This window comes from Salvelinus namaycush, chromosome 26, assembly GCF_016432855.1.
Source record: "Salvelinus namaycush isolate Seneca chromosome 26, SaNama_1.0, whole genome shotgun sequence".
Taxonomy (NCBI): Eukaryota; Metazoa; Chordata; class Actinopteri; order Salmoniformes; family Salmonidae; genus Salvelinus; species Salvelinus namaycush.
This window is the reverse complement of record NC_052332.1, coordinates 39802491-39943409: the sequence shown is the minus strand read 5'-3', so window position 1 is coordinate 39943409 and position 140919 is coordinate 39802491. Positions and strand designations below refer to the sequence as shown.

General features: G+C 45.5%; 2 protein-coding genes across 5 annotated transcripts; both read left to right on the top strand.

Moving 5' to 3' along the window:
• The first annotated feature begins 26953 nt into the window (after positions 1 to 26953).
• On the top strand, positions 26954 to 88751 carry arfip2b (ADP-ribosylation factor interacting protein 2b). 4 transcript variants are annotated; one of them, XM_038965424.1, is made up of 10 exons: positions 26954 to 27214; positions 46316 to 46407; positions 52860 to 52892; positions 66638 to 66746; positions 69191 to 69247; positions 75594 to 75709; positions 76643 to 76864; positions 77441 to 77598; positions 87636 to 87810; positions 88194 to 88751. In XM_038965424.1, the coding sequence occupies exons 2-10, from the start codon at positions 46321 to 46323 to the stop codon at positions 88347 to 88349; spliced, it is 1113 nt and encodes a 370-aa protein (XP_038821352.1). In that variant the 5' UTR covers positions 26954 to 27214; positions 46316 to 46320; the 3' UTR covers positions 88350 to 88751. The 4 variants fall into 4 exon arrangements, with proteins under 4 accessions (XP_038821352.1, XP_038821351.1, XP_038821353.1 ...); XM_038965423.1 differs by having other exon boundaries at positions 46311 to 46407; XM_038965425.1 differs by lacking the exon at positions 52860 to 52892 and having other exon boundaries at positions 46311 to 46407.
• Positions 88752 to 108442: 19691 nt separating this feature from the next.
• On the top strand, positions 108443 to 127438 carry fhdc3 (FH2 domain containing 3). Its single transcript, XM_038964799.1, has 11 exons — positions 108443 to 108862; positions 113228 to 113289; positions 117541 to 117643; positions 118380 to 118465; positions 118914 to 119014; positions 120417 to 120487; positions 120738 to 120845; positions 122229 to 122299; positions 124282 to 124399; positions 125140 to 125304; positions 125849 to 127438. Exons 1-11 carry the CDS (start codon positions 108443 to 108445, stop codon positions 127436 to 127438), a joined length of 2895 nt encoding a protein of 964 aa, XP_038820727.1.
• The last annotated feature ends 13481 nt before the right edge of the window (positions 127439 to 140919 follow it).

Here is a 140919-nt window from a genome sequence, read left to right as displayed (position 1 = left end):
TCTCAGACAGAGTGTAACAGATGAGTTGTTTACCTGTTGTCTCAGACAGAGTGTAACAGAGAGTTGTTACCTGTTGGTCCCAGACAGAGTGTAACAGAGAGGTGTTACCTGTTGGTCCTCCCAGACAGAGTGAAACAGAGAGTTGTTACCTGTTGGTCCCAGACAGAGTGAACAGAGAGTTGTTACCTGTTGGTCTCAGACAGAGTGTAACAGAGAGTTGTTACCTGTTGGTCTCAGACAGAGTGTAAAGAGAGTTGTTACCTGTTGGTCCCAGACAGAGTGTAACAGAGAGTTGTTACCTGTTGGTCTCAGGACAGAGTGTAACAGAGAGTGTTACCTGTTGGTCTCAGACAGAGGTAACAGAGAGTTGTTACCTATTGTCCCAGACAGAGTGTAACAGAGAGTGTTACCTGTTGGTCTCTAGACAGAGTGTAACAGAGAGTTGTTACCTGTTGGTCTCCAAACAGAGTGTAACAGAGAGTTGTTACCTGTTGGTCCCAGACAGAGTGTAACAGGAGTTGTTACCTGTTGGTCTCAGACAGAGTGTAACAGAAAGTTGTTACCTGTGGTCTCCAGACAGAGTGAACAGAGAGTTGTTACTGTTGGTCTCAGACAGAGTGTAACAGAGAGTTGTTAACCTGTTGGGCTCAAACAGAAGGTAACAGAGAGTTGTTACCTGTTGGTCTCAGACAGAGTGTAACAGAGAGTTGTTACCTGTTGGTCCCCAGACAGAGTGTAACAGAGAGTGTACCTGTTGGTCTCAGACAGAGTGTAACAGAGTTGTTCACCGTTGGTCTCCAGACAGAGTGTAACAGAGAGTTGTTACCTGTTGGTCTCCAGACAGAGTGTAACAGAGAGTTGTTACCTGTTGGTCTCAGACAGAGTGTAACAGAGAGTTGTTACCTGTTGGTCCCCAGACAGAGTGTAACAGAGAGTTGTTACCTGTTGGTCCCGAGACAGAGTGAACAGAGAGTTGTTACCTGTTGGTCCCCAGACAGAGTGTAACAGAGAGTTGTTACCTGTTGGTCCCCAGACAGAGTGTAACAGAGAGTTGTTACCTGTTGGTCTCCAGACAGAAGGTAACAGAGAGTTGTTACCTGTTGGTCCCAGACAGAGTGTAACAGAGAGTTGTTACTTGTTGGTCCCAGACAGAGTGTAACAGAGAGTTGTTACCTGTTGGTCTCAGACAGAGTGTAACAGAGAGTTGTTACCTGTTGGTCCCCAGACAGAGTGTAACAGAGAGTTGTACCTGTTGGTCTCAGACAGAGTGTAACAGAGAGTTGTTACCTGTTGGTCCCAGACAGAGTGTAACAGAGAGTTGTTACCTGTTGGTCCCCAGACAGAGTGAAACAGAGAGTTGTTACCTGTTGGTCCCCAGACAGAGTGTAACAGAGAGTTGTTACCTGTTGGTCTCAGACAGAGTGTAACAGAGAGTTGTTACCTGTTGGTCCCAGACAGAGTGTAACAGAGAGTTGTTACCTGTTGGTCCCCAGACAGAGTGAAACAGAGAGTTGTTACCTGTTGGTCCCCAGACAGAGTGTAACAGAGAGTTGTTACCTGTTGGTCCCCAGACAGAGTGTAACAGAGAGTTGTTACCTGTTGGTCTCAGACAGAGTGTAACAGAGAGTTGTTACCTGTTGGTCTCAGACAGAGTGTAACAGAGAGTTGTTACCTGTTGGTCCCCAGACAGAGTGTAACAGAGAGTTGTTACCTGTTGGTCTCAGACAGAGTGTAACAGAGAGTTGTTACCTGTTGGTCCCCAGACAGAGTGAAACAGAGAGTTGTTACCTGTTGGTCCCCAGACAGAGTGTAACAGAGAGTTGTTACCTGTTGGTCCCAGACAGAGTGTAACAGAGAGTTGTTACCTGTTGGTCCCCAGACAGAGTGAAACAGAGAGTTGTTACCTGTTGGTCCCCAGACAGAGTGTAACAGAGAGTTGTTACCTGTTGGTCCCAGACAGAGTGTAACAGAGAGTTGTTACCTGTTGGTCCCCAGACAGAGTGAAACAGAGAGTTGTTACCTGTTGGTCCCCAGACAGAGTGTAACAGAGAGTTGTTACCTGTTGGTCTCAGACAGAGTGTAACAGAGAGTTGTTACCTGTTGGTCCCCAGACAGAGTGTAACAGAGAGTTGTTACCTGTTGGTCTCCAGACAGAGTGTAACAGAGAGTTGTACCTGTTGGTCTCAGACAGAGTGTAACAGAGAGTTGTTACCTGTTGGTCCCCAGACAGAGTGTAACAGAGAGTTGTTACCTGTTGGTCTCAGACAGAGTGTAACAGAGAGTTGTTACCTGTTGGTCCCCAGACAGAGTGTAACAGAGAGTTGTTACCTGTTGGTCCCCAGACAGAGTGAAACAGAGAGTTGTTACCTGTTGGTCCCCAGACAGAGTGTAACAGAGAGTTGTTACCTGTTGGTCCCAGACAGAGTGTAACAGAGAGTTGTTACCTGTTGGTCCCCAGACAGAGTGAAACAGAGAGTTGTTACCTGTTGGTCCCCAGACAGAGTGTAACAGAGAGTTGTTACCTGTTGGTCTCAGACAGAGTGTAACAGAGAGTTGTTACCTGTTGGTCCCAGACAGAGTGTAACAGAGAGGTGTTACCTGTTGGTCCCCAGACAGAGTGAAACAGAGAGTTGTTACCTGTTGGTCTCCAGACAGAGTGAAACAGAGAGTTGTTACCTGTTGGTCTCAGACAGAGTGTAACAGAGAGTTGTTACCTGTTGGTCTCCAGACAGAGTGTAATAGAGAGTTGTTACCTGTTGGTCCCAGACAGAGTGTAACAGAGAGTTGTTACCTGTTGGTCTCAGACAGAGTGTAACAGAGAGTTGTTACCTGTTGGTCTCAGACAGAGTGTAACAGAGAGTTGTTACCTATTGGTCCCAGACAGAGTGTAACAGAGAGTTGTTACCTGTTGGTCTCTAGACAGAGTGTAACAGAGAGTTGTTACCTGTTGGTCTCCAAACAGAGTGTAACAGAGAGTTGTTACCTGTTGGTCCCCAGACAGAGTGTAACAGAGAGTTGTTACCTGTTGGTCTCAGACAGAGTGTAACAGAAAGTTGTTACCTGTTGGTCTCCAGACAGAGTGAAACAGAGAGTTGTTACCTGTTGGTCTCAGACAGAGTGTAACAGAGAGTTGTTACCTGTTGGTCTCCAAACAGAGTGTAACAGAGAGTTGTTACCTGTTGGTCTCAGACAGAGTGTAACAGAGAGTTGTTAGCTGTTGGTCCCCAGACAGAGTGTAACAGAGAGTTGTTACCTGTTGGTCTCAGACAGAGTGTAACAGAGTTGTTACCTGTTGGTCTCCAGACAGAGTGTAACAGAGAGTTGTTACCTGTTGGTCTCAGACAGAGTGTAACAGAGAGTTGTTACCTGTTGGTCCCCAGACAGAGTGTAACAGAGAGTTGTTACCTGTTGGTCCCGAGACAGAGTGAAACAGAGAGTTGTTACCTGTTGGTCCCCAGACAGAGTGTAACAGAGAGTTGTTACCTGTTGGTCCCCAGACAGAGTGTAACAGAGAGTTGTTACCTGTTGGTCTCCAGACAGAAGGTAACAGAGAGTTGTTACCTGTTGGTCCCAGACAGAGTGTAACAGAGAGTTGTTACTTGTTGGTCCCAGACAGAGTGTAACAGAGAGTTGTTACCTGTTGATCTCAGACAGAGTGTAACAGAGAGTTGTTACCTGTTGGTCCCCAGACAGAGTGTAACAGAGAGTTGTTACCTGTTGGTCTCAGACAGAGTGTAACAGAGAGTTGTTACCTGTTGGTCCCAGACAGAGTGTAACAGAGAGTTGTTACCTGTTGGTCCCCAGACAGAGTGAAACAGAGAGTTGTTACCTGTTGGTCCCCAGACAGAGTGTAACAGAGAGTTGTTACCTGTTGGTCTCAGACAGAGTGTAACAGAGAGTTGTTACCTGTTGGTCCCAGACAGAGTGTAACAGAGAGTTGTTACCTGTTGGTCCCCAGACAGAGTGAAACAGAGAGTTGTTACCTGTTGGTCCCCAGACAGAGTGTAACAGAGAGTTGTTACCTGTTGGTCCCCAGACAGAGTGTAACAGAGAGTTGTTACCTGTTGGTTTCAGACAGAGTGTAACAGAGAGTTGTTACCTGTTGGTCTCAGACAGAGTGTAACAGAGAGTTGTTACCTGTTGGTCCCCAGACAGAGTGTAACAGAGAGTTGTTACCTGTTGGTCTCAGACAGAGTGTAACAGAGAGTTGTTACCTGTTGGTCCCCAGACAGAGTGAAACAGAGAGTTGTTACCTGTTGGTCCCCAGACAGAGTGTAACAGAGAGTTGTTACCTGTTGGTCCCAGACAGAGTGTAACAGAGAGTTGTTACCTGTTGGTCCCCAGACAGAGTGAAACAGAGAGTTGTTACCTGTTGGTCCCCAGACAGAGTGTAACAGAGAGTTGTTACCTGTTGGTCCCAGACAGAGTGTAACAGAGAGTTGTTACCTGTTGGTCCCCAGACAGAGTGAAACAGAGAGTTGTTACCTGTTGGTCCCCAGACAGAGTGTAACAGAGAGTTGTTACCTGTTGGTCTCAGACAGAGTGTAACAGAGAGTTGTTACCTGTTGGTCCCCAGACAGAGTGTAACAGAGAGTTGTTACCTGTTGGTCTCCAGACAGAGTGTAACAGAGAGTTGTTACCTGTTGGTCTCAGACAGAGTGTAACAGAGAGTTGTTACCTGTTGGTCTCAGACAGAGTGTAACAGAGAGCTGTTACCTGTTGGTCTCCAGACAGAGTGTAACAGAGAGTTGCTACCTGTTTGTCTCCAGACAGGGTGTAACAGAGAGTTGTTACCTGTTGGTCCCCAGACAGAGTGTAACAGAGAGTTGTTACCTGTTGGTCTCCAGACAGAAGGTAACAGAGAGTTGTTACCTGTTGGTCCCAGACAGAGTGTAACAGAGAGTTGTTACCTGTTGGTCTCAGACAGAGTGTAACAGAGAGTTGTTACCTGTTGGTCTCCAGACAGAGTGTAACAGAGAGTTGTTACCTGTTGGTCTCCAGACAGAGTGTAACAGAGAGTTGTTACCTGTTGGTCCCAGACAGAGTGTAACAGAGAGTTGTTACCTGTTGGTCCCCAGACAGAGTGTAACAGAGAGTTGTTACCTGTTGGTCCCAGACAGAGTGTAACAGAGAGTTGTTACCTGTTGGTCTCCAGACAGAGTGAAACAGAGAGTTGTTACCTGTTGGTCCCCAGACAGAGTGTAACAGAGAGTTGTTACCTGTTGGTCCCCAGACAGAGTGAAACAGAGAGTTGTTACCTGTTGGTCCCCAGACAGAGTGTAACAGAGAGTTGTTACCTGTTGGTCCCAGACAGAGTGTAACAGAGAGTTGTTACCTGTTGGTCCCCAGACAGAGTGAAACAGAGAGTTGTTACCTGTTGGTCCCCAGACAGAGTGTAACAGAGAGTTGTTACCTGTTGGTCTCAGACAGAGTGTAACAGAGAGTTGTTACCTGTTGGTCCCAGACAGAGTGTAACAGAGAGTTGTTACCTGTTGGTCCCAGACAGAGTGTAACAGAGAGTTGTTACCTGTTGGTCCCCAGACAGAGTGAAACAGAGAGTTGTTACCTGTTGGTCCCCAGACAGAGTGTAACAGAGAGTTGTTACCTGTTGGTCTCAGACAGAGTGTAACAGAGAGTTGTTACCTGTTGGTCTCAGACAGAGTGTAACAGAGAGTTGTTACCTGTTGGTCTCAGACAGAGTGTAACAGAGAGTTGTTACCTGTTGGTCTCCAGACAGAGTGAAACAGAGAGTTGTTACCTGTTGGTCCCCAGACAGAGTGTAACAGAGAGTTGTTACCTGTTGGTCCCAGACAGAGTGTAACAGAGAGTTGTTACCTGTTGGTCCCCAGACAGAGTGAAACAGAGAGTTGTTACCTGTTGGTCCCCAGACAGAGTGTAACAGAGAGTTGTTACCTGTTGGTCCCAGACAGAGTGTAACAGAGAGTTGTTACCTGTTGGTCCCCAGACAGAGTGAAACAGAGAGTTGTTACCTGTTGGTCCCCAGACAGAGTGAAACAGAGAGTTGTTACCTGTTGGTCCCCAGACAGAGTGTAACAGAGAGTTGTTACCTGTTGGTCTCAGACAGAGTGTAACAGAGAGTTGTTACCTGTTGGTCCCAGACAGAGTGTAACAGAGAGTTGTTACCTGTTGGTCCCCAGACAGAGTGTAACAGAGAGTTGTTACCTGTTGGTCCCAGACAGAGTGTAACAGAGAGTTGTTACCTGTTGGTCTCCAGACAGAGTGAAACAGAGAGTTGTTACCTGTTGGTCCCCAGACAGAGTGTAACAGAGAGTTGTTACCTGTTGGTCCCCAGACAGAGTGAAACAGAGAGTTGTTACCTGTTGGTCCCCAGACAGAGTGTAACAGAGAGTTGTTACCTGTTGGTCCCAGACAGAGTGTAACAGAGAGTTGTTACCTGTTGGTCCCCAGACAGAGTGAAACAGAGAGTTGTTACCTGTTGGTCCCCAGACAGAGTGTAACAGAGAGTTGTTACCTGTTGGTCTCAGACAGAGTGTAACAGAGAGTTGTTACCTGTTGGTCCCAGACAGAGTGTAACAGAGAGTTGTTACCTGTTGGTCCCAGACAGAGTGTAACAGAGAGTTGTTACCTGTTGGTCCCCAGACAGAGTGAAACAGAGAGTTGTTACCTGTTGGTCCCCAGACAGAGTGTAACAGAGAGTTGTTACCTGTTGGTCTCAGACAGAGTGTAACAGAGAGTTGTTACCTGTTGGTCTCAGACAGAGTGTAACAGAGAGTTGTTACCTGTTGGTCTCAGACAGAGTGTAACAGAGAGTTGTTACCTGTTGGTCTCCAGACAGAGTGAAACAGAGAGTTGTTACCTGTTGGTCCCCAGACAGAGTGTAACAGAGAGTTGTTACCTGTTGGTCCCAGACAGAGTGTAACAGAGAGTTGTTACCTGTTGGTCCCCAGACAGAGTGAAACAGAGAGTTGTTACCTGTTGGTCCCCAGACAGAGTGTAACAGAGAGTTGTTACCTGTTGGTCTCAGACAGAGTGTAACAGAGAGTTGTTACCTGTTGGTCTCAGACAGAGTGTAACAGAGAGTTGTTACCTGTTGGTCTCAGACAGAGTGTAACAGAGACTTGTTACCTGTTGGTCCCCAGACAGAGTGTAACAGAGAGTTGTTACCTGTTGGTCTCCAGACAGAGTGTAACAGAGAGTTGTTACCTGTTGGTCTCAGACAGAAGGTAACAGAGAGTTGTTACCTGTTGGTCTCCAGACAGAGTGTAACAGAGAGTTGTTACCTGTTGGTCTCAGACAGAGTGTAACAGAGAGTTGTTACCTGTTGGTCTCCAGACAGAGTGTAACAGAGAGTTGTTACCTGTTGGTCTCAGACAGAGTGTAACAGAGAGTTGTTACCTGTTGGTCCCCAGACAGAGTGTAACAGAGAGTTGTTACCTGTTGGTCTCCAGACAGAGTGTAACAGAGAGTTGTTACCTGTTGGTCTCAGACAGAGTGAAACAGAGAGTTGTTACCTGTTGGTCCCCAGACAGAGTGTAACAGAGAGTTGTTACCTGTTGGTCTCAGACAGAGTGTAACAGAGAGTTGTTACCTGTTGGTCTCAGACAGAGTGTAACAGAGAGTTGTTACCTGTTGGTCCCAGACAGAGTGTAACAGAGAGTTGTTACCTGTTGGTCTCAGACAGAGTGTAACAGAGAGTTGTTACCTGTTGGTCCCAGACAGAAGGTAACAGAGAGTTGTTACCTGTTGGTCTCCAGACAGAGTGAAACAGAGAGTTGTTACCTGTTGGTCCCAGACAGAGTGTAACAGAGAGTTGTTACCTGTTGGTCCCAGACAGAGTGTAACAGAGAGTTGTTACCTGTTGGTCCCCAGACAGAGTGAAACAGAGAGTTGTTACCTGTTGGTCCCCAGACAGAGTGTAACAGAGAGTTGTTACCTGTTGGTCCCAGACAGAGTGTAACAGAGAGTTGTTACCTGTTGGTCCCCAGACAGAGTGAAACAGAGAGTTGTTACCTGTTGGTCCCCAGACAGAGTGTAACAGAGAGTTGTTACCTGTTGGTCTCAGACAGAGTGTAACAGAGAGTTGTTACCTGTTGGTCTCCAGACAGAGTGTAACAGAGAGTTGTTACCTGTTGGTCCCAGACAGAGTGTAACAGAGAGTTGTTACCTGTTGGTCCCCAGACAGAGTGAAACAGAGAGTTGTTACCTGTTGGTCCCCAGACAGAGTGTAACAGAGAGTTGTTACCTGTTGGTCTCCAGACAGAGTGTAACAGAGAGTTGTTACCTGTTGGTCTCAGACAGAGTGTAACAGAGAGTTGTTAACTGTTGGTCTCAGACAGAGTGTAACAGAGAGCTGTTACCTGTTGGTCTCCAGACAGAGTGTAACAGAGAGTTGCTACCTGTTTGTCTCCAGACAGGGTGTAACAGAGAGTTGTTACCTGTTGGTCCCCAGACAGAGTGTAACAGAGAGTTGTTACCTGTTGGTCTCCAGACAGAAGGTAACAGAGAGTTGTTACCTGTTGGTCCCAGACAGAGTGTAACAGAGAGTTGTTACCTGTTGGTCTCAGACAGAGTGTAACAGAGAGTTGTTACCTGTTGGTCTCCAGACAGAGTGTAACAGAGAGTTGTTACCTGTTGGTCTCCAGACAGAGTGTAACAGAGAGTTGTTACCTGTTGGTCCCAGACAGAGTGTAACAGAGAGTTGTTACCTGTTGGTCTCCAGACAGAGTGAAACAGAGAGTTGTTACCTGTTGGTCTCCAGACAGAGTGTAACAGAGAGTTGTTACCTGTTGGTCCCAGACAGAGTGTAACAGAGAGTTGTTACCTGTTGGTCTCCAGACAGAGTGTAACAGAGAGTTGTTACCTGTTGGTCTCAGACAGAAGGTAACAGAGAGTTGTTACCTGTTGGTCTCCAGACAGAGTGAAACAGAGTTGTTACCTGTTGGTCTCAGACAGAGTGTAACAGAGAGTTGTTACCTGTTGGTCCCAGACAGAGTGTAACAGAGAGTTGTTACCTGTTGGTCCCCAGACAGAGTGAAACAGAGAGTTGTTACCTGTTGGTCCCCAGACAGAGTGTAACAGAGAGTTGTTACCTGTTGGTCCCAGACAGAGTGAAACAGAGAGTTGTTACCTGTTGGTCCCCAGACAGAGTGAAACAGAGAGTTGTTACCTGTTGGTCCCCAGACAGAGTGTAACAGAGAGTTGTTACCTGTTGGTCTCAGACAGAGTGTAACAGAGAGTTGTTACCTGTTGGTCTCCAGACAGAGTGTAACAGAGAGTTGTTACCTGTTGGTCCCCAGACAGAGTGTAACAGAGAGTTGTTACCTGTTGGTCTCCAGACAGAGTGTAACAGAGAGTTGTTACCTGTTGGTCTCAGACAGAGTGTAACAGAGAGTTGTTACCTGTTGGTCCCCAGACAGAGTGTAACAGAGAGTTGTTACCTGTTGGTCTCCAGACAGAGTGTAACAGAGAGTTGTTAACTGTTGGTCTCAGACAGAGTGTAACAGAGAGCTGTTACCTGTTGGTCTCCAGACAGAGTGTAACAGAGAGTTGCTACCTGTTTGTCTCCAGACAGGGTGTAACAGAGAGTTGTTACCTGTTGGTCCCCAGACAGAGTGTAACAGAGAGTTGTTACCTGTTGGTCTCCAGACAGAAGGTAACAGAGAGTTGTTACCTGTTGGTCCCAGACAGAGTGTAACAGAGAGTTGTTACCTGTTGGTCTCCAGACAGAGTGTAACAGAGAGTTGTTACCTGTTGGTCTCCAGACAGAGTGTAACAGAGAGTTGTTACCTGTTGGTCTCAGACAGAGTGTAACAGAGAGTTGTTACCTGTTGGTCCCCAGACAGAGTGTAACAGAGAGTTGTTACCTGTTGGTCCCGAGACAGAGTGAAACAGAGAGTTGTTACCTGTTGGTCTCAGACAGAGTGTAACAGAGAGTTGTTACCTGTTGGTCTCCAGACAGAGTGAAACAGAGAGTTGTTACCTGTTGGTCCCCAGACAGAGTGTAACAGAGAGTTGTTACCTGTTGGTCCCAGACAGAGTGTAACAGAGAGTTGTTACCTGTTGGTCCCAGACAGAGTGAAACAGAGAGTTGTTAACTGTTGTTTCCCAGACAGAGTGAAACAGAGAGTTGTTACCTGTTGGTCCCCAGACAGAGTGTAACAGAGAGTTGTTACCTGTTGGTCCCAGACAGAGTGTAACAGAGAGTTGTTACCTGTTGGTCCCAGACAGAGTGTAACAGAGAGTTGTTACCTGTTGGTCCCCAGACAGAGTGAAACAGAGAGTTGTTACCTGTTGGTCCCCAGACAGAGTGTAACAGAGAGTTGTTACCTGTTGGTCTCAGACAGAGTGTAACAGAGAGTTGTTACCTGTTGGTCTCAGACAGAGTGTAACAGAGAGTTGTTACCTGTTGGTCTCAGACAGAGTGTAACAGAGAGTTGTTACCTGTTGGTCTCCAGACAGAGTGAAACAGAGAGTTGTTACCTGTTGGTCCCCAGACAGAGTGTAACAGAGAGTTGTTACCTGTTGGTCTCCAGACAGAGTGTAACAGAGAGTTGTTACCTGTTGGTCTCAGACAGAGTGTAACAGAGAGTTGTTACCTGTTGGTCCCAGACAGAAGGTAACAGAGAGTTGTTACCTGTTGGTCTCCAGACAGAGTGAAACAGAGAGTTGTTACCTGTTGGTCCCCAGACAGAGTGAAACAGAGAGTTGTTACCTGTTGGTCCCAGACAGAAGGTAACAGAGAGTTGTTACCTGTTGGTCCCAGACAGAGTGTAACAGAGAGTTGTTACCTGTTGGTCCCAGACAGAAGGTAACAGAGAGTTGTTACCTGTTGGTCCCAGACAGAGTGTAACAGAGAGTTGTTACCTGTTGGTCTCCAGACAGAGTGTAACAGAGAGTTGTTACCTGTTGGTCTCCAGACAGAGTGAAACAGAGAGTTGTTACCTGTTGGTCTCCAGACAGAGTAAAACAGAGAGTTGTTACCTGTTGGTCTCCAGACAGAGTGTAACAGAGAGTTGTTACCTGTTGGTCCCAGACAGAAGGTAACAGAGAGTTGTATACTGTAGTTATAAAGCAGAATGCCTTCTACATGGTTTGTAGCAGGGACTCCAGACAATGTTTTCCCCATGTCCATGACTGAGAGCTCAAACACACGCAACCCTATAGCCAGCTGTTTTCCCTGGGTCCATGACCAGCTGTGTCCGTGTGTTTGGTTTCCACACAATGCTTCTCTTCTCTGAACCAAGAAATCCTGATATTCACCGTACACTCCCAGACCCTCACCCATACAGTGTGTTTGTGTCTGCAATAACATATGTTTGTGGGTATGTGCTTTACTGATGTGAATACAGGTGTGTCCCAAGAGTACTATCAATAAAATCTCCAACGACATCCAAGCGTGAAAAGGAGAGAGTGAGAGAAAGGAGACCTCAGTCTATTTGACATACAGCCCATCCTGGATCTAATCTGTGGTATCAGCCCCACAAAGCTCTCTCAGCTGACACACACACACACACACACACACACACGCGCTGCTGCGGCGCTGTGCGTCATCAGTACTAAATCAGGCTGTCGCAAAGCAAAGCATAACAGAGCAGAGCAGAGCATAACAGAGCAGAGCAGAGCTTAACAGAGCAGAGCAGAGCTTAACAGAGCAGAGCAGAGCTTAACAGAGCAGGACATAGCAGAGCAGAGCAGAAAAGGACATAACAGAGCAGAGCAGAGCTTAACAGAGCAGAGCAGAGCTTAACAGAGCAGGACATAGCAGAGCAGAGCAGAAAAGGACATAACAGAGCAGAGCAGAGCATAACAGAGCAGAGCAGAGCATAACAGAGCAGAGCAGAGCTTAACAGAGCAGAGCAGAGCTTAACAGAGCAGGACATAGCAGAGCAGAGCAGAAAAGGACATAACAGAGCAGAGCAGAGCATAACAGAGCAGAGCAGAGCTTAACAGAGCAGAGCAGAGCATAACAGAGCAGAGCAGAGCTTAACAGAGCAGAGCAGAGCTTAACAGAGCAGGACATAGCAGAGCAGAGCAGAAAACGACATAACAGAGCAGAGCAGAGCAGAGCAGAAAATGACATAGCAGAGCAGAGCAGAGCAGAGCAGAAAAGGACATAACAGAGCAGAGCAGAGCAGAGCAGAAAATGACATAGCAGAGCAGAGCATAACAGAACAGAGTGGTGACAGTAGTCTGTAGCCGTGCCGGTACGGGCCTCTACCCCCACGTGGAGCCTGGCACTGTAGTTGACAGCCAGCCCTGACACATGGTCACAAAATGGGCCTGGGAACCCCTCTGGGGAGCTGGCTGGGATCCATCATCACCCCCTTATGCCTCCACACATCTGGCCTACTGGAAGACATCAGGAAGAGGGGGGAGAGGAGTGTAAGAAGAGCAGAGTGGGGGGAGAGTGGGGAGGCAGTTAGGAGGGGAGAGGGTGAGAGTTGGTAAGGGTGTCTTGGTTGGCTGGGAGACTTGCAGCTGACTCAAAATCAAAATCACATTGTATTCGTCATATGCTTCGTAAACAACTAACAGTGAAATGCTTCCTTACAGGCCTTTCTAACAATGCAGAGAGAAATTAAACAGAGAAATAATAGAACATTTCAACACGTAATAATAAATACACAATGAGTAACGACGACTTGGCTGTATACACATGGTTCCAGTACTGAGTCAATGATAACTATATACAGGAAGTACCAGGTAATAACTTGGCTACATACACGGGGTACCAGTACTGAATCAATGATAAGTATATACAGGAAGTACCAGGTAATAACTTGGCTACATACACAGGGTACCAGTACTGAGTCAATGATAACTATATACAGGAAGTACCAGGTAATAACTTGGCTACATACACAGGGTACCAGTACTGAGTCAATGATAACTATATACAGGAAGTACCAGGTAATAACTTGGCTATATACACATGGTACCAGTACTGAGTCAATGATAACTAGGTTATATACAGGAAGTACCAGGTAATAACTTGGCTACATACACGGGGTACCAGTACTGAGTCAATGATAACTATATACAGGAAGTACCAGGTAATAACTTGGCTATATACACGGGGTACCAGTACTGAGTCAATGATAACTATATACAGGAAGTACCAGGTAATAACTTGGCTACATACACAGGGTACCAGTACCTAGTCGATGTGCAGGGGTATGAGGTAATTGAGGTAGATATGTACATATACTTTACAGTACATTCGGAAAGTATTCAGACAACTTGACATTTTCCACATTATGTTACGTTACAGCCTTATTCTAAAATTGATTAAATTGATCCTCTCAAGCTCTGTCAGGTTGGATGGGGAGCGTTGCTGCACAGCTATTTTCAGGTCTCCCCAGAGATGTTCGATTGGGTTCAAGTCCGGGCTCTGACTGGGCCACTCAAGGACATTCAGAGACTTGTCCCGAAGCCACTCCTGCATTGTCTTGGCTGTGTGCTTAGGGTCGTTGTCCTGTTGGAAGGTAAACCGTTGTCCCAGTCTGAGGTCCTGAGCGCTCCGGAGAAAGTTTTCATCAAGGATCTCTCTGTACTTTGCTCCGTTTATCTTTCCCTCGATCCTGACTAGTCTCCCAGTCCCTGTCACTGAAAATCATCCCTACAGCATGATGCTGCCACCACCACCATGCTTCACCATAGAGATGGTGCCAGATTTCCGCCAGATGTATATTTTGTCTACCTGTCTGCTTCTCCTACTGTCTAAATAATGTGTAAAAACCCTAAAGAAAGCAAGAAACACTCCACTACAGAGTGAAGTACAGAGTGAAGTACAGAGTGAAGTACAGAGTGAAGTACAGAGTGAAGTACAGAGTGAAGTACAGAGTGCAGATAAAGGGAGAACATAAACCATAGGTGGAAGAATAGCATTGGTTCTGCTATGTTTATCTAACTCTCTATGAAGGACACACACACACACACACACACACACACACACACACACACACACACACACACACACACACACACACACACACACACACACACACACACACACACACACAGCCTGCGGAGTCCTCTGTAGCTGGAGGGCGATGGAGCGGTGTGTTATTGTTGATATACTCTGTCTATACACACAGCAGAGGTGTCCTCTGTAGCTGGACACACAGCAGAGGAGTCCTCTGTAGCTGGACACACAGCAGAGGAGTCCTCTGTAGCTGGACACACAGCAGAGGAGTCCTCTGTAGCTGGACACACAGCAGAGGTGTCCAGACACCAGACAATGGTTGTACCCCAAATATCTCCCTATTCAGTGGACTAGTTTATTCAGATCCCAAAAGTAGTGCACTATACACAGATTGTACAAAACATTAGGAACATCTTTCTAATATTGAGTTGCACCCTATTTTGCCCTCAGAACAGCCTCAATTCATCGGGTCATGGACTCTACAAGGTGTCGAAAGCGTTCCACAGGGATGCTGGCCCCATGTTGACTCTAATGCTTCCCACAGTTCAATTTGGCTGGATCTCTTTTGGGTGGAGGACCATTCTTGATTCACACAGGAAACTGTTTATCGTGAAGAAAAAAAACAGCAGCGTTGCAGTTCTTGACACAAACCGATGCTCCTGGCACCTACTACCATACCCCGTTCAAAATGTACTTCCAACTTTTGTCTCACCCATTGTCTTGCCCGGGTCCTGGAACACATAGTGAGCATGGAGAGGCGTCACTGCAGTAAGCAGTATAGCTGCGGTATTTAAACAAGTCTGAATATCTTATAGACTAATTTTCTAGACATCAATGTATAGCAAAAACGACACTGTAGAACACCCGGCATTTGCACACATAGTGGGGCTTACAAGACGGCCCATGTTTCATATACATTTTAAAGACACTGAATGTATCAGTAGAACAAATATCACAATGTCTGAATATAACTTTCAAATGCAATAAATCAATGTTAGCTACAGCAGAACCACACACGGTAATATATATATAGGCCCCCCTGCATATGTGATGAATATGAAGCACATATTCAAACTTGTTCTGTGGAGTGAAGTTTAAAAAAAAATAAAAAAAATAAAATGTCCTACCTTAGTTTTCAAAACCTCCCACAATGTCTCTCCCCAAATGGCAAGTTCATTTAACTCCTGAGAGTCAACTTCTCGCTCAAAGCCGTGATCGAGCACGTGGCTGTGACCTTCTCAGGCTGTTCTGAAGACTGTAACGTTAGTGTCTATATTTTCTCCTCTTCGTCTTGAGTGTTAACCCGGGTGTCCTCTTTAGTCTACAAGGTTTCTGCCATTAAATGTGCCTTGGTAGAGGTTCAAAAAAACGTTTTTTTTCTGAGGGCTCTTTGTTGTTTGTTTTTGTTACATCTGATGCGCAGGATATTAATTTACTGTACATCCAAACCATTCTTTTGCTAGTTTAAAATCCCTCCAGTCGTTTCTAGACCCAAACTCCCTACCTTTTTGCATGTTGTACAGCCCAAATGTAAATTCTGCATGACAAGCAAAGGGTTATACATTTGCTTGTTTTTGAACTGCAAATTGCACTGGGGGGGGGGTTATACCTCATATGGAGGACTATAAACGAACATTTTCAAAATTAAAAAGATCAACCAAAGTGTTTTCAAAAGATTCGAGCACACTACTGACAGGAGTCCGGTTCCATTGGATCTAGAGGTGAAAGAGACACACACCTATTTAGTGCTGGCTAGCGGAGTGCTGGCTAGCGGAGTGGAACACTTAGAAAATAAAGGACAGCCGCACACTCTAGGAGCTCGAAAGTATTTAGGTCCAACGTTTCGACAGACAAGCTGTCTTCATCAGGGTATAATGAGATGCGAGATGACTCCATCGGGGGTGCTATCATGTTGAGGGTTGAGGTGTCCATGGGATCTAGGTTGCCTTGACGATAACTCCACATAATCTGTGAGGTGTGACTTGCCAAGTAGCTCTGGTCCCTCTCCAAGTATCTCTGGTCCTTCTCCAAGTATCTCTGGTCCTTCTCCAAGTAGCTCTGGTCCCTCTCCAAGCGGCTTCACTAAGGGCAGTGAGAACCTCACTCCGGAAGTAAGGGGGCTTGACAAATCACACCGGTTTGCCGTTTTGCAAGCCACCCTCCTCATTGCTCATCGGGTCCACATTAAATCCTCTCCAAATATCGCTCTCATTCTCTGCAAGCGCTCTTGACCGTGCATTTAGAGCCAAAGAACAACAACAACAAAAAGTATAAAATACAGTAAACAAAAACATCAGTCTCAAGTCATGCAAATTCATATAAATTCTGAACTTTACCACAACCACCTCACCAACCCCAGACTGAGATAGTAAAGGGGAATTCCAAACTTTAACATTTATCACTATTCCGTTGACTGTAGTTCCCACAAACAGTTTTTTTTTAAATTATATATATACACTGCTCAAAAAAAATAAAGGGAACACTTAAACAACACAATGTAACTCCAAGTCAATCACACTTCTGTGAAATCAAACTGTCCACTTAGGAAGCAACACTGATTGACAATAAATTTCACATGCTGTTGTGCAAATGGAATAGACAACAGATGGAAATTATAGGCAATTAGCAAGACACCCGCAATAAAGGAGTGATTCTGCAGGTGGTGACCACAGACCACTTCTCAGTTCCTATACTTCCTGGCTGATGTTTTGGTCACTTTTGAATGCTGGCAGTGCTTTCACTCTAGTGGTAGCTTGAGACGGAGTCTACAACCCACACAAGTGGCTCAGGTAGTGCAGCTCATCCAGGATGGCACATCAATGCGAGCTGTGGCAAGAAGGTTTGCTGTGTCTGTCAGCGTAGTGTCCAGAGCATGGAGGCGCTACCAGGAGACAGGCCAGTACATCAGGAGACGTGGAGGAGGCCATAGGAGGGCAACAACCCAGCAGCAGGACCGCTACCTCCGCCTTTGTGCAAGGAGGAGCACTGCCAGAGCCCTGCAAAATGACCTCCAGCAGGCCACAAATGTGCATGTGTCTGCTCAAACGGTCAGAAACAGACTCAATGAGGGTGGTATGAGGGCCCGACGTCCACAGGTGGGCGTTGTGCTTACAGCCCAACACCGTGCAGGACGTTTGGCATTTGCCAGAGAACACCAAGATTGGCAAATTTGCCACTGGCGCCCTGTGCACTTCACAGATGAAAGCAGGTTCACACTGAGCACATGTGACAGACGTGACAGAGTCTGGAGACGCCGTGGAGAACGTTCTGCTGCCTGCAACATCCTCCAGCATGACCGGTTTGGCGGTGGGTCAGTCATGGTGTGGGGTGGCATTTCTTTGGCGGGCCGCACAGCCCTACATGGGCTCGCCAGAGGTAGCCTGACTGCCATTAGGTACCGAGATGAGATCCTCAGACCCCTTGTGTGACCATATGCTGGTGCGGTTGGCCCTGGGTTCCTCCTAATGCAAGGCAATGCTAGACCTCATGTGGCTGGAGTGTGTCAGCAGTTCCTGCAAGAGGAAGGCATTGATGCTATGGACTGGCCCGCCCGTTCCCCAGACCTGAATCCAATTGAGCACATCTGGGACATGTCTCGCTCCATCCACCAACGCCACGTTGCACCACAGACTGTCCAGGAGTTGGCGGATGCTTTAGTCCAGGTCTGGGAGGAGATCCCTCAGGAGACCATCCGCCACCTCATCAGGAGCATGCCCAGGCATTGTAGGGAGGTCATACAGGCACGTGGAGGCCACACACACTACTGAGCCTCATTTTGACTTGTTTTAAGGACATTACATCAAAGTTGGATCAGCCTGTAGTGTGGTTTTCCACTTTAATTTTGAGTGTGACTCCAAATCCAGACCTCCATGGGTTGATACATTTGATTTCCATTGATAATTTTTGTGTGATTTTGTTGTCAGCACATTCAACTATGTAAAGAAAAAAGTATTTAATAAGAATATTTCGTTCATTCAGATCTAGGATGTGTTATTTTAGTGTTCCCTTTATTTTTTGGAGCAGTGTATAATTTGAAAGTACAGTGATTATTGGTATTATTGGACTGTTTTGAAAACAATAGCTTAATTTTATCCACCTGGTTGAAAGTGGCTCCACATGACCTTGTCTACATCCACTCAATGTTTCACCCATAAACACAGAGTCAAAAGGCAATATTATATAACAAGTTTTACAAGTGATACTGTCAGTGCACAGAGCAGCAGGCATGTGGATTAAAGTAGAAAACAGAATTTTTGCCAAAACATGTACCAAGCTCATGATTACTGTTATTATCAGGAAAACAGTCAATGCAGTTCTGATACAGAGGCAAATAGTGTTCCAACAAAGTACAGCAATCAGAGATTAATGGAACTACAGGCCTATAGCAGCCACTCTAGACCAGGTGATTAATGAACTACAGGCCTATAGCAGCCACTCTAGACCAGGTGATTAATAGAACTACAGGCCTATAGCAGCCACTCTAGACCAGGTGATTAATTTAACTACAGGGCTATAGCAGCCACTCTAGACCAGGTGATTAATGGAACTACAGGGCCTATAGCAGCCACTCTAGACCAGGTGATTAATGGAACTACAGGGCTATAGCACCCACTCTAGACCAGGTGATTAATGGAACTACAGGCCCTATAGCAGCCACTCTAGAACTGGTGATTAATGGAACTACAGGGCCTATAGCAGCCACTCTAGACCAGGTGATTAATGGAACTACAGGCCTATAGCAGCCACTATAGACCAGGTGATTAATGGAACTACAGGGCTATAGCAGCCACTCTAGACCAGGTGATTAATGGAACTACAGGGCTATAGCAGCCACTCTAGACCAGGTGATTAATGAACTACAGGCCTATAGCACCCACTCTAGACCAGGTGATTAATGGAACTACAGGCCTATAGCAGCCACTCTAGACCAGGTGATTAATGGAACTACAGGGCTATAGCAGCCACTCTAGACCAGGTGATTAATGGAACTACAGGCCTATAGCAGCCACTCTAGACCAGGTGATTAATGGAACTACAGGGCCTATAGCAGCCACTCTAGACCAGGTGATTAATGGAACTACAGGGCCTATAGCAGCCACTCTAGACCAGGTGATTAATGGAACTACAGGGCTATAGCAGCCACTCTAGACCAGGTGATTAATGGAACTACAGGGCTATAGCAGCCACTATAGACCAGGTGATTAATGGAACTACAGGACTATAGCAGCCACTCTAGACCAGGTGATTAATGGAACTACAGGCCTATAGCAGCCCCTCTAGAACAGGTGATTAATGGAACTACAGGGCCTATAGCAGCCACTCTAGACCAGGTGATTAATGGAACTACAGGCCTATAGCAGCCACTATAGACCAGGTGATTAATGGAACTACAGGGCTATAGCAGCCACTCTAGACCAGGTGATTAATGGAACTACAGGGCTATAGCAGCCACTCTAGACCAGGTGATTAATGAACTACAGGCCTATAGCAGCCACTCTAGACCAGGTGATTAATGGAACTACAGGCCTATAGCAGCCACTCCAGACCAGGTGATTAATGGAACTACAGGGCTATAGCAGCCACTCTAGACCAGGTGATTAATGGAACTACAGGCCTATAGCAGCCACTCCAGACCAGGTGATTAATGGAACTACAGGGCCTATAGCAGCCACTCTAGACCAGGTGATTAATGGAACTACAGGCCTATAGCAGCCCCTCTAGAACAGGTGATTAATGGAACTACAGGGCCTATAGCAGCCACTCTAGACCAGGTGATTAATGGAACTACAGGGCTATAGCAGCCACTCTAGACCAGGTGATTAATGGAACTACAGGGCTATAGCAGCCACTCTAGACCAGGTGATTAATGGAACTACAGGGCCTATAGCAGCCACTCTAGACCAGGTGATTAATGGAACTACAGGACTATAGCAGCCACTCTAGACCAGGTGATTAATGGAACTACAGGCCTATAGCAGCCAGCAGACCAGACCAAGTTATTTCATGCTTTGGTGGCCAGGCCACAGGTGTAGAGCTTTGCTTTCATATGTAAATAGAGTATTAATGTTATTGCACATTTTGTTGTGTTAGAGCCTGAATTCAAAATGTATTATTATTTAAAACAATTTAAGAACCCTTTAGTGAAAAAGGTTCTGTTTTCATCAAGGATCTCTCTGAACTTTGCTCCGTTCATCTTTGCCTCGATATTGACTAGTCTCCCAGTCCCTACAGCTGAAAAACATCCCCACAGCATGATGCTGCCACCACCATGCTTCACCGTAGGGATGGTGCCAGGTTTCCTCCAGACGTGACGCTTGGCATTCAGGCCAAAGAGTTCAATCTTGGTTCATCAGACCAGAGAATCTTGTTTCTGAGAATCTTTAGGTGACTTCTGGCAAACTCCAAGCAGGCTGTCGTGTGCCTTTTACTGAGGAGTGACTTCCATCTGGCCACTCTACCGTAAGGGCCTGATTGGTGGAGTGCTGCAGAGATGGTTGTCCTTCTGGAAGGTTCTTCCATCTCCACAGAGGAACTCTAGAGCTCTGTCAGAGTGACCATCGGGTCATTGGTCACATCCCTGACCAAGGCCCTTCCCCCCTGATTGCTCAGTTTGGCCGAGTGGCCAGCTCTAGGAAGAGTCTTGGTGGTTCTAAACGTATTCCATTTAAGAATGATGGAGGTCGCTGTGTTCTTGGGGACCTTCAATGCTTAAGACAATTTTTGCTACCCTTCCCCAGATATGTGCTTCGACAAAATCCTGTCTCGGAGCTCTACAGACAATTCCTTCGACCTCATGGCTTGGTTTTTGCTCTGACATGCACTGTCAACTGCGGGATCTTATATAGACAGGTGAGTGCCCTTCCAAATCATGTCCAATCAATTGAATTTACCACAGGTGGACTCCAATCAAGTTGTAGAAACATCAAGGATGGGGCAGCAGGTAGCCTAGTGGCCAGACCGTTGGGCCTGTAACCGAAAGGTTGCTGGATTGAATCCCTGAGCTGACAAGGTAAAAATCTGTCGTTCTGCCCCTGAACAAGGCAGTTCTTGTTCTTAACCGACTTGCCTAGTTAAATAAAGGATAAATAAATGATCAATGGACACAGGATGCACTTGAGCTCAATTTTGAGTCTCATAGCAAAGGTTCTGAATACTTATGTAAATAATGGGTTTTTATTTTAATTTTAATAAATTGCAAAACTGTCTAAAAACCTGTTTTCACTTTGTCATTATGGGGTATTTGTTTGTAGATTGCTGAGGAAATTGTTTTATTTAATCTATTTTAGAATAAGGTTGTAACATAACAAAATGTGGAAAAAGTCAAGAGGTCTGAATACTTTCCGAAGGCACTGCAGAACCTTTCGGTCAATTCAAAATGTAACTGCCATTCCGATTCAAAAACCAACTGCCATTCCGATTCAAAAACCAACTGCCATTCCGATTCAAAAACCAACTGCCATTCCGATTCAAAAACCAACTGCCATTCTGATTCAAAATGTAACTGCCATTCCGATTCAAAATGTAACTGCCATTTCGATTCAAAATGTAACTGCCATTCCGATTCAAAATGTAACTGCCATTCCGATTCAAAATGTAACTGCCATTCCGATTCAAAATGTAACTGCCATTCCGATTCAAAAACCAACTGCCATTCCAGCATGATGATGCAAGAGTACGGTGGTTGAACCAACTTGCATGTAGCTTATCAATAAGCTCTTATTTTCCAACGTATTAAAACTTCTTATGGCTGCAGCCCGACACCGGTACACTTATGACAACAGCCAGCTCAAAGTGCAGGGCGCGAAATTCAAAATATATATTTTTTAAATATTTAACTTTCACACATTAACAAGTCCAATACAGCATATGAAAGGTACACATCTTGTGAATCCAGCCAACATGTCCGATTTTTAGAATGTTTTACAGGGAAGACACAATATGTAAATCTATTAGCTAACCACGTTAGCAAAAGACACCACTTTTTTTACTCCACCAGTTTGTTACTCCATCAGTAGCTATCACAAATTCGTCCAAATAAAGATATAAATAGCCACTAACCAAGAAACAACTTCATCAGATGACAGTCTGATAACATATTTATTGTATAGCATATGTTTTGTTAGAAAAATGTGCATATTTCAGGTATAAATCATAGTTTACATTGCAGCTACAATCAGAAATTGCACCGAAAGCAGACAGAATAATTACAGACACCAACGCCAAATAACTAAATACTCATCATAAAACATTTCTGAAAAATACATAGTGTACAGCAATTGAAAGACAGGCATCTTGTGATTCCAGACAATATTTCCGATTTATCAAGTGTTTTACAGCGAAAACACAATAGAGCGTTATATTAGCTTACCACAATAGCCAAAAACACAAGCAATTTCCCAGTAGCAAAAGTTAGCGATCGTAACAAACAAGCAAAAGATATATAATTTTTGACTAACCTTGATTTTCTTCATCAGATGACAGTCCTATAACATCAGGTTATACATACACTTATGTTTTGTTCGAAAATGTGCATATTTAGAGCTGAAATCAGTGGTTACACATTGTGCTAACTTAGCTACTTTTTCCACAACGTCTAAACAGCAACGATATTTTTCTGACACGTTTTCTGACACACATATTCTGACCAAATAGCTATTCATAAACATAAGTAAAAAATACATGTTGTATAGGAAATGATAGATCCATTAGTTCTTAATGAAATCGCAGTGTTAGAATTCTAAAAAATAACTTCATTACGACATCCAGCTTCGGTATAGCTGAGTACCCCAAAGTTGGGCGCCCACGACTAATTCACATGCACGACAGATATATGAATTAGCATCATAAAATGTTTCTTACTTTTGGTGATCTTCCATCAGAATGTTGTAGAAGGTGTCCTTTGTCAAGAACAGTCGTTGTTTGGATTTAGAACGGCAACTTTCCCTCTTCATTTAGCAAGCGCGCTAGCCTAGTGGCACAAAGCTCTCCATGTCAACAAACGGAAGAGAACGGAACACGGCAAAACTCCCGAAAAATGTTCAATAATCTGATGAAACTACATTGAAAAAACATACTTTACGATGATATGGTCACATGTATCAAATAAAATCATAGCCGGAGATATTAGTCGTCCATAACGACAGCTAAACAGAAGGCAAATCCATGTCCCCTTTCGCGCGCTCCAGAAAACAGAAAATGGACGGTCACGTCATACAAAGAGCTTTTATTCCACCTCAGACCAAGATAAACACGAAATGTCTTCTCTCACCGCCTCTTGACATCCAGGGGAAGGTGTATGAAGTGCACGTAGACTCTTACGTATCATGCCCATGTATAGGCAGGAAGTAGAACAGAGCATCGATTTCAGACTTTCCACTTCCTGGTCAGGAAATGTGCTGCAGAATGAGTTCTGTTTCACTCAGAGAAATAATTCAAACGGTTTTAGAAACTAGATAGTGTTTTCTATCCAATAGTAATAATAATATGCATATTGTACGAGCAAGAATTGAGTACGAGGCCGTTTGAAATGGGCACCTTTTATCTGGCTACTCAATACTCCCCCTGCAGCCCAAACAGGTTTTAAGATAACCAAAGTTGATTATTTAATGCAAATACTGTATATGACACCAAAGTCATATGATAAACTACAGGCTAGATGAATAAACATTATAACATAAAATGTGAGCATGTTTGTCAGTTAGCTATCTAGATAACTTTGCTAGATAAACAGAAAAAGTTAGGCTACTTTAATTCGCCACTTTACAAGCTAGCCAGACAACTCTTTCAAAAAAATACTTTTTTTTTAATGATAGGATTTGCTAAAGAGCCTGACATTGGCAATTATCTAATTGCTACTTTCTTCTTCAGTATTTCAGTGTAGAGTCAGCTGTGGGAACTATGTTTCATGAAGCCATTAGAAGACTGCTGCTGACTGAGGAGGTATGTATAAATTATGTATAATAAATGATGTATAATAAGTCTTGGTGATTTAATAGCCTAGTTAATCCTTACATTACTTTTTACCAGTGGTGGATAAAGTACTGTCACGGCCGTCAAAAGGAGGAGACCAAGGCGCAGCGTAGTATGCGTACATTCTTCTTTATTATAAGAATGAACACTGAACAAAAATAACAAAACGAAACGTGAAGCTAAACAAAATGAGTGCTGAACAGGCAACTACACATAGACAAGAACCCACGAACACAAAAGGGAAAATGGCTACCTAAATATGTTCCCCAATCACAGACAACGATAAACAGCTGCCTCTGATTGCGAACCATATCAGGCCACCATAAACCTACACATCACCTAGACCTACATACCCTAGACTTACAAAAACCCTAGACAATACAAAACTAGCATACCCACCCTAGTCACACCCTGACCTAACCAAAATAGGGTCAGGGCGTGACAAGTACCCAATTGTCAAAGTTGAGTAAAAGTTAAGATACCTTAATAGAAAATTACTCAATTAAAATTGCTACCTAAGTAAAAGTCTAAAAGTATTTGGTTATTAAATATACTTAAGTATAAAACAAATATATATTAGGCAAACCCAAAAAAATTACTGATAGAGCCAGGGGCACACTCCAACACTCAGACATTACAAACGAAGCATGTGTTTGGTGAGTTGGGTAGATCAGAGGTAGTATGGATGACCAGGAATGTTATTTTGATAAGTTTGTGAATTGGACCATTTTCCTGTTCTGTTTAAGCATTCAAAATGTAACAAGTACTTTTGGGTGTCAAGGAAAATGTATGGAGTAAAAAGTACATTATTTTATTCAGGAATGTAGTGAAGTAAAAGTTGTAGAATATATATATCGATACAGATACCCCCAAAAACTACTTAAGTAGTACTTTAAAGTATTTTTTACTTAAATACTTTACACCTCTGCTTTTAAAACACTATATATGTTTTGCTCAATCTGTCAGTAACCATACTGTCATAATGATAATGATTATTAATCATAATGATTATTATGTCTGCATAGCATTTCGTCTTCATTATGGCAGATTAACTCATGTTATTTCTAAAGATTAACTTTTTGCTTGTTTTTTTTCTTCTCCTCTGGAACCAGTCAGGCAACAACCCATACTGTACTGGCGGTAGTTGGACCTGTGGCTGAAAAGTGTCCGGTTTGAATCCCGGGCCGGGTGCTGAAAACCCCCCCCAAAAAACGGTGGAATTGATCTGACAACTGAATGGCTGCTGAGTTCACATTCCTCATAACATTCCCCTTTACCGTTAGGCTCTTGAGCAAGGCCCTTAACTATAACATGCTCTCCATCCAGGGGCGCTTCATGGAGCTTGAACCTGTACACGTCTCAACTGTATGTGTGAGGGATACTGTTAGGAGGGGTTGAGAACAGAGCAGAACACACTTCTTTTGGTTGTTCACTGTAACTAAAATGGAAAAAGCTGTACTTTAGTGTATTGTAAAGAAGTCAGCCAGAGTTGACGTGGACCATCATTGAAACAAAGAGACACCTCCCTGGCCTCCAGTGCACATTTCCTTACTCTGTTTACATATAATGACAACTTCTAAAAACTATACCGGTATTCTTTAGTCCATTATTTAATTGGTCTGTTAAATTATATTCTTTGTAAAAAAAAAAGAAGACTATTTAATCAATCATAAATGGCACCAGGCAAGGTTCCATATGGAACCATTTGGGTTCAGTGAAGAAGAACCGCTATGGTTCTAATCAGAGAACTCTATAAAAGGGTTCTATATATGAAGCAAGCGATAGAACCCTTTTCAGATCTATAAAGGAACCTTTTTTTTCTCTCTAAGAGTGTGTTTTACTGTCGGAGGAGAAAACCATGCAGGTAAAAAATATATATATCCTACTTATTATTTTATCTATAAAATGTCTTGCACAACTAACTACATTCGTTTTTTTTAATCACTTTATTTTTGAGATTCCACCCTGTAAATGTAATTTGCCTGATGAGGTGCTAGTGGAGGACAGTCTCATTTCATAAAGTGCATTTTCGTCCACTTTCCCTCTCCTAGATTACCTTTGACCTTTTTTAAAAAAGGAGCACAGAGAGGTTTGAGGAAAAGGACTCAGGAGTTGAGCATTCCAATTGAGAAAAGGCCCAGGTGTCATCAAGGATCCAGATGATTCAGCACGTCCTGTTTTTCCAACCAATCATCTTCAGGGTCTGTTTTGACTTAAGCCTGAATCACTTTCCTTAGCGTAAGGACCGTGAGAGGGCAACCATAGTCAGAGGGCTAGTCATGGTTGCGGTCAAATCAACCACTGCCCAAAAAACACTCTGAAAGCACACATCAGCAAATCATGACATTTAGAGGATATTAGTGTTCCTATCTGATGTTTGGATTTCATTTTTATAATCACACTCTTCCCAGGTGAGTTGGCATGGCAGATTTACCCCACTGGACTTGGATGAAGTAGCAGGATTAGTCACCCTGTTTCAGTTTTAACTGTATCCATTTCAATGTTATCCACTGATTTTAAGAATAACAAAACATTTTATTAATGGACTCCATCAGACACACAGAGAGAAAAAGAGAGAGAGAGATAACGGTCATTTATGGCTATGATAGCCTACTGCCTGATTTCTAAAGTAACACTGACACCCGCTGACCAAAATTATACATGTACCCTACTCTCTTGTGTGTATTTCTGTCTGCCTTTCTGTGTCTAGACAGGGAGCTCAATTCGGATTTTTTCCCCCCCACTTGGTCTTTTGACCAATCACAACAGAACTTTTCACATCAGATCTTTTTCAGAGCTGATCTGATTCTCAAAAAAATAAAAAAAATCAGAATTGGGCTGCCTGTCTAATGTGTCTCTGTTGTGTGCGTGTTTCTTTGTTTCTGTCTCTGTATACTGTAGCCAACAATCAGTCATCTCCTCATGTTTGACTGAATTAGATGTGTTAGTTTCAGTTCCCTCAAACACGAACTACAGTGCCCCTAGCTGTTCATTCTCGGAATAATCGAAGTGCACGCACATAGTAGTCCGTGAACGCGCACCACGCTGTCCAGAAAAAAAAGGTGCTGAAATGTCGTCAGTTCCGGGAGGCATTCCTAGCCTGGAAAAGCGGGGCTGGGATCTCTGTACAAACAACACGCCGGAGAGTGATCAGCCATGTCATAAGACAACACTGAAATCAGACTGAATCTGTCATCGGTTCATAAATTCATTCGATCTTGTCATTTTCCAGGACTGACCGACACGCCTATCGACGAAGCCGTGCATGAACTGGATAGCACTGACGTTAGCCAGTTAGCTAGCTTACCGAATAGCTCATTCAAGACAAAGCTCCAACAGGTAAGAGCCATTACACCCTCTGTTTTCGGACCCCCTTGTTTTGGACACATTTGAAAGTAGCTAGTTAGCTGGCTTGTCAAGAGAACTGTGTATAGATGCTGATCTGGGTTAACAGTTAGGTAACGTTAGCTGGGTAGCTAACTAGTTATCCAGGCCATTTTACCGACCTGTTTCCAAACCGGACCTTGGTTATTCATTGACTTCAACGACGTTATAGCCTGCGACGCAACTGAATTTTCGAGATGTCAGGTGTCTTTGGTAGCTAGCTCATTTCCTTAGACATTTTATTTCATGAGCTTTATAGCTAGCTAAATAATTTGTAGGAAGCTTTATTTGCAGGTAATACGCTAGAATCGGCCAGTCTGTAGTCTGCAAGTCACCCGCTGCAAACGTTACCTGTTGAAATTCACCTGCGCCGCACCTGCCTGTCTGACTGCTGCCAGTTTAGACTGATTTAATCAGGCCCAAACACGCAATTAATTGGTGTATATACAGCCTGAAACGAATGGCTGCAAAATCGTGTAAATGATCATTACAAGCCATAATATACAGCCTGAAACGAATGGCTGCAAAATCGTGTAAATGATCATTACAAGCCATAATGTTGAATAAATTACATTCAAAATTACTCTACAGGTTGTCTGTGTGATTGGTCCTTTAGCTGTTCGAAATTAGAGACAAAATATCCACAGGAAACTATTGTTTACCCGAGTTTTTAGAGAGCCAGTAGGTATGTGGTTTGGTTCAGCACCAAGGTAAAGTTAGTTTTACATTGGATATTCGGTTCTCTCGTCAATAGCTATTGAACCAAGCATGCGTTTTCAATGAATCAGGGGAGGTTGGAGAACAATCAACACTTTTTGTCTGTGAATTGGAGTTTTTAAATATTGAAACCCAAATAAAAAGAAAATTCTAAATTCACACTCAATGTGTTGGTTGTTCTCCATCCTCCCCTAATTCAGAATAACATTTTCATTGTCATGTCATACTTGGTTCAATATCTACCGACGAGAGAACCAAATATCCAATATAAATGAACTTGACCTGTGTGCTGAACTGACCCATAGATACTGAACATAAATATTAACTAGTGATGCACCGATATGACATTTTTGTCAGACATCGATGTTTTCCTTGCCAAAAAAAACAATACCGATGTTTAAAATGTTAGCGGCCTTTAATTAAAGCATTCTAGTACAGTTAAATAGTTAACACACACACACATGGACGCAGCGGTCTAAGGCACTGCATCTCAGTGCTGGAGGCGTCACTACAGAGACCCTGGTTCCATTCCAGGCTGTATCACAGCGGTGATATCACATCCAGCCATGATTGGGAGTCACATAGGGCGGCGCACAATTGGCCCAACGTCGTCCGGGGCAGGCCGTCTATTGTAAATAATAATTTTTTCTTGCCTAGTTAAATAAAGGTTACGCACATACCACACTGACCAAAATGTTATTTTGTTGGCATTTACGTATGTCCCCATTGCCAGTAAAACATAATCAAAACCTATTTCTTTCACTTACTTGCTGTGCGGTTTTGTTAATTTGTTCAGTCGTTTCATTCTCAACCAGGATCCCTCTGGAATAACGCTTGGGTCTTTGTTATGGAACGCCGTTTGGGTCGTTGTTATGGAACGCCGTTTGGGTCTTTGTTATGGAACGCCGTTTGGGTCTTTGTTATGGAACACCGTTTGGGTCTTTGTTATGGAATGCCGTTTGGGTCTTGGCTATGGAATGCCGTTTGGATCTTGGCTATGGAATGCCGTTTGGGTCTTGGCTATGGAATGCCGTTTGGGTCTTGGCTATGGAATGCCGTTTGGGTCTTGGCTATGGAATGCCGTTTGGGTCTTGGCTATGGAATGCCGTTTGGGTCTTGGCTATGGAACGCCGTTTGGGTCTTGGCTATGGAACGCCGTTTGGGTCTTGGCTATGGAACGCCGTTTGGGTCGTTGCTATGGAACGCCGTTTGGGTCGTTGCTATGGAATGCCGTTTGGGTCGTTGCTATGGAATGCCGTTTGGGTCGTTGCTATGGAATGCCGTTTGGGTCGTTGCTATGGATTGCCGTTTGGGTCGTTGCTATGGATTGCCGTTTGGGTCGTTGCTATGGAACGCCGTTTGGGTCGTTGCTATGGAACGCCGTTTGGGTCTTTGCTATGGAATGCCGTTTGGGTCTTGGCTATGGAACGCCGTTTGGGTCTTGGCTATGGAACGCCGTTTGGGTCTTGGCTATGGAACGCCGTTTGGGTCGTTGCTATGGAACGCCGTTTGGGTCGTTGCTATGGAACGCCGTTTGGATCTTGGCTATGGAACGCCGTTTGGGTCGTTGCTATGGAACGCCGTTTGGATCTTGGCGTGTCAAAAAAGATACACGTCAAATAACACTTTGACATGTCAAATAAGCTTGTTGACCAATCAGGACCTGAATATGACTGCATGTCACATTTTTTTTCCGTAGTTATTATGTCACTCGTATTTTATGTCACAACGATTCATCGACACATATGCTATGATGCTGGTAAAGTTGTCTCGCACACCTACAGTGCTGGTTATAAATAAAAGCTAGCTAGCTTATGGATGCAAACAATGTTCTTCTCCAAAAACATAGCAAAACGACATCTATTTCAGTAGCTATAGTTAGCTAGCTAACTATATAGCTAGGTGTCATCTAAAATAACCCTAATTAATAAGACAGTACTTATTTGATTAATGGTGGTCGGACCCATCTATGTGAAGCCAGCCACAATACTGGACTATGTGGTTATCCTTCAAAATAAAGGTATGGCATAATTCTACTATTTTTATTCATTTGCATCATTGTCAATGACACTTTTCTTTTTGAAGTCAAACTGCATATCCCACTATTGTGCCTAATCCTTATTGTGGCTAGCTTCACAACACGTCACCCGGTCAGGTCGAGCGTCGCTAGCCAGATGAAGCTAGCTGGCTCTTTTTTATAAAGTTAGTTTTGGGCAACAAAGTTAAGTAGCTGGCTAGGTATTTATTTTCAAGAACTGAAGTTCAATTTCAATAGGAGAACAACAAGTGGCAACCTAGCTAATACTTACTCAAACGGATTCCTAAATCATTGCTAAGAATAATGAAAATGACTGCAGTTTCTACTGGTCATTGTTTTCAGGCTGGTTGTATTGGTGCTAGCTAGGTACCAAGCTAAAGCCAGCTACCCCAGAAGTTGCGGTCAAACAAATGATGCTTTATTACCAACGCAGTATTGTAAACACGTCGTTCGTAGCCGGTGTTTGCAGACTTTTTTTTTGTACAGCTTTGACATTTTACGTGGCGTCATTACGTCATGTACCTACGTTATATAGGTATCCACGTCAGCTTTGACATCGGTTTTTGCACATCGACGTTAAACTAGACATCGGCCGATACCGATGTTGGCTTTTTTTTTTTAGCTAATATCGTCCGATTCGTCTATATATCGTGTATCCCTAAAATGAACATAACATAGGCCCTTATCTATGGATTTCACATTACTTGGCAGGGACGCAGCCATGGGAGGGCATGGGCCCACCCATTGGGAGCCAGGCCCAGCCAGTCAGAATGGCCGCATTTTCACCGTAGGGGATTTTAGAAACACTTACAATAAGGTCTGTGTTTGGTGTAGGCTTACCCTGGTGTGACGTTTTGATAACTGTGTAAATCTCTCTACGACAAGGTGACTTTTATCAATCTATTCGCCTGTATTTACCCTGTCAATGATGAAATGCTAATTAGCTGCTAATGTGGCTATCATAAAGAACTACACATTTCAGGATGATCTGAACGAGAGTGCCGAATCGAGGCAAATGTAAGACTCTCTGGATTAACTATCTGCTAGCTTAATGTAGTGATGAATCAATTGGCTAAATATTTGTACATTCTTTGTAGTGTTTTGTGCAAGTTTTAAATTGACACGACACCTGTTAGCAAAGGTGTCTGCTAGAGATGACGTGCAGGAGCTTGCAGGGATTTGTAGTTTTGCATGATGTCTACATTGATGCTAATTAGCATTTTAGAATCTGAGAGTAAATAGAGGCAAATATATTGATGAAAGTCACCTTGTCCTAGAGAGATTTACATGGTTATCAACATTTAACGCCAGAGGAAAAACTATTGGAACCATTTCCCTGTTTGACTGAAATAGGTTTTATGGGTATTTTGACACCTCTACTGTGGGGTTCTAATGAGGCTGATGCAACAGATCAGACCGTTTAGCTTAAAATGTTAAAGTATTATTATTTTTTCTTCACATGGCTGTAGGCTATTCGCAAATATTCCAAAATGTAATTAGCGGGAAAACACTGTTCTCAAAAAAACAACGCACGCGCCAACGGTTTGACGTGACAGTTTCAATGTCATATTAAGCGTTTTATAGAATGATTCCATCAACATATCTATGATTCTATGTTGGCTAGGTTAGGCTACTTTGAAAGAAGGCTAGGCTAGGCTACTTTGAAAGAAGGCTAGGCTAGGCTACTTTGAAAGAAGGCTAGGCTAGGCTACTTTGAAAGAAGGCTAGGCTACTTTGAAAGAAGGCTAGGCTAGCCTAGGCTACTTTGAACGAAGGTAAGCCATTGCTTCTTTAAAAATGACATAAAGCGTCCAGGTTGTAAACAGTTATATGGCGAGTGATGTGCGTTGCGTAACAGACGCTGGCCTTCACTCTCCCGTCTTGTGACCATTTGATCAAACCGTGCCTCGTTGACAGAATCAAGCCTTTAGACGGCAATGTTAATCATCCTTCCTTATACTCGTCAAACATGTCTGATGTTTTTAGCTTATATTTATGTAATTAAAAGTCTCATTTATAGTTTGGTTACATTTTTCTGGCGCCTCCCTTATGTCAGCATAGGTTTGGACATGGAGGCTGTCACCTACACTATGACATGGAGGCTGTCACCTACACTATGACATGGAGGCTGTCACCTACACTATGACATGGAGACTTATTTATCTACATGACAAATACATCTTAATATTATTTCAGTGTTGGCCTTTCTGATCCAACTCTGATCGGAGTAATTGATTGAAATTGTGATTTAAAAAAACGTTTTTTTTTTTTTTTTTTACTTCTCCATTCAGACAAATTAAATCTCTTCTTGTTGTCCTACTATTTAAAAACCAGCTTGTTCCAGACGAGGACAAGCGTTACTGTGAGGCCGTGTACGACTGCATCACTAACTACAGGTAACTGCCAAAATAAACAAAACATTTAAGTAAATTATACAATGATATTGAAAGCAGGTGCTTCCACACAGGTTTAGTTCCTGAGTTAATTAAGCAGTTAAAATCCCATCATGCTTAGGGTTATATATATTTAAAAAAATGCCCAGTTGCTCATTATTTTAGCTACCATGGCTACAAGAAGAGATCTCGGTGACTTTGAAAGAGTCAAGTCACCAGATCTCAACCCAATTCAACACTTACAGTAGAGTCTGTAGCGGTACCTAAGACTGTATTCTGTCACCATCAACAAAACACCAAATGATGGAATTTCTCGTGGAAGAACGGTGTCACATCCCTCCAATAGAGTTCCAGACACTTGTAGAATCTATACCAGGGTGCATTGAATCTGTTCTGGTGGCTCGTGGTGGTCCAACACCCTATTAAGACACTTTATGTTGGTAGTTACCTGTAGCGACCAATGACAAATGATTTTGATTGTTCCATTTTCCTTGCGAAGCATTACAATGATGCCTAGGTGTAGCCTGTCTAAATCAATGGGCTACAAAATATGTGGTTTGTGGGAAGCCTCTCTCTCATATCTCTCTTAATCACAAGTAGTTTTCTTAAAGTGTCAATCAGCAGTTGAAACTATAACAAAGCGGGACTCCCCGCCCCTGGTTCGGTAAAAAGCTAGAGAAATGTAACCACTCTCAAATTCGTAGACAGAGCTATGGGTTCAAGGACTGACCAATCAATGATCTTAAATTGTGTAGTTTTAACCATGTTTTGAGGCTATATATTGTTTTACATTTTATTTGTTTTACAAACAATGGAGTAAAACAAGTTTTATATTTTGGGTTCTGATGTTAAATGACAGTGGAACTAAGCTCATGAGGCATTTATAAGTTATATTCTTCAAAAATCAATGGGTACATATCATTCATTTATTTAAGTCCAAAAATAGATGTAGCAACTGCATATTGCCTCTTTTAAAGACCAGCTGATCTGAAGTCAGTTATAGTTAGTGATGGGGTTCCATACTGCTCTGTGCTTTAAAGACCAGCTGATCTGAAGACAGTTATAGTTAGTGATGGGGGTTCTATACTGCTCTGTGCTTTAAAGACCAGCTGATCTGAAGTCAGTTATAGTTAGTGTTGGGGTTCCATACTGCTCTGTGCTTTAAAGACTAGCTGATCTGAAGTCAGTTATAGTTAGTGATGGGGTTCCATACTGCTCTGTGCTTTAAAGACCAGCTGATCTGAAGTCAGTTATAGTTAGTGATGGGGTTCCATACTGCTCTGTGCTTTAAAGACCAGCTGATCTGAAGTCGGTAACATCTGCAGTTTTCCCTTTTTTATTAATTTTAATTTTTAAGCTCAAACCGTATAACTACATGCCCGGTCTGTTAAAGAGAAGGACTTGGCTATTCAGTCGTTTTTCTGTCCCACCATTGATGGTAATCTCATGCACAGTGGAATAACGAGTGTTTACCATTGAGATTGTTTATCAGCTGCACATCAGTCCTCCTGAGACATGGAGTGTTCCTAGCGGTTGTCATAGTGACGGGACAGAAACAGCCTTGCTGAAAGGACACAACTAGGCTATCTTCTGTTTTAATGTAGAGAGCCTCTCTCTCTCTATCTATCTTCTGTTTTAATGTAGAGAGCCTCTCTCTCTCTCTATCTATCTTCTGTTTTAATGTAGAGAGCCTCTCTCTCTCTATCTATCTTCTGTTTTAATGTAGAGCCTCTCTCTCTCTCTATCTATCTGTCTCCCCCCCTTCTCTCTCTCTCTGTCCCCCCCCTTCTCTCTCTCTCTCTATCTTCTGTTTAATGTAGAGAGAGCCTCTCTTCTCTCTATCTTCTGTTTCATGTAGAGAGCCACTCTTCTCTCTCTCTCGCTCTCTGTCTCCCTCCCCTCTTCCCCCCCTTCTCTCTCGCTCTCTGTCTCCCTCCCCTCTTCCCCCCCTTCTCTCTCGCTCTCTGTCTCCCCCCCCCCCCTTCTCTCTCGCTCTCTGTCTCCCTCCCCTTTCTCCTTCTCTCTCGCTCTCTGTCTCCCTCCCCCCCCCCCTCTCCCCGTGTCTCTTTTGTATTGCCTAATTGTTTCTGTCGATTTTTATTCCACAGTAAGTAGGACTTTTTGTCGGGCCGTTTTGAAAAGATCAGAAAAGGTTCTGTTTTAAATGATTAGACATGCAAATGGCTAGGGCTGGGGTGTATTCACTAGAAACCAAACGGAAGCAAACGTTTTGCAACAGTGTCCTACTAATGAATGCACCCCTGGCCTGGATCAGTGGTTGGATCTTGGCCACATCGCCACGTTGCTCTTTTTACCAGCAGCTCCCTGCCTGCCTGCCTGTCTGTCTCTGTCTGTCTCCCTGTCTGTCTGTCTCTGTCTGTCTCCCTGTCTGTCTGTCTCTGTCTGTCTCTGTCTGTCTCTGTCTGTCTCTGTCTGTCTCTGTCTGCCTGCCTGCCTGCGTCTGCCTGCCTGCCTGTCTGCGTCTGTCTGTCTGCGACAGTGGATACATCAGTGTGTGTTTTGTGTCCTTACATTATAATGCGTAATAACCATTTTTATCCTATTGTCATCCAACTAAAATGACCACACAGGCTGCAACCAACCAACCGACCGACGGCAATGAAGCAATGACTAAATATGAAAACCAACCGCTCCTCAATATGTCCACTGGCTGAACTGACTACAGTCTGACTGCTTATTCTTTCTTTCTTTGAAGCCATCAGTTGAGTCATAAACCAGGCTATGTAATTAGTGGCCAGGGGTTGGTTCCCGCCCTAGGCCTACACTGCAAGGAGAGAGATTCTCCCTCAACCTTCCCATTTCATATACAGGTCCAATGTAGCTCTTTCCTCAGAGAAAATGTCTTGATTCTAGCCCTACCATTCAAAATACCAAAATGATATATATATTTTTGCTTTCTATCTTGTAAGCCGCATTTTTCCATTTATTAAGCGTTATCGTGGGGGCTGTTCTAAAACTGGGCTACTTGCAGACCGGACCGTTAACCATTTGTTTAAAGCTACCGGGTAGCTTACTGAACGGGAAGCTCCTGGTAACATTACCGGGTAGCCTACTGAACGGGGGGCCCCTGGTAACATTACCGGGTAGCCTACTGAACGGGGGGCCCCTGGTAACATTACCGGGTAGCCTACTGAACGGGGGGCCCCTGGTAACATTACCGGGTAGCCTACTGAACAGGGGGCCCCTGGTAACATTACCGGTAGCCTACTGAACGGGGGGGCCCTGGTAACATTACCGGGTAGCCTACTGAACGGGGGGCCCCTGGTAACATTACTGGTAGCCCACTGAACGGGGGGGCCCTGGTAACATTACCGGGTAGCCTACTGAACGGGGGGCCCCTGGTAACATTACCGGGTAGCCTACTGAACAGGGGGCCCCTGGTAACATTACCGGTAGCCTACTGAACGGGGGGGCCCTGGTAACATTACCGGGTAGCCTACTGAACGGGGGGCCCCTGGTAACATTACTGGTAGCCCACTGAACGGGGGGCCCCTGGTAACATTACCGGTAGCCTACTGAACGGGGGGCCCCTGGTAACATTACCGGTAGCCCACTGAACGGGGGGCCCCTGGTAACATTACTGGTAATGTCAAGGAAGGTTGGTGTCCTGCCCTACACAGCCAGTAGAGAGACAGACATAGTGGATGATGTTATCTTTAATGTGTGGGCGGAGCAAGGAGCCAGTGATCTACCCTCCATACACACATAGCATTTTAACTTGGCAATATCATATTAACATTGTGTAAACAATCAAAGGCTTCAGTGTTTCCTTCCAATCTAACGAAGGGTGTTATTTTGTTAGATTTTCAACAGTCGGCAGCAATTTTCTTTTGGGGGGGGGGGGGGGGGGCAAATCCTTTTTTTTCTTGCTGTTTTTTTAAATAGGTTTCTGAGGGGGTTTTTTCACTCTCAAAATCATTTATATATATTTGTTTTATAATAGAAAACTGATCAAATTCGAGGAATGCCAAAACAGTAAAGGGTTTCCCCAAACTAACTTCTCAATTTAAGTGTTGACAGCAAAGAAGGCCTACCTGGCAGGATGATACCTGGCAGGATGGTACCTGGCAGGATGGTACCTGGCAGGATGATACCTAGCAGGATGGTACCTGGCAGGATGGTACCTGGCAGGATGATACCTGGCAGGATGATACCAATGATTTGTATCCATTGGATGGGCATTTGTTTTGCAAACTCTGCCATCACACGTACAGTGTGAAGTACAGAAACACTGCTAGCCAGCGCTTTTGCTACTGTAGGTGCGCAATTGAGCATTGTTGTGGATTTAGAGCAGCAGGAAGATTAGATTATTCCCCCCAAAGAATGTGATAATTGCTAACGGGAGATTTCACATGACTTGGCCCGGGGTGCAGCCATGGGTGGGCCTGTGAGCGCTTAGGCCCACCCACTTGGGAGCCAGGCCCAGCCAATCAGAATGAGTTTTTCCCCACAAAAGGGCTTTATGACAGACAGAAATACTCTTAATTTCACACATTATTTATTAAAGTATAGAGAACAGTCTAATGGGTGCCGATATTGTAACTTGTGAATGATGCCCAGCGTTTGCCGTCTGAGACAAGAAACCGTTCGTGCCTTTTTGTTTGCGGGCCACTCCTTTCAAATCGTAGTCGCGAGCGTCACGTAGCCGAGCCCAGAAGCCTATATCTTTTGCTAAAGTTTTTTATTACAACTAAAGTGGCCCAATAACTCTAAATGTAGCCTATAGTGGCAGGACCCCTGGTATATGTTTGGAGAGACTACAGAACCTAGTGAAACGGCTTATAAGTCCAGTCATTGTGTGAAAACGAGAGTTTTGACCGTCCACTATTTTAAAAAGTGGATTCCAGGCTTCCTCCTCCTAGATTTATTGCTAAATTCTTAAAAATTAAGCACATTTATCAATCAATCAATCAAGTTTATTTTATATAGCCCTTCGTACATCAGCTAATATCTCGACGTGCTGTACAGAAACCCAGCCTAAAACCCCCAAACAGCAAGCAATGCAGGTGTAGAAGCACGGTGGCTAGGAAAAACTCCCTAGAAAGGCCAAAACCTAGGAAGAAACCTAGAGAGGAACCAGGCTATGAGGGGTGGCCAGTCCTCTTCTGGCTGTGCCGGGTGGAGATTATAACAGAACATGGCCAAGATGTTCAAAATGTTCATAAATGACAAGCATGCTCAAATAATAATCAGGAATAAATGTCAGTTGGCTTTTCATAGCCGATCATTAAGAGTTGAAAACAGCAGGTCTGGGACAGGTAGGGGTTCCATAACCGCAGGCAGAACAGTTGAAACTGGAACAGCAGCAAGGCCAGGTGGACTGGGGACAGCAAGGAGTCATCATGCCCGGTAGTCCTGACGTATGGTCCTAGGGCTCAGGTCCTCCGAGAGAGAGAAAGAAAGAGAGAAGGAGAGAATTAGAGAGAGCCAAGATGTTCAAAATGTTCATAAGTGACAAGCATGGTCAAATAATAATCAGGAATAAATGTCAGTTGGCTTTTTATAGCCGATCATTAAGAGTTGAAAACAGCAGGTCTGGGACAGGTAGGGGTTCCATAACCGCAGGCAGAACAGTTGAAACTGGAACAGCAGCAAGGCCAGGTGGACTGGGGACAGCAAGGAGTCATCATGCCCGGTAGTCCTGACGTATGGTCCTAGGGCTCAGGTCCTCCGAGAGAGAGAAAGAAAGAGAGAAGGAGAGAATTAGAGAGAGCATACTTAAATTCACACAGGACACTGGATAAGACAGGAGAAGTACTCCAGATATAACCAACTGACCCTAGTCCCCCGACACAAACTACTGCAGCATAAATACTGGAGGCTGAGACAGGAGGGGTCAGGAGACACTGTGGCCCCATCCGATGATACCCCCGGACAGGGCCAAACAGGAAGGATATAACCCCACCCACTTTGCCAAAGCACAGCCCCCGCACCACTAGAGGGATATCTTCAACCACCAACTTACAATCCTGAGACAAGGCCGAGTATAGCCCACAAAGATCTCCACCACAGCACAAACCAAGGGGGGGCGCCAACCCAGACAGGAAGATCACGTCAGTAACTCAACCCACTCAAGTGACGCACCCCTCCTAGGGACGGCATGAAAGAGCACCAGTAAGCCAGTGACTCAGCCCCTGTAATAGGGTTAGAGGTAGAGAATCCCAGTGGAGAGAGGGGACCGGCCAGGCAGAGACAGCAAGGGCGGTTCGTTGCTCCAGAGCCTTTCCGTTCACCTTCACACTCCTGGGCCAGACTACACTCAATCATATGACCTACTGAAGAGATAAGTCTTCAGTAAAGACTTAAAGGTTGAGACCGAATCTGCGTCTCTCACATGGGTAGGCAGACCATTCCATAAAAATGGAGATCTATAGGAGAAAGCCCTGCCTCCAGCTGTTTGCTTAGAAATTCTAGGGACAATTAGGAGGCCTGCGTCTTGTGACCGTAGCGTGCGTGTAGGTATGTACGGCTCGGAAAGATAGGTAGGAGCAAGCCCATGTAACGCTTTATAGGTTAACAGTAAAACCTTGAAATCAGCCCTTGCCTTAACAGGAAGCCAGTGTAGGGAAGCTAGCACTGGAGTAACATGATCAAATTTCTTGGTTCTAGTCAGGATTCTAGCAGCCGTATTTAGCACTAACTGAAGTTTATTTAGTGCTTTATCCGGGTAGCCGGAAAGTAGAGCATTGCAGTAGTCTAACCTAGAAGTAACAAATGCATGGATTAATTTTTCTGCATCATTTTTGGACAGAACATTTCTGAATTTTGCAATGTTACGTAGATGGAAAAAAGCTGTCCTTGAAACAGTCTTGATATGTTCGTCAAAAGAGAGATCAGGGTCAAGAGTAACGCCGAGGTCCTTCACAGCTTTATTTGAGACGACTTTACAACCATCAAGATTAATTGTCAGATTTAACAGAAGATCTCTTTGTTTCTTGGGACCTAGAACAAACATCTCTGTTTTGTCCGAGTTTAAAAGTAGAAAGTTTTCAGCCATCCACTTCCTTATGTCTGAAACACAGGCTTCTAGCGAGGGCAATTTTGGGGCTTCACCATGTTTCATTGAAATGTACAGCTGTGTGTCATCCGCATAGCAGTGAAAGTTAACATTATGTTTTCGAATAACATCCCCAAGAGGTAAAATATATAGTGAAAACAATAGTGGTCCTAAAACGGAACCTTGAGGAACACCGAAATGTACAGTTGATTTGTCAGAGGACAAACCATTCACAGAGACAAACTGATATCTTTCCGACAGATAAGATCTAAACCAGGCCAGAACTTGTCCGTGTAGACCAATTTGGGTTTCCAGTCTCTCCAAAAGAATGTGGTGATCGATGGTGTCAAAGGCAGCACTAAGGTCTAGTAGCACGAGGACAGATGCAGAGCCTCGGTCTGACGCCATTTAAAAGGTCATTTACCACCTTCACAAGTGCAGTCTCAGTGCTATGATGGGGTCTAAAACCAGACTGAAGCATTTCGTATACATTGTTTGTCTTCAGGAAGGCAGTGAGTTGCTGCGCAACAGCTTTTTCAAAAAAAATTGAGAGGAATGGAAGATTCGATATAGGCCGATAGTTTTTTATATTTTCCGGGTCAATTTATCCGCTTTCCAACCGGTGTAGCCCACCTGCATATTAAAACAGTAGCGGCAGGTAACCTCCATTCACTATTTGCAGGCTATGGATGTATTTTAAAAAGTGATTCCACACATATTAGTAGGTTATATGTCAAGGTCAGATTAAGACTCCTCTCCATTGTGGTCCACATATCACTTCATCTCAGCAGCATTCAGTAATAGAGGATTCATTAGTGTTAGCTGAGTTATGTGTATGTTAGTTCTCAGTAGGCTAATTAAATGTGCTGAGTGGTGTGTGTGTGTGTGTGTGCGTTCTCAGTGGTGTGTGTGTGTGTGTGCGTTCTCAGTGGTGTGTGTGTGTGTGCGCTGAGTGGTGTGTGTGTGTGTGTGCGCTGAGTGGTGTGTGTGCGCTGAGTGGTGTGTGTGTGTGTGCGCTGAGTGGTGTGTGTGTGTGTGTGTGTGCGCTGAGTGGTGTGTGTGTGCGCTGAGTGGTGTGTGTGTGCGCTGAGTGGTGTGTGTGTGCGCTGAGTGGTGTGTGTGTGTGTGTGTGCGCTGAGTGGTGTGTGTGTGTGTGCGCTGAGTGGTGTGTGTGTGTGTGTGCGCTGAGTGGTGTGTGTGTGTGTGTGTGCGCTGAGTGGTGTGTGTGTGTGTGTGTGCGCTGAGTGGTGTGTGTGTGTGTGCGCGCTGAGTGGTGTGTGTGTGTGTGTGTGTGCGCTGAGTGGTGTGTGTGTGTGTGTGCGCTGAGTGGTGTGTGTGTGTGTGTGTGTGTGTGAAGTGGTGTGTGTGTGTGTGTGTGTCCATGTGAAGTGGTGTGTGTGTGTGTGTGTGCGCTGAGTGGTGTGTGTGTGTGTGTGTGTGTGTGTGGTGTGTGTGTGTGTGTGTGCGCTGAGTGGTGTGTGTGTGTGTGTGTGTGTGCGCTGAGTGGTGTGTGTGTGTGTGCGCTGAGTGGTGTGTGTGTGTGTGTGCGCTGAGTGGTGTGTGTGTGTGTGTGTGTGTGTGCGCTGAGTGGTGTGTGTGTGTGTGTGTGTGTGCGCTGAGTGGTGTGTGTGTGTGTGTGTGTACATCTGAGTGGTGTGTGTCTACATCTGCTGTGGTGTGTGTGTGTGCGCTGAGTGGTGTGTGTGTGTGGGTCAGGGTTTCTGTTAGGAAAATGTGCCGCCGGACAACGTGACCGGGAAGATTTAAATTTACCGGACATTTTTGATGAATTTACCAGACACATATGCATTGGGGTGTGTGTGTGACCCATTAGGGGTCGTCCACCTACGGCGTTCAGAATGACAGGCGTCACATTTTAGATGATGCTAATTCATTTTAACAGAACGTTCAACTCCTGTAAGAAAGCAGCCGGTAACACGTCATTTTCAAACATTTACCAAACTGTTATTCATGGGGAGAAAAGGAAAAATACACATAACACCAGCGTATACGACAGAGATGGAGGGGGGACTCTTTCTAGAAACGGGTGAATCTAAAGATGCAACGACTAGGAAGAGTTGCTCATATGACTTGTCCATTTTGTCTTCTGGCCAACGGAAGAAGGAAGTTGATCTGAAAACCAATAGAACAGGAGAAAGAGGAAGGAAGTTGATCTGAAAACCAATAGAACAGGAGAGAGAGGAAGGAAGTTGATCTGAAAACCAATAGAACAGGAGAGAGAGGAAGGAAGTTGATCTGAAAACCAATAGAACAGGAGAAAGAGGAAGGAAGTTGATCTGAAAACCAATAGAACAGGAGAGAGAGGAAGGAAGTTGATCTGAAAACCAATAGAACAGGAGAAAGAGGAAGGAAGTTGATCTGAAAACCAATAGAACAGGAGAGAGAGGAAGGAAGTTGATCTGAAAACCAATAAAACAGGAGAAAGAGGAAGGAAGTTGATCTGAAAACCAATAGAACAGGAGAAAGAGGAAGGAAGTTGATCTGAAAACCAATAGAACAGGAAGGAAGTTGATCTGAAAATCAATAGAACAGGAGAGAGAGGAAGGAAGTTGATCTGAAAACCAATAGAACAGGAGAGAGAGGTCGGTGAGCGGTGGCAAAAGGCCTAGTTGATTTATTGAGTTGCGGCTGTCCAGTGGAAAAACATCTCAAATATGTGAAGACAATGTGTCTGGAGTATCATTTTAACAATGTTGAACGAAGGGGAGGGGGGTGTGGCGAAGATATAGGCTATAGTCACGTCTCTCTCCAGAATGCTGGGCTCTGCTCTCTCCAGAATGTGTGGGCTCTGCTCTCTCCAGAATGTGTGGGCTCTGCTCTCTCCAGAATGTGTGGGCTCTGCTCTCTCCAGAATGTGTGGGCTCTGCTCTCTCCAGAATGTGTGGGCTCTGCTCTCTCCAGAATGTGTGGGCTCTGCTCTCTCCAGAATGTGTGGGCTCTGCTCTCTCCAGAATGTGTGGGCTCTGCTCTCTCCAGAATGTGTGGGCTCTGCTCTCTCCAGAATGTGTGGGCTCTGCTCTCTCCAGAATGTGTGGGCTCTGCTCTCTCCAGAATGTGTGGGCTCTGCTCTCTCCAGAATGTGTGGGCTCTGCTCTCTCCAGAATGTGTGGGCTCTGCTCTCTCCAGAATGTGTGGGCTCTGCTCTCTCCAGAATGTGTGGGCTCTGCTCTCTCCAGAATGTGTGGGCTCTGCTCTCTCTAGAATGTGTGGGCTCTGCTCTCTCCAGAATGTGTGGGCTCTGCTCTCTCCAGAATGTGTGGGCTCTGCTCTCTCCAGAATGTGTGGGCTCTGCTCTCTCTAGAATGTGTGGGCTCTGCTCTCTAGAATGTGTGGGCTCTGCTCTCTCCAGAATGTGTGGGCTCTGCTCTCTCCAGAATGTGTGGGCTCTGCTCTCTAGAATGTGTGGGCTCTGCTCTCTAGAATGTGTGGGCTCTGCTCTCTAGAATGTGTGGGCTCTGCTCTCTAGAATGTGTGGGCTCTGCTCTCTAGAATGTGTGGGCTCTGCTCTCTCCAGAATGTGTGGGCTCTGCTCTCTAGAATGTGTGGGCTCTGCTCTCTCCAGAATGCGTGGTCTCTGCTCTCTCCAGAATGTGTGGGCTCTGCTCTCTAGAATTTGTGGGCTCTGCTCTCTAGAATGTGTGGGCTCTGCTCTCTAGAATGTGTGGGCTCTGCTCTCTAGAATGTGTGGGCTCTGCTCTCTCCAGAATGCTGGGCTCTGCTCTCTAGAATGCGTGGGCTCTGCTCTCTCCAGAATGCGTGGTCTCTGCTCTCTCCAGAATGTGTGGGCTCTGCTCTCTAGAATGTGTGGGCTCTGCTCTCTCCAGAATGCGTGGGCTTAGCCAATTCTTCCACATACATTGTTTCATGTGAATTGTTTGACTTTTTATTTTATATTTTGATCAGTTCTCCATTACATATGTCACCAGTAGTAAATGTACCGTTAATCCCTGTCATTTGTTTACATTACTAATTTGGCCTACAGTCATTTACCGTTGTCATTCTCGGAGTGGCGACGTTGCTACACTTGTGAGGGGAAAAAATGTGGGTTTATTTCATAACCATCATTTATGAGTTGTCCATTTAAAAAAAAAAAAATGTTTTTCCCATTGTCTTTTTGTTTGTAGTGCTCTGTGTGAGAAACAAGCATGGGTCTGGTTTCTCTGTCTTGTTAATGTTGAGGGAGGGAGCACGAGCCTGAGCAGCGTAGAAGTAGCCTACCCGGCCTGCTGCGCACAAATGCAGGAAAGTACCCGTTTTGGGGATGTTTGATATCTGCTTGTAATAAGCTAAACTTCTGTCATTTTTCTTTCTTTACCTCACACAGTAAGTCAACGAAGTGTGTTTTTTTTTTTTTTTACATCCATTGTGAACGATAGCCTAATACTTCCTCACAGTAGGTCTATTTTGAAAAAAATCTTTCCAACAAACTCCCCCTCGATAATCACCAAGCCTCGATGTGAAAAGACTAAAATATCATCTGATGATCCCATATATCCAGTGGAAACGCGTCATGAAATAGTTTTCTCTTTGTAAAAAAGACCAGCTGTCTGTGCCAAGCTCACTAGAGCAGGAAGCTCTGAGCGTCTGGAAACCAGGCTGGTTTTACTCTGTCTTCATGGATCCAGTTGATTGATTTGATACAATATTGCACTTCACTAGCGATAGCGCAAGTCAAAAATAGACAACTAGAAAGGGAGGCAGACAGGCGGAGCGGAGAGATGAACGGGATTGGAAAGAACCAGAATTCATCAGCATATTTTCCACTTTTTTTATTTTTTATTTGTCTTGCTTTATATTTTAATTAGTTGACGATAGAAGTTATTGGCCAACGACTGCATTGGCCATTGTCTCTGAGTTCTCATTTAGGGACTTTTAGCCGTTAATGATCACGGTGTATCAATGTGTCCAAATGGCATAGGCTGGTGCTCTCGCATTTAGTTGAATTTTAACTTTGACATTTAAAAAAAATAATTTTAATTCAGATTTTTATGAGTAACCACGTGACAATGATTTTTGGGAAACCTAAAACGCTATTATTGAAATGAAACTGTTCAAAGAAAAATGGCCGTTTTTATAAAGTCAGAACTGATATAAAGAGTGGTAGAAATGCTCGGATAACTTGTAACGTTATGCTTCCCCCAAACTGGAAACTCGCACATCGCCTACATCTTCCATAACATAAATTGCTTTCACCTTTCCAAGGTCAGACATGCCTCCATAACATGAGGTAAAACATGTCAGGGTTTAAAACAAGGAAGTATGTTTTTGAAAATGCAGCTTCCAGCTCACATTGTAAAGTGGTGACATGACGTGATAGTCTGCCGTTGCTTTTCTCCCTGTCAATTTGGTCGGCAACAATTTTATGTATCAGCTTTAACTTTTTGGGGGTTTTTTTACAGCCAAAAGACGGCAATTTACCAGCTAACGGAAACCCTGGTGTGTGTGTGTGTGGTGTGTGTGTGTGGTGTGTGTGTGTGGTGTGTGTGTGGTGTGTGTGTGTGTGTGTATAGCGTTAACAGACTCTTTTTTTAATGTAGTCCAATAGAGCTGAATGAATGAATGGTTGGCCACTTGGAACAGCGGGTACACTGGCCTTGTTATATACATACACACCATGACAACGCCTTGTTTCATGTGCTGAGAGTGAGACATTCTCTGTGAAAAACGCATGTCTATCGAAATGCATTTTCTCATCTCGGCCCTACATAGACAGCAGCATCATCTGCCCTACATAGACAGCAGCATCATCTGCCCTACATAGACAGCAGCATCATCTGCCCTACATAGACAGCAGCATCATCTGCCCTACATAGACAGCAGCATCATCTGCCCTACATAGACAGCAGCATCATCTGCCCTACATAGACAGCAGCATCATCTGCCCTACATAGACAGCAGCATCATCTGCCCTACATAGACAGCAGCATCATCTGCCCTACATAGACAGCAGCATCATCTGCCCTACATAGACAGCAGGTGCCTGTGGTTATTGTGTTCTGTCTTTGACTAATTCCATGTTTTCTCTGTCTCTCTGTCTCTCTCTGTCTCTGTCTCTCTCTGTCTCTCTCTCTGTCTCTGTCTCTCTCTCTGTCGCTCTCTCTGTCGCTCTCTCTGTCGCTCTCTCTCTCTCTTGTCTCTCTTGTCGCTCTCTCTCTCTCTTGTCTCTCTTGTCGCTCTCTCTCTCTCTCTGTCGCTCTCTCTCTCTCTGTCGCTCTCTCTCTCTGTCGCTCTCTCTCTCTCTCTGTCGCTCTCTCTCTCTCTCTCTGTCGCTCTCTCTGTCGCTCTCTCTCTCTCTCTCTGTCGCTCTCTCTGTCGCTCTCTCTGTCGCTCTCTCTGTCGCTCTCTCTGTCTCTCTCTCTGTCGCTCTCTCTGTCTCTCTCTCTGTCGCTCTCTCTGTCGCTCTCTCTGTCGCTCTCTCTGTCGCTCTCTCTGTCGCTCTCTCTGTCGCTCTCTCTGTCGCTCTCTCTGTCGCTCTCTCTGTCGCTCTCTGTCGCTCTCTGTCGCTCTCTGTCGCTCTCTCTGTCGCTCTCTCTGGCTCTCTCTCTGTCGCTCTCTCTCTGTCGCTCTCTCTCTGTCGCTCTCTCTCTGTCGCTCTCTCTCTGTCGCTCTCTCTCTCTCTGTCGCTCTCTCTCTCTCTGTCGCTCTCTCTCTCTCTGTCGCTCTCTCTCTCTCTGTCGCTCTCTCTCTCTCTGTCGCTCTCTCTCTCTCTGTCGCTCTCTCTCTCTCTGTCGCTCTCTCTCTCTCTGTCGCTCTCTCTGTCTCTGTCGCTCTCTCTGTCTCTGTCGCTCTCTCTGTCTCTGTCGCTCTCTCTGTCTCTGTCTCTCTCTCTCTGTCTCTCTCTCTCTGTCTCTCTCTCTGGTGTAGGACAGATAGTATGCTGAGTAAAGCGGCCACTATGGAAATCCCTATCAACCGCAACGGAGACACGGGGACGCTGCCGGAGGATGACAGCCTTGAACAAGTGAGTCACACACCCCTTCCATAACTATTGACCCTGACTTAGCAGCTCTTTCTGTCCTACCACAGGAGTGCTGTAGACTGGTCCCAGATCTGTCTGTTCTCTTGTCTACTCCTTTGCTGTCATTGTCAAGCAGCACAAATATACTGCACTCAGGATAGACGTGATGCGGGCGACAGTCTCGGACCCCTTGACTTTTTACACATTTTGTTACGTTACAGACTTATTCTAAAATGGATTAAAAAAAAAAAAATATTATCAATGTACACACAATACCCCATAAAATGACACAACAAAAACAGTTTTTTGACTCAATCCTGTATCGGACATCTACGGACAATTCCTTCGACCTCATGGCTTGGTTTTTGCTCTGACATGCACTGTCAACTGTGGTACCTTAAATAGACAGGTGTGTGCCTTTCCAAATCATGTCCAATCAAGTTGGATGCACCTGAGCTCAATGTAGAGTCTCATAGCAAAGGGGCTGAATACTGATGTAAATAAGGTATTTCTGTTTTTTACACAAACACAAATTTTCGAACCTGTTTTTGCTTTGTCGTTATGGGGTATAGCGTGTCGATTGAGGAGTTTTATTTATCTAATCCATTTTAGAATAAGGCTGTAGTGTTACAAAATATGGAAAAAAAGAGAAGGGGTCTGAATACTTTCCGAATTACAACATATCACTCTCATTCAACACAGTCGCATAAACCATGATTTAATCTCTCTGTGTTTTTGTGCACAGAGGTGGTCTTGGGTTGGCTGTTTACCAAAACATAGCAGGCGTAACAGAAACGTCTGAAACTAGATAGTCTACGTACTGGCTTTGACAAGGAGAAGAAGATAACATGTCTGGGGGAGGTTCTCTTCTGCACTGTTCAACCAATCCAGTAAACGTGGAGGAGGAGTTAAGATGGAACGTCCCCCTTGTAAACGTCCACAAGCGGAAGTCACGTCACGGACTCTCTTTCCATTGTTTCCCTTGACAACCGGGAACAGAGGCTCCTCTCAATCCTATTTGGACTAGAACCCCCCCCCCGGCGTTATCGTCGTGTACGTTTTATTAGGAGCACACAGAAAGTGTACGACCTAGTCTCATAGTAACGTGGAATAGTTTTCTCAAAGTTAATTTGGGCTGGTAGAGCAGCCTCTGTGTCCGAGTGAACTTTCTCTGGTATGTCACCTGTTGCACTTCCACGGTATCCATGGGAACGTCTAGTTGTATTAACAGGTGGCGTGGCTATTTACGGGCCTTCTAGCCAGGCTATGTTTGTTTTTTGTCTCTGTGGGTGTATGTGAGAAATTGTTCGGGAGGTATTGCCTCACCAAGTTAACAGTGTGGTAAGAGTCCATTCAGGAATAAGGTTGGACTTGACGATCCTGATAAATGTAAAGGAAACCGTTGAATTCCATTGTAAAGAGTTCTCAGTGCAAACCGTGACGTAGGCTACAGATCTCTTTTAGTAGTGACTCGTTTAGAAGGTGGTCCCTCTGGTGTTATTACGGCTGTAAACTATTCAACTTCTAGCTATGCAAACATGTTGATGAGATCTGTAGCCTTTTACTGCCCTAGATTAGAGATGAAGTGAGTGGAATGAGGTGCGATGGTTGTGTCCGTGTGTAACCGGTTCTGTGTGTTCTTAACAGCCCGCCCTAAAGCACACCTTGTTGAGCAAACACTACCCAGGTTAACAGGGACTGCAGATCCGGGAGGGAGGGAGGGAGGGAGGGAGGGAGGGGGGGGAGGGAGGGAGGGGGGGAGGGGTAGGGAGGGAGGGAGGGAGGGAGGGAGGGAGAGGGGGAGAGTAGGTTAACAGGGACTGCAGATCCGGGAGGGAGGGAGGGAGGGAGGGAGGGAGGGAGGGGCAGGGAGGGAGGGAGGGAGAGGGCAGTAGATGGAGAGGGGGAGAGTAGGTTAACAGGGACTGCAGATCCGGGAGGGAGGGAGGGAGGGGTAGGGAGGGAGGGGGGCAGGGAGGGAGGGAGGGAGGGAGGGAGGGAGAGTAGGTTAACAGGGACTGCAGATCCGGGAGGGAGGGGCAGGGAGGGAGGGAGGGAGGGAGGGGGGGAGAGTAGGTTAACAGGGACTGCAGATCCGGGAGGGAGGGAGGGAGGGGCAGGGAGGGAGGGAGAGGGCAGTAGATGGAGAGGGGGAGAGTAGGTTAACAGGGACTGCAGATCCGGGAGGGAGGGAGGGAGGGAGGGAGGGAGGGAGGGAGAGTAGGTTAACAGGGACTGCAGATCCGGGAGGGAGGGAGGGAGGGGTAGGGAGGGAGGGGGGCAGGGAGGGAGGGAGAGTAGGTTAACAGGCTGGCTCACGATCTGGACTGGAAGCGTCTTCCTTTGTTAGCCAGTCCTTTAGTCAAACACTCCAGACACGCAGACAGACTGTAGGCCCACAGTAAAGCTGCATCCCTATTCGTGTAACCAGGGCCCGTAGCCACTGTTCCAAAGTGCTGGACGCAGCCTAGCAGTGTGTTGAAGGAGGATGTTTTTTCCATCAGGGGTCAAAGAGTCAGGGTTATTTATTGTTCCTAGCTGAATATTAACATACGTTGTCATAGCAACAAGGCCTTTGTTTTCTTTCTTTCCCGAAAACTGCTGTAACTTTGTCCTTGGAGCGTTAACCTAGTCCAGTTGTTCTCCGTTATTACTGGGCTGGTCCAGGCTGCTGGTCTATCCTGCTGGCCCAGGCTGCTGGCCCAGGCTGCTGGTCTATCCTGCTGGTCCAGGCTGCTGGTCTATCCTGCTGGTCCAGGCTGCTGGTCTATCCTGCTGGTCCAGGCTGCAGGTCCAGGCTGCTGGTCTATCCTGCTGGTCCAGGCTGCTGGTCCAAGCTGCTGTTCTAGGCTGCTGTTCTAGGCTGCTGGTCTAGGCTGCTGGTCTAGGCTGCTGGCCCAGGCTGCTGGCCCAGGCTGCTGGCCCATCCTGCTGGTCTATCCTGCTGGTCTATCCTGCTGGCCCAGGCTGCTGGCCCAGGCTGCTGGCCCAGGCTGCTGGCCCATCCTGCTGGTCTATCCTGCTGGTCTAGGCTGCTGGCCCAGGCTGCTGGCCCAGGCTGCTGGCCCAGGCTGCTGGTCTAGGCTGCTGGTCTAGGCTGCTGGTCTAGGCTGCTGGTCTAGGCTGCTTGTCCAAGCTGCTGGTCCAGGCTGCTGGTCTATCCTGCTGGCCCGGGCTGCTGGCCCAGGCTGCTGGCCCAGGCTGCTGGCCCTGGCTGCTGGTCTAGGCTGCTGGTCTAGGCTGCTGGTCTAGGCTGCTGGTCCAGGCTGCTGGTCTAGGCTGCTGGTCTAGGCTGCTGGTCTAGGCTGCTGGTCTAGGCTGCTGGTCTAGGCTGCTGGTCCTGGCTGCTGGTCCAGGCTGCTGGTCCAGGCTCCTGGTCTAGGCTGCTGGTCCAGGCTGCTGGCCCAGGCTGCTGGTCTATCCTGCTGGCCCAGGCTGCTGGTCTATCCTGCTGGTCTAGGCTGCTGGCCCAGGCTGCTGGCCCAGGCTGCTGGCCCAGGCTGCTGGTCTAGGCTGCTTGTCCAGGCTGCTGGTCCTGGCTGCTTGTCCAGGCTGCTGGTCCAGGCTGCTGGTCCAGGCTGCTGGTCCAGGCTATATTAACCCTGTTGTAGTTAAGGATGTGCATTTGAAACAATGTCTGTGTTGGAGTAGCCTAGTCATGTTAAAACATTATTTTAAGTAGTTTGCATGTGAGGGAGTTTTTGTGGTTTCTGTGATCTTACTGTAATCCTTCCAGTCGTCTGTCTGGTGAGCATGTCAGCGGGGTGGCTGTTTTGGAAAGGGTCTCTCTCCTGTAATCTGATGCCCAGTGTTGCACTGTCTATGGTGTAACGCAGGGAGGGCCGTCTATGGCGTAACGCAGGGAGGGCCGTCTATGGCGTAACGCAGGGAGGGCCGTCTATGGCGTAACGCAGGGAGGGCCGTCTATGGCGTAACGCAGGGAGGGCCGGTCTGAGGCGTAACGCAGGTAGGGCCGGTCTGCGGCGTAACGCAGGGAGGGCCGGTCTGCGGCGCAACGCAGGGAGGGCCGGTCTGCGGCGCAACGCAGGGAGGGCCGGTCTGCGGCGTAACGCAGGTAGGGCCGGTCTGCGGCGCAACGCAGGGAGGGCCGGTCTGCGGCGCAACGCAGGGAGGGCCGGTCTGCGGCGTAACGCAGGGAGGGCCGGTCTGCGGCGTAACGCAGGGAGGGCCGGTCTGCGGCGTAACGCAGGTAGGGCCGGTCTGCGGCGTAACGCAGGTAGGGCCGGTCTGCGGCGTAACGCAGGTAGGGCCGGTCTGCGGCGCAACGCAGGGAGGGCCGGTCTGCGGCGCAACGCAGGGAGGGCCGGTCTGCGGCGCAACGCAGGGAGGGCCGGCCTGCGGCGCAACGCAGGGAGGGCCGGCCTGCGGCGCAACGCAGGTATTTACTTTCTGAACAGTTAGTCATATATATATATATGTGTGTGTGTATGACACCATAGAGAATGATAGAGGACTCTTTTTTTGTATCTGTCCATTAAGGAAACTGTGAGGTTGTATTCTGAACAGGAAATCATATAAGTGTGAAAATACCCTAAATTAAAAGGTGACATTCTATACTGTGTTCTTTTCAGATTAGGGTTGTACTGATACTAGAATCGCGATATTCGGAAGCGGACAGTTTCTTGACCCCCCCCCCCCCAAAAAACGTTCTAATGTTGCAAACAAAAAGCCTTCGGTTGTCAGCACTCTTTTTTTAAGGACCAATTGAGTTCAGTCTGTTTTGTGAAGAAGAAAAAAAAAGCCCATAAATGTAGTTTTGTAGTATCGTAATACTGCTATCATGACAGCAGTTCAGATCTCATGTCTTGGTATCGTCAACATCAAGGTGATGTTCAGTTACCAAAACGTTGTCGAACGCTGCAGATAGAAATGCCATGAATAGAGCGTACCACGATTCCATTGGTCTACATGTCGGAGAGGCATGTTTGTTCTATATCACATATCTATCTATATCTGAATGTTCCCGATGCATTCTGATCTGCTGAAGGGCCCAGACTTCTCCATGGGTCAATCATTGATTAGTCAACCAATAGACATTGTAATGATGTTGCTCTGTCATTGGATAATATCGGCCAATACGAATGTTATACCAGTGCTAATAATCATATCTATTTTCTGGGGTTGATTTATTTATATATACATACATACACACTAGATGACTGACAGGGGTTTTGAAGCCACCGTGCCTCCATCTTGGCTCTCTCCCACCATTTGTTTTGAATCCACCGTGCCTCCATCTTGGCTCTCTCCCACCATTTGTTTTGAAGCCACCGTGCCTCCATCTTGGCTCTCTCCCACCATTTGTTTTGAAGCCACCGTGCCTCCCTCTTGGCTCTCTCCCACCATTTGTTTTGAAGCCACCGTGCCTCCCTCTTGGCTCTCTCCCACCATTTGTTTTGAAGCCACCGTGCCTCCATCTTGGCTCTCTCCCACCATTTGTTTTGAAGCCACCGTGCCTCCATCTTGGCTCTCTCCCACCATTTGTTTTGAAGCCACCGTGCCTCCATCTTGGCTCTCTCCCAACATTTGTTTTGAAGCCACCGTGCCTCCATCTTGGCTCTCTCCCACCATTTGTTTTGAAGCCACCGTGCCTCCATCTTGGCTCTCTCCCACCATTGTAAAACATATATTTTGTAAGCTTTAGAAATGCATTTACTGATGTCTCCATCTATTTTGTTTTTTTTGCCATGTTTTATTCTATTACAGACACCTTACTGCATAGTCTTTTACATTCTATTATGTGAGCTAAACATACAAATGTAATATGAAAAAATATATACCATTTTCCTTAAAGTATAATTATTTGAAAGTACTAATGCTACAGTCCCCACTACAACCACAAAATACGTAAATGCACGTAATTTTGTCCTTGGAACTTATACTGTGTAATTCCATTCCTTCCTATGGAGGACTGTTTTCCTGAGGAGAGACAATATGGCCGACCGGTGGCTTCAAAGCATCTCCATGGCCAATCATTGTTTAAAACTTTGATTTCCTAGCCTGAGTGCCAGTCTGTTTGGGTTATCACACCAACTCCATGAGACAATGGCATCTATAGAGTAAGCAAGAGAGCCAACAGATCTGGGAGCAGGTTACTGACTTCCCCATATCACTATATTCTGTAGCCCATCAAGAGAACTAACAGATCTGGGACCAGGTTACTGACTTCCTCATATCACTATATTCTGTAGCCCATCAAGAGAGCCAACAGATCTAGGACCAGGTTACTGACTTCCTCATATCACTATATTCTGTAGCCCATCAAGAGAACTAACAGATCTGGGACCAGGTTACTGACTTCCTCACATCACCATCAAGGCCTATTGTTGGTTTCCTTTTTGCATCCTGTCGTGATTCAGTTACACATTGTCATTTTTTTCCTTCTTTTTTTTTCTGTCTGTCTCTTTATTTCTCCCCCCTCCATCTGTGTCCAGGTTGCTAAGCTACAGTGGAGCTTAGATGAGAAGGTAGGGAGTTTCACAATCACCAGGGTGAGAAGGACAACACTGTGTGTGTGTGTGTGTGTGTGTGTACACGTACTATAGATTCAAGCAATGCCACCTAATGTTTTGTCACGTTGTCTGACTTGCTGAATGAAATGGGTCTCGTAGTCATTGCAACAAGCACTATGCGTTACTTAACATGGCTGCTAGGCTGCACATGGTGTATATATTTTATAAGTTGATGACAAAGCATTAGGCAGGTTGACTGGATCTGTGTGTTGTGATTTTGACCCCCCCTCCTCCTCCACTAGGCTAACTCTGGTCGAAGGTCTGTCAAATCAAATCGAATCAAAATGAGGACGTGTCTCGGGGGCTCTACAATGCCACCATTGTACTTGCATATCCACCTAAATAGTTTAGCTGTGTGACCTGTGAATTGTTTTTTATTTAGGAGCAACTTTGCGACTAGAGAAATGTTAAACATTCTATTACCTCATAGTTTTCATTGCGCTCCTACATTTCTTTGTGTGCTCCTACATTTTCCAACTTAAGGGGCACACGTGCTCCTTGTAAAAAAATACCCACTTTATTACCGACTCCTGTGATAATGAAAACATATCGTAATTTAGGCTAAAAGGGGGCGATGCCATAGAGAAGGATAGAGGACTCTTCTTTGTATTTGTCCCATTATGGTGTCTGTTAGAGCACAGGCAGGGCCTTTGAGGTCATCTCCATTTTGAAGTAGTCACTTTTTGTTCTTCTACTATTTCTATGAGTTGGTAAACAAAATGAAAATGTGCATACTGCCTTTATACTGTTGTCTGAACAGGTATAAAGACAAGGTTGGTGATTTACTGCCCCCTGGAGGGTGTTGTCTGAACAGGTATAAAGACAAGGTTGGTGATTTACTGCCCCCTGGAGGGTGTTGTCTGAACAGGTATAAAGACAAGGTTGGTGATTTACTGCCCCCTGGAGGGTGTTGTCTGAACAGGTATAAAGACAAGGTTGGTAATTTACTGCCCCCTGGAGGGTGTTGTCTGAACAGGTATAAAGACAAGGTTGGTGATTTATTGCCCCCTGGAGGGTGTTGTCTGAACAGGTATAAAGACAAGGTTGGGGATTTACTGCCCCCTGGAGTTATGGAATGTTTCCTCATGAGTATAATTCATTGGCTGTTGACCTGCATGGAATTATGTGATCCTTTCTTAACCCATAGGAAGTCCAACCCAGTTGACTACTTCAAAATGGTGTAAGTCCTCAATGGCGTTGCCCATGCTCGAACTTCCTTTAGGGTGACTAGAGTCCTCTATTTGTCTTTATGGGCAAACCCATGTTGGTTTGAGAGACGTTCTTCTCCCTCAGTGGTTCTAAACTAACGACAACACATAGACCTTGTTTAACAGGTTTTTATTCTCAACAGGAAATCCATTGTTTTTGAAGTGCTGTGTATTGCTGCCTGTTCCAATGGATTTACTGATTCTAGTGTGTGTCTGCTTGTATATACCAGGGGTCTCCAACCAGGCAAGCTACCAGTAGCTCGCAGGTGACCTATGACAATTCTGAAAGTACCTGGCAACTTTCACGTCTTCCACTGCAAACCGTCATAAACAAATTACACGTCTTCCACTGCAAACGGCCATAAACAAATCTCACAAGTATCAGACACCACAAGCTCCTATCTAGTCAATGCAACAGTGACTTTATCCCACCCCTGGTTAGTCACTTATTGGCTTAAAAAGACAAACCTACGCCTGGTTAGTCACTTATTGGCTTAAAAAGACAAACCTTTCTTCCAATTGAATGTTCATCAATATTGCCCCTCTGTCAGTGTGGTGCACGTGTCCATGTGTAACCAGGTAATGTGATAACTGTCTTGTGGGTTGACAAAAATACTTTTCCCCCCTAAAACCTTCTCAATTAAACATTTAGCTGCAAAGTAGTCTTACCTGGCAGAAGTATATTATGAGTGAGTGGATCTATTTTAGCTGTTATTTGTACCAAGAAATGAGAAGCAGGAGTACAGGACCGTCACAAGACCGGCACGTTCCTCACTGGCTAGAGGCGCAATTAAAGGGGAATTACACTCAAATGTATTTTGTTTAAATATTTTTTTATATACATATACACATATATACATACACATACCTATATAGACATACATACTTTTTAAAAGAATATACCTTTATTATTATTCCCCGCAAACCCTACCACCGATCCCCCAATTGGAGTAAACTGATAAACATTTCTGTTTTTACCTTCAATTTATACATCTTATACACATTTTACAGACACAGTCTACTTTATAATAGTTCTCTCTTGTTTGTTCTTAGTCCTTCCTCTATTTCTGTTGTCCATCCAGTTTGATTTCCACTTGTAACTGTGCTATTTCACAAAAGCTCCGCCCCTATACACATTTCACAGATCCCGTATGCCCTACATTGTTTATCTTGTTATTAGTCCCACCCTTCAGCTCCACTCAACCCTTCCCATCTATCTTCCAACATCATCCATTTCGGATTTTTATTTGCCATATATTTTTCAACTGTGCTGTGATGCTTCACAAAAGATTTGAATCTTCCTTTTCTCATAGCTTCCACGGATTGTAAATTAAAAATAAACATTTTTGCTAAAATAATTATTATATTATTGATTGATTGACTATGGCTTTTCAAATCCCCCAGTATTGCTATCTGTAGCGTTAGTTCTACGCAAATGTTGCAATTCTTCAGCCATTCCTGGACCTGTGACCAAAAACTAGCTACATACGGACAATACCAAAATAAATGATCTAGTGACTCTGCCTCCTCACAGCAGAATCTACAGAGCTGGGAAGATTGTATCCCCCATATATATAACATTCTATTAGTTGCAAGAATTTTGTACAGTAATTTAAATGGAAAAATTCGAAGTTTTGAATCCGGCGTTGTTTTGCGTATCAATTCATAAACCATGTGCCATGGAATGGGTACATCAAAAATCTCTTCCCAACTATTTTGTAATTTATATGGCACAGTTGTCAGTTTTTTGGTCCTTAAATAAAATTGGTATATGTTTTTATTTATCACACTTTTCTTTAACCATTTATGTTCTTTAATATAGGGCCGACATACAAGTTCCTTACTTTTTTCCCCTTCTACTTGCCTCTTCCATTTTTGTGGTAATGCTGCAATTAATTGGTTGTAATTTTGGGTAGAGCAGACATTTCCATATGTCTGTGTTAGCTGCATGTGTGACATTACTCCACCAGTCCTATTTATGATATCATTCACAAAAATTATACCTTTTTTAAACATTTCTTCGATAAATACAGTTTTTTTATCAATTACTATATTTGAATTTAACCACAATATTTGTTGTACTATTTGTTCGGTCCTTTCAGGTGGATTAAACTGAAATTGCAACCAACTTTCTAAGGCTTGTTTAAAAAATAAAGATATTTTGGAGATTATTTCCTTTTCAAACAACCGAAAGTGAGCAGGTGTAATCTGAATAAAGGGAAAAAGGCCCTTCTTGAACATAGGATGAGACATTCTTACCAATTTACTAGAGAACCAGTTTGGATTTAAGTATAACTTTTGTATGACTGATGCCTTTAGTGAGAGGTCTAACGCTTTAATATTTAATAATTTCTGCCCTCCGAATTCATATTCGTTATATAAATAGGCCCTTTTAATTTTATCTGGCTTGCCGTTCCAAATAAAATGGAATATTTTTTGTTCATATAATTTAAAAAGCAGGTGTAGGCAAAACCATAAGCAAATAGGTAAACTGTGATATGATTAAAGAGTTAATCAGGGTGATTTTCCCACAAATAGACAGGTATTTTCCTTTCCATGGAAGCAAGATCTTATCTATTTTTGCTAACTTTCTATAACAATTTATTGGAGTGAGATCATTTCTTTCTTTTGGGATTTGTATACCGAGTATGTCCACATCTGTGTATTTTTTAGTGATCCAATACGTAATATGGTACATTTATCATAATTTGGTTTTAATCCAGAGAGGATAGCAAATGTATCTAGATCCTCTAAGAGGCCGTGGAGAGACTCTAGTTGTGGTTTTAAAAGAAAACATGAATCATCAGCGTACAATGACACCTTAGTTTTTAGGCCCTGGATTTCTAATCCCTTAATATTCATGTTTGATCTAATTTTAACAGCTAACATTTCGATGGCAATAATAAATAGATATGCCGATAGTGGACAACCTTGTTTTACTCCTCTAGATAGTTTAAAACTTTCTGAGATGTAGCCATTATTTACTATTTTACACCTAGGGTTACTATACATAATTTTAACCCATTTTATAAGAGATTCCCCATAATTGAAATATTCTAGGCATTTATATATAAACTCCAGTCGTACTTTATCAAAAGCCTTTTCAAAATCAGCTATGAAAACCAGGCCTGGTGTCCCCGATATTTCATAGTGTTCTATTGTTTCCAGTACTTGCCTTTATATTATCTCCAATGTATCGTCCATGTAAAAAACCTGTCTGATTAGGATGAATAATATCTGACAAAACTTTTTTTATTCTATGCGCCAAGCATTTTGCTAGGATTTTTGCATCACAACACTGAAGTGTAAGAGGTCTCCAATTTTTTAATGGACTGGATCTTTATATATACCACTTGGGTCCTGTTTCAGTAATAATGATATCACACCTTCTTGTTGCGTGTCTGATAATCTATCATTTATATAGGAGTGGTTAAAACAAGCTAATAATGGTCCTTTGAGTATATCAAAAAAATGTTTGTATACTTCCACTGGTATGCCATCCAGCCCTCAAGTAGTTCCTCTTCTGTAATTAGGCCTTCACATGAGTCTTTCTGTACAGATGTTAATTTTACATTATTATTAGGAAAAAAATCCATACAATTAGTTTCAGTTAGTGGAGATGGAGGAGCCTGAAACGAAAACATATTCTTAAAGTACTTTACTTCCTCTTTCAAAATATCATTTGGTGAATCATGCGTGACTCCATCATTTGTAACAAGTTTTAATACGTTTTTTTTGGTAGCATTTCTATATTGAAGATTGAAAAATAATTTGGTGCATTTTTCCCCATATTCCATCCAGTTCGCTTTATTTTTATAATATATTACACTGGATCTTTCTTGAATAAGTTCCTCCATTTCTTTTTGTTTTTCCTCTAACTTATTCTGTGCCTCTATGGTACCGAATGTATTTTGTTAGTTTCCTTCGAGACTTTACATTTTTTTTTTTTTTAAGCATCGACATGGAATCAGAACATCAAATTGTTGTTGTTTTTCTATGAACAGTTGTAATTTTGAGGTGAAAAACAAAATCTAAAACCAGGAAAAAATACAACTGAGAGAACAACAATCATTTGGAGGTGTTTAGTAACAAGGCAAAGTGCTTTCGGAAAATATACAGACCCCTTGACTTTTTCAACATTTTGTTACGTTACAGCCTTATTCATAAAATGGATTAAATGAAACATGTTCCTCGTCAATCTACACACAAATACCCCGTTATGACATCATAATTACAAAGTAAAAACGGGTTTTTAGAAAAACCAAGTCGTGAGGTCGGGCTTGTGTCGAGGCACAGATCTGAGGAAGGGTACCAAAAAATGTCTGCAGCATTGAAGGTTCCCAAGAACACAGTGGCCTCCATCATTCTTAAATGGAATAAGTTTGGAACCACCAAGACTCTTCCTAGAGCTGGCCGCCCGACCAAACTAAGCAATCGGGGGAGAAGGGCCTTGGTCAGGGAGGTGACCAAGAAAACGATGGTCACTCTGACAGAGCTCCAGAGTTCCCCTGTGGAGATGGGAGAACCTTCCAGAATGACAACCATCTCTACAGCACTCCACCAATCAGGCCTTTATGGTGGAGTGGCCAGACGTGCCTTTTACTGAGGAGTGGCTTACATGACAGCCCGCTTGGAATTTGCCAAAAACCACCTAAAGGACTCTGACCATGAGAAACAAGATTCTCTGGTCTAATGAACCAAGATTGAACTCTTTGCCCTGAATGCCAAGCGTCACGTCTGGAGGAAACCTGGCACCATCCCTACTGTGAAGCATGGTGGTGGCAGCATCATGCTGTGGGGATGTTTTTCAGCAGGGACTGGGAGGGACTGGGAGACTAGTCAGGATCGAGGGAAAGATGAACGGAGCAAAGTACAGTGAGATGCTTGATAACCTGCTCCAGAGCGCTCAGGACCTCAGACTGGGGCGAAGGTTCACCTTCCAACAGGACAACGACCCTAAGCACACAGCCAAGACAACGCAGGAGTGGCTTCGGGACAAGTCTCTGAATGTCCTTGAGTGGCCCAGCCAAAGCCTGGACTTGAACCCGAATTAACATCTCTGGAAAGATCTGAAAATAGCTGTGCAGCGACGCTCCCCATCCAACCTGACAGAGCTTGAGAAGATCTGCAGAGAAAAATGGGAGAAACTCCCCAAATACAGGTGTGTCAAGCTTGTAGCGTCATACCCAAAGGTGCTTCAACAAAGTATTGAGTAAAGGGGTCTGAATACTTATGTAAATGAGATTTCAGGTTTTTTATATTTAACACCATTTGCAAAAATGTCTAAACCATTTTTGCTTTTTCATTATGGGGTATTGTGTATAGATTGATGTGGGGGGAAAAAATATTTCGAATCCATTTTCGAATAAGGCTGTGGAGAAAGTCAAGGGGTCTGAATACTTTACGAATGCACACTATATTGACAGAAAACACACTGCTCTACTTTCTCTTGTACACCAAGGACCAGGTAAAGAGTTGCAGAGGAGAGAAGAAGAGAAGAATGTTCCTATTTGAAAACCTAGAATAAGTAGCGAGAACAGGTTGGAGACCCCTGGTATACAGGAAGTATGCAGCTCAGACGTGCGTTACTAACTCTTGTAGTCACTGAGCGTAACATTAGTGTGTTAGGTATTCCCTGGGTTCCTGTGTGGGTTTTGTTCAACAACAGAATCACTTACTACGTATCTACTGTAGCCTACATGAAACCATCAGAATGTTTTGGCCACATTTTGTTTGTAGAGAGGAAATGGTTACTTCCTTTCCAGAGCAGCAGTCCCTGGGTGGGTCCCATCTCTCTCTGTCTTCTCCTCTCTGTCATCTTCTCTCCTCTCTGTCCCCCCTCTATCCCCTCTGTCATCTTCTCTCCTCTCTGTCCCCTCTCTCTGTCCCCTCTGTTTCTGTCCTCTCTCTCTCTCTCTCTCTCTGTCCCCTCTCGCTCTCTGTCCCCTCTGTTTCTGTCCTCTCTCTCTCTCTCTCTCTCTCTCTCTCTCTCTCTCTCTCTCTCTCTCTCTCTCTCTCTCTCTCTCTCTCTCTCTCTCTATCCCCTCTCTCTGTCCCCTCTGTTTCTGTACTCTCTCTCTCTGTCCCCTCTGTTTCTGTACTCTCTCTCTCTGTCCCCTCTGTTTCTGTCCTCTCTCTGTCCCCTCTCTCTCTCTCTCTCTCTCTCTCTCTCTCTCTCTCTCTCTCTCTCTCTCTCTCTGTCCTCTCCCCTCTGTCATCTTCTCTCCTCTCTGTTCCTGTCCTCTCTCTCTCTGTCCCCTCTCTCGCTCTCTCTCTGTCCCCCTTCTCTGTCCCCTCTGTTTCTGTCCTCTCTCTCCTTCTCTCTCTGTGTCCCATCTGCATGTTTCAGCTGGTTATTTATTTATTTGACCTTTTTATTTTACCAGGTAGGTAAACTATGAACTAAAAGTCTAAACTGATCCTAGATAAACTCTTAATCTGGGACACAAGGCTACATACGGCCCCTGATCTGTACACGTTGACACCCAGACTACCAAGTTACCTGTCTCTCTCCATTAGCTAGCTCTATGGGATACATGTTCTGTTTCTCTGCATTAGCTAGCTCTATGGGATACATGTTCTGTCTCTCTGCATTAGCTAGCTCTATGGGATACATGTTCTGAGTCTCTCTGCATTAGCTAGCTCTATGGGATACATGTTCTGAGTCTCTCTGCATTAGCTAGCTCTATGGGATACATGTTCTGTCTCTCTCTGCATTAGCTAGCTCTATGGGATACATGTTCTGAGTCTCTCTGCATTAGCTAGCTCTATGGGATACATGTTCTGTCTCTCTCTGCATTATCTAGCTCTATGGGATACATGTTCTGTTTCTCTGCATTAGCTAGCTCTATGGGATACATGTTCTGTCTCTCTGCATTAGCTAGCTCTATGGGATACATGTTCTGAGTCTCTCTGCATTAGCTAGCTCTATGGGATACATGTTCTGAGTCTCTCTGCATTAGCTAGCTCTATGGGATACATGTTCTGTCTCTCTGCATTAGCTAGCTCTATGGGATACATGTTCTGAGTCTCTCTGCATTAGCTAGCTCTATGGGATACATGTTCTGTCTCTCTCTGCATTATCTAGCTCTATGGGATACATGTTCTGAGTCTCTCTCTGTATTAGCTAGCTCTATGGGATACATGTTCTGTCTCTCTGCATTAGCTAGCTCTATGGGATACATGTTCTGAGTCTCTCTCCATTAGCTAGCTCTATGGGATACATGTTCTGAGTCTCTCTGCATTAGCTAGCTCTATGGGATACATGTTCTGTCTCTCTGCATTAGCTAGCTCTATGGGATACATGTTCTGAGTCTCTCTGCATTAGCTAGCTCTATGGGATACATGTTCTGTCTCTCTCTGCATTATCTAGCTCTATGGGATACATGTTCTGAGTCTCTCTCTGTATTAGCTAGCTCTATGGGATACATGTTCTGAGTCTCTCTGCATTAGCTAGCTCTATGGGTTACATGTTCTGAGTCTCTCTGCATTAGCTAGCTCTATGGGATACATGTTCTCTCTCTCTGCATTAGCTAGCTCTATGGGATACATGTTCTGTCTCTCTCTCCATTATCTACCTCTATGGGATACATGTTCTGAGTCTCTCTCCATTAGCTAGCTCTATGGGATACATGTTCTGTCTCTCTCTCCATTATCTACCTCTATGGGATACATGTTCTGAGTCTCTCTCCATTAGCTAGCTCTATGGGATACATGTTCTGTCTCTCTCTGCATTAGCTAGCTCTATGGGATACATGTTCTGTCTCTCTCTGCATTAGCTAGCTCTATGGGATACATGTTCTGTCTCTCTCTGCATTAGCTAGCTCTATGGGATACATGTTCTGTCTCTCTCTGCATTAGCTAGCTCTATGGGATACATGTTCTGTCTCTCTCTGCATTAGCTAGCTCTATGGGATACATGTTCTGTCTCTCTCTGCATTAGCTAGCTCTATGGGATACATGTTCTGTCTCTCTCTGCATTAGCTAGCTCTATGGGATACATGTTCTGAGTCTCTCTGCATTAGCTAGCTCTATGGGATACATGTTCTGTCTCTCTCTGCATTATCTAGCTCTATGGGATACATGTTCTGAGTCTCTCTCTGTATTAGCTAGCTCTATGGGATACATGTTCTGAGTCTCTCTGCATTAGCTAGCTCTATGGGTTACATGTTCTGAGTCTCTCTGCATTAGCTAGCTCTATGGGATACATGTTCTGTCTCTCTCTGCATTAGCTAGCTCTATGGGATACATGTTCTGTCTCTCTCTCCATTATCTACCTCTATGGGATACATGTTCTGAGTCTCTCTCCATTAGCTAGCTCTATGGGATACATGTTCTGTCTCTCTCTCCATTATCTACCTCTATGGGATACATGTTCTGAGTCTCTCTCCATTAGCTAGCTCTATGGGATACATGTTCTGTCTCTCTCTGCATTAGCTAGCTCTATGGGATACATGTTCTGTCTCTCTCTGCATTAGCTAGCTCTATGGGATACATGTTCTGTCTCTCTCTGCATTAGCTAGCTCTATGGGATACATGTTCTGTCTCTCTCTGCATTAGCTAGCTCTATGGGATACATGTTCTGTCTCTCTCTGCATTAGCTAGCTCTATGGGATACATGTTCTGTCTCTCTCTGCATTAGCTAGCTCTATGGGATACATGTTCTGTCTCTCTCTGCATTAGCTAGCTCTATGGGATACATGTTCTGAGTCTCTCTGCATTAGCTAGCTCTATGGGATACATGTTCTGTCTCTCTCCATTATCTAGCTCTATGGGATACATGTTCTGAGTCTCTCTGCATTAGCTAGCTCTATGGGATACATGTTCTGAGTCTCTCTGCATTAGCTAGCTCTATGGGATACATGTTCTGTCTCTCTCTGCATTAGCTAGCTCTATGGGATACATGTTCTGAGTCTCTCTGCATTAGCTAGCTCTATGGGATACATGTTCTGTCTCTCTCCATTATCTACCTCTATGGGATACATGTTCTGAGTCTCTCTGCATTAGCTAGCTCTATGGGATACATGTTCTGTCTCTCTCTGCATTAGCTAGCTCTATGGGATACATGTTCTGAGTCTCTCTGCATTAGCTAGCTCTATGGGATACATGTTCTGTCTCTCTCTGCATTAGCTAGCTCTATGGGATACATGTTCTGAGCCTCTCTGCATTAGCTAGCTCTATGGGATACATGTTCTGAGTCTCTCTCTGCATTAGCTAGCTCTATGGGATACATGTTCTGTGGACCCCCCCCCCCCCCCCCCTAGTGGGATTGTAGACCCCCCCCCCCCCCTAGTGGGACTGTAGACCCCCGCCTTAGTGGGACTGTAGACCCCCGCCTTAGTGGGACTGTAGACCCCCCCTTAGTGGGACTGTAGACCCCCCCGTAGTGGGACTGTAGACCTCCCTAGTGGGACTGTAGACCCCCCCTAGTGGGACTGTAGACGCCCCTTAGTGTAGACCTCCCTAGTGGGACTGTAGACTCCCCTAGTGTAGACCTCCCTAGTGGGACTGTAGACCCCCCCCCCCCCCCCCCCCCCTAGTGGGACTGTAGACCCCCCCTAGTGGGACTGTAGACTCCCCCTTAGTGGGACTGTAGACCTCCCTAGTGTAGACCTCCCTAGTGGGACTGTAGACCCCCCCTAGTGGGACTGTAGACCCCCCTTAGTGTAGACTTCCCTAGTGGGACTGTAGACTCCCCTAGTGTAGACCTCCCTAGTGGGACTGTAGACCTCCCTAGTGGGACTGTAGACCTCCCCTAGTGGGACTGTAGACCTCCCCTAGTGGGACTGTAGACCCCCCCTAGTGTAGACTTCCCTAGTGGGACTGTAGACCTCCCCCCCCAGTGGGACTGTAGACCCCCCTAGTGTAGACCTCCCTAGTGGGACTGTAGACCTCCCTAGTGGGACTGTAGACCTCCCTAGTGGGACTGTAGACCTCCCTAGTGGGACTGTAGACCTCCCTAGTGGGACTGTAGACCTCCCTAGTGGGACTGTAGATCACCCCCCCCCCCCCCCCCCTAGTGGGACTGTAGACCTCCCCTAGTGGGACTGTAGACCTCCCCTAGTGGGACTGTAGACCTCCCCTAGTGGGAAGGTAGATCTCCCCTAGTGGGAATGTAGACCCCCCTAGTGGGAATGTAGACCCCCCTCCCTAGTGGGACTAGACCTCCCCTAGTGGGACTAGACCTCCCCTAGTGGGACTTTAGACCTCCCCTAGTGGGACTTTAGACCTCCCCTAGTGGGACTGTAGACTCCCCTAGTGGGACTGTAGACCCCCCCTAGTGTAGACCTCCCTAGTGGGACTGTAGACCTCCCTAGTGGGACTTTAGATCACCCCCCCCCCCCCCCCCCCCCCCCCCTAGTGGGACTGTAGACCTCCCCTAGTGGGACTGTAGACCTCCCCTAGTGGGACTGTAGACCTCCCCTAGTGGGACTGTAGACCTCCCCTAGTGGGACTGTAGACTCCCCCCTAGTGGGACTGTAGACTCCCCCCTAGTGGGACTGTAGACTCCCCTAGTGGGACTGTAGACCCCCCCAGTGGGACTGTAGACCCCCCCAGTGGGACTGTAGACCCCCCCAGTGGGACTGTAGACCTCCCCAGTGGGACTGTAGACCTCCCCTAGTGGGACTGTAGACCTCCCCTAGTGGGACTGTAGACTCCCCCCCCTAGTGGGACTGTAGACTCCCCCCCCTAGTGGGACTGTAGACTCCCCCCCCTAGTGGGACTGTAGACTCCCCCCCCTAGTGGGACTGTAGACTCCCCCCCCTAGTGGGACTGTAGACTCCCCCCCCTAGTGGGACTGTAGACCTCCCCTAGTGGGACTGTAGACCTCCCCTAGTGGGACTGTAGACCTCCCCTAGTGGGACTGTAGACTCCCCCCTAGTGGGACTGTAGACTCCCCTAGTGGGACTGTAGACCCCCCCAGTGGGACTGTAGACCCCCCCAGTGGGACTGTAGACCTCCCCAGTGGGACTGTAGACCTCCCCTAGTGGGACTGTAGACCTCCCCTAGTGGGACTGTAGACCTCCCCTAGTGGGACTGTAGACTCCCCCCCCTAGTGGGACTGTAGACTCCCCCCCCTAGTGGGACTGTAGACTCCCCCCCCTAGTGGGACTGTAGACTCCCCCCCTAGTGGGACTGTAGACTCCCCCCCCTAGTGGGACTGTAGACTCCCCCCCCTAGTGGGACTGTAGACTCCCCCCCCTAGTGGGACTGTAGACTCCCCCCCCTAGTGGGACTGTAGACTCCCCCCCCTAGTGGGACTGTAGACTCCCCCCCCTAGTGGGACTGTAGACTCCCCCCCCTAGTGGGACTGTAGACTCCCCCCCCTAGTGGGACTGTAGACCCCCCCAGTGGGACTGTAGATCCCCCCAGTGGGACTGTAGACCTCCCCTAGTGGGACTGTAGACCCCCGCTAGTGGGACTGTAGACCCCCCCCCCCCCCCCCCCCCTCTAGTGTAGACCTCCCTAGTGGGACTGTAGACCCCCCCCTAGTGGGACTGTAGACCTCCCCTAGTGGGAATGTAGACCTCCCCTAGTGGGAATGTAGACCTCCCCTAGTGGGACTGTAGACGCCCCCCTAGTGGGACTGTAGACGCCCCCCTAGTGGGACTGTAGACGCCCCCCTAGTGGGACTAGACCCCCCCAGTGGGACTGTAGACCCCCCTAGTGGGACTGTAGACCCCCCTAGTGGGACTAGACCCTCACAGTGGGACTGTAGACCCTCACAGTGGGACTGTAGACCCCCCTAGTGGGACTAGACCCCCACAGTGGGACTGTAGACACCCCCCTAGTGGGACTAGACCCCCCTAGTGGGACTAGACCCCCCTAGTGGGACTGTAGACCCCCCTAGTGGGACTGTAGACCCCCCTAGTGGGACTGTAGACCCCCCTAGTGGGACTGTAGACCCCCCCTAGTGGGACTCTAGACCCCCCCTAGTGGGACTGTAACCCCCCCTACTGGGACTGTAGACCCCCTAGTGGGTTGTCCTCCCCTCAGCTTCCTCCACTGAGCCACACGGTAATGAAAGGTAGTCATTGACAGTATTTTCCGCTGGGTTCTTTAAGTCTTGGGTTTCTTAATATTCTACTAACTGACATTTGAAGGTCTTTGTGATCACCTCATGTGTTTTTAGTTTTGGTGTGTCAGTAATTGTCACAATGTGGTGTACTGAAGCTAGACTCTCCTCATGTAGGTCTCTGTCCCCTCGCTACAGACCATTAACCAGCTTCAATAGACCACTGCTTCTTAAACAACGTGTTAACCTTTGTTCTCCTGAAGAGAAGGAGAATTACATGTTGCCATTCTCCTTATTACTCTCTCTCTTTGTCTGTCTCTCTTTTTGTCTCTCTCTCTCTGGCCCCGTCTCTCTCTCTCTCTGTCTCTCCCCGTCTGTCTCTCTCTCTCCCCGTCTGTCTCTCTCTCTCCCCGTCTCGCGCTCTCTCTGTCTCTCTGTCTCTCTCTCTGTCTCTCTGTCTCTCTCTCTCTCTCTAGGACCTCCAGCAGGTGATGGTGTCTGGACCCAATCTGAATGAGACCAGTATTGTATCCGGAGGTTACGGGGGTACAGCTGAGGGAATCATTCCTACCAGCTCCATTAAAGGTACATAACACAATCTCTTTCTCATTATCCCTCTCTCTCCCTTGTCTCTATCACTCTATCCCACTCTTCCTCATTCTAATCGTTTTCCCCTCTTATCTTTTCTCATGACAGGTTTTTATTTTATTTTTAATATTTAGATGTTTACGTCCAAGGTGGTCTGTAGTTGTCTAAACATCTACATAAATGCTCTCTTGAAGACAATTTCCTCTCTCTCTCTGAATGGAGAGGAAGACGGAGAGGAAGATCAGGAGAGAGGAGACGGGGCAGATGGATGTAGAGGGAGACGGAGAGGAAGATCAGGAGAGAGGAGACGGGGCAGATGGATGTAGAGGAAGATCAGGAGAGAGGAGATTGGGCAGATGGATGTAGAGGAAGACTGAGAGGAAGATGAGGAGATGGGGCAGATGGATGTAGAGGAAGATCAGGAGAGAGGCTGATGGGGCAGATGGATGTAGAGGAAGTTTGAGAGGAAGTGATGGTGTCTCTATTGGCTAGGATCTAGTTCACTGTCTGTTCAGTAGTGATGGTGTCTATTGGCTAGGATCTAGTTTACTGTGTGTTCAGTAGGGATGCTGTCTCTCTATTGGCTAGGATCTAGTTTACTGTCTGTTCAGTAGTGATGGTGTCTTGGCTAGGATCTAGTTTACTGTGTGTTCAGTAGTGATGCTGTCTCTATTGGCTAGGATCTAGTTTACTGTGTGTTCAGTAGTGATGCTGTCTCTCTATTGGCTAGGATCTAGTTTACTGTGTGTTCAGTAGTGATGGTGTCTCTCTATTGGCTAGGATCTAGTTTACTGTGTGTTCAGTAGTGATGGTGTCTCTCTATTGGCTAGGATCTAGTTTACTGTCTGTTCAGTAGTGATGCTGTCTCTATTGGCTAGGATCTAGTTTACTGTGTGTTCAGTAGTGATGCTGTCTCTCTATTGGCTAGGATCTAGTGTACTGTGTGTTCAGTAGTGATGCTGTCTCTCTATTGGCTAGGATCTAGTTTACTGTCTGTTCAGTAGTGATGGTGTCTCTATTGGCTAGGATCTAGTTTACTGTCTGTTCAGTAGTGATGCTGTCTCTATTGGCTAGGATCTAGTTTACTGTGTGTTCAGTAGTGATGCTGTCTCTCTATTGGCTAGGATCTAGTTTACTGTGTTCAGTAGTGATGCTGTCTCTCTATTGGCTAGGATCTAGTTTACTGTGTGTTCAGTAGTGATGCTGTCTCTCTATTGGCTAGGATCTAGTTTACTGTCTGTTCAGTAGTGATGGTGTCTCTATTGGCTAGGATCTAGTTTACTGTCTGTTCAGTAGTGATGCTGTCTCTATTGGCTAGGATCTAGTTTACTGTCTGTTCAGTAGTGATGCTGTCTCTCTATTGGCTAGGATCTAGTTTACTGTCTGTTCAGTAGTGATGCTGTCGCTCTATTGGCTAGGATCTAGTTTACTGTCTGTTCAGTAGTGATGCTGTCTCTATTGGCTAGGATCTAGTTTACTGTCTGTTCAGTAGTGATGCTGTCTCTCTTGGCTAGGAGAATCCCAGTCCCATATTAGCATAATAATAAGGGGATAGAACAGTACAAGATAGGGGCTAGGGACTGAACAGGGGATAGGACAGTACAAGGGAGGGGCTAGGGACTGAACAGTACAAGGGAGGGGCTAGGGACTGAACAGGGGCTAGGACAGTACAAGGGAGGGGCTAGGGACTGAACAGGGGATAGGACAGTACAAGGGAGGGGCTAGGGACTGAACAGGGGCTAGGACAGTACAAGGGAGGGGCTAGGGACTGAACAGGGGCTAGGACAGTACAAGGGAGGGGCTAGGGACTGAACAGGGGATAGGACAGTACAAGGGAGGGGCTAGGGACTGAACAGGGGCTAGGATAGTACAAGGGAGGGGCTAGGGACTGAACAGGGGCTAGGATAGTACAAGGGAGGGGCTAGGGACTGAACAGGGGCTAGGATAGTACAAGGGAGGGGCTAGGGACTGAACAGGGGATAGGACAGTACAAGGGAGGGGCTAGGGACTGAACAGTACAAGGGAGGGGCTAGGGACTGAACAGGGGCTAGGACAGTACAAGGGAGGGGCTAGGGACTGAACAGGGGCTAGGACAGTACAAGGGAGGGGCTAGGGACTGAACAGGGGATAGGACAGTACAAGGGAGGGGCTAGGGACTGAACAGGGGATAGGACAGTACAAGGGAGGGGCTAGGGACTGAACAGGGGCTAGGACAGTACAAGGGAGGGGCTAGGGACTGAACAGGGGATAGGACAGTACAAGGGAGGGGCTAGGGACTGAACAGGGGATAGGACAGTACAAGGGAGGGGCTAGGGACTGAACAGGGGATAGGACAATAAGAAACTGAACTGCTTTGATTCAAATACCTCCTGCCTCACTAATATGGTGCACTCCTCTTTTAAGAATCAACCTGTCTCTCTCTCTCTGTCTCTCTCTCTCAGGCCCTGCTGTGCACTACAACGCTCAGTTTAACAGACGCATCCCAGTCACAGGACAAGGTGGCTCATCCATCGCTCTCATTCCTCTCTTTCACAGACCGAAGTGGTTTCACCTCTTTTGGTTTCCTCTCTGCTCCCATGTTGTAGTGCTGTGGGGAATCACTGTCTGGAATACCGCCTCTCATCCCGTTAAACTCTCTCTCTCTCTCTCCGTCTCTCTTTCAGGGGACACTACATTTCCCTTGTTGACATGTTTCATCCTCTCTTGGTCAGTCTGTCTGGTGCATCGGGAGCTGCTGTTTCCACATCTCTCTTCTTGGGTTTCACACTCTAATGTATCTCTGTGTAAACTGTTGTTTTCCTGAGAATTTTTCTGGGTTATTTTGGTTCAGACTCTTCACTGTGCTCTTTCATTAGATGTCAATGTCTGTCTTATTTCTGTCCTCTGTTGAACGAAACGCTTAGAATAAATATCTGTTAGAGATGTAGCCTCTCTAATATAACATCTCTAATATCTGTTAGAGATGTAGCCTCTCTAATATAACATCTCTAATATCTGTTAGAGATGTAGCCTCTCTAATATAACATCTCTAATATCTGTTAGAGATGTAGCCTCTCTAATATAACATCTCTAATATCTGTTAGAGATGTAGCCTCTCTAATATAACATCTCTAATATCTGTTAGATGTAGCCTCTCTAATATAACATCTCTAATATCTGTTAGAGATGTAGCCTCTCTAATATAACATCTCTAATATCTGTTAGAGATGTAGCCTCTCTAATATAACATCTCTAATATCTGTTAGAGATGTAGCCTCTCTAATATAACATCTCTAATATCTGTTAGAGATGTAGCCTCTAATATAACATCTCTAATATCTGTTAGATGTAGCCTCTACTATAACATCTCTAATATCTGTTAGAGATGTAGCCTCTCTAATATAACATCTCTCATATCTGTTAGAGATGTAGCCTCTCTAATATAACATCTCTAATATCTGTTAGAGATGTAGCCTCTCTAATATAACATCTCTAATATCTGTTAGAGATGTAGCCTCTCTAATATCTGTTAGAGATGTAGCCTCTCTAATATAACATCTCTAATATCTGTTAGAGATGTAGCCTCTCTAATATAACATCTCTAATATCTGTTAGAGATGTAGCCTCTCTAATATCTGTTAGAGATGCTAATATAACATCTCTAATATATGTTAGAGATGTAGCCTCTCTAATATAACATCTCTAATATCTGTTAGAGATGTAGCCTCTACTATAACATATCTAATATCTGTTAGAGATGTAGCCTCTCTAATATAACATCTCTAATATCTGTTAGAGATGTAGCCTCTCTAATATCTGTTAGAGATGTAGCCTCTCTAATATAACATCTCTAATATCTGTTAGAGATGTAGCCTCTCTAATATAACATCTCTAATATCTGTTAGAGATGTAGCCTCTCTAATATCTGTTAGAGATGCTAATATAACATCTCTAATATCTGTTAGAGATGTAGCCTCTCTAATATAACATCTCTAATATCTGTTAGAGATGTAGCCTCTCTAATATAACATCTCTAATATCTGTTAGAGATGTAGCCTCTCTAATATAACATCTCTAATATCTGTTAGAGATGTAGCCTCTCTAATATAACATCTCTAATATCTGTTAGAGATGTAGCCTCTCTAATATAACATCTCTAATATCTGTTAGAGATGTAGCCTCTCTAATATCTGTTAGAGATGCTAATATAACATCTCTAATATATGTTAGAGATGTAGCCTCTCTAATATAACATCTCTAATATCTGTTAGAGATGTAGCCTCTCTAATATAACATCTCTAATATCTGTTAGAGATGTAGCCTGATCCTTTCAGAAAGAAACATCCAAATAAACTTCACCTGGTTTCATGTTTGTCATTTGTCTCACAGTAAATACATACTGGTGTGAATCCCAAATGGCACTCTATTCCCTACATGAAGCCCTAGTGGCTCTGGTCTAAAGTAGTGCACTATATAGGGAATAGGGTGGCATAGGGCTCTGGTCTAAAGTAGTGCACTATATAGGGTGAGATGCAGGCTGTGACTCATCAGATCAGGTACCATTCTGTATTGACTACATGCCATCACTACTACTGCTACTGTGTATCTGTCGCTGGGGTTTCCATCTTGTTTCCATTCTGTCATCTGTTCACATCCCTCTCTCTTTGTCTTCGTCTCTTTGTCTCCTCCCCTCATCTCGTCTCCTCCCCTCATCTCGTCTCCTCCCCTCATCTCGTCTTCCTCTCCTTGTCTCGTCTCCTCTATTTCCTCTCATTTCCTCTCATCCTCTCCCCCTCCCTTCTAACCCATCCTTGGTCCAGTCCATTTATTCATTCCATCCATCTGTCCTAAACCCTCATCCCTCCATATCTTCACCTTTACTAATCATATCTTCACCTTTACTAATCATTTCTTCCCTGAGTTTGACTGGAACTCCCCTCCGTATCCCAGCCCGCAAAACAATTATACCCCTAAACGGTCACTTCCTTCCTGTGACAGCATCGGACACATACCCTGACCCCAATGCCTCGTACCTTACGTACCCAACTCGTACCCCTCTGCCTTACATCCCTAACCCTGACCCCAATGCCTCGTACCTTACGTACCCCACTCTTACCCCTCTGCCCTACATCCCCAACCCTAACCCTGACCCCAATGCCTCGTACCTTACGTACCCCACTTATACCCCTCTGCCCTACATCCCCTAACCCTGACCCCAATGCCTCGTACCTTACGTACCCCACTTATACCCCTCTGCCCCTCTGCCCTACATCCCCTAACCCTGACCCCAATGCCTCGTACCTTACGTACCCCACTTATACCCCTCTGCCCTACATCCCCTAACCCTGACCCCAATGCCTCGTACCTTACGTACCCCACTCTTACCCCTCTGCCCTACATCCCTGACCCCCAACCTGACCCTACCCATAACCCTAATCCTACATCCAGTCAGCCATACACAGGTATACCTTACCCCTTCATGAACTACTGTTTTTAGGTGAGTCAGCCAGTCAGACCTTTACCCTAACCACTGGTCCACGCACGGTCAGTTCTTATTCCCATCCCGCTCTGGTTAAAGTGGGGACTCTGGTTAAGGGCTGATCCTAGATATGTGGTTAGTAGTGAACCTTTACCTTGAGTATCCCACTCACCTCCTACTTCCTGACACACCTCCAAGTTTCCTGCCACTCTGCCTCTTCTCTCTCTCATTCACTGTCTGTCGGTTGATCACCGACTCGCACTGCTTTCCATGCTGTTGTTACGGTGATGGAGGCGTTGTGTTAGGACGTTGTTCTCTGAGAGAGGTGTGAGACGGTGTTTACAGTGGAGTACGCTACTACATACTATGACCTCATAAACAATGGACATGTTCTGTCAGGATTGTCTGGATTTTGCCACTTTAACATGGAGTTTCATGTACTGTCTACTCACTCCCCCTTCTCTGCCTCCGCTTTATCTTCCTCCTTCCTCTCCATCTCTCCCTGTCCCTCCTCCTCTTCCTCCTTCCTCTCATCCCTCCCTGTCCCGCCTCCTCTTCCTCCTTCCCCTCCTCTCCATCTCTCCCTGTCCCTCCTCCTCTTCCTCCTTCCTCTCATCCCTCCCTGTCCTGCCTCCTCATCCTCCTTCCCCTCCTCTCCATCTCTCCCTGTCCTGCCTCCTCTTCTTCCTTCCCCTCCTCTCCATCTCTCCCTGTCCTGCCTCCTCTTCTTCCTTCCTCTCCATCTCTCCCTGTCCCTCCTCCTCTTCCTCCTTCCTCTCCATCTCTCCCTGTCCTGCCTCCTCTTCCTCCTTCCTCTCCATCTCTCCCTGTCCTGCCTCCTCTTCTTCCTTCCCCTCCTCTCCATCTCTCCCTGTCCCGCCTCCTCTTCCTCCTTCCCCTCCTCTCCATCTCTCCCTGTCCCGCCTCCTCTTCCTCCTTCCCCTCCTCTCCATCTCTCCCTGTCCCGCCTCCTCTTCCTCCTTCCCCTCCTCTCCATCTCTCCCTGTCCCGCCTCCTCTTCCTCCTTCCCCTCCTCTCCATCTCTCCCTGTCCCGCCTCCTCTTCCTCCTTTCCCTCCTCTCCATCTCTCCCTGTCCCGCCTCCTCTTCCTCCTTCCCCTCCTCTCCATCTCTCCCTGTCCCGCCTCCTCTTCCTCCTTTCCCTCCTCTCCATCTCTCCCTGTCCCGCCTCCTCTTCCTCCTTCCCCTCCTCTCCATCTCTCCCTGTCCCGCCTCCTCTTCCTCCTTCCCCTCCTCTCCATCTCTCCCTGTCCCGCCTCCTCTTCCTCCTTCCCCTCCTCTCCATCTCTCCCTGTCCCGCCTCCTCTTCCTCCTTCCCCTCCTCTCCATCTCTCCCTGTCCCGCCTCCTCTTCCTCCTTCCTCTCCATCTCTCCCTGTCCCTCCTCCTCTTCCTCCTTCCCCTCCTCTCCATCTCTCCCTGTCCCTCCTCCTCTTCCTCCTTCCTCTCCATCTCTCCCTGTCCCTCCTCTTCCTCCTTCCTCTCATCCCTCCCTGTCCCGCCTCTTCCTCCTTCCCCTCCTCTCCATCTCTCCCTGTCCCGCCTCTTCCTCCTTCCCCTCCTCTCCATCTCTCCCTGTCCCGCCTCTTCCTCCTTCCCCTCCTCTCCATCTCTCCCTGTCCCGCCTCTTCCTCCTTCCCCTCCTCTCCATCTCTCCCTGTCCCGCCTCTTCCTCCTTCCCCTCCTCTCCATCTCTCCCTGTCCCGCCTCTTCCTCCTTCCCCTCCTCTCCATCTCTCCCTGTCCCGCCTCTTCCTCCTTCCCCTCCTCTCCATCTCTCCCTGTCCCGCCTCTTCCTCCTTCCCCTCCTCTCCATCTCTCCCTGTCCCGCCTCTTCCTCCTTCCCCTCCTCTCCATCTCTCCCTGTCCCGCCTCTTCCTCCTTCCCCTCCTCTCCATCTCTCCCTGTCCCGCCTCTTCCTCCTTCCCCTCCTCTCCATCTCTCCCTGTCCCGCCTCTTCCTCCTTCCCCTCCTCTCCATCTCTCCCTGTCCCGCCTCTTCCTCCTTCCCCTCCTCTCCATCTCTCCCTGTCCCTCTTCCTCCTTCCCCTCCTCTCCATCTCTCCCTGTCCCTCTTCCTCCTTCCCCTCCTCTCCATCTCTCCCTGTCCCACTTCCTCCTTCCCCTCCTCTCCATCTCTCCCTGTCCCACTTCCTCCTTCCCCTCCTCTCCATCTCTCCCTGTCCCTCTTCCTCCTTCCCCTCCTCTCCATCTCTCCCTGTCCCTCTTCCTCCTTCCCCTCCTCTCCATCTCTCCCTGTCCCTCTTCCTCCTTCCCCTCCTCTCCATCTCTCCCTGTCCCTCTTCCTCCTTCCCCTCCTCTCCATCTCTCCCTGTCCTCTTCCTCCTTCCCCTCCTCTCCATCTCTCCCTGTCCCTCTTCCTCCTTCCCCTCCTCTCCATCTCTCCCTGTCCCTCTTCCTCCTTCCCCTCCTCTCCATCTCTCCCTGTCCCTCTTCCTCCTTCCCCTCCTCTCCATCTCTCCCTGTCCCTCTTCCTCCTTCCCCTCCTCTCCATCTCTCCCTGTCCCTCTTCCTCCTTCCCCTCCTCTCCATCTCTCCCTGTCCCTCTTCCTCCTTCCCCTCCTCTCCATCTCTCCCTGTCCCTCTTCCTCCTTCCCCTCCTCTCCATCTCTCCCTGTCCCTCTTCCTCCTTCCCCTCCTCTCCATCTCTCCCTGTCCCTCTTCCTCCTTCCCCTCCTCTCCATCTCTCCCTGTCCCTCTTCCTCCTTCCCCTCCTCTCCATCTCTCCCTGTCCCTCTTCCTCCTTCCCCTCCTCTCCATCTCTCCCTGTCCCTCTTCCTCCTTCCCCTCCTCTCCATCTCTCCCTGTCCCTCTTCCTCCTTCCCCTCCTCTCCATCTCTCCCTGTCCCTCTTCCTCCTTCCCCTCCTCTCCATCTCTCCCTGTCCCTCTTCCTCCTTCCCCTCCTCTCCATCTCTCCCTGTCCCTCTTCCTCCTTCCCCTCCTCTCCATCTCTCCCTGTCCCTCTTCCTCCTTCCCCTCCTCTCCATCTCTCCCTGTCCCTCTTCCTCCTTCCCCTCCTCTCCATCTCTCCCTCTTCCTCCTTCCCCTCCTCTCCATCTCTCCCTCTTCCTCCTTCCCCTCCTCTCCATCTCTCCCTCTTCCTCCTTCCCCTCCTCTCCATCTCTCCCTCTTCCTCCTTCCCCTCCTCTCCATCTCTCCCTCTTCCTCCTTCCCCTCCTCTCCATCTCTCCCTCTTCCTCCTTCCCCTCCTCTCCATCTCTCCCTCTTCCTCCTTCCCCTCCTCTCCATCTCTCCCTCTTCCTCCTTCCCCTCCTCTCCATCTCTCCCTGTCCCGCCTCTTCCTCCTTCCCCTCCTCTCCATCTCTCCCTGTCCCGCCTCCTCCCAGGTTCCAGTATGCAGGACAGTAGAAGCAGCAGTTCCATGACTGCAGAGGAGGCCTCCAGAGGAGTGGCTGTAGAGAAACTGGACTTCATGAAGCAATGGGGCCTCAACACCTACAAGGTACTGTAATCTACCTCAGCGCCTACAAGGTACTGTAATCTACCTCGACGCCTACACGGTACTGTAATCTACCTCGACGCCTACACGGTACTGTAATCTACCTCGACGCCTACACGGTACTGTAATCTACCTCGACGCCTACACGGTACTGTAATCTACCTCGACGCCTACACGTTACTGTAATCTACCTCGACGCCTACACGTTACTGTAATCTACCTCGACGCCTACACGGTACTGTAATCTACCTCGACGCCTACACGGTACTGTAATCTACCTCGACGCCTACACGGTACTGTAATCTACCTCGACGCCTACACGGTACTGTAATCTACCTCGACGCCTACACGGTACTGTAATCTACCTCGACGCCTACACGGTACTGTAATCTACCTCGACGCCTACACGGTACTGTAATCTACCTCGACGCCTACACGGTACTGTAATCTACCTCGACGCCTACACGGTACTGTAATCTACCTCGACGCCTACACGGTACTGTAATCTACCTCGACGCCTACACGGTACTGTAATCTACCTCGACGCCTACACGGTACTGTAAATCACCTCGACGCCTACACGTTACTGTAATCTACCTCGACGCCTACACGGTACTGTAATCTGCATGTGTGTCAGAATACCTGGGCCTGTATTTAGAATACCTAGAGCCACACATACCTCCAGTACGACACTCTACCTGTCTGTGTTCACTTACCTGTTTTACATTAGCTATTTTAATCGTTTAGCTGATGCTCATATCCAAAACTAATTAACTAGTCTGTGTTAATTTACCTGTGAACCAATTAACTAGTCTGTGTTAACTAGGTCGTGTTAACTAGGTCGTGTTTTAATGATTTCCATCGAACTCATCTCACACCACCTCTCTCCCTCCTCCTTCTCTCTCCTTCCTTGCTTCCCTCCCTCGTTCTCTCCAGTGCACTAAACAGATGATCGCAGAGCGGTTTGGTCGTGGTTCTAGGACTGTGGATCTAGAACTGGAGGCTCAGATAGAAGTCCTCCGGGACACCAAGAGGAAGTATGAGAATGTGCTGCGATTGGCCAGAGCCCTGACCAATCACTTGTACAGCATGGTGCAGACGCAACACGCCCTCGGGGACACCTTCACCGACCTCAGCCTGAAATCACCTGAACTACGGGTGAGAACCTGACCTCTAACCCCTAACCCAGGAATCACCTGAACTACGGGTGAGAACCTGACCTGTAACCACTAACCCAGGAATCACCTGAGCTACGGGTTAGAACCTGACCTCTAACCTCTAACCACTAACCCAGGAATCACCTGAGCTACGGGTTAGAACCTGACCTCTAACCTCTAACCCCTAACCCAGGAATCACCTGAACTACGGGTGAGAACCTGACCTGTAACCACTAACCCAGGAATCACCTGAGCTACGGGTTAGAACCTGACCTCTAACCTCTAGACTGACCCCTCAGCCAGAAATCACCTTTAACCCCTGACCTTTAACCTCTGACCTTTAATACTGACCTTTAATCAAGAGGTAGGGCTGCCACTTAACACTGTTTGGTATTTGGGGGCTTTAGCTCAGGTCATTAAAAAAATAAAAAAAATAATTAAGCACTTTGTGATGAATCTGAAAAGTGTCATGAATACATTGGTTGATTTTTGATTTGTTGGTTGGACTGATTGATGTATTGGTTGATTTGATCAGATTGATCAGTGTGTGTGTTTAATGACCTGATGTGTCCTCCAGGATGAGTTTGGGTACAACGCAGAGACCCAGAAGTTATTATGTAAGAATGGAGAGACACTGCTGGGAGCCATCAACTTCTTTGTGTCCAGCATCAATACACTGGTTAACAAAACCATGGAGGACACGCTGATGACCATCAAGATGTACGAGGCTGCTAGGTAACACACACCACCGTCTCCATGGCAGATGTAAAGGGAAGACCGTGCCCAGACGGTCTGTTCCAGCCAGGCAGTACTGAGTGTGTCTGCCCGTACCCTGATCTACTCCAGACACACTGACCCATGTCTCATGTCTAGAATAATGGATCTGTCCTTAGAGTCAGTTGTTATGAGTTCTCGTCTCCTCTCTGTCAGGTTGGAGTTGTCTCATCTCAATTTAATTCAATGCAAAGGGATTCATTGGCATGGGAAACATATGTTAACATTGCCAAAGCAAGTGAAATAGATAATAAACAAAAGTGAAATAAACAATAAAAATGAACAGTAAACATTACACTCACAGAAGTTCCAAAATAATAAAGACATTACAAATGTCATATTATGTGCAAATAGTTAAAGTACAAAAGGGAAGATAAATAAACATGGGTTGTATATACAATGGTGTTTGTTCTTCACTGGTTGCCCTTTTCTTGTAGATATGGGAGTTTATCATAATTGGGTTTGTTTTCAAATTCTTTGTGGGTCTGTGTAATCTGAGGGATATATGTGTCTCTAATATGGTCATACATTGGGCAGGAGGTTAGGAAGTGCAGCTCAGTTTCCACCTCATTTTGTGGGCAGTGTGCACATAGCCTGTCTTCTCTTGAGAGCCAGGTCTGCCTACGGCGGCTTTTCTCAATAGCAAGGCTATGCTCACTGAGTCTGTACATAGTCAAAGCTTTCCTTAAGTTTGGGTCAGTCACAGTGGTCAGGTATTCTGCCACTGTGTACTCTCTGTTTAGGGCCAAATAGCATTCTAGTTTGCTCTTTTTGTTAATTCTTTCCAATGTGTCAAGTAATTATTTTCGTTTTCTCATGATTTGGTTGGGTCTAATTGTGTTGCTGTCCTTGGGCTCTGTGGGGTCTGTTTGTGTTTGTGAACAGAGCCCCAGGACCAGCTTGCTTAGGGGACTCTTCTCCAGGTTCATATCTCTGTAGGTGATAGCTTTGTTATGGAAGGTTTGGGAATCACTTCCTTTTTAGGTGGTTGTAGAATTTAACGGCTCTTTTCTGGATTTTGATAATTAGCGGGTATCGGCCTAATTCTGCTCTGCATGCATTATTTGGTGTTGTACACAGAGGATATTTTTGCAGAATTCTGCATGCAGTCTCAATTTGGTGTTTGTATCTTTTGTGAATTCTTGGTTGGTGAGCGGACCCCAGACCTCACAACCATAAAGGGCAATGGGTTCTATAACTGATTCAAGTATTTTTAGCCAGATCCTAATTGGTATATCGAATTTTATATTCCTTTTGATGGCATAAAAGGCCCTTCTTGCCTTGTCTCTCAGATTGTTCACAGCTTTGTGGAAGTTATATGTGGTGCTGATGTTTAGGCCAAGGTATGTGTAGTTTTTTTTGTGTGCTCTAGGGCAACAGTGTCTAGATGGAATTTGTATTTGTGGTCCTGGCGACTGGACCTTTTTTGGAACACCATTATTTTGGTCTTACTGAGATTTACTGTCAGGGCCCAGGTCTGTCAGAATCTGTGCAGAAGATCTAGGTGCTGCTGTAAGCCCTCCTTGGTTGGGGACAGAAGCACCAGATCATCAGTAGACATTTTGACTTCAGATTCTAGTAGGGTGAGACCGGGTGCTGCAGACTGTTCTAGTGCCCGCGCCAATTCGTTGATATATATATGGTGAAGAGGGTGGGTTTAAGCTGCATCCCTGTCTCACCCCCCGACCCTGTCTCACCCCACGGCCCTGTGGTAAGAAATATGTGTGTTTTTTGCCAATTTTAACCGCACACTTGTTTGTGTACATGGATTTTATGATGTAGTATGTTTTTCCCCCAACACCACTTTCCATCAATTTGTATAGCAGACCCTCTGCCAAATTGAGTTGAAGGCTTTTTTGAAATCAACAAAGCATGAGAAGATTTTGCCTTTTGTTTTGGTTTGTTTGTTTGTCAATTATGGTATGCAGGGTGAATACGTGGTCTGTCGTACGATCATTTGGTAAAAAGCAAATTTGACATTTGCTCAGTATATTGTTTTCACTGAGGAAATGTACGAGTCTTCTGTTAATGATAATGCAGAGAATTTTCCCAAGGTTGCTGTTGACGAATATCCCACGGTAGTTATTGGGGTCAAATTTGTCTCCACTTTTGTGGATTGGGGTGATCAGTCGTTGGTTCCAAGTATCGGGTAAGATGCCAGAGCTAAGGATCGTGTTAAGAAGTTTAAGTATAGCCAATTGGAATTTGTTGTCTGTATATTTTATCATTTCATTGAGGATACCATCAACACCACAGACCTTTTTGGGTTGGAGGGTTTTTATTTTGTCCTGTAGTTCATTCAATGTTATTGGAGAATCCAGTGGGTTCTGGTCGTCTTTAATAGTTGATTCTAAGATTTGTATTTGATCATGTATATGTTTTTGCTGTTTGTTCTTTGTTATAGAGCCAAAAAGATTGGAGAAGTGGTTTACCCATACATCTCCATTTTGGATAGATAACTCTTCCTGTTGTTGTTTGTTTAGTGTTTTCCTGTTTTCCCAGAAGTGGTTAGATTCTATCGATTCTTCAGTTACATTGAGCTGGTTTCTGATGTGCTGTTCCTTCTTTTTCCGTAGTGTATTTCTGTATTGTTTTAGTGATTCACCACAGCGAAGGCGTTAGATGAGGTTTTCTGGGTGTTTTAGTGATTCACCACAGCGAAGGCGTTAGATGAGGTTTTCTGGGTGTTTTAGTGATTCACCACAGCGAAGGCGTAGACTCAGGTCTTCTGTATTGTTTTAGTGATTCACCACAGTGAAGGTGTAGACTCAGGTCTTCTGTATTGTTTTAGTGATTCACCACAGTGAAGGCGTAGACTCAGGTCTTCTGCGTCTCTATGTTTTTGTTTGGATGGGTTTCTCAAGTTCTTTCTTAGGTTTTTGCATTTTGATCAAACCATTTGTCATTGTTGTTCATTTTCTTCATGGGGATATAGGTAGCACACAGGTGGACATTTTTCTCTGTTAATATCATTTCCTTTTGAATATCAAATCAAATGTTTTGTCACATGCGCCGAATACTACAACCTTACAGTGAAATGCTTACGTACAAGCCTCTAACCAACAATGAAGTAAAAATAATAAGAAATTAACGTAACAAGTAAGTAAGAGCAGCAGTAAAATAACAATTGTGAGACTATATACAGGGGGTACCGGTTAGTTGTGAGACTATATACAGGGGGTACCGGTTAGTTGTGAGACTATATACAGGGGGTACCGGTTAGTTGTGAGACTATATACAGGGGGTACCGGTTAGTTGTGAGACTATATACAGGGGGTACCGGTTAGTTGTGAGACTATATACAGGGGGTACCGGTTAGTTGTGAGACTATATACAGGGGGCACCGGTTAGTTGTGAGACTATATACAGGGGGTACCGGTTAGTTGTGAGACTATATACAGGGGGTACCGGTTAGTTGTGAGACTATATACAGGGGGTACCGGTTAGTTGTGAGACTATATACAGGGGGTACCGGTTAGTTGAGGTAATATGTACATGTAGGTAGAGTTATTAGTGACTATGCATAGACAATAACAGAGAGTAGCAGCAGTGTAAAAGGGAGGGGGGCAAAGCAAATAGTCTGGGTATTGTCATAACGTTGCCCTGTTGGGTGAGGTTTATGACCCCCCCCCCAAATACCTTTCCCCCTTTTTCTCTCTACTCTACAGAATGGACTCTTGGAAAGCCCTTTGTTAACATGGAGTCTGGTAACATCAAAAGGCTGGGAATGGAACAATATTTCTGTAATCCAACCAGTTGAAAGTATGCGTTGGTACATTAAAGAATATCATGTCAGATCAGTTGTTGTCTGGGACATTATATCTGATGACAGGACGACATAAATTGTATCTTGGAAAGTCTACACATCCAGATTCACATGGAATGTGAAATTTTAAATGTTTTAAATATGAAACTATTTGTGAAAAGATTAAATGTAATTTTAGCCTTCTAAATGAGAGAATTGTTTTCATAAGTAAACTATGCTCACTCAGTGGCCACGCCCAAGTGAACAGACATTGGTTGGAGAAGGATAAAACACGCCCTTCTCTTCTCCAGTATAAAAGCCCCCGTGACCTAATTCGCATCAGACTAAGCAAACCTCAGCGTGAGCTGTGGTTGAGAATGGTTGAATAGCCACTCTACATAACAAAATGTACATGAGACCAGATCACGTGGAGGTGATGATCACCACGCTGGAAAGATGAATTTCTACTAGACCAGCCAGAATACAGCACGAGCTGATTATGGCAAAATGGTATGAACTTTGAACTCTTATTCGAAGTAATCAGCTACAGCTGTAAACGTACGTAAAGGAAACAGGAAAAGACAGACAATCTCTTGAGAACGACAGGGTACTTCAACGTATCCGCTCTACAACACTATGATCAGAAAGATTCTTCAAAGGGACAATGGCGATCTCTGCTGGGCAAACCAGTCTTCCATCTTCGACCCATCTATCGAAGCGCAGCTCAGAGTAAATATATATCTTGCATTTTCCTTTTCCGAATGGACGGTTATTAGAGTGCATAAGATTCTGTATTTACGGTAGCATAGCTTCTCAAGGTCCGATAGAGACCCAGTCCCCTTTGTCCCTCAGTCTTCCCGCTCTTTCATTCAAACCCAACCCCTTTTCTTTGTGTAACCAGCCATCATATCAGTTTTGTCCGCTAGGGACTTTTTCTTTTATGACATGATTAGTAATCCATGTATGATCCATCCTGTGTATATGTAATTCTGTGATTTATTTAGGTGTTTAGGAAATAAATAATTAAGCCAATTTTTGTATTGCTGATTCTGTAGTGCCTTGCGGTCGGAGGCCGAGTAGTTGCCATACCAGGCAGTGATGCAACCAGTCAGGATGCTCTCGATGGTGCAGCTGTAGAACCTTTTGAGGATCTGAGGACCTATGCCAAATATTTTCAGTCTCCTGAGGGGGAATAGGTTTTGTCGTGCCCTCTTCACGACTATCTTGGTGTGCTTGGACCATGTTCGTTTGGTGGTGAAATGGATACCAAGGAGCTTGAAACTCTCAACCTGCTCCACCACAGCCCTGTTGATGAGAATGGGGGTGTGCTCGGTCCTCCTTTTCCTGTAGTCCACAATCATCTCCTTTGTCTTGATCACATTGAGAGAGAGGTTGTTGTCCTGGCACCACACGGCCAGGTCTCTGACCTCCTCCCTATAGGCTGTCTCATCGTTGTCAGTGATCAAGCCTACCACTGTTGTGTCATCGGCAAACGTAATAATGGTGTTGAAGTCGTGCCTGGCCGTGCAGTCATGAGTGAACAGGGAGTACAGGAGGGGACTGAGCACGCACCCCTGAGGGGCCCCTGTGTTGAGGTTCAGCATGGCGGATGTGTTGTTACCTACCCCTACCACCTGGGGGCGGCCTGTCAGGAAGTCCAGGATCCAGTTGCAGAGGGATGTTTAGTCCCAGGGTCCTTAGCTTAGTGATGAGCTTTGTGGGCACTATGGTGTTAAACGCTGAGCAGTTGTAAATGAATATTATTCTCACATAAGTGTTCCTTTTGTCCAGGTGGGAAAGGGCAGTGTGGAGTGCAATAGAGATTGCATCATCTGTGGATCTGTTGGGGTGGTATGCAAATTGGAGTGGGTCTATTGTTTCTGGGATAATGGTGTTGATGTGAGCCATGACCAGCCTTTCGAAGCACTTCATGGCTACAGACGTGAGTGCTACGGGTCGGTAGTCATTTAGGTAGGTTACCTTAGTATTCTTGGTGACAGGCACTATGGTGGTCTGCTTGAAACATGTTGGTATTATAGACTCGGACAGGGAGAGGTTGAAAATGTCAGTGAAGACACTTGCCAGTTGGTCAGCGCATGCTGAGTACAAGTGCTGGTAATCTGTCTGGCCCTGCGGCCTTGTGAATGTTGACCTGTTTAAAGGTCTTACTCACATCGGTTGCAGAAAGCGTGATCACACAGTCACGGGGAATTTGTAACCAAATGTAAAATGTTTCTGTTTTGATTAATTTAATAGTGAGTTAGGGCTGCTCTATTCCAAATGAGCATACCCCCTGAGTACCTTCCCTGTTTCACACCTGGTAGTTTGGTGGATGGGACTACCAGCTCTCTGTAACCTAGAGGGCAACCAGTGAGTCTGTCTCCTCTATACCATGTTTCTTGTAGGATGACAATGTTCATTGGTTGGGGTGGGGGTGTGGCTGGTGGTGCTGTGGTCTGGATGTAGGTCCTCTCAGCGTGGGTCCTCTGTGTAGGTCCGGGGGGGGTCCTATAGGTCTGGGAGGGTGTCTCGCTGGTCTGGGGTGGACTGTCCCGCTGTGTTGTCGACGCTATGGTCAGGGATGGACAGTCCCGCTGTGTTGTCGACGCTATGGTCAGGGTCTGGGATGGACTGTCCCGCTGTGTTGTCGACGCTATCGTCAGGGTCTGGGGTGGACTGTCCCGCTGTGTTGTCGACGCTATGGTCAGAGTCTGGGATGGACTGTCCTGCTGTGTTGTCGACGCTATGGTCAGGGTCTGAGGTGGACAGTCCCGCTGTATTGTCGACGCTATGGTCTGGGGTGGACAGTCCCGCTGTGTTGTTGACGTTATGGTCAGGGTCTGGGATGGACTGTCCTGCTGTGTTGTCGACGCTATGGTCTGGGGTGGACTGTCCCGCTGTGTTGTCGACGCTATGGTCAGGGTCTGGGATGGACTGTCCCGCTGTGTTGTCGACGCTATCGTCAGGGTCTGGGGTGGACTGTCCCGCTGTGTTGTCGACGCTATGGTCTGGGTCTGGGATGGACTGTCCTGCTGTGTTGTCGACGCTATGGTCAGGGTCTGGGATGGACTGTCCTGCTGTGTTGTCGACGCTATGGTCTGGGGTGGACTGTCCCGCTGTGTTGTCGACGCTATGGTCAGGGTCTGAGGTGGACTGTCCCACTGTGTTGTCGACGGTATGGTCTGGGGTGGACTGTCCCGCTGTGTTGTCGACGGTATGGTCAGGGTCTGGGGTGGACTGTCCTGCTGTGTTGTCGACGCTATGGTCAGGGTCTGAGATGGACTGTCCCGCTGTGTTGTCGACGCTATGGTCTGGGGTGGACTGTCCCGCTGTGTTGTCGACGCTATGGTCAGGGTCTGAGGTGGACTGTCCCGCTGTGTTGTCGACGCTATGGTCTGGGGTGGACTGTCTCGCTGTGTTGTCGACGCTATGGTCTGGGGTGGACTGTCCCGCTGTGTTGTCGACGCTATGGTCTGGGGTGGACTGTCTCGCTGTGTTATCGACGCTATGGTCTGAGGTGGACTGTCCTGCTGTGTTGTCGACGGTATGGTCTGAGGTGGACTGTCTCGCTGTGTTGTCGACGCTATGGTCTGGGGTGGACTGTCTCGCTGTGTTGTCGACGCTATGGTCTGAGGTGGACTGTCCTGCTGTGTTGTCGACGGTATGGTCTGGGGTGGACTGTCCCGCTGTGTTGTCGACGCTATGGTCAGGGTCTGAGGTGGACTGTCCCGCTGTGTTGTCGACGGTATGGTCTGGGGTGGACTGTCCCGCTGTGTTGTCGACGCTATGGTCAGGGTCTGAGGTGGACTGTCCCGCTGTGTTGTCGACGGTATGGTCAGGGGTGGACTGTCCCGCTGTGTTGTCGAGACCTTTGTCGGGAGCCGAGTTGGGCTGTTTTTTTGGCTTCTCTGTTGGGGTGGTCACCTCTCTAGTGGGTTGTTCTCTGTCACACTCCCTCAGCTGGCTAACTCATTGATCCTGCTTTGTAGTGTACCCCTCGGGTTGTTAACCAAAGTTAGCTGGCTAACTCATTGATCCTGCTTTGTAGTGTACCCCTCAGGTTGTTAACCAAAGTTAGCTGGCTAACTCATTGATCCTGCTTTGTAGTGTACCCCTCAGGTTGTTAACCTCTTATGGCTGCAAGCCCGAGGTCGGTACACCTATGACAACATCCCCCACCCCCCCCACACTGATTAGCATCGCTAGCATAGCGTCACAATTAAATAGTAGCATCTAAATATCATTAAATCACAAGTCCAAGACACCAAATGAAAGATACAGATCTTGTGAATAAAGCCACCATTTCAGATTTTTAAAATGTTTTACAGGGAAGACAAAATATGTAAATCTATTAGCTAACCATGTTAGCAAAAGACACCGTTTTTCTTTGTCCACCATTTTTTCTCAACACCAGTAGCTATCACCAATTCGGCTAAACTAAGATATTGATAGCCACTAACCAAGAAAAAACCTCATCAGATGACAGTCTGATAACATATTTATTGTATAGGATAGGTTTTGTTAGAAAAATGTGCATATTTCAGGTATAAATCATAGTTTACAATTGCACCCACCATCACAAATCGACTAGAATAAATACACAGAGCAACGTGTATTACCAATTTACTCATCATAAAACATTTCTTAAAAATACACAGCACATAGCAATGGAAAGACACAGATCTTGTGAATTCAGACAATATTTCAGATGTTCTAAGTGTTTTACAGCGAAAACACAATAAATCGTTATATTAGCATACCACATATGCAAACGTTACCAGAGCATTGATTCAAGCCAAAGAGAGCGATAACGTAATCATCGCCAAAATATATTAATTTTTTCACTAACCTTCTCAGAATTCTTCCGATGACACTCCTGTAACATCATATTACAACATACATATAGAGTTTGTTCGAAAATGTGCATATTTAGCCACCAAAATCATGGTTAGACAATGACAAAAGTAGCCCAGCTGGTCAGAAAATGTCGTGTGCCATATTAGACAGTGATCTAGTCTTATACATAAATACTCATAAACGTGACTAAAAAAATATAGGGTGGACAGCGATTGATAGACAATTTAATTCTTAATACAATCGCTGAATTACATTTTTTAAATTATCCTTACTTTTCAATACAGGTTGCGCCAAGCGAAGCTACATCTAACAAAATGGCGGCATAAGCGATTAACATTTTTCGACAAACACGATTTATCATAATAAATTGTTCTTACTTTGAGCTGTTCTTCCATCAGAATCTTGGGCAAAGAATCCTTTCTTGGGTCTAATCGTCTTTTGGTCGAAAGCTGTCCTCTTGCCATGTGGAAATGCCCACTGCGTTCGGCATGAACTGGAAACGTGCCCAGAGGTTCAAAGTGTCTCAGAAAGCAATGCCTCAAAATCGCACTAAACGGATATAAATTGCTATAAAACGGTTTAAATTAACTACCTTATGATGTTTTTAACACCTATAACGAGCAAAAACATGACCGGAGAAATATTACTGGCTAAACTAAAGCTTGGAAAAAGAGCAGGTCCGTGTCCACCTCATAGCCTGGTTCCTCTCTAGGTTTCTTCCTAGGTTTTGGCCTTTCTAGGGAGTTTTTCCTAGCCACCGTGCTTCTACACCTGCATTACTAGCTGTTTGGGGTTTTAGGCTGGGTTTCTGTACAGCACTTCGAGATATTAGCTGATGTACGAAGGGCTATATAAAATAAAATTGATTGATTGATTGATCAGGCGCAGCTGGAAAAGGGACACTACCTACACGTTGTGTTGTTTTATAGAGGCTCTGATTGCGCAATCGACTCCATTCAAAGCGTCACCACGTAATGACATCCAGGGGAAGACGTAAGCAGTGTTTGTATCCTCATAGCATTCACAGGGACCTTTAAACTGACTCCAGATCAGGGGCCAAGATGTCTGAAATCTGACTCCATGTCAGGGAAAGTGCTGTAGAATGAGTTCTGTTCCACTCAGAGACAAAATTTCAACGGCTATAGAAACTAGAGAGTGTTTTCTATCCAATAATAACAATAATATGCATATTGTACGAGCAAGAATTGAGTACGAGGCCGTTTGAAATGGGCACCTATTATCTGGCTACTCAATACTGCCCCTGCAGCCATAAAAAGTTAACCAAAGTTAGCTGGCTAACTCATTGATCCTGCTTTGCAGTGCACCCCTCAGGGTAGATTTTGCAGAGTTGAGTATGATGGGTTATAGCTTGTTATGTCTCTCCTCTCGCTGTCAGGTTGGAGTTTGATGCGTACAGGGCAGACCTAGAGGAATTAAGCGTTGGCCCCAGGGATGTGGTGAACATGGCCCGTATAGATACAGCCCAGGAGCAGTACCAGATCCACAAGGACAAATATGAACGTCTTCGCTCTGACGTCACTATCAAACTCAACTTCCTGGATGAAAACAAGGTAGGATACACCTCCTTGTTCCTCTTTGCTTTTGTTCTTCTCCTGACACGAGCACACAGACACAGAGGCCTGTCTGTATCTCTCTTTGCATATCAGTGTGTTGATTCCTCTCTCGCCTCTCGCTCGCCTCTCTCTCTCGCTCCTTCCTCTCTCTCGCTCTCTCTCGCCTCTCTCGCTCCTTCCTCTCTCTCTTTCGCTCTCTCTCTGCTTCCTTCTCTCTGCTTCCCTCTCTCTCTCTCTCTCTCTCTCTCTCTCTCTCTCTCTCTCTCTCTCTCTCTCTCTCTCTCTCTCTCTCTCTGCTTCCTTCTCTCTGCTTCCTTCTCTCGCTCCTTCCTCTCTCTCGCTCTCTCTCGCCTCTCTCGCTCCTTCCTCTCTCTCTCCAGGTAAAGGTGATGCATAAACAGCTGCTCCTGTTCCATAATGCCATCTCAGCCTACTTCGCTGGTAACCAGCAGCAGTTGGAGCAGACCCTGAAGCAGTTCAACATCAAGCTGAGGCCCCCAGGGGCCGACAAACCCTCCTGGCTTGAGGAACCATGAGGGAGGGAGCCACAGGAGACAGGGCAGCCCAGGAGAGGCCCTCCTAACCTGGGAAACAGCGGACCCCCCAAAACCCCTTACTATCCACTACAGTGGACCACGGACGGACAGATGGACAGGACTACGTAGAGATGGATGGATGGATGAATGGGCCAAGGGCCTTGTATCTATAGAGGACTGTGTCATGATCAGGGACTTGTCTTATTTTCCTCTCTTTCATGATCTGTCTTTTTCTCTCTTCTGTATAATATATTATCTCCTGTCCTCTATGTAAGTAATAATGCCTGAGAAGCCGGTGTTTGGGTGATATATTGGCACGGGTGTTGTTAGGCCCCGAGACAAAGTCTTTTATATCCTCAAACACCGGCTTCTCTGGCATTATCACTTTTACACAACGGGTTACCAACATATTCAAATAATGATTGACATATTTTCATTAAACGTTATTTTGATGAATTTATTCATACTATTTCATCCTTCCACAAGATATATATATATATAGTCCTGACACAAAATCTAGGGTTGCTACCCAAGCCGGCTGGTCGTTCGTTCTTTCGGTTCGGCTGCCAGTGACCCAGTCGTTCAGTCTTTTTGTTCTGTATCTGTGGACGCGACCCAGTCGTTCGTTCTAAATGTTCCATTGCCATACTGGCTAGCGTGCTAGCGAGTCCATACTGGCTAGCGTGCTAGCGAGTCCATACTGGCTAGCGTGCTAGCGAGTCCATACTGGCTAGCGTGCTAGCGAGTCCATACTGGCTAGCGTGCTAGCGAGTCCATACTGGCTAGCGTGCTAGCGAGTCCATACTGGCTAGCGTGCTAGCGAGTCCATACTGGCTAGCGTGCTAGCGAGTCCATACTGGCTAGCGTGCTAGCGAGTCCATACTGGCTAGCGTGCTAGCGAGTCCATACTGGCTAGGGTGCGAGCGAGTCCATACTGGCTAGGGTGCGAGCGAGTCCATACTGGCTAGCGTGCGAGCGAGTCCATACTGGCTAGCGTACGAGCTAGCCAACTACGGCTAACTTACAGTCATGTCAAAAAGTGCAGCCAGAATGACAACAAAGTAGCTGTTTTCTAGCGAGATTTCTTTGGACACAACCATAACAATGAACTAATGATGCACAATTTTGCCTGGCAGATAAAATGTGCTCACTTGTCAGGACACTGTTCAGACAAAAGAAATACAATCCATAACATCAATTTGAACTGATGTTAATAAAATGAAATCAAACATTATCTTTGTTATTCACCATAGCTGAGATATCTACGTATTGTCACATTTATCTTGTACATTTCTGTCAGAGTCTGTGCTACTACTGTTGCTGCCTAGCGTAATTCTTCAGGGTGTTGATGGTGCTGCAGTGTTCTCTTGGTTATTTTTTTACGAGGAATGAGTTGGTTGTCTGTTGTCCTCTTGGACACCCGCTGTAACTGGAGGTTGAAGCACACTTTCTGGACCAGAGCCCTTGGTCTACCGGGATTCAGAGCCTTGTCCTTATCGGTGATGGGAGGGTGGCTGTTTGTGATATCTTAGCTGTTTTGATGTTACCCAGAAATACCTGATTGGAGGTAGTAAATTCAGTGTCCTTTATAATACACCAGCTGCGACCGATGGGTGGGTCATTTAGAAACCGGTTGAGCCCACTACGGAGTGCCAGGTATCTCATTATACTGTACCGCTCTCCCTTCCCATTTCTTACATTTCTATAAAACTGTCGGGAGAAGGATGTTAAACTCTTCCTTTAGTGACATTTCTGAAGTCGACAACTTTTGTTTGTTATCTTCTAACCAGCCCTCGAAGCACCACACAGCCCAGTTTGTATTCTTAATGTGGTTTTCTTTGTTGGGGATTTTCTCTTGGTCATTCATTACCTTATTTTTCACATCTGCATGCCTCGGTAGTATTTCCTGGGTAGTATTTCCTGGGTAGTATTTCCTGGGTAGTATTTCCTGGGTAGTATTTCCTGGGTAGTATTTCCTGGGTAGTATTTCCCCCCCCCATTCATCCATATTCATGCTGCCGAAAAGAGCAAAATACATTTTCCACTCATCCATTTTAGTTTTCGCAAAACAAAGTATTGATTTAGCCAGTCAACTGGGGGGGAAAAAAACATTTTGTATGATGCTATGACAACCATCTGAATTTGCTGTCAGTGTCGTTCGGACCCATTCACTTTATATGGGACGGTGCAGATCACAGTTCAAAATTGAAAAGGTCAGAGAGACAGACGGAAAGGTTTATACTATGCTTTTTTTTATAGTGGAGATCAAGTTTATAAATTGCCTGGCTGGGCTGATGAGACAGTGGATTGCGCTGTCAAATGGAACAGAGTAAATAGACATTTTAACATCATTGATTTAGCCTGCGGTAACTTGTGGAATAGACACCGGCTGGAATGCGGTTTTAACCAATCAGCATTCAGGATTAGACCCACCCTTTGTATTAAAATATAATGATATCTCCTATCCTCCTCCTCCTCATTGCAAGCACCAACTGAGCTACAGAGGACCTCTAACCTGATCTGTTTTATTCATTTCTCTCTCCCTTTCTCTCTCTCTCTCTCCCTTTCTCTCTCTCTCTCTCCCTTTCTCTCTCTCTCCCTCTTTCTCCTGAGTTTGTATCTTAGTCACTTCTCTACTGTCACCACTCAATGCCCCCCACTTCCCAAACAATCCAGGACCAGCGTGTACCCCACAACAACATCACTGATGACAGCAGCAGCATCACTGATGACAGCAGCATCACTGATGACAACAGCATCAATAATGACAACAGCATCAATAATGACAACAGCATCAATAATGACAGCAGCATCAATAATGACAACAGCATCAATAATGACAGCAACAGCATCAATAATGACAACAGCATCAATAATGACAACAGCATCAATAATGACAGCAGCAACAACAGCATCAATAATGACAGCAGCATCAATAATGACAACAGCATCAATAATGACAGCAACAGCATCAATAATGACAACAGCATCAATAATGACAACAGCATCAATAATGACAGCAGCAACAACAGCATCAATAATGACAACAGCATCAATAATGACAGCAACAGCATCAATAATGACAGCAGCAACAACAACATCAATAATGACAACAGCATCAATAATGACAGCAGCAACAACAACATCAATAATGACAACAGTATCAATAATGACAGCAGCAACAACAACATCAATAATGACAGCAGCATCAATAATGACAGCAGCAACAACAACATCAATAATGACAACAGTATCAATAATGACAGCAGCAACAACAACATCAATAATGACAACAGCAACAACAACATCAATAATGACAGCAGCAACAACAACATCAATAATGACAACAGCAACAACAACATCAATAATGACAGCAGCAACAACAGCATCAATAATGACAGCAGCAACAACAACATCAATAATGACAACAGCATCAATAATGACAGCAGCAACAACAACATCAATAATGACAACAGCATCAATAATGACAGCAGCAACAACAACATCAATAATGACAACAGCATCAATAATGACAGCAGCAACAACAACATCAATAATGACAACAGCAACAACAACATCAATAATGACAGCAGCAACAATAATGACAACAGCAACAACAGCATCAATAATGACAACAGCATCAATAATGACAACAGCATCAATAATGACAGCAGCAACAACAGCATCAATAATGACAACAGCATCAATAATGACAACAGCATCAATAATGACAACAGCATCAATAATGACAACAGCAACAATAATGACAACAGTAACAACAACATCAATAATGACAACAGCAACAACAACATCAATAATGACAACAGCATCAATAATGACAACAGCATCAATAATGACAACAGTAACAACAACATCAATAATGACAACAGCAACAACAGCATCAATAATGACAACAGCAACAACAGCATCAATAATGACAACAGCATCAATAATGACAACAGCATCAATAATGACAACAGCAACAATAATGACAACAGTAACAACAACATCAATAATGACAACAGCAACAACAACATCAATAATGACAACAGCATCAATAATGACAACAGCATCAATAATGACAACAGTAACAACAACATCAATAATGACAACAGCAACAACAGCATCAATAATGACAGCAGCAACAACAGCATCAATAATGACAACAGCAACAACAGCATCAATAATGACAACAGCATCAATAATGACAACAGCAACAACAGCATCAATAATGACAGCAGCAATAACAGCATCAATAATGACGACAGCAACAACAGCATCAATAATGACGACAGCAACAACAGCATCAATAATGACAACAGCAACAACAGCATCAATAATGACAACAACAACAGCATCAATAATGACAACAGCAACAACAGCATCAATAATGACAGCAGCAACAACAGCATCAATAATGACGACAGCAACAACAGCATCAATAATGACAGCAGCAACAACAGCATCAATAATGACAACAGCATCAATAATGACAACAGCAATAATGACAGCAGCAACAACAACATCAATAATGACAACAGTAACAACAGCATCAATAATGACAGCAGCAACAACAGCATCAATAATGACAACAGCATCAATAATGACAACAGCAACAGCATCAATAATGACAACAGCATCAATAATGACAACAACAACAGCATCAATAATGACAACAGCAACAACAGCATCAATAATGACGACAACAACAACAACAGCATCAATAATGACAACAGCATCAATAATGACAGCAACAACAGCATCAATAATGACGACAACAACAACAGCATCAATAATGACAGCAGCAACAACAGCATCAATAATGACGACAGCAACAACAGCATCAATAATGACAGCAGCAACAACAGCATCAATAATGACGACAACAACAACAACAGCATCAATAATGACAGCAGCAACAGTAGTCAGAAACAGTCCTGGTAAAGTGGTGAAGGTCAGACAGTCTGTATCCCTCGCCACAATAACTAAACAGGATCCTCAATGATCTAGTCCAGACGCCTGTCCTAAGACTGAGAGACAGTCGGGAGAAGTCCCTGAGCACTACCCACACCAAGACTCCCAGCTCCACTTTACTAAGAGATACACGGTTTACTACTGCTAGTGTCCCAATGAAGTGTGTATGTATGTACAGTGAACTTTTGGAAAGTTTTCAGACCCCTTGACTTTTTCCACATTTTGTTACGTTACAGCCTTATTCCAAAATTTATTAAATTGTTTTTTCCCCCCTCAATCTATACACAATACGCCATAATGACAAAGCAAAAACAAGTTTAGAAATGTTTGCTAATTTATTAAAAATAAAAAACTGATATCACATTTACATAAGTATTCAGACCCCTTTACTCAGTACTTTGTTGAAGCACCTTTGGCAGTGATTACAGCCTAGAGTCTTCTTGGGTATGATGCCCAATGCAGGTGTAGTGCCTGATACAGCCGGTGTAGTGCCTGATACAGCAGGTGTAGTGCCTGATACAGCAGGTGTCAAACATGTAAAGTGTGGTGTACCGCAGGGCAGCTCTCTAGGCCCTCTACTCTTCTATTTTTACCAATGACCTGCCACCACTGGCATTAAACAAAGCCTGTGTGTCCATGTATGCTGATGATTCAACCACATACGCATCAGCAACCACAGCCAATGAAGTCACTGAAACCCTTAACAAAGAGTTGAGGTCTGTTTTGGAATGGGTGGCCAGTAATAAACTGGTCCTGAACATCTCTAAAACTAAGAGCATTGTATTTGGTACAAATCATTCCTTTATTTTTTTACCTTTTATTTAACTAGGCAAATCAGTTAAGAACACATTCTTATTTTCTATGACGGCCTAGGAACAGTGGGTTAACTGCCTTGTTAACCTCTATGGGGTAGGTGGGACGCAATCGTCCCACCTGGCCAATAGCCAGGGAAAATGCAGAGCGCCAAATTCAAATAAAATACTATAAAAATCTAACTTTCATTAAATCACACATGTAAGATACCAAATTAAAGCTACACTCGTTGTGAATCCAGCCAACATGTCAGATTTCAAAAAGGCTTTTCGGCGAAAGCATAAGATGCTATTATCTGATGATAGCACAACAGTAAACAAAGAGTAGCATATTTCAACACTGCAGGCACGACACAAAACGCAGAAATAAAAATATAATTCATGCCTTACCTTTGACAAACTTCTTTTGTTGGCACTCCAATATGTCCCATAAACATCACAAATGGTCCTTTTGTTCGATTAATTCCGTCTATATATATCCAAAATGTCCATTTATTTGGCGCGTTTCATCCAGAAAAACACAGCTTCCGACTTGCGAAACGTCACTACAAAATATATCAAAAGTTACATGTAAACTTTACCAAAACATTTCAAACTACCAAACTACTATCTGTGTTCAATACAAAAAGAAAACAAACTGACGCAACTTTTCTGGTAATGTGCCTCTCTCAAACAATCCACTTCAAGTGACTCATTTAAGATGGCCGTACTTCTTTATTACACAAAGGAAAAACCTCAACCAATTTCTAAAGACCGGTGACATCCAGTAGAAGCGGTAGGAACTGCAAACAAGTCCCTTAGAAATTTAGTTTCCCAATGAAAACTCATTGAAAAGACAGTGACCTCAAAAAAAAAGAATCTGAATAGTTTGTCCTCTGGGTTTTGCCTGCTACATAAGTTCTGTTATACTCACAGACATGATTCAAACAGTTTTAGAAACTTCAGAGTGTTTTCTATCCAAATCTACTAATAATATGCATATCTTATATTCTGGGGATGAGTAGCAGGCAGTTGAATTTGGGCATGCTATTTATTCAAAAGTGAAAATGCTGCCCCCTACCCCGAAGAAGTTAAGCTGCAGCTGGCACAGAACAGAGCAGCACGTTTTGCTCTTAATTGTTATCAGAGGGCTGATATAAATACTATACATGCCAGTCTGTCTTGGCTAAGAGTTGAGGAGAGACTGACTGCATCACTTCTTGTTTTTATAAGAAACATTAATGTGTTGGAGATTCCCAAAATGGAAATTTTAGTAATATTTGGGTGAGACATTGATCAATGAGATTTCAACCTTTTAACTTTAAGCTATCTACTGTATTACTAAAGTAATATTGAATTGTGTTTGGTTGACAATGCAACCAAATATCAACATTTAAAGGCTAAAGTGCCTTCAGAAAGTATTCATACCCTCAGTCCTTACTGATTTATAAGTATACCCATAACATGATGCAGCCACCACCATGCTTGAAAATATGAAGGGTGGTACTCAGTGATGTGTTGTATTGGGTTTGCCCCAAACAACACTTTGGTTGGTTGCTAGACACCCATTTTCAAGTAGATTTAAGTCAAAACTGTTACTCGGCCACTCAGGAGCATTCACGGTCTTCTTTTTAAACTCCAGTGTAGATTTGACCTTGTGTTTTAGATTATTGTCCTGCTGAAAGGTGAATTCATCTCCCAGTGTCTAGTGGAAAGCAGACTGAACCAGGTTTTCCTCTAGGATTTTGTCTGTGCTTAGCTCCATTCCGTTTCTTTTTTATCCTGAAACTCCCCAGTTATTAACGATTACAAGCATACCCATAACATGATGCAGCCACCACTATGCTTGAAAATATTGTTGGGTTCTGAGAATATGAAATATACTTATTCATGTTACTGAGGGAGAAAGGGTAATGTATAACGTTACATTATGTTAGGTATCCTATTGAAATATTCAGTGCAGGGAAGCGATCACATGTGGCAGGCATCGATAAAAGGGGAGAGAGCCATGGAATAGTGAAGGACGGTCGAGATCAGGTCAAGTTCAGGGAGAAATAAAAGTTTATGGCCCATATCACTTGGTGTCCTGCCTAGCAATAAAGACAATGTTTGTATAGATGAGTAGGAGGAGACTCAGCCTAGGAGGAAGGTTAAATATCAGTACTTGTGTGAATGTTTTGTTGTCTAATGCAGCTGTATTGATCCTCTGGGAAGAATAAACTTGGTTAAGCTTTCATAGTGTCCGTAGAGAATTAGACCCTAATAGTTGGCGCTGCGAGCAGCGTTTACCACAATGTGTAGTCAAACCATATCAGTTGAGCAGGAGCTGGCAACAAACAAGGTAGGCACAGTTCCTACACTTGTTTCCACTCATTTTGACATCTTGGGGAGATGAGAATCGTAAAGGCTGAACAATTATAGGATACGGACCTAGAAAACCTGAGTTTATTCAGTAGACCCATTGTGTTACGGCCGGTCGTAGCTTTGTGGTGTAGATAATAGGTTGGTTCCTGCTAGTACTGTAAGAATAGGGTGAGTACCGGAAGGTGAACTCGAGCAGGCTGGTACCTGTAGGGTAAGTCCTAGGGGATAAATCCAGAGTGGGTTAGTTAATGTGACTACTATAGGAATAGGGTGAGTCCCGGAAGGTGAACTCGAGCAGGCTGGTACCTGTAGGGTAAGTGTGGTGGTTATGGAGAATCAGAGCGGGAAAGGAGAACAGTGACTCGGTGGCGAGAAAGGAGAACAGTGACCCGGTGGCGAGAAAGGAGAACAGTGACCCGGTGGCGAGAAAGGAGAACAGTGACTCGGCGGCGAGAAAGGAGAACAGTGACTCGGCGGCGAGAAAGGAGAACAGTGACTCGGTGGCGAGAAAGGAGAACAGTGACTCGGTGGCGAGAAAGGAGAACAGTGACTCGGTGGCGAGAAAGGAGAACAGTGACTCGGTGGCGAGAAAGGAGAACAGTGACTCGGTGGCGAGAAAGGAGAACAGTGACTCGGTGGCGAGAAAGGAGAACAGTGACTCGGCGGCGAGAAAGGAGAACAGTGACTCGGCGGCGAGAAAGTCGCCGTGTTAGAGGGAAGTACTAAATAATAATAATAATATAAATAATAAATATTAATAAATAAGTGCTAAATAAAAGATACATAAATTATGGGGTGGATGAAAACAAATGATTGGAGGACAGTGGATTTACCATTACTTTACTTACTTTCGGATTGCTGATTAAGATGTAGCATAGTGAATGCTAACGAAATGTACACTTTCTCAGATAAGTAAGGCCGGTTCATGTGTATTTTTGACCTACGGTTTACCACACACACACACACACACACACACACCAGCACACGCACACACACACACACACACACCAGCACGCGCACACAAGTTAACGGTTATGAATATGGTGGTGTTGATACCGGAGGATTTATTTAGTGGAGTCTTTCCAATTTGGTTTTAAATTGGGTATGCAGAAGGATGGAAATGTTTGAAAGGGTTTTTAAATTGTTTCTGAAGGACAGGGAAAGAAAATGGAGAGGAAATATTTAAATTGTTTCTGAAGGACAGAGAAAGAAAATGGAGAGGAAATATTTAATGGTGTTGAATGCCCTGTATCCTGACTTCCTGGTGAGGCCTGATCAATCTCACTATAAATGATCGAAACAGGTGGGATTTAATTTTTAAATGAATGAGAAACACTAGTTTCTATTCTATTTTACCATTACTTCATGAGATACTATTATTTCCTTATGGAGTTATCAAGAGTTGTAATTCTAAGTTGATTGGTAATTTGAATTAGTTTATTTTTGATTTAACATGTTTTTTAATCACGATGTGAATCATATGTTCGAAGGGAAAATTACCAGTTTGCTAGGGTCCTGGTCTTTGGGTAAATATACAAATGTATTTTGTTCCGTCTGCATATAGAAGGAAAATATGTTAACTTCTACTTGGTCACAATCCCGGATCCGGGAGCACCCTCATCAGTAAAAAAGCTGACTAGCATAGCCTAGCATAGCGCCACAAGTAAATACTAGCATCTAAATATCATGAAATCATAAGTCCAAGACACCAGATGAAAGATACACATCTTGTGAATCCAGCCATCATTTCTGATTTTTTAAAATGTTTTACAGGGAAGACACTATGTATTTCTATTAGCTAACCACGATAGCAAAAGACAACTTTTTTTTCCCACCATTTTTTTACTGCATAGGTAGCTATCACAAATTCGACCAAATAAAGATATAAATAGTCACTAACCAAGAAACAACTTCATCAGATGACAGTCTGATAACATATTTATTGTATAGCATATGTTTTGTTCGAAAAATGTGCATACTTCAGGTATAAATCATAGTTTTACATTGCAGCCACCATCACAACTCTCACCAAAGCAACTAGAATAACTACAGAGAGCAACGTGAATTACCTAAATACTCATCATAAAACATTTATGAAAAATACACAGTGTACAGCAAATGAAAGACAAAGATCTTGTGAATCCAGCCAATATTTCAGATTTTTTAAGTGTTTTACAGCGAAAACACAATATAGCATTATATTAGCTTACTACAATAGCCAACCACACAACAGCATTGATTCAAGCCAACAATAGCGATAACGAATAAACCAGCAAAAGATATACATTTTTTCACTAACCTTCTCAAACTTCTTCAGATGACAGTCCTATAACATCATATTACACAATACATATAGAGTTTGTTCGAAAATGTGCATATTTAGCGGCACAAATCGTGGTTATACAATGAGAATAGTAGCCAAGCTGCAAACAAAATGTCGGGAGAAATCTTGGGAGAGGCACCTAATCTAATCAATAACTAATCATAAACTTGACTAAAAAATACAGGTTAGACAGCAAATGAAAGATACATTAGTTCTTAATGCAACCGCTGTGTTAGATTTTTAAAATTAACGTTACTACGACATACAGCGTGCGTTAAAGCGAGACCGCACCGAAATTAATGGCGGAATAGTAGGTCAACATTTTTCAACAAAACAACGAATTAACTTCATAAATAGTTCTTACTTTTTGATGAGCTTCCATCAGAATCTTGGGCAAGTTGTCCTTTGTCCAGAATCATCGTTGCTCGGTTGTAGATTGCCGTCTTCAACTTAGGAATTAGCAGCAAACATTAGCTATGTGGCCCAGACGTGCCCAACTCACTATAACGCAGCACAAAGAAATATCCGAAAATCGCAATATACTGATATAAACTGATATAACTCGGTTTAAAATAACTACATTATGATGTCTTTAACACCTATATCGAATAAAATCAGAGCCGGATATATCTAACTCCTATAACGAGAGCTTTTCAGAATGCATTCCTGAGGTCTGTCTCGCGTCATGGCGAACGTTGAAAAGAGTGCACCCCAAGACCCTTTATATGGCCTCAGATCTGCCTAGCAACTCCATTCCAATTCTCACTGCTTGCTGACATCTAGGGGAAGGCGTATGCAGTGCATGTCGACCAATAGAATACATGCAAATTAATAAACTGACCCTGGAACAGACTGCCTGATTTCAGAATTCTCACTTCCTGACAGGAAGTTTGCTCCAACTTGAGTTCTGTTTTACTCACAGATATAATTCAAACGGTTTTAGAAACTAGAGAGTGTTTTCTATCCAATAGTAATAATAATATGCATATTGTACGAGCAAGAATTGAGTATGAGGCAGTTTAATTTGGGAACGAATTTTTACAAAGTGAAAACAGCGCCCCCATATTGAGAAAATGTTAATAAGGGATGACCGTTACTCCAAATGGATTGTGATGTGTGTATTGCTGATTTCATTTTTTGTCTTTGTTTCGATACACATTTCACCAGATTGGGACTACTGGAGTGTGGGATTCCCTGAGGGGTTAGGTTGCTAACTCCCTGATCTGGTAACTCTTCCGAAAGGTTACCAGTAAAATAAGGGAGTATGAACTAATTTTGAAAATGGTTTCAACAGTAACAGTATATTGTTATGCTCTTTGACATTTGTCGTAGAAATAAGGTTATTAAGAAAATTGGGAATGTAATAATTTGTCATATAGTCAATGCTTGTCTGGATTTCCTAAAACAGAAATTACTTGAACTAAACTGTTGTTCTGATCTGTCCTCTCTTGGGGTTATCATGGAAGGTGATGTCAGATCGTGCCATAATGCATGGTAGGAATAATTTGACCACAAACAATGTGTGTGAACCTCAAAACCCTGAGAGAGCGAGAGAGAGGGGGAGAGAGGTCCAGACACCTTCTCTCTAAGTGTCCTCTGACAAGGAGGTTATTAGAGAACTCACTGGATGACAGCTTGGTTCAACCATGAAGGTTTTGTTGTGCTCTTTTGTTTTAACATGTCATCACAATGTTAATGTTAAATCGCATCGATAAATAGAGATTGCTGGATGATATGGTACAATTAATTGTATACAATTAACGATAACGATAACACCCAAGGATGAAAAATGAAGGAGGGCATGGAGACCAGCATCACATGGGTATAGAATGTAACGGATGGACGGTTCTTTCCCCAGTTTTAGTCGCATCAAGGGTGGTGTGACATCAAGGGTGGTGTGACATCAAGGGTGGTGTGACATCAAGGGTGGTGTGACATCAAGGGTGGTGTGACATCAAGGGTGGTGTGAAGTTATTAAACATGTACTTTTGTCTCTTCCCTGTTCAAGTCAATATGTTTTTAGGTTTCGTGGAACATAAGAGTGAACAGTGTTCCAGAGGAGGGACTGATGTATGTTGACTAATTGATTTGAGAATGTTTCAGTATGTTAATAACTGTAGAAGTGCATTAGGACTAGTGTGTTTTGGGTTAGATGGAATGATATGTGTGCAAATGTATCTGTAGCAGGAGGCGAGGTACACATGAGACCTGTGTTTGAGACTGAATGTTTACATAGGGCTGTTAAGTGGGATGGAATGTGACTGTGGTGGAGATCTGTGGGGGCTCATAAATTAAGGTTGTGGTGATAGTGGTATCATTCCCAGAGACTATGTATATTGTTACAGGAGATAGCTTGTAGGAGAGGGAGGAAACAATATAGGGACTATTATGAAGTTAAATTGAACGTTACACATACCCGGATCATGCTGAGAGTAGAAGAGACAGTGCTGGCATTTCAGACACTATGGTAAACTTTCAAGAAACCTGTGACTCAGAGTTTTGTTAGGCTGGATATTCTTCCAACTCATTAATCTCTTTCCCAATATCTAACTGCCAATTGGATGTATTTCACCTGTGGATGTATTTCAAGGCCTATCTTCAAACTCAGTGCCTCTTTGCTTGACATCATGGGAAAATCAAAAGAAATCAGCCAAGACCTCCACAAGTCTGGTTCATCCTTGGGAGCAATTTCCAAATGCCTGAAGGTACCACGTTCATCTGTACAAACAATAGTATTGCAGTACAAACACCATGGGACCACGCAGCCGTCATACTGCTCAGGAAGGAGACGTGTTCTGTCTCCTAGAGATGAACATACTTTGGTGCGAAAAGTACAAATCAATCCCATAAACAACAGCAAAGGACCGTGTGAAGATGCTGGAGGAAACGGGTAAAAAAGTATCTATATCCACAGTAAAACGAGTCCTATATCGACATAACCTGAAAGGCCGCTCAGCAAGGAAGAAGCCACTGCTCCAAAACCGCCATAAAAAAGCCAGGCTATGGTTTGCAACTGCACATGGGGACAAAGATTGTACTTTTTGGAGAAATGTCCTCTGGTCTGATGAAACAAAAATAGAACTGTTTGGCCGTGTCAGCTCGGCAGGTAGCCTAGTGGTGAGAGCGTTGGACTTGTAACCGAAAGGTTGTACCTTCTTCCATATGTTTGGGGAGTCTCCCACAGGCCTTTTGGCAAACACCAAATGTGTGTGCTATTTTCTTTCTTTAAGCAATGGCTTTTTTCTTGCCACTCTTCCGTATAGCCCAGCTCTGTGGAGTGTACGGCTTAAAGTGGTCCTATGGACAGATACTCCGCAATGGAGCTTTGCAGCTCCTTCAGGGTTAACGTTAGGCTCCCTATATAGTGAATGAGTTAACAACGTTTTAAAATGTGACAGATAATGACATCAGTCTTTAAAAGTAGTCTTTTAGAGAAAGACCATTGAGGTTTATAAAAATAAAGCCAATGGATTCGTGTATTTTGTGGGATGCTGTGTGTGTGGTACTGTAGTGTATGAATGTGTGTACATATGTACTGATATTTATTGAAGATGACAATGTAACAGTATACCTTTAGTCCGTCCCCTCGCCCCGACCCGGGCGCGAAACCGGGACCTTCTGCACACATCAACAACAGTCACCCACGAAGCATCGTTACCCATTGCTCCACAAAAGCCGAGGGCCCTTGCAGAGCAAGGGGAACCACTACTTCAAGGTCTCAAAGCGAGTGAGGTCACCGATTGAAAGGCTATTAGCGCGCAACACCGCTAACTAGCTAGCCATTTCACATCCGTTACACTAAGAGATGAACGTGGTATCTTTGGTCGATGTGGTTGATATTTTGCCTTCATTCCCCACTCAGACCCCAACTAAAACATGTTCTCAGACTAGCTTTGGGACACAATATAGCAACAAAAAAGCCGGCTAAACCAAGAAAAAAACGTTTCCAGTCCACAAAGGCACATGGTATAATCTGTAGGAACTCTACTTACCAGACATAAAGTGAAATGTGTCCCTCGCTATCAAATAAACGACTGAATCCAATTTTTGTCCCGAACAACACGATACACTTGTTGATTTAGACAGCAGGCAGCCATTAGACCACGCACTTGACGCGTGATCTCATACCACGAAATGGCAGGAATACGGTGCGGTTCGGACAAAAGTTTGATTCAGACATTTATTCAGATTTTATGGCCAATATGCGACAGCTACTGGTTGTTCTTAGCCATGACGCAATGCGGAGTGCCTGGATACAGCCCTTAACCTGTGGTATATTGGCCTTGTACTAAAAACCCCAGAGGTGCCTTATTGCTATTATAAACTGGTTACTACTGTCATACTTGGTGAATAAAAATATCTGTTATTTCATAATTAAAGAAAAACCCTGTCGCATTGTCTACTTGTCTGTTTTCCTTGTTCGTGAGCTTGCTTCAGCAAAACCACTCTAGATATCCCACAAGCACACACAAAGAGAGGGGATCTAGATATCCCACAAGCACACACAAAGAGAGGGGATCTAGATATCCCACAAACACACACAAAGAGAGGGGATCTAGATATCCCACAAGCACACACAACGAGAGGGGATCTAGATATCCCACAAGCACACACAAAGAGAGGGGATCTAAATATCCCACAAGCACACACAAAGAGAGGGGATCTAGTTATCCCACAAGCACACACAAAGAGAGGGGATCTAGATATCCCACAAGCACACACAAAGAGAGGGGATCTAGATATCCCACAAGCACACACAAAGCGAGGGGAGCAGGTGAGAACAGGTGGGACCATTCTAGCCAATGAGAGGGCAGATACGTGTGTAAACAACAAGCCATAGAGATAGATAGAGGACTCATCTTTGTATCTGTACCATTATAGTGGCTGACACAGCATATGGGCAGAGCCATTGAGGCTATCTCCATTTTAAAGTAGTACATTTTATTCTTCTTCATTGGCTGATTACTCCCAACTCATAGGAATCCCAACCCAGTTGACTACTTTAAAATGGTGGAAGCCGTCAATAACAATGCCCATGCTAAAACCATCTAGAGATCTTTATCTCTATAACAACAGGTACAACTCCCATAGTCTTTTTGAATTTATTTTTTTGAATTTTACCCCCTTTTCTCCCCAATTTCATGGTATCCAATTGTTAGTAGTTACTATCTTGTCTCATCGCTACAACTCCCGTACGGGGCTCAGGAGAGACGAAGGTCGAAAGCCATGCGTCCTCCGAAGCACAACCCAACCAAGCCGCACTGCTTCTTAACACAGCGCGCCTCCAACCCGGAAGCCAGCCGCACCAATGTGTCGGAGGAAACACCGTGCACCTGGCGACCTTGGTTAGCGCGCACTGTGCCCGGCCCGCCACAGGGGTCGCTAGTGTGCGATGAGACAAGGATATCCCGGTCAAACCCTCCCTAACCCGGACGACGCTGGGCCAATTGTGCGTCGCCCCATGGACCTCCCGGTCGCGTCCGGCTGCGACAGAGCCTAGGCGCGAACCCAGAGTCTCTGGTGGCACAGCTAGCGCTGCGATGCAGTGCCTTAGACCACTGCGCCACCCGGGAGGCCCTGGTCATTTTATTTTAATTTTAAAGTTGCCAAAATACTACATGCCTCCACTAACAGTATAACCATCTAGAGATCTCTATAACAACAGGTACATACCACATGCTTCCACTAACAGTATATCAGTTACATCTTTAACTATTACGAAATGTCAATTTGATCAAATAAGCCTCACATAGCAAATTAGCAATTCCATTTTTTTGTTTTTTTGTACAACCGAATTCGACACTCATTGACCTCCAGACAAACATTCTTCTTCTTCTTCGGCGTTTAACGGTGGTTGGCATCCAGTATGTTGCATTAGCGCCCCCAACTGTAATATAAATACATTATATGTTGTTATACAAAAAAAAAGGGGACAAATAAATACACATAAAATAAACCACCTTTCCAGCTAACCCTACGCTCATTAAAAAACAACTTCCCCCTTCCGCTACGGTGCCCCTATCTGTTCCTGCACCATGTCAACGGCCTGGGAGGACGACCACCACTCAATACACCCTGTAAGTTAAATCTCCTATACACAAATACTTCTCTGCAGCTGCCACCACAACCTTTTTTTCCCCTCTTTTCCTGCAGTACAGTTGATAACCATCTACTACTTACTGGAATCATCTCAGGATCTCTCAGCCTTTGACCCCCCGGCCTCCTCTACTTTCTTCACTGCCTCAGCATACGACACCTTCTGCACTACTTTGACTTTGGCTATGTCAACCTGCCTCTTTCGCAACTGACACTTCCTGTCCCCAGCAGCGTAGGCACCCCTATAGTTGGCACACACAACTTTATTCACCGAAACGACACAATCCTCTGTCCCATGCCCTCCTGCACACTTCCCACATCTTGGAATCTCCCTCCTACACAGCTCTGTGACATGACCATAAACGTGGCACCTGAAACACCGCACTGGATTCGGCACAAAAAGCTCTAGCAGGATAACTGATATATCCTAACATGACTTTGTCTGGTAAGACAGACTCTGACAGTTTACTCCTCAGTTTCACCACCTGGTCTGCGTCGCACCAAACGGCAGGCATCACAAATACCAGGAATCTTCAACTTCAATTGCTCCACCTTCACACTTAACGCTACAAATCACTCCTTTCAATAGTGCCGCGTTCCTAAGGGCAAATCAAAAAAACAGATCTTGACCCAAGTTGCGTGACACAGAGCACCTGCTCCTTCTGGGCAGAAGAAACATAAACAAATATCACAAGTCCACTACAGGTTACCTTCACTGATTCAACTACACCCAACTCCTTTCCCATCCACCCTGAAACCACAAATGGATCTGCCAAAAGGCAAGGATGCACTTCCTCCCAAAAACTTCCCTCCTACTGGACCAGATTCTTCTTCATCATGTCCATCGATGCCAGGCTCGGACTCTGTCCTCTTCACCACACCTTCCAACTCACTTAACTCACCCTCAAATAATTTTCATTTAAACTCCCAAACTCGGGTCTGGATTCAGACTCAACCTCTGCCTCCCTCATTCTCTTCAACCTCTGCCTCCCTCGCTCTTCAACCTCTGCCTCCCTCATTCTCTTCAATCTCTGCCTCCCTAATTCTCTTCAACCTCTGCCTCCCTCACTCTTCAACCTCTGCCTCCCTCATTCTCTTCAACCTCTGCCACCCTCATTCTCTTCAACCTCTGCCTCCCTCATTATCTTCAACCTCTGCCTCCCTCATTCTCTTCAACCTCTGTCTTCCTCATTCTCTTCAACCTCTGCCTCCCTCATTCTCTTCAACCTCTGCCTCCCTCATTCTCTTCAACCTCTGCCTCCCTCATTCTCTTCAACCTCTGTCTTCCTCATTCTCTTCAACCTCTGCCTCCCTCATTCTCTTCAACCTCTGCCTCCCTCACTCTTCAACCTCTGCCTCCCTCATTCTCTTCAACCTCTGCCTCCCTCATTCTCTTCAACCTCTGCCTCCCTCAGTCTTCAACCTCTGCCTCCCTCACTCTTCAACCTCTGCCTCCCTCATTCTCTTCAACCTCTGCCTCCCTCATTCTCTTCAACCTCTGCCTCCCTCATTCCCTTCAACCTCTGCCTCCCTCATTCTCTTCAACCTCTGCCTCCCTCATTCTCTTCAACCTCTGCCTCCCTCATTCTCTTCAACCTCTGCCTCCCTCATTCTCTTCAACCTCTGCCTCCCTCATTCTCTTCAACCTCTGCCTCCCTCATTCTCTTCAACCTCTTCTTCCTCTCTTTTTATCTCCCCCGAAATTCAATTAAACAACTCCTTGTGAAAATAGCATCGAAATCTCTTTATTGCTTCCTCGAAGGGACACCATCTCTACTGTCACTCGTCCGACCCTCACTTCTGTCATAGGCAGGGCATGTGTGGTCCACAAAATTACTGTTTTTGTGGACAGATTCAATTCGCCTCTTTCTCTCCGATTCACCTCATGTAGCCTTGTCCTGTAAAACTGATGTTGACCACAGGAGGGAACATTTACTGGAAATTGGACGCGTTAAAGAGTATGTTCTAAACAATGTCTAAAAAATAAGCTAAATAAAATGGGTATTTTTTTTATTTTTAGATATTCATATTTTTTTATGTTGAATAAATTAATGTGGATTGTTTTTTTTCTTCAGAATGTAGACATACTCAATATGGTTTCGTCAAATCGCTCCTTGACGCAAAGATCTAGAATACCTTAACCGTTATTCACACAACCGAATTCATATTATAAACCAGGAAATCCATTTAGGGCGTGTTATCCTGTCCGGAAGTTGATTGATTGATTGATGGGCACGCTCCTATCAGGTGAGAGTGCATGTTTGTGTCTATGTATGCATGTGCTCTTCACTGTGCCGCGCGCACTGCAGCCATACAGCACCCGAAGTTTGAGTTCCAGATGCAAGACGGTTTGTTGCAGAATGAAATGCTGATCAGCGATTTGCGGAGTATATTGTTCATCTGCGTTTGGAATACGATCTAAACTGGTAGGTGAATAAAAAAATGTAGCCTACCTGTCAACGCACAATGTTTAGTGACAAAACCATCAGTATAGTTGAAAATGCAATGGAAACCCATTTAACTTGGTAATTTAAACCGAACAAGTTATGTGCATACCTCATCACGCACAGGCTTTGATCCACAATTTCAAGTCAATTTGATGGAAGCATCTCAGGTGGGAAAATGCGCATATTGTTTTTATGTGGATTTTAGATTATTCGCATGGAACGTTGGCGCTAATTGGGATGGAAACCGAGCTAATGACGGATTTTACCCTTTCATTTGTTCATTTAAGCAGTATGCCAGTGTGAAACAGATTTGCTGTGTGTTTGTTGCAACTTGCTGGTGGCCCTTGAGTGAAATCAATTGAAAACTGTCGCTATGTTCTAAAGAAACAAGATAAATTGATTGAACCGGTTGCTTTGTTATAATGGAAAAATAGAACTTGATTTCTTAGTCACAATTTTGTGTGGTTGTTGGACTATGTAATGGAGTTAGTTTGTTATAGGCTACTGTTGAATTTTCGAACTTTTACTTAGTTGACTTATATTGACCTTCCTATTTTTGTATTGTACGTTTCATTGCTTTAATCTGTTTTGACTGAACCCAGTCGAGTTTTACTTGCTATACTGTAGCCTCGTTCTATTTGACAAACTTACGTTTGAAACCTGCAAGTTTCTGAACACATACAACACCAATTCTCCAGGCAAATACTAATTTAAATGTGTCAATTGTCTATTGGATGCTTTGTGTGAACTGTCATCATTGTCCTCCCTAGAGCGACGTGTTCTATGGTTAGTAGAACATTTTATTACAGCCCTGAATATTCAAATAGTTAAAGTTCCATCAGATACTGCGGTCACATTTTGGCACAGGACTAGCATTGACATGGAGAGAAGTAGAGTCACTGTGCCGTGTAGGCTTGGGCAATAAATATGTAAATTCATCAGAAGCCTCTCTCCTCTCTCTCTCTCTCACAGGTCCCTCTGTCCCATCTCTCGTCAGTGATCTGTGCTCTTCTTCTTGGCCTATATAACTTTTAACCCCCCCCCCCCCCCCCCCCCCCCCCTCTGGATTGACAACAGATATCTGTCCTCAAGACACTGATGGAAGAAGCTGTAGTCATAGCAACTCATCCCCCTCATCCCCCTGGCCCCTCTCAACTCCCTCACACACCTCCAAACGCACAGGGGTCATCTCTCCATCCCACCCCTGAACCTCCGCCCCCACCTCCCCCACCCCCACCTCCCCCCGCCTCCCCAAGAGGAGGCTGCGATGCCTTCTCCCGTAGCGTACATCGTCGTTCCAAGATGAGGAACTTTAACTGGGATGCCATCCCCCGTCAGTCAGTCCTTGGGAAGAAGAACGTGTGGACGTCCCAGAGGCCCATGGTGGATTTTGAGCTGGATACCCAGAGGATGGAGGAGATGTTTAGCCGGTCTGACACTCAACTGCCTCTACGAAAGACTGGATCTGTCAAGAAGACAGTCAGGGGCCTGTCCCTATCCACACAGGGCCTAAAGAGGGTGAGTACAGGGAGGGTGTGTGTAGCGAGGGGAAAGTGGGGGGGGGGGGTTGAGTGTGTGCTAGGGCTAGAATAGGTCAAATACATGGAACAGCTGGGGGTCATAGAGGAGAGGTCTGAACACCCCTGGGACTAAGTTACCAAACCAACACAACACCCATTCTGTATCACTTCCCCTCTCTGCTCTTCCCATTCTCTCACTTCCCCTCTCTGCTCTTCCCATTCTGTCTCACTTCCCCTCATTCTGTCTCACTTCCCCTCATTCTGTCTCACTTCCCCTCTCTGCCAATGAAGACTGATTGAACTAATGAAGAATGATCCACAGTCTGTGTGGCTACTAGATCGTAGATGGTGTAAACTCTACTTAATATCCATGAAAGGTGAGGTGACACCTTGCCATGATCCACAGGCTATGTGATAAGGACAGAATTAAAGATCTCTTACTCCAGGGTTCGCACAAGACGCTTAAAGTACTTGAATAACTTGAAAATTAGACATTTCCTCAAGTTGGTACTTGAAAATTATTTGAATTAAAATGAGAGAACAGAAAATGATCAAATATGAAAAATATATTTGCTCTTCCCGAATTAATTTCCAGGCAGACTGCCGAGTTTTATTTCCTCACGTGTTTCACACTGTGGTTGTCAGGCGAGCTCGCTCATACCACCCACACTGTGGTTGTCAGGCGAGCTCGCTCATACCACCCACACGACCACCTGGCCAGGCAGGTACAGAACAGACTGATTAGGCGCCACCAAACGTCACATCGATAGCTAAAATGCCGGGCAAATGTAGATTCATCTTGGCAGGATATTGTTGTTTTTATGAATGGGTTTTTCCAGACCCAACCAGGGATGTAGTGGAGGGTGAACTCATGGAAACGCTGTTTACACCAGTAGCGGTGCGTGGGTTAAATCACTGGCGAAGCAAGGGGGGGGGGGGAAGCCATATTATAATAGCTTTGTTTGCTATATAACCTGTTAGTTCACATGCCTTGAGACCGTGATATATAGTCCTAAAGGCCGAGACAATAAGAAGACAGTGGCAGAATAAATTCAACCACACCTTTTTTTTGTTTTTATCACAAATCCGGGCGAGAAACATCTGTCCGGTGAAGTCCACAAAACATATTGCATGTAACAAACCATTACATGACCGACAGCACGGTCAAGCAAGTTAGTGTTTCAGACATTTTCAGACCACTAAACAACTATTTGATTTAGAACCACAGAGAGTTACTTCAAGTCGCAAAGGAAACAGGAGCTGCCTCCACTATTCCAGCACCATTTGAACATGATCAAATCACCTCTGCTTAGTCTAATACAGTGACAACTAAAATATACCCAAAACAACGTAGTCCCACTTGAGGTGTGTGTGTGACAAGAAAACCATGTTGACTCGGTCTATCACTCTGTCATACAGTACAGGCTTTTATTTGTTGTCCCTGGCTACCTGGCTAATATGTTTGCTCGCTAGCCTAACTTCCATTCATGGGAAACGTTAGCTAGTTAACGTTAGCCTTCTAGCTACATATTGAACTTCCATCCTCTCAATCCAGGGGCACAACAATGTATGAATTAATGGTTGGATCAAAATTGCTGTTTTTATAATCATTTGCCAGTACAGAGAATTAAGTAAAACCGCAAGTCCAAATCTCGATCTCCATCCATGGCTAATTTAGAAAAGGGCCAATTTTAGCTAGCTTGCCAGCCACCGGAGGACAACAACACAACGATATGCAATAATTCAAGTTGTTTCTCAATGACCTATGCTCTCAATGTGATTTGATAGGAGTGACGCCAAATCCAAGCTGGCTTCCCTTGACACTATTTTATGTTTGGTGCGTCAGGACCATTCACATTTGAGCTCACTCAGTTTAGGTCAATGCTGATTGGCTATTTTTATTTTTTTATTATCAAGGGAGGCCAAATGCTCGCTGGCTTCCCTTGCATTCAATAGACATTTTTTTCAGCACACGACACACACAGATGCGTGTGACTCTTGGCTGCAGTAAGAAAGCCAATTGCCATCTGCACCCATTAACATTTTCATTACTTCTAAACAAAATAATGTTTTGGGGTTCTCATACAGCTTCCCTCTGTTTTGATTCTTGCTTGAACAGTTGCTAAGATTATATTTGTTTGTGATCTTACAAAATAACTTTATTGGATGCAGCAGTTGTCAGCTAGAATGCTAACGCTCATTGACAGGCTGTAGCAAAAGTTAGCCAAAGAGGCATTTTACTGGTTGAAGTTTTTTTTAAAGGAAAATGTAGTTGTTTTGCGATGACACAATCATTACAGTACCAGTCAAAAGTTTGGATACGCCTACTCATTCCAGGGTAGTAACCAAAAAAAGTTAAAACAAATCCAAATATATTTGCCTTGATGACAGAGGGTAGTGCGTACAACCCAGTACACCACTGGGGACAAGCTTCCTGCCATCCATTTACCTATATACCAGGCGGTGTCAGAGGAAGGCCCAAAGAATCAACCCAGTACACCACTGGGGACAAGCTTCCTGCCATCCATTTACCTATATACCAGGCGGTGTCAGAGGAAGGCCCAAAGAATCAACCCAGTACACCACTGGGGACAAGCTTCCTGCCATCCATTTACCTATATACCAGGCGGTGTCAGAGGAAGGCCCAAAGAATCAACCCAGTACACCACTGGGGACAAGCTTCCTGCCATCCATTACCTATATACCAGGCGGTGTCAGAGGAAGGCCCAAAGAATCAACCCAGTACACCACTGGGGACAAGCTTCCTGCCATCCATTTACCTATATACCAGGCGGTGTCAGAGGAAGGCCCAAAGAATCAACCCAGTACACCACTGGGGACAAGCTTCCTGCCATCCATTACCTATATACCAGGCGGTGTCAGAGGAAGGCCCAAAGAATCAACCCAGTACACCACTGGGGACAAGCTTCCTGCCATCCATTACCTATATACCAGGCGGTGTCAGAGGAAGGCCCAAAGAATTGTAAAACTCCAGTCGCCCAAGTCGGACAGTAATCTCTACTACCGCAAGTGGTACCAGAGCGCCACGTCTAGCTCCAAAAGTCCCCTTAACAGCCCCCAAGCCATAAGACTGCTGAACAACTAATCAAATGGTCACCCGGACTATTTACATTGCCACTGCTTTACGCAACATTTTATTTGTGAAATGGTATTGACTCTTTTTTTTTTTTTTTTTAGATAATTATCTGAGTTCTAAGCACGCCTACCACAGAACAAGTGGAATCATGATTGATTCATGTATGCTCGATATGTTCGCTTGCTCCCACGGATTTTCCTTGTTAGCAGGGCATTCACTCACCACTCTGTCCAACGGACCGGTGAAATGAACTACCTCTGGCTGTTAGCCAGGTAGCTAGTTATAACTAAGCTAGTTATATTCAAAAGATGGGCTACTCTTAAGTTCTCATTACAAAATACCTTTTCTTTATAGAGAGTAGTGAGAGACAGTGGTGAGTCAGGCTGCAATGAAGGAGATGCAGAGAGCGAGAGGAAGTATTGAAGCAAGCAGGGAGAGGTTAGTAGTACATTGGTTCTCAAACTTGGGGTCCGTTAAAATTTTAATTGAGTCCTCTAAGAGTCTTTTAATCTTATCAAACACGTAAATAACTTGTTTCTCTTGAAATGGTTACAGAGAACAACATTTTAGAGTCAAACTAAGTCCCTTTTACACTGTCAGAATTCACTTTCATGTCATTGTGTGTTGGGACAGCCTGTGGGATCAAAACTTTGAAATATAAAGACAATTTTGTTATCATATTATATACACTGAACAAAAATATAAATGCAACAATTTTACTGTATGTAGTAATTAAGTAGTGAAACATATTATTGAGTAGAAATTGTGAGGTAGTGATGAATACTAAGTTAGTTTTTTTTAGTTTGTGGCGATATACTGCCATCTGGTGTCGACTAGAAACAATTGCATAATAGGAACTATTACAAATTGATGGTCCCTGAAAATAAATATTAGTGCTGAAAGTACTTAAGTCCTTGAATTTGACTTGCCTCTCTCTACAAACCCTGTTACTCATACCCAGTGCTGTGTGCGTGTTGATGGCGCGTCCTTATTAAACTTACTTTGATTATAAGGTTATGTAGGAAGGTTTCTTAAGAATTCATCCCATTTGTTGATTTGCAAACTCATATTGCTAACTGGTGTTAGAAATCTGTGTCACTAATACCAATGTGAACCCCCCCTCCCCCTAAAAGTCTTAAGATTTCTACCTTGGGAACCACCAAGAGTCAACAGGTAATTGGATCCCCGGTTCATTTTAGTAGCGTGATTTTAGTAGTGCCGTTGTTTCTATGTCTGACTAGGTTGTGTTTCATCTTCTCTCTGTAGGTCTTAATCCTCAACTCTAAGAAGAGTATGAATGTTGGGATCTTCCTGAAGCAGTTCAAGAGGTAAAGTGGGGCCAAGGGTGGGAGGGTATGGACCCGGGGGAACAAGGGCCAAGGGTGGGAGGGTATGGACCCGGGGGAACAAGGGCCAGGGGTTGGATGGTATGGACCCGGGGGAACAAGGGCCAGGGGTGGGAGGGTATGGACCCGGGGGAAAAAGGGCCAGGGGTGGGAGGGTATGGACCCGGGGGAACAAGGGCCAGGGGTGGGAGGGTATGGGAACAAGGGCCAAGGGTGGGAGGGTATGGACCCGGGGGAACAAGTGCAAGGGGTGGGAGGGTATGGACCCGGGGGAACAAGGGCAAGGGGTGGGAGGGTATGGACCCGGGGGAACAAGGGCAAGGGGTGGGAGGGTATGGACCCGGGGGAACAAGGGCAAGGGGTGGGAGGGTATGGACCCGGGGAACAAGGGCCAAGGGTGGGAGGGTATGGACCCGGGCCAACAAGGGCCAGGGGTGGGAGGATATGGACCCGGGGCAACAAGGTCACACCTGACAGGTGTGGCATATCAAGAAGCTAATCAAACAGCATGATCATTACACAGGTGTACCTTGTGCTGGGGACAATAAAAGGCCACTCTAACATGTGCAGTTTTGTCACACAACACAATGCCACAGATGTCTCAAGTTTAGGGAGTAGGCAATTGGCATGCTGACTGCAGGAATGTTCAACAGAACTGTTGCCAGAGAATGGAATGTTAATTTAATTTCTTTACCGTAAGCCACCTCCAGCGTCATTTTATAGAACTTGGCAGTACGTCCAACTGGCCTTACGACCACAGACCATGTGTAACCATGCCAGCCCAGGACCTCCATTTCCATTTTCTTCACCTGCGAGGTCGTCTGAGACCAGCCAGCCACCATGACAGCTGATGAAACTGTAGGTTTGCACAACCAAAGAATGTCTGCACAAACTGTCAGAGATACCGTGACGAGATCCTGAGGCCCATTGTCATTCCATTCATTCGCTGCCATCACCTCATGTTTCAGCATGATAATGCACAGCCCCATGTCGCAAGGATCTGTACACAATTCCTGGAAGCTGAAAATGCCCCAGACATGTCACCCATTGAGCATGTTTGGGATGCTCTGGATCGACGTGTACGACAGCATGTTCCAGTTCCTGCCAATATCCAGCATCTTCACACAGCCATTGCAGATGAGTGGGACAACAGGCCACAATCAACAGCCTGATCAACTCGATGGGAAGGAGATGTCGCAAATGGTGCATGAGGCAAATGGTGGTCACACCAGATACTTACTGGTTTTCTGATCCATGTACCTAACTTAATATATATTTTTTTTAAATTAAGGTGTCTGTGACTAACCGATGTATATCTGTATTCCCAGTAATGTGAACTCCATAGATTAGGGCCTAATTTATTTAATTTGACTGATTTTGTTGAATTTCTTTAAATATTTTTGTTCAGTGTACAGTCGTGGACAAAAGTTTTGAGAATGACACAAATTTTAATTTTCAGTCTGCTACCTCAGTTTGTATGATGGCAATTTGCATATACTCCAGAATGTTATGAAGAGTGATCAGATGAAAAGTCTCTCTTTGCCATGCAAATGAACTGAATCCCCAAAAAACATTTCCACTGCATTTCAGCCCTGGCATAAAAGGACCAGCTGGCATCATGTCAGTGATTCTCTCGTTAACACAGGTGTGAGTGTTGACGAGGACAAGGCTGGAGATCTCTGTCATGCTGATTGAGTTCGAATTACAGACTGGAAGCTTCAAAAGGAGGGTGGTGCTTGGAATCATTGTTCTTCCTCTGTCTACCATGGTTACCTGGAAGGAAACATGAGCCGTCATCATTGCTTTGCACAAAAAGGGCTTCACAGGCAAGGATATTGCTGCCAGTAAGATTGCACCTAAATAAACATTTATCGGCTCATCGAGAACTTCAAGGAGAGCGGTTCAATTGTTGTGAAGAAGGCTTCAGGGCGCCCAAGAAAGTCCAGCAAGCGCCAGGACCGTCTCCTAAAGTTGATTCAGCTGCGGGATTGGGGCACCACCAGTACAGAGCTTTCTCAGGAATGGCAGCAGGCAGGTGTGAGTGCATCTGCACGCGAAGTGAGGTGAAGACTTTTGGAGAATGGCCTGGTGTCAAGAAGGGCAGCAAAGAAGCCACTTCTCTCCAGGATAAACATCAGGGACAGACTGATATTCTGCAAAGGGTACAGGGATTGGACTGCTGAGGACTGGGGTAAAGTCATTTTCCCTGAATCCCCTTTCCGATTGTTTGGGGTATCCGGAAAAAAGCTTGTCCAGAGAAGACAATGTGAGCGCTACCATCAGTCCTGTGTCATGCCAACAGTAAAGCATCCTGAGACTGTGTGGGGTTGCTTCTCAGCCAAGGGAGTGGGCTCACTCACAATTTTGCCTAAGAACACAGCCATGAATAAATAATGGTACCAACACATCCTCCGAGAGCAACTTCTCCAAACCATCCAGGAACAGTTTGGAGACGAACAATGCCTTTTCCAGCATGATGGAGAACCTTGCCATAAGGCAAAAGTGATAACTAAGTGGCTCGGGGAACAAAACATTGATATTTTGGGTCCATGGCCAGGAAACTCCCCAGACCTTAATCCCATTGAGAATTTGTGGTCAATCCTCAAGGTGGACAAACAAAAACCCATTGATTATGCAAGAATGGGCTGCCATCAGTCAGGATGTGGCCCAGAAGTTAATTGACAGCATGCCAGGGCGGATTGCAGAGGTCTGGAAAAAGAAGGTCCAACACTGCAAATATTGACTCTTTGCATCAACTTCATGTAATTGTCAAAAGCCTTTGACACTTATGAAATGCTTGTAATTATACTTCAGTATTCCCTAGTAACATCTGACAAATATCTAAAGACACTGAAGCAGCAAACTTTGTGGAAATGTAATATTTGTCATTCAAAACTTTTGGCCACGACTGTAGATTATCAGCCGTGAGTGAATCAGTCACTCATCATGACGTAACGGGCCTCGTCTACTTCCAGACTCGCCACTAAACCAACACACAGTTCATCAACTTCTCAACTGACCTTATTAGGGCATATTCAAACGCATTCAACTGTATCGCTAATGTGACACGTTGTTAGTTACAAAGGAGAAACGATGCCTTTGTTACTAAACTTCATACTTGGACAATGGAACTAATTCACTCTTCAGAGGTGTTTTCTCTTTACTTGATCCAGTCTATCACCTAGTTACCTGGCTATAGTTGATCCAGTCTATCACCTAGTTACCTGGCTATAGTTGATCCAGTCTATCACCTAGTTACCTGGCTATAGTTGATCCAGTCTATCACCTAGTTACCTGGCTATAGTTGATCCAGTCTATCACCTAGTTACCTGGCTATAGTTGATCCAGTCTATCACCTAGTTACCTGGCTATAGTTGATCCAGTCTATCACCTAGTTACCTGGCTATAGTTGATCCAGTCTATCACCTAGTTACCTGGCTATAGTTGATCCAGTCTATCACCTAGTTACCTGGCTATAGTTGATCCAGTCTATCACCTAGTTACCTGGCTATAGTTGATCCAGTCTATCACCTAGTTACCTGGCTATAGTTGATCCAGTCTATCACCTAGTTACCTGGCTATAGTTGATCCAGTCTATCACCTAGTTACCTGGCTATAGTTGATCCAGTCTATCACCTAGTTACCTGGCTATAGTTGATCCAGTCTATCACCTAGTTACCTGGCTATAGTTGATCCAGTCTATCACCTAGTTACCTGGCTATAGTTGATCCAGTCTATCACCTAGTTACCTGGCTATAGTTGATCCAGTCTATCACCTAGTTACCTGGCTATAGTTGATCCAGTCTATCACCTAGTTACCTGGCTATAGTTGATCCAGTCTATCACCTAGTTACCTGGCTATAGGAGTGTATCTTGTGCTCTTAACGTTATATTTCTGCCACATGCATAACATTAACTCAATGTCCAGCCAGCCCGAACTTTGACTAACAAATGTACCTACTGTAGACGTCACTGTGGTTCTGTGTTTCTCAATGACATCTTGCCCTCGAATGGAATCTATTGGAATCGATGCTATATAGATTTGTGTTTAGACAAGAATGGTTGACGACGTTGGCGTGACAACGCATCCTTGTTTTATTTGTGTGAGAGCTTGGATATTTCCTTATGTACATAACTGAAGCAGTCGCTGTATTTCGACCTGACTACTTTTCCATGGAGCAGTGAGATTAGGGTGACCTGTGCACCGGGGCTGTTCTTTCTCTCCCGCTGTAGGCCGGCGAGGGACATGGTGGATGACGTCAGAAGGGGCAACTGGCTGAGGTTTGGAGCAGGAAAACTCAAGGAGCTCTGTAAACTACTGCCAGACGAGGGAGAGGTAAGTAACTAGATAACCACAACTCTTTTCTTATGCTCACTCCATCACACTGTAAACTACTACCAGAGGAGGGAGAGGTAACAAGGGCTGCATTTAAACAATTCTGATATCCCCCCCCCCCCCCCCCCCCCACTACTTGGTCTTTTGACCAACCACATGAGATCTTTTCACATCTGATCATTTTCAGAGCTGATCTGATTGGTCAAAATACAAATTAGTGTAAAAAGATCACAATTGTGCTGCCTGTGTAAACGCAGCCTAACCACCCTCTTTTCTCACTTCATCACATGCTCCAGCCCAGGGCTCAACCATCACATTACCAGTGAACTGTCGTTTAGCTCCAGCCCAGGGCTCAACCATCACATTACCAGTGAACTGTCGTTTAGCTCCAGCCCAGGGCTCAACCATCACATTACCAGTGAACTGTCGTTTAGCTCCAGCCCAGGGCTCAACCATCACATTACCAGTGAACTGTCGTTAGCTCCAGCCCAGGGCTCAACCATCACATTACCAGTGAACTGTCGTTTAGCTCCAGCCCAGGGCTGAACCATCACATTACCAGTGAACTGTCGTTAGCTCCAGACCAGGGCTGAACCATCACATTACCAGTGAACTGTCGTTTAGCTCCAGCCCAGGGCTGAACCATCACATTACCAGCGAACTGTCGTTACATGTGTTTCTTTGTGTTCCTTTGTGCTGTCTGTCTGATGGGACTGATGTGTTGTCCTCCCACCAGGTGAAGAAGCTGTGGTCCTTCAGTGGAGACCTGACCCAGCTGTGTGAGCCCGATCTCTTCATGGTGCTGCTAGTTAAAGTACCTGGGTGAGAATGGGTTTGTTGTGATGGTACTAGTTTGGGCTGGTTAGTACCTGGGTGAGAAGGGGTTTGTTGTGAGGGTACTAGGTTAGTACCTGGGTGAGAATGGGTTCATTGTGAGGGTACTAGGTTAGTACCTGGGTGAGAATGGGTTCATTGTGAGGGTACTAGGTTAGTACCTGGGTGAGAATGGGTTCATTGTGAGGGCACTAGTTTGGGCTGGTTAGTACCTGGGTGAGAATGGGTTCATTGTGAGGGTACTAGGTTAGTACCTGGGTGAGAAGGGGTTCATTGTGAGGGTACTAGTTTGGGCTGGTTAGTACCTGGGTGAGAATGGGTTCATTGTGAGGGTACTAGTTTAGTACCTGGGTGAGAATGGGTTCATTGTGATGCTACTAGGTTAGTACCTGGGTGAGAATGGGTTCATTGTGATGATGGTGTTGTCTATCTCTAGCTATGAGGAGCGTCTGAGGACTCTGATGCTGAGAGAAGAATTCTTCCCTCTGATGGATGAGATGAAACACTCCATCGCTGTCATGACTAAAGCAGCAAATGGTGACACACTGCTCCTCCTGTCCCACTAGTTAATTCTCTCTGTCTCTGTCTCTGTCTCTGTCTCTGTCTCTGTCTCTGTCTCTCTTCTCTGCCTCTTTTCTCTGCCTCTTTTCTCTGCCTCTTTTCTGTCTCTTTTCTGTCTCTCGTCTCTTCTGTCTCTCGTCTCTTCTGTCTCTCGTCTCTTCTGTCTCTCGTCTCTTCTGTCTCTCGTCTCTTCTGTCTCTCGTCTCTTCTGTCTCTCGTCTCTTCTGTCTCTCGTCTCTTCTGTCTCTCGTCTCTTCTGTCTCTCGTCTCTTCTGTCTCTCGTCTCTTCTGTCTCTCGTCTCTTCTGTCTCTCGTCTCTTCTGTCTCTCGTCTCTTCTGTCTCGTCTCTTCTGTCTCTCGTCTCTCTGTCTCTCGTCTCTCTGTCTCTCTGTCTCTCGTCTCTCTGTCTCTTCTGTCTCTCTGTCTCTTCTGTCTCTTCTGTCTCTTCTGTCTCTTCTGTCTCTTCTGTCTCTTCTGTCTCTTCTGTCTCTTCTGTCTCTTCTGTCTCTTCTGTCTCTCTGTCTCTTCTGTCTCTCTGTCTCTGTCTCTTTTCTCTCTGTCTCTGTCTCTGTCTCTTTTCTCTCTGTCTCTGTCTCTGTCTCTTTTCTCTCTGTCTCTGTCTCTTTTCTCTCTGTCTCTGTCTCTTTTCTCTTTTCTCTCTGTCTCTGTCTCTTTTCTCTTTTCTCTCTGTCTCTGTCTCTTTTCTCTTTTCTCTCTGTCTCTGTCTCTTTTCTCTCTGTCTCTGTCTCTGTCTCTGTCTCTTTTCTCTCTGTCTCTGTCTCTTTTCTCTCTCTCTGTCTCTTTTCTCTTTTCTCTCTGTCTCTGTCTCTGTCTCTGTCTCTGTCTCTTTTCTCTCTGTCTCTGTCTCTGTCTCTGTCTCTTTTCTCTTTTCTCTTTTGTCTCTGTCTCTGTCTCTGTCTCTGTCTCTGTCTCTGTCTCTGTCTCTGTCTCTGTCTCTGTCTCTGTCTCTTTTCTCTCTGTCTCTTTTCTCTCTGTCTCTGTCTCTTTTCTCTCTGTCTCTGTCTCTTTTCTCTCTGTCTCTGTCTCTTTTCTCTCTGTCTCTGTCTCTTTTCTCTCTGTCTCTGTCTCTGTCTCTTTTCTCTCTGTCTCTGTCTCTTTTCTCTTTTCTCTCTGTCTCCTCTGTCTCTGTCTCTTTTCTCTTTTCTCTCTGTCTCTGTCTCTTTTCTCTCTGTCTCTGTCTCTGTCTCTGTCTCTGTCTCTGTCTCTGTCTCTTTTCTCTTTTCTCTCTGTCTCTTTTCTCTCTGTCTCTCTCTGTCTTTCAATTCAAAGGGCTTTATTGGCAGGGGAAACATATATATACATTGCCAAAACAAGTGAATAATAAATATCTGTTGCTCGCTCTCTCTCTGTCCCTCAGAGCTGTTGGTCTGTGACGACCTCCACTCAATCATCCGCCTGGTGTTGAAGGCTGGGAACTACATGAATGCTGTACGTAACACAATTTATATACTATCAAAGACTTACAATACATGTGTTTTCTCTACTATCAAGGACTTACAATACATGTGTATTCTCGACTATCATATAGTACCTGTACGTGGGCCTTGTTTTCAAACTGGTTTTAATGTGCCATCTATTCGTTAGTGTCTGACTGCTTAATGACTAAAGTGAATATGTTATTGTGTGGTTGTTTTTAGTCTGTATGTACGTAGGCAGTGAAAGTAAACTGTTGTTTTAGGGTGGGTACGCTGGCAGTGCCATCGGTTTCAGGATGGCATCTCTACTAAAGCTGGCGGACACCAAGGCCAACAAACCTGGCATGAACCTCTTGCACTACGTCACCATGGTGAGGGGGAGAGCTGGGAAGGGAAGACATGGATGGGAGATTGGGAGAGCTGGCAGGGGAGACATGGATGGGAGAGCTGGCAGGGGAGACATGGATGGGAGAGCTGGCAGGGGAGACATGGATGGGAGAGCTGGCAGGGGAGACATGGATGGGAGAGCTGGCAGGGGAGACATGGATGGGAGAGCTGGCAGGGGAGACATGGATGGGAGAGCTGGCAGGGGAGACATGGATGGGAGAGCTGGCAGGGGAGACATGGATGGGAGAGCTGGCAGGGGAGACATGGATGGGAGAGCTGGCAGGGGAGACATGGATGGGAGAGCTGGCAGGGGAGACATGGATGGGAGAGCTGGCAGGGGAGACATGGATGGGAGAGCTGGCAGGGGAGACATGGATGGGAGAGCTGGCAGGGGAGACATGGATGGGAGAGCTGGCAGGGGAGACATGGATGGGAGAGCTGGCAGGGGAGACATGGATGGGAGAGCTGGCAGGGGAGACATGGATGGGAGAGCTGGCAGGGGAGACATGGATGGGAGAGCTGGCAGGGGAGACATGGATGGGAGAGCTGGCAGGGGAGACATGGATGGGAGAGCTGGCAGGGGAGACATGGATGGGAGAGCTGGCAGGGGAGACATGGATGGGAGAGCTGGCAGGGGAGACATGGATGGGAGAGCTGGCAGGGGAGACATGGATGGGAGAGCTGGCAGGGGAGGCATGGATGGGAGAGCTGGCAGGGGAGGCATGGATGGGAGAGCTGGCAGGGGAGGCATGGATGGGAGAGCTGGAGAGGGAGGGAGGGAGAGCTGGAGAGGGAGGGAGAGCTGGAGAGGGAGGTGGCAGGGCAGGGAGACATGGATGGCAGGAAGAGATGTGGCGAGGGAGAGCTGGGCCGGGGAGGGAGGGAGAGCTAGGGAGGGAGAGCTGGGCCGGGGAGGGAGAGCTGGGCCGGGGAGGGGAGGGAGGGAGAGCTGGGGAGGGGAGGGAGGGAGGGAGGGAGAGAGAGCTGGGCCGGGGAGGGAGGGAGGGAGAGCTGGGGAGGGGAGGGAGGGAGAGAGAGTTGGCAGGGAGAGAGACATGGATGGGACGGAGGGAGAGCTGGCAGGCGAGGGAGAGCTGGCAGGCGAGGGAGAGCTGGCAGGCGAGGGAGAGCTGGCAGGCGAGGGAGAGCTGGCAGGCGAGGGAGGGAGAGAGAGCTGGAGAGGGCGCTGGCAGGACAGGGGAAGCTGGCAGGGCAGAGAGAGATGAGGTTGAGAACGGGATGAAAGGGATTAATATGAAAATATAAATGAAGACAATGTGAACGTACACATCCAGGCTCCGAGGATAAAACATTTAAAACATTCTACAGCAACTAACTTGTCCTCCTTTCTCTGTCCCCACCCACAGCAAGCACAGGAGATAGACGTTGCCCTGTTGAACTTCCCCGAGCAGCTTCAACACATTGGGATGGCTGCAAGGTAGACCATCATTATGACCCGTTACCTCCTTCTGTCTATTACTCACTCATGTGCTTATTGTTGTTTGTCAACGGTTGCTCACAATGTGTAAAGAGCTTCACGATTTCTGTCTGGAAATGAAAAGTGCTCTACAAATGAAATGTTTGATTATTTATTATTATTGTCTTGAAATGTTTTCTTATTGATTTAGTTTTTGGGATTCTTTATAACATCTGTTCTCTGTTGGAAGTTTACATACACTTAGGTTGGAGTCATTAAAACTAGTTTTTCAACCACTACACACATTTCTTGTTAACAAACTATAGTTTGGCAAGTCGGTTAGGACATCTACTTTGTGCATGGCACAATTTTTCCAACAATTGTTTATAGACAGATTATTTCACTTATAATTCACTGTATCACAATTCCAGTGGGTCAGAAGTTTACATACACTAAGTTGACTGTGCCTTTAAACAGCTTGAAAAATTCCCGAAAATGATGTCATGGCTTTAGAAGCTTCTGATAGGCTAATTGACATCATTTGAGTCAATTGGAGGCGTACCTGTGAATGTATTTCAAGGCCTACCTTCAAACTCAGTGCCTCTTTGCTTGACATCATGGGAAAATCAATAGAAATCAGCCAAGATCTCAGAAAAAAAAATTGTAGACCTCCACAAGTCTGGTTCATCCTTGGGAGGAATTCCCAAATGCCTGAAGGTACCACATTCATCTGTACAACCAATAATACGCAAGTATAAACACCATCGGACCACACAGCTGTCATACCACTCAGGAAGGAGACGTGTTCTGTCTCCTAGAGATGAACGTACTTTGGTGCGAAAAGTTAAAATCAATCCCATAAACAACAGCAAAGGATCTTGTGAAGATGCTGGAGGAAACCGGTACAAAAGTATCTATATCCACATTAAAACTAATCCTTTACCGACATAAACTGAAAGGCCGCTCAGCAAGGAAGAAGCCACTGCTCCAAAACCGCCATTAAAAAAGCCAGACTGCGGTTTGCAACTGCACAAGGGGACAAAGATCGTACTTTTTGGAGAAATGTCCTCTGGTCTGATGAAATAGAAATAGAACTGTTTGGCCATAAAGACCATCGTTATGTTTGGAGGAAAAAGGGAGAGTCTTGCAAGCCGAAGAACACCAACCCAACTGTGAAGCACGGGGGTGGCAGCATCATGTTGTGGGGGTGGCAGCATCATGTTGTGGGGGTGGCAGCATCATGTTGTGGGGGTGGCAGCATCATGTTGTGGGGGTGGCAGCATCATGTTGTGGGGGTGGCAGCATCATGTTGTGGGGGTACTTTGCTGCAGGAGGGACTTGCACACTTCACAAAATAGATGGCATCATGAGGAAGGGAAATGTGTATATATTGAAGCAACATCTCAAGACGATCAGTCGTTAAGTTGAAGCTTGGTCGCAAATGTGTCTTCCAAATGGACAATGACCCCAAGCATACTTCCAAAGCTGTGACAAAATGGCTTAAGGACAACAAAGTCAAGGTATTGGAGTGGCCATCACAAAGCCCTGACCTCAATCCTATAGAATATTTGTGAGCAGAACTGAAAAAGCATGTGCGAGCAAGGAGGCCTACAAACCTGACTCAGTTACACCAGCTCTGTCAGGAGGAATGGGCCAAAATTCACCCAACTTATTGTGGGAAGCTTGTGGAAGGCTACCTGAAACGTTTGACCTAAGTTAAACAATTTAAAGGCAATGCTACCAAATACTAATTGAGTGTATGTAAACTTCTGACCCACTGGGAATGTGATGAAAGACATTTCTCATTCTTAAAATAAAGTGGTGATCCTATCTGACCTAAGACAGGGTATTTTTACTAGGATTAAATGTCAGGAATTGTCCAACTGAGTTTAAATGTAATTAGCCAAAGTGTATGTAAACTTCTGACTTCAACTGTACATGTATTTACTGTAGTAATGTTGATGAAATGGGACACAACGTATTTACTGTAAATGTCTTCACAGGGTGCAGAAGCAGGAGGTGGAGTTAGACTTTCAGAGGGAGGCAGCGAAGGTGAAGGTAGCCAAGATGGACGCCAGCACACAGCCTGAGCTACTGTTACAGATGGAGACCTTCCTCATGGTGAGAGATGACCAACACACACACACACCTGTTTACTTTAGAAGTCCATCCCTGATGTATAGTGTGTTACAGTGAGTCTCACTGTCAATATCCTGGACATTTTGAAACGTTATTGGTGACCATTTGTTCGTTTTATATTTTATAATATGGGGCGGCAGGTAGCCTAGTGGTTAGAGGGGCGGCAGGTAGCCTAGTGGTTAGAGGGGCGGCAGGTAGCCTAGTGGTTAGAGGGGCGGCAGGTAGCCTAGTGGTTAGAGGGGCGGCAGGTAGCCTAGTGGTTAGAGGGGCGGCAGGTAGCCTAAAGGTTACTGGATGGAATCTCAGAGCTGACAAGGTAAGAAATCTGTCGTTCTGCCCCTGAACAAAGCAGTTAACCCACTGTTCCCCGGTAGGCCGTCATTGTAAATAAGAATTTGTTCTTAACTGACTTGCCTAAATAAATAAATATATTGCTTGAGTGTTAAAGCACTGGATCAATGAGAAGGCACTTTTCTGCCACAAATAGTCTATCTCACATAATTACTGGTCTTCTGGACATTTTGTTGCAATGAACTTAGATTTTTAACCATAAAACGAACACATGCAACTGAGTTGTACCTGTTGTGTCGTCTCTCTCCCACTCTCCTGTTACTCATCTCAAACACTGTTCTAATGCGGTATTCAACCCCAGTAGTTTCCCTGTATATATTTACTCTCTCGCTAAGCTAGTGATCTGACTGTAGAACTCTGTGTCTCGTCAGAGGGCGGAGGCCAGGCTGGCTGACCTCCGTGCCTGTCTGTTGGACCTCAACTCCCTGAGCCAAGCTGTAGCAGAGTATTTCTGTGAAGATCCGGCCACGTTTCAACTGGAGGTTTGCTGCTCCATATTCCACTCGTTCTGTGAGCGCTTCAACAGGGCTGTTCAGGTGAGACTGGACGGAACACAATAGGTTTGAAAAATCCCTCTTAACCTTTCCCACAATGCTATTTTCTCTCCCCCCTCCCCTAGACCTCCTGGTTGGAGGATTCCTGCTTATTCCTTTGTAAATCCAGGAGTCTTCCAACCAGGATTTCTGGGAAAGTGGGGAACGTTAACTTGGCTTTTGTATTTATTTGTTTTGATAGTTCTACTGATATCGATTAGTGTTGGGAAAGAGCAAGAAAGGAATTTCACTGTAGATGTGACAATAAAACTTAATGTTGCTACCCTACGTGACGTGTTAACACATGATGAAGAAGAATCTGGGACAGTCTGAATTTCCTAAAGAATACAGTGTTCTTCACAGTGACAGGCAATGCTCACTGTCCATCTGTCCACATGTAGTTGAATATTAGGTCACTCAAACACAACCCCCCCCCCCCCCCCCCCCCCCCAACTCTGTTTTAGCCATTTCACGCATCGCACACTTCCATCTTCTCTCTCTCGCTCCTCTCTCTGACCCCCATCACTGTGTCTCTCCTCTCAATCAGGAGAACCGTGAGCGTGAGGCAGCCGAGCTGAGACGCAGGCAGAGGGAGAGGTTCTGTAATGTGGCCAAGCGTCGCTCCACTGCCACCTGCTCTGACCTGGAGCCCGCCGGGCCGAGCTCTGCCATGGAGTCTATCCTCCACAGCTTCCTGAACACCATACAACCCAGGGGCCCCAGGGGTCTGGCAAGGCGCAGACACCACCTCCCGCCTGTGATGTTGTCCCCCATCGGGGGCTCGCCCATCGAGCCCTGCCCCAAGTACAACCCCCTGGCCGATGAGCCAGAGACTAGAGCTGATCCAGGGCCTAGCCGGTTCACCAGACCAGGAGGGAGCACCCTGGGTGGGAGGGCAGGTGTGTTGACACCCCGGAAAGACCAGGAGGACCGGGGGCAGAGGGAGGAGAAGAGAGGGGAGGGCTGGCCCAGGGAGCTGGGTAGCCCTGATGCGGTGGTGGAGAGGTTGGATGGGGGGGTGGAGGACGACGACTCCTATCTGGACCCCCCTTCAGAGCAGAAAGAGGAGAAGAAAAACGAGGGGGAGACAGCGACCCCAGAGGACCAGTGGAGATGTTTTGGGTCAAATAGAGCCTCTTCCATCAACCAGAAACGGACCCCTAAGAGCTGTGGCCGCCGCAGCCTGTCGTCCATCGACCAGAAACGGACCACTAAGAGCTCTGGCCGCCGCAGCCTGTCCCCTCGCCAACACACACCCCCCACCCAGAAGGAGGAGAAGAGAGCGGGCAAGGAGGAGGAGAAGGAGGTGCAGAGGATGCGTGTCGTGTCCAGGAAGATGCTTCGCTACCAGACTGACCGAGGCATGCTATCTGGTGACCTAGAACATCCTAAACTGCCAGAGTTGGGCGACAAAGCGAGCCTCGTCCCCCAAAACCACACCCCCCAACGCTCCACACCTCACCCTCTCCACCCCCACCCTATCTCTCAACCCTCCACCCCAGGTCATCGCACCCACTCTACCCCCCAGCCCTCCACCCCTTGCCCCAGGGAGATGAGAGAGGTAGACCTGGCTCTCTGTAACAGCATGGGGAACCTGGGCTCTCCCTGGACCATCCTCAGCCCCCACATCTCACCCCAAAACCACACCCCCCACCGACGAAACTCCTTCTTCGCACCCAGCGCCGACGATGGCCTTGACGATGGTGTCTGGTCATTGCCCCCCACCCCCAACCGCCCTTCCACCGCCACCCACCATTCCACCGCCACCCACCATTCCACTGCCACCTGCCCCCCTCTGGTGCTGCTGGGGAGGATGAGGGCTATGGAGGGACACCCTGGACCCTCAGACCTCCATGGAGAGGCAGGGAGGGGGGCCTTGTCCCTGCCTGACTGCCCCAGTCAGAGAGCTCTGTCTCAGGGCCACCTGCTTCGCTCTCTCTCCCTGGATGAGACTGGAGGGAGCCAGGCTCCAGGATTCAGATTCCGCCTCGGGGACCTGTTCCAGAGACGCAGTGCGCTGTGGGCCCCAGCTGGGGCAGAGACGGGGTTTGCTACAGAGGCTCAGCAACCCTTGGAGAGGCAGAACAGTAGCTCTGGGATTGTGTCTTTCTTCAGACGCTTTGGGGAGAGGAGATGAGCCAGCTTGGCGGAACAGGACTTCCGAAGAACATATGCTTAACGAGGCGAGGATAGAGGCGAGGATAGAGGCGAGGATAGAGGCGAGGATAGAGGCGAGGATAGAGGCGAGGATAGAGGCGAGGATAGAGGCGAGGATAGAGGCGAGGATAGAGGCGAGGATAGAGGCGAGGATAGAGGCGAGGATAGAGGCGAGGATAGAGGCGAGGATAGAGGCGAGGATGGAGGGTTTGTCTTTTTTTTTTTTAAGTATTTGTGTTGATCTTATTAAGTGAGCTACTCCTATTTGAGAGTGACAGCTCTTTTAATGAACAGCCCAAGGTGAACATGCACTTACCTTGGATGGGAGACCTTTGTCTCTGAAGGGGCTGGGAGAAAAAATGCTTATTGTTTTAAAACTGTTCCAGATCGTACCCTATTCCCTACGTAGTGCACTACTTTTGACCAAAGCCTTGTAGGCTCTGGTTAAAAGTAGTGCACTTCAAAGGGAATAGGGTGCCATTTGAGAGGCACAGTAAGTGATCCACGTATGCACATCATACTACTTTAATTATTCACAGATCCAGATAAAAAATGGTCTTTGTACAAGACGAAACACAGTTCTCCTTTTTTTAATGTGTACATGATCTCAGGTATAGTGTGGAACACATACCGTGCAAGAGAATATACTACCGTCACACTTGAAAAACATATTTTTAATTTGTTATCTTAAGTGTCATTTTTATGTAATAAACGGTTTTTCTACCTCCAGCCTTTGTCTTTTTGGTCTCACTCACAGTTAATATAATAATATATACCATTAACAAGATGCTTTTATCCAAAGTGACTGACAGTTGTGCGTTTAATATAGGAGTACTCCCGGGAATTGAACCCACTATCCTGTTGCAAGCACCAACGCTGTGGAACAATAGTATGTTAAGGTGGGGGAGAAAAGGCGGGAAAACATAAGGAGGGAAGGAAGACTTCTAAATAATGTGTTAATTTATTAAGCTGAAAAAATATATATATTTTTTTTTTTTTCTTTTGAGGAAGGTGAAGAGTGGATCCAGGGTCCACAGTTTGAACCTCGGCCAGAAATAACATTTCTAAACCACTATAGTCTCCAAGGGTTATTATTTTTCACATTGAATTTAAAATCACCTGAGTTAACGGCAGGGATAATGGGCCCGAGTTAACGGCAGGGATAATGGGCCCGAGTTAACGGCAGGGATAATGGGCCCGAGTTAACGGCAGGGATAATGGGCCCGAGTTAACGGCAGGGATAATGGTAGCATAACCATAACATAAAGTGTTCTAATGAGGTTGGTTTATTACTGTACTATTCTCCCATTATCTTGTTTATGCAATTAGCATCTTAAAGTATCTGTTGCAGTGTCTTGTGGACTGCATTTTACCTGGTATAATTATAAATACATCACGTCCCACTGGACACAGGCATCAATTCAACGTCTATTGCACGTTGGTTCAACGTAACTCATTGAAATGACGTGGAAACCATGTTGATTCAACCAGTGGGATGTATGAAAATGTACTCAGACATACTGTATACTAGTCATTAAAAGTGAAGAATGATTAACCAATCAGAAGTCATTTCAAACAATCAGTTGAAATATAAGAAACCTGTTGTGAAATGTTACACACACACAGCCTCAAGAGGCCCAAGGTAATGAGTGTGGCAATTGACCAATTGTGTGAAGTACTAAGTAAAAAATACTTTTAATACTTAAGTATTTTTTTTTTTTTTACTATCTACTTTACTATTTATATTTTTGACAAGTTTTACTTTTCTTCACTACGTTCCTAAAATAATGTACTTTTTCATACATTTTCACTGACACCCAAAAGTACTCGTTACATTTTTTTATGCTTAGCAGGACAGGAAAATGGTCCAATTCACACACTTATCAAGAGAACATCCCTGGTCATCCCTACTGCCTCTGATCTGGTGGCCTCACTAAACAGAGAACATCCCTGGTCATCCTTACTGCCTCTGATCTGGCGGACTCACTAAATACAAATGCTTTGTTCGTAAATGATGTCTGAGTGTTGGAGCGTGTCCCTGGCTATCCATAAATAAGAAAAAATTAAAATAAAAAGGTGCTGTCTGGTTTGCTTAATATAAGGAATTTGAAATTATTTATACTTTAACTTTTGATGCTTAAGTATATTTTGGCAATTAATTTGACTTTCGATTCTCAAGTATATCTGCCCAGGGACTGCGGTTGAAAATTAGCCGGTTGGCTTAAACCATCACTTTTACTGAAATGTTGATTAATGTGCACTGTCCCTGTAAAAATAAAAATAAACTCCATCTCAAACCAAAGACTTTTACTCAGGTAGTATTTTACTGGGTGACTTTTACTTGAGTAAATTTCTATCAAGTTATCTTTACTTTTACTCAAGTATGACAAAATGGGTACTTTTTCCCACTACTGCAACAGACGGATTCTGAGTGATTGACACAACAGGATCCAATCATCTGCCACGATCCATCAATCAGATTAGCATTGGTCGACACCTGCACAGCGGTTGTGTTGGTGACGTCGGAGGTGGGAACTGTGTTAGAGCTGTCATCCACAAGCAGCTCCCTCTGTTACCTTATTGCCTACACTGCCATTGGATGCAAAGAAACCACCTGACTTTATATCCGACAAATCCCCACGCAGTCTCTTTACAAGTTCAAACACTGATGTTCTATTGTAGGCTATAGGCCCTACACCTGATTAGACGGATAGTCTTTAAATCCCCCCCCATCCAAAATAACATGAAAATGATTCAATAGCCTGCACTTTCTATCGCTGTTTTGAACTTCTAACATCTAATACCTCGGTATATACAGTTGAAGTCGGAAGTTTACATACACCATAGCGAAATACATTTAAACTCAGTTTTTCACAATTCCTGACATTTAATCCTAGTAAAAATTCCCTGTCTTCGGTCAGTTAGGATCACCACTTTATTTTGAGAATGTGAAATGTCAGAATAATAGTAGAGAGAATGATTTATTTCAGCTTTTATTTCTTTCATCACATTCCCAGTGGGTCAGAAGCTTACATACACTCTAGTATTATTTGGTAGCACTGCCTTTAAATTGTTTAACTTGGGTCAAACGTTTCGGGTAGCCTTCCACAAGCTTCCCACAATAAGTTGAGTGAATTTTGGCCCATTCCTCCTGACAGAGCTGGTGTAACCGAGTCAGGGTTATAGGCCTCCTTGCTCGCACACGCTTTTTCAGTTCTGACCACAAATGTTGTATAGGATTGAGGTCAGGGCTTTGTGATGGCCACTCCAATAGCTTGACTTTGTTGTCCTTAAGCCATTTTGCAACAACTTTGGAAGTATGCTTGGGGTGATTGTCCATTTGGAAGACCCATTTGCGACCAAGCTTTAACTTCCTGACTGATGTCTTGAGATGTTGCTTCAATATATCCACATAAATGTTCTTCCTCATGATACCATCTATTTTGTGAAGTGTACCAGTCCCTCCTGCAGTAAAGCACCCCCACAACATGATGCTGCCACCCCCGTGCTTCACAGTTGGGATGGTGTTCTTCGGCTTGCACGCCTCCCCCTTTTTCCTCCAAACATAACGATGGTCATTATGGCCAAACAGTTCTATTTTTGTTTCATCAGACCAGAGGACATTTCTCCAAAAAGTACGATCTTTGTCTCCATGTGCAGTTGCAAACCGTAGTCTGGCTTTTTTATGGCGGTTTTGGATCAGTGGCCTCTTCCTTGCTGAGCGGCCTTTCAGATTATGTCGATATAGGACTCGTTTTACTGTGGATATAGATACTTTTGTACCTGTTTCCTCCAGCATCTCCACAAGGTCCTTTGCTGATGTTCTGGGATTGATTTGCACTTTTCGCACCAAAGTATGTTCATCTCTAGGAGACAGAACGCGTCTCCTTCCTGAGCGGTATGATGGCTGTGTGGTGCCATGGTGTTCATACTTGCGTACTATTGTTTGTACAGATGAACGTGGTACATTCAGGCTTTTGGAAATTGCTCCCAAGGATGAACCAGGTTTTTGTTTCTGAGGTCCTGGCTGATTTCTTCTGATTTTCCCATGATGTCAAGCAAAGAGGCCACAAGTTCACTTAGCCTATCAGAAGCTTCTAAATCCATGACATAATTTTCTGGAATTTTCCAAGCTGTTTAAAGGCACAGTCAACTTAGTGTATGTAAACTTCTTACCCACTGGAATTGTGATACAGTGAAATAATCTGTCTGTGAACAATTGTTGGAAAAATTGTGTCATGTACAAAGTAGATGTCCTATCCGACTTGCCAAAACTATAGTTTGTTAACAAGAAATGTGTGTAGTGGTTGAAAAATGAGTTTTAATGACTCCAACCTAAGTGTATGTACATTTCTGACTTCAGCTGTAAGTAATGCTAGCTGTGGCTAGACATGTTTAAAACAAAGCTTTGTCGTCTGAAAATCAATGCATTACCTAACTTAGCTGGCATAATAATATAGCTACTAAAAAGGTCCAAAGAAACCCAGGTGACATTAACTCTGACAGCTCCCCCCATTGAAAGTGAATACTAATGTAACTTTATAACTTTATAACGTTAGCAGATTGCATTATCTGTTAGATCTTACCAACTTTGACAGTTGTCTTACCTATGAAAATTAATGCTAGTACTACTGTAACTTTACAGTACCGTTGCCATGCTAGCTAGCTAGCTAGCTAGCTAGCCAGGCAACTATGCTAAGCAGCAACTATTGAAAATGAATGCTAGGGCTACTATAACTTTACAGTACCGTTACCATGCTAGCTAGCTAGCTAGCCAGGCAACTACGCTAAGCAGCAACTATTGAAAATGAATGCTAGGGATACTGTAACTTTACTTTTGCATTACCTTGCTAGCTAGCCAGGCAGCTACGCTAAGCAACAGCTATTGATAGCCACAAGTTCAATTCTGCTGTTGGAAAACAAGTTGGCTGAGTCAACCAATAGCGTCACAACCCTCCATATTTTGAAAGATATAGACTGTGTCCTTCTTCCAGTGAATTTGAACCTATACATGTTTATTTAACTTGGCAAGTCAGTTAATAACAAATTCTTATTTACAATGACGGCCTACCCCGCCCAAACCCTAACGACGCTGTGATACAGCTTGGAATTTAACCAGGGTCTGTAGTAATGCCTCTAGCACTAAGATGCAGTGCCTTAGACCACTGCGCCTACCCCGGACAAACCCTAACAACGCTGGGGCAATTTTGCACCGCCCTATGTTACTCCCAATCACAGCTGGTTGTGATACAGCCTGGAATCGAACCAAGGTCTGTAGTGATGCCTCTAGCACTGAGATGCAGTGCCTTCGACCACTGCGCCACTCGGGAGCCCCTGAGTGTTTCATAAGCCATGATTGACTTATGAAACATGGACATGGAGATGGTGATTAAACATGGTTGACAGCCTGAAGTGAATAAAATAGTACCGTGCTCTATCAACTGAGCTACAGAGGACCACTCACTACATCTGTGTGGTTAATAGCCCCCCATACACATAGAACATTTACATTTACATTTAAGTCATTTAGCAGACGCTCTTATCCAGAGCGACTTACAAATTGGTGGCTAGGTGTTGGGTTAGGTGTTGGGACTGTTAGGATTATTTGCTGGTTGTCTAGCTGACTGGCTGGCTGGATATCTAGCTGACTGACTGACTGTCTGGCTCACTGGCTGTCTATGGGGAGTACTGCGGCTAGGGAGCCAGTCAGACAACTGCTGTAGACCCAGATGCCAGGGGATAGAGTGAGAACAGAGGGAGGATAAAGGCAGGATAGAGGGAGGATAAGTTGATGATAGAGGGAGAATAAATGGATGATAGAGGGATGATACAGGGAGGACAGAGGAAGGATAAAGTCAGGATAGAGGGAGGATAAATGGAGGCTAGAGGGAGGACAGAAGGAGGCTAGAGGGAGGACAGAGGGAGGATAAAGGAAGAGTATAGGGAGGAAGGAGGGAGGATAGAGGGAGGATAGAAGGAGGATGGAAGGAGGATAGAAGTGCGGATAAAGGCAGGATAGAGGGAGGATAAAGGAGGATTGAGGGAGAATGGAGGAAGGATAAAGGGAGGGACAAAAGGAGGATAGATGGAAAATAAAGGGAGGATAGAGGGAAGATAAAGGGAGGAGAGAGGAAAGATAAAGGGAGGAGAGAGGGAGGACAGAGGGAAGATAGAGGGAGGATAAAGCGATAATAAAGGGAGGATAGAGGGAATATAAAGGGAGGACAGAGGGAAAATAAAGGGAGGAGAGGGGGAATATAAAGGGAGGATGGAGGGAGGACAGAGGGAGGATAGCGGGAGGGAACAGCTAAAAGGAGATAAAGAAAGAAGAGTTGGCCAGCCTGATCTCACCAGCCAGCCAACCATAGCACTGTACACACAGCCAGCCTGATCTCACCAGCCTACCATACTACTGTACACACAGCCAGGCTGATCTCACAAGCCTACCATACTACTGTACACACAGCCAGGCTGATCTCACAAGCCTACCATACTACTGTACACACAGCCAGGCTGATCTCACAAGCCTACCATACTACTGTACACACAGCCAGGCTGATCTAACCAGCCTACCATACTACTGTACACACAGCCAGGCTGATCTAACCAGCCTACCATACTACTGGCTGATCTCACCAGACTACCATACTACTGGCTGATCTCACCAGACTACCATACTACTGGCTGATCTCACCAGACTACCATACTACTGGCTGATCTAACCAGCCTACCATACTACTGGCTGATCTCACCAGACTACCATACTACTGGCTGATCTCACCAGACTACCATACTACTGGCTGATCTCACCAGACTACCATACTACTGGCTGATCTAACCAGCCTACCATACTACTGGCTGATCTCACCAGACTACCATACTACTGGCTGATCTCACCAGACTACCATACTACTGGCTGATCTCACCAGACTACCATACTACTGGCTGATCTAACCAGCCTACCATACTACTGGCTGATCTCACCAGACTACCATACTACTGGCTGATCTCACCAGACTACCATACTACTGGCTGATCTCACCAGACTACCATACTACTGGCTGATCTCACCAGACTACCATACTACTGGCTGATCTCACCAGACTACCATACTACTGGCTGATCTAACCAGCCTACCATACTACTGGCTGATCTCACCAGACTACCATACTACTGGCTGATCTCACCAGACTACCATACTACTGGCTGATCTCACCAGACTACCATACTACTGGCTGATCTCACCAGACTACCATACTACTGGCTGATCTAACCAGCCTACCATACTACTGGCTGATCTCACCAGACTACCATACTACTGGCTGATCTAACCAGCCTACCATACTACTGTACACACAGCCAGGCTGATCTAACCAGCCTACCATACAAAGGTAGTTCATCATTGCTGTATGCTTGTGAGATCCTGTGTCCAAGAGTACAAGGAGTGGAATGTTAGCACAAACAGACTGGTACCCAGGCTAATCTTATCCTTCTTCATTTAATCTAGAAGAAAACAGAAGGGGTACATTGGGCCCTGTTGCCACGGTAACAGTGTTTGTTTACGTCATGAGCCCATTTAGCTGGTGTCACAGTGAAATAGAACCCCCTGGAAACGAACCCTTCCACACAGACTCTCCATTCATTCCACTCTTTCCCTTCTTCCCCCCTCCATCCCTCCCCGATCCCTCTGTCTCTCCTCTCAATGGAGCCACGGGACGCCCTCTATACACCAGATACAGGAAGGAGGGAGGCAGAGAGCTGTACATCTTTTACCAATGACCTCACTACATTTCTAAAAATATTTATTCAGTCGTGATGAGCAGTATTGAGTCATTTGACAAGTGTTGTCTCTTGTTTATATTTATGTTCTGGTTCTAGGAAAGACTTATGGCAGACCAGAGGCACCTGACCTTTGTGAACTATGCCAGCTGCAGGACAATCACACTATTCAGACTCTCTCTCCTGAGCTCTGGAAACATCATCTCTCATCATGTGAGCCAGCTCCTTTGGAGAGAGAAAGACACAGAGAGAGAGGGAGAAAGACACAGAGAGAGAGACAGAGAGAAAGAGAGAGAGAGACACAGAGAGAGAGGGAGAAAGACAGAGAGAGAGACAGAGGGGGTGGAGAGAGAAAGAGAGAGAAAGAGAGAGACAGAGTGAAAGAGAGAGAGACAGAGTGAATGAGAGAGAGAGAGAGAGAGAGAGAGAGGGAGAGAGAGAGAGAGAGAGAGAGAGAGAGAGAGAGAGAGAGAGAGAGAGAGAGAGAGAAATAGACACAGAGAGAGAAAGAGACAGTGGGAGAGAGAGAGAGAGACAGAGTGGGAGACAGGGGGAGAGAGACAGAGAGAGAGACAGAGAGAGACAGAGAGAGAGAGAGAGAGAGAGAGAGAGGGAGAAATAGACACAGAGAGAGAGAGAGGGAGACAGAGTGGGAGACAGGGGGAGAGAGACAGAGGGAGAGAGGCAGAGGGGGGGAGAGAATGACCTTCAATCCTCACCAACTCACACAGTCACCAAGGCTGCTCCACTGAACCTTGTGCGTGCGTGCGTGCGTGCGTGCGTGCGTGCGTGCGTGCGTGCGTGCGTGCGTGCTACCAGTGAGAAAATTGTAGACAGCTATGCCTCCAGAAATAGGGAGGGAGGAAGGGAGAAATGGCAAGATTAAGAGGGAGGGAGAAAAGGAAAGTGAGAACTTGGAGAGAGTATTAAGGGTGGTAACTGTGAACTGAGGAAGTCTTCAACTAGAGAGAGACAGACAGAGAGAGACAGAGAGAGAGAAACAGAGAGAAACAGAGAGAGAGAGAGAGAGAGAGAGAGAGAGAGAGAGAGAGAGAGAGAGACAGAGACAGAGACAGAGAGAGACAGAGAGAAACACAGAGAGAGAGAGAGACAGAGACAGAGACACACAGAGAGAGAGAGAGAGAGAGACAGAGAGACAGAGACAGAGAGAGACAGAGAGAAACAGAGAGAGAGAGAGAGAGAGAGAGAGAGAGACAGAGAGACAGAGAGAAACAGAGAGAGACAGAGAGAGAGAGAGAGAGACAGAGAGACAGAGACAGAGAGAGACAGAGAGAAACAGAGAGAGAGAGAGAGAGAGAGAGAGAGAGAGAGAGAGAGAGAGAGAGAGAGAGAGAGACAGAGAGATGGAATGCAGAATTAACACAAACTAAAGGAAGCCAGGACGTTAAACGACAGGTGAGACAAAAAATTATCTTCTTTTATCTTGTTTGTTGTTGTTGTCGTTGTTATTGTGAACACTGAACTACTATGCTTGATGCCAGGCACTCGCAAAGGTAACATGTTGATCGTTGTTTTAGTATGAATATGCGTACAACTTCAGACATAATGGTCAGACGCCTTAAGACAACAGTCAGTCATAATACTGTCGCGACCATAACCCAACACCTAGCGACCTTAACCCAACACCTAGCGACCTTAACCCAACACCTAGCGACCTTAACCCAACACCTAGCCACCTTAACCCAACACCTAGCGACCTTAACCCAACACCTAGCGACCTTAACCCAACACCTAGCGACCTTAACCCAACACCTAGCGACCTTAACCCAACACCTAGCCACCTTAACCCAACACCTAGCCACCTTAACCCAACACCTAGCGACCTTAACCCAACACCTAGCCACCTTAACCCAACAACTAGCGACCTTAACCCAACACCTAGCGACCTTAACCCAACACCTAGAGACCTTAACCCAACACCTAGCGACCTTAACCCAACACCTAGCGACCTTAACCCAACACCTAGCGACCTTAACCCAACACCTAGCCACCTTAACCCAACACCTAGCCACCTTAACCCAACACCTAGCGACCTTAACCCAACACCTAGCGACCTTAACCCAACACCTAGCGACCTTAACCCAACACCTAGCGACCATAACCCAACACCTAGCGACCTTAACCCAACACCTAGCGACCTTAACCCAACACCTAGCGACCTTAACCCAACACCTAGCCACCTTAACCCAACACCAAGCCACCTTAACCCAACACCTAGCGACCTTAACCCAACACCTAGCCACCTTAACCCAACACCTAGCCACCTTAACCCAACACCTAGCGACCTTAACCCAACACCTAGCGACCTTAACCCAACACCTAGCGACCTTAACCCAACACCTAGCGACCTTAACCCAACACCTAGAGACCATAACCCAACACCTAGCGACCTTAACCCAACACCTAGCCACCTTAACCCAACACCTAGCGACCTTAACCCAACACCTAGCGACCTTAACCCAACACCTAGCGACCTTAACCCAACACCTAGCGACCTTAACCCAACACCTAGCGACCTTAACCCAACACCTAGCCACCTTAACCCAACACCTAGCGACCTTAACCCAACACCTAGCGACCTTAACCCAACACCTAGCGACCTTAACCCAACACCTAGCCACCTTAACCCAACACCTAGCGACCTTAACCCAACACCTAGCCACCTTAACCCAACAACTAGCGACGTTAACCCAACACCTAGCGACCTTAACCCAACACCTAGAGACCTTAACCCAACACCTAGCGACCTTAACCCAACACCTAGCGACCTTAACCCAACACCTAGCGACCTTAACCCAACACCTAGCGACCTTAACCCAACACCTAGCCACCTTAACCCAACACCTAGCCACCTTAACCCAACACCTAGCGACCTTAACCCAACACCTAGCGACCTTAACCCAACACCTAGCGACCTTAACCCAACACCTAGCGACCTTAACCCAACACCTAGCGACCATAACCCAACACCTAGCGACCTTAACCCAACACCTAGCGACCTTAACCCAACACCTAGCGACCTTAACCCAACACCTAGCCACCTTAACCCAACACCTAGCCACCTTAACCCAACACCTAGCGACCTTAACCCAACACCTAGCGACCTTAACCCAACACCTAGCCACCTTTACCCAACACCTAGCCACCTTAACCCAACACCTAGCCACCTTAACCCAACACCTAGCGACCTTAACCCAACACCTAGCGACCTTAACCGAACACCTAGCGACCTTAACCCAACACCTAGCGACCTTAACCCAACACCTAGCGACCATAACCCAACACCTAGCGACCTTAACCCAACACCTAGCCACCTTAACCCAACACCTAGCGACCTTAACCCAACACCTAGCGACCTTAACCCAACACCTAGCGACCTTAACCCAACACCTAGCCACCTTAACCCAACACCTAGCGACCTTAACCCAACACCTAGCCACCTTAACCCAACACCTGGCGACCTTAACCCAACACCTAGCCACCATAACCCAACACCTAGCGACCTTAACCCAACACCTAGCGACCTTAACCCAACACCTAGCGACCTTAACCCAACACCTAGCGACCTTAACCCAACACCTAGCGACCTTAACCCAACACCTAGCCACCTTAACCCAACACCTAGCGACCTTAACCCAACACCTAGCCACCTTAACCCAACACCTAGCCACCTTAACCCAACACCTAGCGACCTTAACCCAACACCTAGCGACCTTAACCCAACACCTAGCGACCTTAACCCAACACCTAGCGACCTTAACCCAACACCTAGCGACCTTAACCCAACACCTAGCGACCATAACCCAACACCTAGCGACCTTAACCCAACACCTAGCCACCTTAACCCAACACCTAGCGACCTTAACCCAACACCTAGCGACCTTAACCCAACACCTAGCGACCTTAACCCAACACCTAGTGACCTTAACCCAACACCTAGCGACCTTAACCCAACACCTAGCGACCATAACCCAACACCTAGCGACCATAACCCAACACCTAGCGACCTTAACACAACACCTAGCGACCTTAACCCAACACCTAGCGACCTTAACCCAACACCTAGCGACCTTAACCCAACACCTAGCGACCTTAACCCAACACCTAGCGACCATAACCCAACACCTAGCGACCTCAACCCAACACCTAGCGACCTCAACCCAACACCTAGCGACCTCAACCCAACACCTAGCGACCTCAACCCAACACCTAGCGACCTCAACCCAACACCTAGCGACCTCAACCCGACACCTAGCGACCTCAACCCAACACCTAGCGACCTCAACCCAACACCTAGCGACCTCAACCCAACACCTAGCGACCTCAACCCAACACCTAGCGACCTCAACCCAACACCTAGCCACCTTAACCCAACACCTAGCGACCTTAACCCAACACCTAGCCACCTTAACCCAACACCTAGCGACCTTAACCCAACACCTAGCGACCTTAACCCAACACCTAGCGACCTTAACCCAACACCTAGCGACCTCAACCCAACACCTAGCGACCTCATCATGAGGTTCAGTCCTCTTGGTGTGACAGTTAAGGTGTAGTGCACTTTGTAGGGAATAGGGTGCCATAGGGCTCTGGTCTAAAGTAGTGCACTACATAGGGAATAGGGTGGCATAGGGCTCTGGTCTAAAGTAGTGCACTACATAGGGAATAGGGTGACTGGAGGACATCTAATGTAATCCTTGTAATCTTCAGATGTAACGGTGAATTACTCAAAAGATTACATCCCAAATGGAACCCTATACCTTATATAGTGCACTACTTTAGACCAGAGCCCTATGGAACCCTATCCCTTATATAGTGCACTACTTTAGACCAGAGCCCTATGGAACACTATCCCTTATATAGTGCACTACTTTAGACCAGAGCCCTATGGAACCCTATCCCTTAATAGTGCACTACTTTAGACCAGAGCCCTATGACACCCTATTCCCTATATAGTACACTACTTTAGACCAGAGCCCTATGCCACCCTATTCCCTATGTAGTGCACTACTTTAGACCAGAGCCCTATGCCACCCTATTCCCTATGTAGTGCACTACTTTAGACCAGAGCCCTATGGCACCCTATTCCCTATTATAGTGCACTACTTTAGACCAGAGCCCTATGGCACCCTATTCCCTATATAGTGCACTACTTTAGACCAGAGCCCTATGACACCCTATTCCCTATATAGTGCACTACTTTAGACCAGGGCCTAGGGCCTGGCATAGGGAATATTGTGCTATTTGGGACATGACCAGTAGAAACATCCCCTGAATTGGTGATGCAGTATCACTGTTGCCCCAGTAGGTGTGTCAGTCTGGTAATGTTATAATGGATGAATAGGGTCTCCGGCCTGTCCTAGCAACGTTAGCATTTACACAGCACTATGTCACCTAGCTAGCATTAAACACATTGCACAAAAGGACGTCTCTCTCACACACACACGCACGCACGCACACACACACACACACACACACACACACACACACACACACACACACACACACACACACACACACACACACACACACACACACACACACACACACACACACACACACACACACACACACACACAAAAGGATGTCAGTATTTAAAACTTTACAACAGACTGAAACATACAAACATGAATAAATACCTGTTCTTCCAATCTCCATGGA

Coding starts and splice junctions, on each gene's coding strand:
- arfip2b (XM_038965424.1), top strand. CDS start 46,321: ATGCTGAGTAAAGCGGCCACTATGGAAATCCCTATCAACCGCAACGGA. Junction 46,408..52,859: donor AGGATGACAGCCTTGAACAA/GTGAGTCACACA, acceptor ATCTGTGTCCAG/GTTGCTAAGCTACAGTGGAG. Junction 76,865..77,440: donor TGAAATCACCTGAACTACGG/GTGAGAACCTGA, acceptor TGTGTCCTCCAG/GATGAGTTTGGGTACAACGC.
- fhdc3 (XM_038964799.1), top strand. CDS start 108,443: ATGGAAGAAGCTGTAGTCATAGCAACTCATCCCCCTCATCCCCCTGGC. Junction 108,863..113,227: donor CCACACAGGGCCTAAAGAGG/GTGAGTACAGGG, acceptor TTCTCTCTGTAG/GTCTTAATCCTCAACTCTAA. Junction 118,466..118,913: donor CTGCTAGTTAAAGTACCTGG/GTGAGAATGGGT, acceptor GTCTATCTCTAG/CTATGAGGAGCGTCTGAGGA.